This window comes from Dipodomys spectabilis, unplaced genomic scaffold (assembly GCF_019054845.1).
Source record: "Dipodomys spectabilis isolate Male_0828 unplaced genomic scaffold, ASM1905484v1 ptg000188l, whole genome shotgun sequence".
NCBI lineage: Eukaryota > Metazoa > Chordata > Mammalia > Rodentia > Heteromyidae > Dipodomys > Dipodomys spectabilis.
This window is the reverse complement of record NW_024870865.1, coordinates 3,026,742-3,166,561: the sequence shown is the minus strand read 5'-3', so window position 1 is coordinate 3,166,561 and position 139,820 is coordinate 3,026,742. Positions and strand designations below refer to the sequence as shown.

Below are 139,820 nucleotides of genomic sequence, written 5' to 3'. Positions count from 1 at the left end.
ATTGGGCAACACAGAGAGAACATTTCCAGCAGCATCGCAGGAAGTTCTGCGGAACAGCATCCGTCAGCGCTTGAGCTGATGGAGGAGCCCCCAGGGGACAGTGAAGGAAAGTTCCGGGATATTGGAGAGGGCCCCCTGCCCAGAGCCAAGGCCTCTGTGGTGGGAGTCTACCTCCTCTTTCTATTCTGGAGCAGGCTTCCTCTCTCCTGGGATGGGCAGGGCGATGTAGCTGTGCTCTTTAGGAGGATGGGCTTACAAACTCTTCTTGCTGAGCCTCTGAGCCTGTGGAAGTGGACAGTAGACCCAGCCCACCCTTAGGGTTCTTGTGACCACTAACTGAAGTCACGCGAGGAGCACTTTGTAGAGGACTTGAAAAAAAATGAGCACTTGAAAAAATGGGGGCCACCATTATTGCCATAATCATTACAGTTGTTGATATGATTTTCATAATGATTATTGAAGAGCTTTAGTGACTGCCAAGTTCTTAGGAACACTCCCCTACCAAATGCTGATGTATCCATAATCGACCTTTTCTAGAATTAGTTTAAATAAGATCCCTACCCCCCACCCCCCAGTCTCAAGCTGGGCGTGGTAGTACATGCCTGTAATCCTTGCACTCAGGAGACAGATGCAGGAGGATCTCAAATTCAAGGTCAGCATGGCTGCAGAGTAACTGCAGGCCAGCCTGGGATACATAGCAAGACCTCATAACTAACCAGCCAAACAACCCAACAGCACTCCCTGACCCAAACCCTGCCTTTGGGGAACCTATTTTAAATGTCCCCCCCCCCCCCATCCCTGCATTGCTCTTTTCTCCGAAAAGAAAGAAGACTTGTAGAAGGCTTTGAGTCAATCTGTTTCTTCTACTTATAAGCATGCTCCTAAGTGGACACAGCCACACAGACAGACGGACAGACAGACACACACATGCACACGCACATGTACACGCATATGTCTAATATGGTCAAGCCATATTAGAAAAGAAAACACCCAGCCAGATGCTGGTGGCTCACGCCTGTCACCCCAGCTATTCAGGAGGTAGAGATCTGAGGATCGCAGTTCAAAGCCAGTCCAGGCAGAAAAGAGTCTGTGAGACTCTTATCCCCAATTAACTACCAAAAAGCCAGAAGTGGAGCTATGGTTCAAGTGGTAGAATGCTAGCCTTGAGCAAAACAGCTCAGGGATAGTACCCAGGCCCTGAGTCCAAGCCTTTGTGCTTGTGTGTACATGCGTGTGCGCGCGCACGTGCGTGCGCGCGCACACACAGATTCCCCAAAGCATCAAGAGCGGGTGTCCAGATGTGGCTTGCAGGGCTGGCTGGGCTGATTCAGGAGTCGGTGGCCCCTGCGGGGATGTGTGTGTGTTGATTCCCGGACATTGCCCAGTGCCCTGTGTGCTAATTTGGGGTTGAAAAGTCCCCCTCATTGTGCAGGCTCCTTTCCCCGTGAAAAGGCAATTGAGTCAGCCAGCGCCGAATGGATTGGAGCTGACAGTGAATGAGAATTTGGCAGTGGGTAGAAAGCAAGCTCCCCGCAGCACGCACCCCACCCTGGCCACGCTCACACATTCCTCCCCAAACTCCCAGTGCTTTTTTATTTTTATTTTTTTTTGTTGTTAAAGGGAGATTTTGCCACGAATTATGATTTCTTTTGGTATGGATCAATCTTAGCAGCTGTGGTCTGCCCCCTTCCCCCCTCCCCGGGATGGCCTGGCCCCTACTTTCCCAAATTGGCACCTCCCTCCCAGTTGCTTGCCGCCTGGATGGTCCTGCCAGCGATCGCGAATGAGTTAAGGGCTGAATCCACTCTGGACCCGGCTGTGTGTTTGACGTTGGGTTCCTGAATGGAGCGATGTGCTGTGCTCAGCGCGATGGGAGACTGTCTGCCCCGGTGACCCAGCACCCCCGCTCCCCGCTGAGCTCCTGCTGGGTCCCCGGCCCTCCTCCCTGGCAGCTCAGGGTTGAGGGGGGGGAGCCGTGGTGTAGTGGGGAGTTACATCCCAGGGGCCTCCCTAGAAAGGCTGAGTGGACTCTGTGTGCTTTAAGAGCTGGGCTGGGAGAATGGCGGTCAAGTCCATTGGTCTCAATCCCTAGCCCCTGGTTTCAAACTTTTCTGAGGCTGCGTTATCTCCGCTATAAAAGAGGATGGCTATTCCGGGCACTGGTGGCTTGCACCTGTTATCTTGGCTACTCAGGAGGCGGACATCTGAGGATGGCAGTTCAAAGATAGCCGGGGCAGGAAAGTCCGTGAGACTCTGGTCTCCAATTAACTAGCAAATAGCCGGAAGTGGAGCTGTGGCTCAAGTAGTGGAGCACTAGCCTTGAGTAAATAAAGCTCAGGGACAGAGCCCAGGCCCTGAGGTCAAACCCCAGGACTGGTACTATAAATAAATAAATAATAAACAATATAAAGACGCCTAATAATAGTCCCTATCACATCAGGTTGGCAGGGTACTTGGCATAAGGCCTGGCAGAGGATGGCCAGGTAGCCGTCGCTGCTGCCTTTCCTACTTCTGTTCCATTTTCCTGTCTGCCATCAGAAAGGTGGGAAGGTCCCTGTGTTGGGGCTCCAGGACTCCTTAAGGCCAGACTGGAGCCCCAGCCCACAGGCTGTGGCTGTTGAGTCTGCTGAGGCATACTTGCCAAGCCAGCAAGGCAAACATACCCACCCCGATCCCTGGAGGGAGCTGAGGAAACCCTGGCCATACCCATACTGCCTGGCTGGACTGCCTCAGTGGCAGCCCCTGGACGAGCCAGGATTGTCTGGCCAGGGAGGAGTCTGTGCTCAGATGCTGCCGCCATCTTGGTTCTGGCAGACGGAAGTGTGGCCCTTGCCCTCCCCAGCAGCAGGTGGCCTTGGCAGCCTGGCACCTGTTCCTAGAGGGCGGCTGCCAGGAAGGCAAAAACTCAGGAATCACCAGCCCGGTGTGTCCTCCCTTCGCGTGGTTGCATGAGGAAGGCCTGGGCGCTACCTGGAGGCATAGGCCGGGCCTGTCCTGGTCCTGGTGGATGGGGGTCAGAGAAGGGGCTTGTCCTGGCGTCTCGGATCCCCCCTCCCCACCTTCCAGGTGAGTCCCAGGAGAGCCTAGACCTGCTTGGGGGAGAAGAGGAGGCTGGTAAAGTATATGGAAGAAGTCCGGAGACTTCAGGGAGGGGAAGGAACGTGCAGGAGGCGGCGAGCAAGCTGAGTTGCTTTTGCATTTCCATTTTCTTAAATGAAGAAGGAAATTGATCCTGAGCTCCGTGTGAGATCCTCAGAGACTCGGGGACAGGGAACAGGTCTTGGGGCCATTTACCTTGTGCCTTGGAGGAAATAAGACTCTAAGAGGTTAAGGAATTTAGCTGGATTTACCCAGCTTCTTGAAGGAGGGCTAGATTTTATGTGTCTGTGTTCTTAACAACCGAATCTTGCTATGTAGCCCAGACTGGCCTTCAGCTCTCCCAGCCTCTTGGCATTTCAAGTGCTTGGATTAAAGCAAGGCACCCCCATGCCCAGAGCCAGGTGTAAAACGTGGGTTGGTTTGACTCTGAAATGCACTGGAAAAGAGAGGACTGCATTTATTTCTAGCTTTTGGAAACAGATGAAAGGGAGGAGATTCACCCCGAACTGTCACGATCCAACCTTAGTTAGCACGTACTGTATTTCTTTCTACTGTCCTTCCCGCCCCCCCACCCCCCACCCTTTTGGGTGACCACTGATATTTAGGTAATGTGTATTTTCCATTATTATGACCATCCTAGTCTAGGGTTTGGGTTGAGACCCTGGATGAGGTTAGGAGGGTCTCCTGAGCCGAGGTCGTGGGGGAGAGATTGACTCTGGGAGAAATGGAAACCTGGGTCTGGCCCCCAGCCATCTTTGCCGTCACGAGGCTCCTGAAGTTGTATGGGAGACGCCGGCCAAGGAAGTGGGCAGGCGAGGCCCCTGCGTGCTCCCGGGCTTGGTTTTGCTCAGTTAAGTGGTAGAATTTTCCTTTTAACTCTCTTTCCTTCTTGCTTTTGACAAATGGGAATGTTTGGGCCAGTTTCCCGAATGACCTCCTCTCCTTGGGGTAATGAGAAAATGAAAGTCTTTGCTAAGTGCTCTGAGATATTCAGATATAAAAACAGAGAGCCGAGCCTTGTCACGATCTCTTAATGCCAGGGCGCTTTAGAAAAGAGGAAGTGCAGTTGGTGGGGGTGAAGGTCAGCTCGAGGATGAGGGTGGTTGCTGGAACCCGTGTCCCTCTGGGGGGTAGCGCAGCGCAGCTCCTGGCTGGGCTTAGGGTGGGTAGGGCATGGGTGGAGCCCCTGCCCATCCTCTGGGCACACCTGAAGGCCAGGCCTCCGCAGCCACGGTGTCCGCATTGCTCAGAGCTCGTGATAAATGATCAAATTCAAGGAGAAGTCGCCTTCCACCTTTATAACAGCAGTTCAAGAATAACAAAAATACCCCGTCACCTGTACAAATAACCATCCTGAAGATGATTTCGAAACATGGAAAAATATTTGTAGTCCAGGTGGAAAATGCACCCCCACACACACACATACACCACCAATACTGAATGTTTCAAAGGCCTCACAAGAAATGATATAAAAATTACCAACACTCCCGGACAAAGCTTGAAAGCTAGTCCTCCAAAATGAAAATTATAGCGTTAGGGTGATTTGTTTTTTATTTCACAACATTTTATTTAAATTCTCCCCTATGATTAAAAACCAACAGAGCCAACGAGTCGGCCCAGCGGGGAGCCCTGGCAAAGGTGGGGGGCGGGGCTGCCTGGCGAGAGGGCGCCCGCACCCACGGCCCCCCCAGGCCTCTGAGCTCACCGGCTCTGCCAGCCTCTCAGACCTATGAGATTTCAGGAAGCCGAGGCGTATGGGTGACTCAGAACTTCGTGTTATTCTGCTCAACAATAGCTTTTGTCATTTGCCCCAAACCCTAGGCCAGTGTGTGAAAAAAAAAATTATAAAATTATGAGATAGTTTGTACTTTCCTTACCAGCCAGTGCCAGCTTTGGGCGCTTTATTTATTCAAGGTGGGGAGGTAGGGAAGGGAGGGGGGGTGGGGAGACAGAAAGGAAAAGAAAAACAAGGTAGAACTCGGACAAAGCCCAAGGAAGGTTTGTGCTTCAACAACAAACTTTCTTTTGTTTCACGGGTGGGGAGAAGAAAAATTAAAAAAAAAGAAGAGGAAAAAAAAATGGAGAAGGCCAGTTGGAGCCAAGACCAGCTCCCAAGCTCTGTGGGAGCCATGGCCCTGTGCTCTTTCCACCGAAGGGTCTTCTGCATCTGTGTAACAGGCAAGCCGGGAATGGGCAGGAGGCGCCCAGGACAGAGGCAGCCAGTGGCCCAGAAAAGCAAGGAAAGCCACGGGTCTGTAGAGTTGTGGCTGATTGTGCCCAGTGGCCAACAGCCTGTGCCTGTACTTCCCAGTTGGGCTCAAAGCTTCCTCTTTTATTGAAGTCAAGTGCCAGTGGCTCACGCCTGTAATCCTAGCTACTTAGGAGACTGAGACTTGAGGATTGTGATTCAAAGTTAGTCTGGGCAAGAAAGTCCATCTGAGACTCCCATCTCAAATTGACTAGCAAAAAGCCAAAAGTGGAGCTGGGTGCCAATGGGTCACGCCTGTAATCCTAGCTACTCAAGAGGCAGAGATCTGAGAATCACGGTTCAAAGCCAGCCCAGGCAGGAACATCCGTGAGACTCTTATCTCCAATAAACCACCAGAAAACCAGAAGTGGCGCTGTGGCTCAAGTGGTAGAGCGCTAGCCTTGAGCTGAAGAGCTGAGGGACAGGGCTCAGGCCCAGAGTTCAAGCCCCATGACTGACAGAACGAAGAAGAAGAAAAAAAGCAACAACCAAAAGTGGAGTGCTCACTTTGAGTGAAAAAGCTAAGCCAATGCATGAGGCCCTGAGTTTAAGCCCCAACACTGGCACAAAAATAATAATAATAATAATAAATAAAATAAAATAAAGGTTCCTTTTGGCATTTACCTTGCATCTCCTGCTGGTGGGATTCAGAACCGTGTGTGGATCTGGACCAGGATGAATTTTCTGTGTCTTGTGTCTACCTGAAGACATGTTAGGGCTAAGGTTTAGGAAGAAAGATCTTGGGAAAACAGGAAATGTGTGTGTGTGTGTGTGTGTGTGAGATTGCATGCTATTGGGGTATATGTGCATGAGAGAGAGAGGCTGTAGGATCACGTGCAAATGGTGTGTGGGATTGTACGTGGACACAGGCGTGTGGTGGTATATGAATGATTCGATGGAAGAGACTGTTTAGAAGACTGTTCTTGTGTGACGAGTGACTGTGTATGAATGGTCGTGTGTGACTGTAGATGAGATCGTATGAGCCATTGATTTGTGTATGAGGTTGTGTGGGTCTTTTTAATCTCCATTTGGCTTGTTTCACTCGGTTGTAACCAAATTTTGGTGTGTGTATGGGGGTGGATTTACATCTATTCTTGATTATGTATCACCTTGCACCCCTGTTCCCCAAATCTGCTTTCCCAGGGCTGATAGGAAGCGGTCTGGGTCCTGGACGGGGCAGGGATCTGGCTTCTTAGCTCAGATCATTTGTGGAGGCTTTGGCCGTGGCTGGGCTGAAAGGATGGTGGGTTAAGGCAGTCCCGGGCGCGTGCGGTGTGCCCTCGCCTGGGTCTGGGCGGCCTGTGTGTGCCCTCCCCCCGGGCTCAGGAAGGATTCCCCTGCAAGGCTCAGGTGGGCTTCCGTGTGTCCATCTCACAAAGGAGGCAGCTCAGGGAACGTTGTCTCTCTTGTGCATATGAAGAGGCTGCTGAGAGTGGAGGCGGCCTGGTCAAGGTCAAGGCTAGGCTGTGCAACAGGACCAACCTTTGGGCTGTTTGAAAGCACCGTCACCCCAGCTTGATGGGTCAGGGCGGGGCTGGAGTGACCCCTCCCTCTATGGTGTGGCCAGGGTGGGGGCTGGTGACCCGACCCCCGGGTTTAGGGACTAGATCTATTGGGAAAGAGCTCGGATAGTGAGTGGCTTAATTTAAGCCCCACCTCTTCCGAGCCTCAAGCTCCAGGCTGTATCTCCATGGAGCCAGGGGGCTGGACCCAGGTTTCCTTCCCATCTCAGGACGGCTGGAGCTTCCTGCCACCCTCCGGAGTCCCCAGCTGTGCCATGCAGCAAACCGTCTCCCACAACCTGTCAAACCAGAGATGCCAGTTTCCCCGAGGCTCCCGGGAGCTCACGCCCCCTGTCTTGTACCAGGCAGAGCTCTGCAGGCTCGGCAGGCAATGCCCCTGGCCCGTGCCCGGGCACCTGCTTATTGATGACTGCATGTCTGCATGTGTCTGGGGTCAGAGGCCTCTGGTTTGAACTTGCCTTGTCTAAACCGAGAGGCTGAGATGTGAGAAGATTACGAGCAGGGTTGAGGAGTGGGGCTGTGTGACAAGAGGCAGCTGTGGAGGCTGGGGCAGGCTCGGTGCCCGGGGTGGACGCCATCTGGGCGGGAGACCTGGCTTCCAGCTGTGGGGGCTCCGGAAGGGCAGAGAGCCGGGGAGGAATGATTTTGAAGCCACTACTATGGAGATTAAGGGGATGAGAATGTAAATCTCAAGTAAAAAGGTAATTGAATGTAATAGCAAACACTGTTCGCTCTATGTTAATTTTAGCTCTTCCCCTGGATACAAGACGCTGTATTAGTGTTTTATTACCATTTTGTTTGCACTAATAAAATAGTAAAATTTATTTCAAGGAAGTTGAAGGATGGTTTTACAATGCAAATTTGAAGAAATTGGACTTTTCATTTATACCTCTGCTATTTTAAGACCTGACGGGTGTAAATTAGCTCGAGGGGCCAACCGAGCAGACCCCACTGCAGGGAGGCCTGGGGGAGGCTCGGACCGAAAGCACTCCAGAGAGACGGGCCACTGGAGTACCCACCTGACTGGTGGGGATGGGTAGTAGGGGCAGGGGTGTCAGGAGGGAGGGAGTCTGGGTGTAAGGTAAGCACATCGCACACGGAGCCGGTGGGGAGGGACACGCGTGTCTGAAGACCTCAGACCTTCGTCTTTGCTCTCAGCCCTTTGGCCTCCTTCCTATCTGACATTCTCCTATCCTTCTCCATTCTTCCTCTTCATAAGCCAGTGTCTCTCCAGGTGGCCCAATGGATCATGATGTCTTTGAACCCACAAGTGAAGAGTACTGAATTTGGGGACTGGGGGAGGAATCAAGTGGTCTGATTTGAGGAAAGCAGAGGTAGGTGGAGAGGGAAGGAGATGGGTGATAGGAGAGGCTGCTCTGAGTTTTGGGTGAAGAATTCAGGTTGGGTCTTGTTTGATCCAAACCGGTTTGTTTATCTCTGAAAAATTATCAACAGCCATGGCCCAAAGGGGCTGCAGGCAGCAGAGCGCGGGCAGGCTGGGCCGCGTGCGTTGCCCAGGGTTTTCTGGCTGCCAGCCTGCTGGGGGGGAAATGGCGAGACCGGCCTCCCGCCCCCACCCTAGATCTCAGGGCAGTTCTTCTTCTTTTTTCTTTCTTTCTTTTTTGCCAGTCCTGGGCTTGAACTCAGGGCCTGGGCTCTGTCCCTGAGCTTCTTTTGCTCAAGGCTAGCGCTCTACCCCTTGAGCCACAGCACCACTTCCGGCTTTTTCTGTATATGTGGAACTGAAGAATCGAACCCAGGGCTTCAGGCATGCTAGGCAGGCGCTCTACTGCTAAGCTACATTCCTCGCCTCTCTTCAGGGGTTTTCTAAGGGTGTTCTGTCTCCCTTCGTGTGTGTGTGTGTGTGTGTGTGTGTGTGTGTGTGTGTGTGTACTGGGGCTTGAATTCAGGCCCTTCCACTCTTGCTTGGCTTTTTTGCTCAAGGCGGGCGCTCTACCATTTAAGCCATACTTCCACTTCCAGCCTTTAATTGGAGATGAGAGTCTCAAGAACTTTCCTGCCCAGACTGGCTCCAAACTGGGATGCTCAGATGTCAGCCTCCTGAGTAGCTAAGAGTATAGGCGTGAGCCACGGGCTCCTGGTTCTCTTTGGGATGCTTTCAGAGGAAGAGGCTGTGGGCTGAATTTCTTGGGATCCCGGATTTTTAAGGAATGTGCAGGAAACAAGGCCCCATAACAGGCCGGGAGCCGTCTCCTTTTCACAGCTGAGCACCTGGCGCTCTGGGTACTGAAAGGAGACAGATAAGACCATTTAAACTCCTAGGGTTTGTCCATCAGCTGTGGAAATGACCCCTGACTGAGAGGATACGCCCACTGTGTACTGGAGCATCAGGTGGGGTAGGGTGTGTGTGTGTGTGTGTGTGTGTGTGTGTGTGTGTGTTACACTCCCAGGGAATTTCAACCCAAAACTGTAATTACCCCAGGAGCAGCGGAAATGGGAAAAGAGGATTAGCAGAGTGGCCCGCTGGGTCTGAAGGTACAAGTGGCACCCGGGGTGCCTCCCTGGGCACGGGCAACTTGACCTCAGAGCTGGAATGCTGGCCCCACAGAACACCTTTTCTGTCTGTCTACTCCTTACTGCCCCCACGCCATGGTGTCTCTCCTCTTCCCTGCGTCACTGCCAGTCTGGGACAGAAGGAAGCTCTGTTCCCGACGGATCTGACTTTCTTTTGGGGCGTGGGTATGTGTACATGAGTTGGGGAGACTTGGGTGACCCTATAAGGATACCGGTAGACCGTTGTCCTAGATGGCCATCGTGAACCCCAGAAGCAAGACCCCCACCCACTACCCAGTGCCGTGCAGTTGTGGGCATCTTGTCTGGCACCCCTAGGCCTCCCCTCTACTCCAGGGAAGGGAGACCAGACCCCTAAGTCTTTTGCCCACAGTCTCTGCCTCTTCCTCTCATCCTGCTCAGCACCCCCAGGGTGTGGCAGCGGGAGCCCCTAGTTACACCAATCCCCTGGCTCCCCTTTTCCTCTCCCCCGCCCCCCTTTCCTGCACCTGTCAGCTGTCTCCCTGACTGTCTGGCTTGGCTGCCTCCTGTCCCATCGTCCCACCCCTCCCCCACCCCCACGCTCCTCCTCTCTGTCTCTGCCCACGGCTGCCCCTACCTGCCCGTCGTCGGCACACCTGAGGAGCCCGGGCTGCCTAGCGGAGTGTGGGCAAGGCTCAGGGTGTTTACCAGACAGCCAGGATAAGGTATTAAACCCTGTTACTGTCTTCTAGGGCCCAGATCCTCAGATGCTTTTCCAAATCCCTAATCTCATCGCTCACATCCCTGCCTGGCGTGTGTTTGATGGGCGCTTTCCTTTCTGATTGAAGCTGAACCCCAGCAGGATCTGTCCTGGGCTTGGGTCTGGGTTCCCACTGGCGCACAATGATAGGGCGTCCAGCCCTTCCTCTCTTTGCTTCTTCCTTCCTCCTCTTCTTTCTTTGGGAATCTTAAGCCAGTTTGGGAGTGGGGAGGGGGGGGAGGATTCTGCCACCAGGTGTTCCAGAACCTTCTCTAGCCCCCCATCTCCTCATCAGCATGTGCACAAGACCATCTGCTGTCACTGAGCGACTGTTTCTATCCTGATGGGGCTCAAGTGTCAGAGGCCAGCGGAGTCCAGTTGCAGGAGGACGGGGCTGGGAGTGAGCGGGGAGATTGATATCGGGCTGATGTGACTTTTTCATACGCTTCACGTAAAGGCTTGATGCTGAATGTCCCGTCCTGCCACAGGAGCACAGCAGGAGGCGGAAGACATGGGCCTTCCTTCCCCTGTGTGGTGCCGCCCCTCAAGCTAACCAGCCCTCTGGGGGTGATGAGAGGGCTCACGTCTCCCCAGAGAGCAGGGACGCTGTGGTACCTAGCCATCTCCCCCCACCCTCTTGTTTTCATTCCTGTCCTGGGGCTTGAATTTAGGGCCCTACGTTCTCACTTGGCTTTTTCTTTCCAGACTAGCGCTCTACCACTTGAGCCACATCGCCAACATGCAGCTTTTTTTTGCTGATTAATTGGAGATACCGTGTCTTATGGACCTTTCTGGCCTGGGGGGCTGGCTTTGAAGTATGATCCTCCAAGTCTCAGTCTCCTGAGTAGCCAGGATTACAGGCGTGAGCACCAGTGTTACTTGGAGATAGTCTCCTGGACTCTTCTGGCTTGGGCTGGCTTTGAGCTGTGATCCTCAAATCTCAGTCTCTAAATAGTTGGGATTACAGGCTTGAGTACCAGCACTCTGCCCAGTCTTTCTTCTTGGTGGCCATTCCCAGGTCTTCCCTTCCGCAGGACACTGGGAACTTGTCTGCCCACCGCTGGGTGACAGAGGTCAGGAGGCCCTGCTGTGTCCTTATTGGCCCGCTGTCCCCGGCAGAGACCCCATCAGCTAACTCCCAGTAAGTCAGGACCCTTCTAGGAGGGGGAGAAACAGGACTTGAGACCAGGACTGGTGGGTTCCTAATTGGTAGAGGCTGCCTGGGATTGCTGAGCCTGTCTGCTCTCTGAGCTGAGCTGCCCTGTGACCTGGATAGAACTTTCTAGTTTCAGTGTCTCTCTGACCACAGACCCCTTCTCTCTCTCTCTCTTCCATGCCCTTTCTCCTCCTCCCTCCAGCATCCAGAGGATTCTTGGGCCCTACCTTCCATCTCTCCAGATTCTTGCTGGGTCACCCTCCCACTCTTGTCTCTGCAGTCATTGTTGTTCCAAGATTGCTTCTCTGTCTCTGAGTTAGGTGCCCTGACAGGCGCTCAGGGCTCCCAGGGACCCCGCAGAGAAGGACTTGGTATCAGCCAAGAGGTACAAGGATGGAGTGGTCAGCGTCTTGCTCTGTGACAGGGACAGCATTGCTCCTGTGAGGGCTGCTGGCCAGGACTCCCATGGGACCCTGGGTGCTAGTGTTCCCAATTCTATTTCAGAGCTGGTTTTCCAATACATATTGAGCAATGATTAAGAAATGAGATAGAAAGAAAGGAGTTAGAAGAAATCTGGAGAGCGAGACTTAGGGCTGGTGAGGAGGAAGAGGAGGAGGGGGAGGGGGAGGACAAAGAGGGAGGAGGGAGGTGAAATTAATTCATTAGAAAGACTTGTTTACTGGCTTTGCTTAGGTGCCTCCATTTTAAAAGTCTACATTTACAATAAGTCGCTAATTAAAATATGAAATTAAGCAACAGCTATGTTTTTTTTTCCTCTTACACTTTAATTGCGTGATATTTTTTTGTGATGTAATTTGTGGAAACACCCAGTGTACTTCACAGGGCTGATTGTTTGATAAACTAGAAGCACCTGAAAACTACCCCCCCCTAAAATAAACATATTAATCCAAGGTGAGTTTAAAGTAGAATGAAGATTACAGCAAACTGTTGAAAGCAGGCACCAAAAATCAATAGTAATAATAATCATAATCATTATTAAAGTAAGGATATTTATATTAGTATCCGCCTTCTCGTCCCCAACCCAGAATAAATGGTACATCTCAAGAGGGAGAAAAGAGCCAGGCATTGGTAACTCATATCTGTAATCCTAGCTACACAGGAGGCTGAGATGAGAGGATCAAGGTTCAAAGCCAACCCAAGCAGGAAAAGTCCATAAGACTTTTATCTCTAATTAACCAGCAAAAAACTGGAAGTAGTGGTGTGGATCAAAGTTGATGTAGAGCACCAACTTTGAGCAGTACAATTATGAGACAGAGCCCAGGCCCTGAGTTCAATCCCCAGTATCAGTGCACGCATGTGCTCATGCGCACACGCGCACACACACACGCACACACACACACACACACACAAATAGATATATTAGTAGTTGAAAGTATCAGTTAGAGAGAAAGAGTTCATTGTAAGTCCCAAACTGCCACCCAGCAGTGTAACTTTTAGTAACTTAACATCTCTGAGCCTCAGTTACCTTATCTATAAATTGGGGCTATGAGTAAGACAACCTGGTTAGCTGATGACTCAAAGTGATGATCCATATAAAGTACTTCACACAGCTGGGCACATGCCCACAGTGGCTCATGCCTGTAATCCTAGCTACTCAGGAGGTTGAGATCTGAGGATTGCGGTTCAAAGTCAGCCCTGGCAGGAAAGTCTGTGAGACTCTTATCTCCAATTAACCATCAGAAAACCAGAAGTGCCGCTGTGGCTTAAGTAGTAGAGTGCTAGCCTTAAACCAAAGAGCTCAGAGACAGTGCCCAGGCCCAGAGTTCAAGCCCCATGACCAACCAAAAAAAAAAAAAGTACTTCACACTTAGCCTGGCATACAACACACTTAAATATTAACTATTTCTGTTATTATTATAGTTAATAATGGTTATTCACACTGCCTTGAATAAAAGGCTTTTAAATTTTTTATTAAGAAGAATATTTTTTTGTAACAATGAGATATTTATCTAAACCTGTGCTGTCTAATACAGTTAGCCTCTGGCCACATGTGGCTATTTAAACTCAAATTAATTAAAATGAAATAAAATTAAAAATTCAGCTTCTCAGTCACATTCACCACATTCCATGCACTCAGTAGCCACTTGTGGCCAATGGCTGCCATCTAGGTCAGGACTAAAGATTCTGTTGGGCCACATTCTGAGCAACATAGTCATCTGAGGTTTGCCACTGACCACTTACTGCCTTTTTTTTTTTTTTTTTAAAGTGTCTCCTACTGGCTGCATAGTAGTCCATGATATGGCCCAATCACATTCTTCTTATTGGTCTGAATTCTTGTACATTGCCTGGACTCTGATTGGCTCTGATAGGCTCAACTTTTCCTGGCAATTACAATTAGAGGTTCCCTGGCTGGAGCTAGGCAGTGAGGGATGCTAGGAGGAGTAAGCTTGACCTATTGATTGGCTCCTGGTGGAAGTGCCAAGGTAAAGGGCAGGGCTCTGTTTTTCCCTCCCCTGTGTATTCTGGGGAGCAGAAGAGGCCGTTCCCCTTAGTACCTCATGCCTCCTTCATCTTGTGAGGCCGAAGACCAGAGGGAGAGGAGACTTCCTCGAGATAGTAAAAATGAACGAAACCCCCAAGGTACCGGGGACTGAGGTGGGAAGTGCCTGTGTGGACAGGCCTCTCTTTCTCAGGGGAGATCTTCAAGCTTCCAGAAGGTGCTGATTATAGATGTGAGATTCCAGGATAGGGTGCTAGGTCCCAGGCTCGGGGTCACTCCAGGAAGGCCTTGCGATAGCCCATGAGCATCCTGTTCCCGGGCTGGCTGAGCTGTTACGGAGCTGCTGGGGCTGTGGCCCTCCTTGAGTAGCAGGGGCAGAGCTCTGGGTGCAGAGCTGTGGGCAGGGAGGGCAGGAGAAGTAATCCCCCGGGCAGTGGGCAAGACGGATAGGGAGAGTTGAAACTGGACCTGCTGATGTGGCCCTTTCTGCTCACAGTGGATCATAAAATATGCCTCAGATTTTCATTACGGGCTCTATCGATTATCTTCTGGGACAGATGAATTATAGAGAACATTAAATTTTTTTTAAAGCAAGTGAGAGAGGAAATATCTGAATGAGTTTGGGTGGTCGATGGCAGAAAGGGCTGAGCCACCAAGCCAGGTCTCAGGCTGAGGCCAGAGCCCCAGGGTAGGCAACCTCTGAGCCTCTCAGGCCTGGCCTTCAACAAGGGCCTTGCCCTGGGCCTCAGTCCCTCCAGGGACCTCTGCCTAGGTTCTGGAAAACTTGTTTACAGGCCTCTGATCTGAAGCACAGCCTTCCCTAGGCTTTAAGTCTGTGTTGCTGGGGTGTGTGGTGGTGGTGGTGGTGTGTGGGGGTGTCTTGTACTTTTCCCTACAGGAACCTCCCTGATGCCACCTGGGCAAAGTACAGAGTATGGCGCTGGTCTCCTGGAATAGGAGCTTTTGCAGAATGTGGATACTTGAGTCTGCTGGCCAGCTCATCTTTTCTCTGCTCTATCTTCCTTCTCCCCTGGCTTTGTTGTTGTTGTTGTTATTGTTATTGTTGTTTGTCACCTTGGGAAAGCAAAACTGGGTTCTACTCCTGTGTATCCAGGTGCCAGCTGAAGAGAGCAAGCCTGCTCCTCCTTCCTCTTGTGAAGCAGCATGGTGACAATTCTGGGTTCAAATCACTTCCTGTGTGTGACCTTGGGCAGGTCCTACCCCTCTCTGGCATATAAATTTCTCAGCTCTCCACTTAAGATAATCATCTACCTCGTCAAGTTCTTGAGATGATGGTATATATTGATGGATTAGAACCCTCAGTATACAGTGCTTGATAAACATGCACCACTGTTATTTTTTTCCCCCTTACTGTGGCAGTCTAAAAACACGCCTCCCTTTCACGTAGGCTTTTTTTGATTTATTTGAGGTATCAAATGCTTTATAGCGCATATTATGTGCTGGGTACTTTGCTCAGCATGTTATACATAATAAATCACTTAATCCTCATGACTACACTCAGGATAAAACTTATTATTGGCTCCATTTTACTGATGGGGAAACCAAGGCTACAGAGTGGTTAAAATAAGTTGCCCAGGGTCACACAGGTCAGGAGTGACCAAGCTTGGTTTCATACCTGGATGGTCTGGCTTCAGGGTTTATAAACATGTTGCCCGATGCCCTGGTAGGATGGCATATCTGTGTGCCTGGTTGTGTGTGTGTGTGTGTGTGTGTGTGTGTGTGTGTGCTCCAAAATCTCTGCTCTCCATGTGGTCTCTGGATGACTCCCATTTCCTATCCCTCCAAAGTATCTTTGGAGATATATATGGCCAGGGACCCCAGCCTTCTGTGGAGCCCCATTCAGAGTCCAGTTTATCTCTTTGTCTTCACCCCATTCATCTCACCCAGGTTCCACCTTGGCCACTGGAAAGGTGGTGGTTTCCATGGATACCATCTCCCTCTGACGACACGCCTTTTTTTTTTTTTTTTTTTTAAAATAACTCCATTCCCTAGAGTTGATTGTTTTTGGCACACACCTCTGTAAACTCATCCAACAATTCAAAGGGTGGGACGAAAAGGAGACTGTCCCCGTGGGGTGGAAGACCTGTGTGTGTGTGTGTGTGTGTGTGTGTGTGTGTGTGTGTGTGTGTGTGTGTGTGTGTGTGTGTGATCCCTGCCTTGTCTCCTCTCTGCAACAGGACAGTACTGAGTACAGAGAGGCCCTGGAACCAGCCGGGCTGGGAGCTCTGCTTGTGGAATTCTGGTTCCTTCCATTAGAGCAGCTTTTCTTGCCTCCTTTATTTCCCTCCTTCTTCTTGTTGTATCCATCCTTCAGAAATCTAAAGGGGTCCGTTCTTAGAGCCAACCTGGTCTTGTCTAGGGGCCCCGAGACAATCGGCGTGGGCTGATTTGAGTATCTCCTGCCTGTGTTTTGGTTAATTGTGTGTGTTTGTTCTGTTTGTGTACCGTCAACCGCCTGTGCGTTGGGCGTACCCGTCGAGGCCGCGTGAGATCAGAGTTGAAAAATGCAGTGAAAAACACTTTCGTGCCACGACACATCATGTAGGATTTTTGTATTAAGATGTGGATTTTTTTTTATTGTTTTTCCAGCTTTTCCATACAGCCCTGGAGTTGGGCAATGTACACGTCTGTGTTTTTGTTTTCACATGGGTAGTTTATGAAATCTGCTCATTAGCGCCCTGTCCTTCCTCTCCCTACTCTGGCTCATCTTCCAGCGCCTTCTCCCCTTTGAAGAGATGATTGGGGAGAGAGGCCCCATACCCACCACATACTTATTCAATTAGGTGAAAATGGGGGGTGTCCTGTAGCCCCAAGTCTTTGAGGCAGATGTTCATTGTGGTAGGAGGACCCCACGTGGGGAATTTTCGCTTCCCCACAGAGGGTGAAGCCCCTCAGCTGCCCTCGTGGCTGGGGAGAGGAGGCAGAAGTTGTCCCATTCCCTCGGGACCTCCTGAGTTAAGAGTGGCCCCCTTCTAGGTGGCTCTGTCCTTCCTTCAGCTGGTGGATAGTGCTGGGAGCCGGGCACCAGTGGTTCACACCTGTCATCCCAGCTCCTCAAGAGGCTGAGATCTAAAGATCGTGGCTTGAAGCCAGCCCAGGCAGGAAAGTCCATGAAACTCATCTCCAGTGAACCAGTAGAAAGCCAGAAATGGAGCTGTGGCTCAAGTGGTAGCATGCCGGCCTTGAGTTAAAAAAGCGAGGGGAGAATGCTGCCCTGGCCCTGAGTTCAAGCCCCAGTACCAGCGCACATGCACACGTGCACACACAAGCTATAGAGCGCAGTGGGCAGGATCTCAGCCAAGATCTGTTCACAAGGTAGCCTTCCTGTTAACCATACCTCCATAAGCCTTGTCTTCCCCCACTTTGAGCCCAGCCAGAAGCTCCTGACATTGCCTTTGGCTGTGATCTCAGATCACATTCAGACAGTCCTGGAGAACTTGCTGGAGATTTGTTTTGAGACCAGAAGCAGTGAGATCCAGGACATAGTGTCAGGTGGGGATGGGCACAGGGATCCTGGGGAAGCAAGGAGGAGGAAATTTCAGGTGGACCTTGGAGTCCGCCAGCCTTTGCGACCTTTGGCAAGTCACTTGGTCTCTGTTTGAGTCATTTGCGCCTGGTCTCCCTAATCTACTTGAGAGGACCATATTGTTCCTGCTTTTATGTTGTAAAGAGTCCACAGCCCAGTGCTTCACGTGTGCAGATGGCATCTAGTAGGCTCCTATCATTTGTTCTCATGGGGGACGATTGGCAGAGGGTGAGGACCACGTATCTCCCCGCCCCCCATGCCCTTTTCCCCCTGGCACACACAGAGGATAATTCTTAGAATCGGTTGGAGGTGGATCAAGAAACCAGAGGGTCCCCTTGATCCTGCAAGTGTTAGAGTCACAGGAGAGGCAAGAGACCAAGGTACAGGCTGGTGCCTAGGAGAAATAAACAGAAGAGTGTGCGAGCGGCCAATGAAGGAGGAGAGAGAGAAGGGGCGCCAGACCCATCTGATTCGGACATGGAATCCGGTGTTGCAGTCAGCTCCCCAGCCCTGAGGCCGCCCACTGTGGGCCAGCTGTTCTGCTAAGTGCCGGTGATCCGCAGATAATTAAGACCTGGGCTCTGCCCTTGAGGAGCTCAAAATCCAGTGCTAGAGACAGACTCGTGAACAAATTACTTGACTCCAGCATGGATTCTTAACGAAGTGGTGGAGGACTCACAGGGAAAGAAGGCCATGCAGGCAGGGCTGCTTGGGGTGGATCCTAGAAGGTGACCTTCACTAGGCTCCGAGGAATGGTGACAATCGTCCTAGACATGTCTGGAACATTCCTCAAGGCCCCTTTACTTCCCTTGCTCGATCCCAGACTAGCAGGTAGGAGGGAAGCAGGCTCCTCTTCTTCCTCTTTCACCTTGGCTGGTGAGGAAACCGGGCTGTAGGGAAATGAGCTAGCCCTCAGCGGGGTAAGCGGCAGAACAGGGCCTTAGACCCCTATCTTCAGGTTCTATACTTGCACTTGGCTTCTCTCTCTACCCCAGGGCTGCTGGTCAGAGATCCCTGCTGTAGGCTCTGTACCTACTGACCGAGATTTGTGTGGGTGCCATGGCCCCCAGGGCCTGTGCCCTGGTTTGGTAAATGGGTCAGGCCACTTGGTTGGGGACAGTCCCGGGAGTAAGGTCCCGCCCTGGCAGGGCTGGGGGATGGCAGGAATGGGGAAGACTGAGGGGGAGGAGGAGGGGAGGCGGGGGAGGAGGCCTGGCCACACCTTTTATTCAGATTTCTTGCCAAAGCTGCTCCCTGGGGCAGAGGGAGTCTGTGGAGCAGGACACTGGGTTATACCACCAGCTTCCAGCTTCTTCTAGTGCTCATGGAGGTGGACATTTCTCCGGACATTGTTTCTCCGGAGAAAGAATGTGTCCCTTTGCAGAGCTGGGAGAGAGAAGTCCTGGCTCTTGTGTATCATGCTGGCTGTTGGGTTGGGGTCTTTCTGGTGGGATAATGGAGGGCATTCTGGGGTGACAGCTCTAGATGAGTTGAAGTACCCCCTTTCTGGAGCCCAAAGCCGGGTTCTTTTTCTCAGCAGGTGGCTGGCTGGGCTTTGGGGGATTCTGGACTAACAGACTTTTCAGAACCCAGAGGAGTGAGTCTCCCAGTGGCCCTGAAGTTCCCATTAAAGTGTTTTTTCCTCTTTTTTAAAGAAAAAAAATATTCCCAAACTGGAAAACAAAGGAAATCCACTTCCCCCAAATCACACGAAACTCACATTAGGGGCCTGGCTGGAGTCCACAGAAACCAGGAAGCCCCGCTGTTAACTCTGTGTGGTGCGAAGGGTGCCACAGAGCCTGGCAAATCCACCCGGACGGCTGGCTGCCATCGGCTCTGCCCCCCCTCCCCATGGCTGGCTGTCATCAGCCATCCCAATGTCCCCTGGGAAGCTGGTCACTATGGCATTGCCGCTGCTGAAGGGAAGCTGGCCTTCAAAGATCCCACTCCTCCTCCAGGCTCAGTTTGGGAAGGGGCTTGGGTACCCCGAGGGGGAGGGGGGAAGAGGGAGGCCCCCCCAGGGCCTCTGAGGGCTGGGCCAAGTAGTACCAGGCAGCTACCCAATCCATACCTCTCCATGCAGTCAGAGCCAGGCCCACTGACACCTCTGGGGTGTACACAGCCCCTGGGGGGTTCTACAAGTCCTGCCCTCACCCACACACATGATGGAGGGGAAGAGACCAGAATTTCAGTGCCAGCTCAGCATGCAGGGCGGGCATGACAGCATGAGGGGTCACACAGCACCTTTGGGGGTTCCACGCACCCCACTTTTGTCTTCCAGGCCTTCCATGCCAGTGGCCCCTGAGATGGAGTGGTATATTTGCATTTGCATGCACTTGGGTGTTTTGTTTTTTTTTTTCCCTAAAAAGGCTGAAAATATTTACAGGTTTGAAGTTGAAACGCAAACAGGAAAAGCCCTTTAAAAAGTGAGTGTAGTGGATATTCAAAACAGGAATCGCCATGGAAACGCCACAATATTTGCTTAAATTGACACAAAGGTTGCCGGTACTTGGGCTCCAACTTTCTTTGGCCTTTTTTTTTTTTTTTTAACTAGCACCTATCACAAATGAGTCTCATTCCTGAGTTGTGTCCACACCCTCTTTTCTTTTCTTTCTTTCCTTCCCCCTCTCTCTCTCTTTCTTTCTTTTTCTTATGAGATACAATACCACAGTACCAAAGTGAGGGCAGAAATGGTGAAGAAAGCAACTTCACCAATTCAGAGAGCGCAGACACCTGTTGATTGCTTTTTTTAGATTCCTAACAGGCGGCTCATTGCTGCTGCTGCTGCTGCTGCTGCTGCTGCTGCTCGCTGCTGGGGAGCTGCCAGCCCAGGGAGAATCTGCAGGAACAAGGCTGGGGAGCCCAGGGGTTTGGTGTGCTACACAGATCCGATCTGTTTCCAATGCTGGCTTGGTCCAATGTCAGGCTGACCTTTCACCCCAGGTGCCGAGCCTTGGGTGTGGTGATCCTCTGTTGTTACCCAGGCTGGCACCTGATTGGCCTAGTGTTGTTTTTCTGTTTGATTCTTTTATTAGGTGCGACGTTGCAAAGGCATTGGCTGATCATTGTGCAAAGGGCACATTGGTCGCTGGGTCAGGCATGGCCTATACCTTAGCAATGCCATCTGCTGATTGGCAGGCAGGGGCAAGAATCTCTTGCCTTGCTGGCTGGTTATTCCACAAGGTGTCGGAACATTGCCTCCCATTGTCCTTCGAGTAGAATGGCTTTGTGGGTGCCAATGGCTGCCTAATCTTCTGTTTCCCCTTCTCCTTTTGGTAGGCACGCAGAGCTTACTGACGCAGGCAGACCCTCGCCATCACACCTGCCCTTCCAGCAGCCCCGGCCACCCGTCCCTCCTTCATAAGGGGGGCCTGCAACTCCCCCAGTGGTGTGCGTTGGAATGGACTTCGGATCCTGGCCTCTTGGGATGCAAAGGTAGCTTCCGGTTCCCAGATAGCCCCAGAAGGGTGGGCTAGCCCATCTCCTCGGGGTGGGGTACACATAGACCCCCCAGAGTTGCCTTTCCCAATGGGTTCTGAAACGGATGGTGGTAGGTCATCAAAGTTAGAAAAGAAAAGAAAAATGTCGGATTGAGAAGCAAGCCCAGGGGTTGGAGGTGTGGCTCAGTAGAGCACTAACCAGTGAGCAAAAAGTGTCAAGTACTGAGTTCAAGTCCTGGGAAGCAAGCCCGGGCCTGGGAGCAGGGCCATGGGCTCACTGCTTGCTCCTTTCCGGGTCTTTCCTTTCCCTGCTGGCAACATACAGAAGTTGGACCCACTGATCCCGAGTCCTTCCAGGGTTCCCAAGGTCTGAGTGAGGATGGTGGTTCAAAGCCAGCCTGGGCAAGGCCTCTGCTCCATCAAATGCCACCTGGGTTCTAAACAGAGGATCATTCTGAACTCAGCCTTGGGCATAGCAGGTGCAGCCGTTCAGCATATATAGAGGTTATACCACCATGAGTTCAGTGTTGGGGGAGCCAGCCAAGGGATTACTTGTGGAGGCTCTTGGGTGACCCCCTCCTAGACATGACCCTGCTCAGAAAGTGCTTCTGAACCATGGAGATAGCCATGGCCAAGTTACTAATTTGGGGGTAGGGGCAGATTTGAGCTCTGGGCCATGACTTTGCTAGGCAGGTACTCTATTGCTTGACCCGTGTCCCAGCCCTTTAGCTTTAGTTATTATTATTATTATTATCATTAGTCTCTTGTTTTTGCCCAGGCCAACCTGAAAAACAATCCTCCTTTCTATTCCTCCCACATAGCTGGGATTATAGACACTCACCACTGTGCCTGGTCTACAGCAAACCAACTTCTGGCAAGCCCTAGGGAGAGGCGGGGGCTTTCTCATCAGATATTTACCTGCAAGTACCAAACATGGCAGTTCTGCGGATGAGGGTTGACATAGAGCAGGTGACTCATTGTAGAGTGGCCATTATTAAGTATTCTCTAGAGATCAGGAGGGAACCAGCCCAAAGGGGTGAGGGATTGATAAAAGCAACCAGCTAGATCTTGAGAAGGAGCCTGAGGCAGAGTCTAGGGGTTGTCTGGAGAGGATGAGGCCAGAGCCCCTTCCTGGTGTATGTGCCAGACTAGAGTCAGCATCCTGGTATACCTATCTGTGCCTCCCTGCTTTTGAGTACTTGGGCAAAGGCATTCTGCCCCTCCCTTCATGCCCTAGCTCTGCCCCTATGAACCTGGAACTCAGGAAGGGTGCATTTGTACACAGGGGTGCCTTGGTCCCCACTGGGGTTTGGAAGGTGTCCCAAAGCTGCCAGCTTGTTTCATTTCGGACCATGTTTCCTCTGGGCCAAGCTGAAGCTCTGAATGCAGTTCAGGGATTTGTAAATTAGATGCAAAAGTGCCTGTGGTTGCCCAGGTGGCACCATCATGTGGCAGAGACCCTTCCCCCCTGGTGTCCAGCGTGGGATGGTCCTCCAAGAATGGGCATGCTTGTTCCCTGAATGGTGACGGGGCTTTTAGACTGTAGCCTGAAAAATACTATGTGGAAGTCTCTCTCACTCGGATCCCATGCTAGCATCTGTATTCTGCTTTCCGGGGCATTTGATTTGCCTGACTCAGTCTTCCCCTGATGCTCACGAGTGTTGGGAAGGCAGGAGCCCAAGGATGGCCCCCAGCCCACCTGTGCCCTGCCACTGAGTGGGCTGCCACAGCGCCTTCTGCTCCCCTTTGAGGGGCTGATGTTTACCTGTTCTCATCTCTGTGCCAGGCTTTCTTGTTTTCTTCTTTCTCTGGGCAAAACATGCCTATTAGTTTTTCCCTTTCTGAAGTTTCCACTCACGGTTGATTCCCAAGGGCCAAGCCAGCTGGGATTCACACCCGACGCAGTGCATGGGCCCTGCGGGTCCGGGGGGACTCCTACATCCTGGCATCGGCTGTCTCCGGCTTGGTAATGAAGCTTGGGAACGCCGAGTGCTCCAGGAGGGAATGTCATGGCCGAGTCCCAGCCCTTTTTCAGTACTGATGCGGCTCCAGGTGGGACTGCTCTGTGGCAGGGGTGACCTGAGGTCTCCCAGGTGTCCTGCCTCCGCAGAGTGAGAGGAAGGGGCAGGTCTGTGCTTGGTCTGGTCCACGGGTCTGGCACCGTCTAGATCCATCCTCCCCATCTCTGTCTGCTGTGCAGAAGATCGGTTGTGTTTATTTGGCAGTTACGGAGGGTTTGGTGTCTACAGCTCACTCCTCAGCATGCAGAAGACATAAGAAGCCTTGCCGTCTTGTGACAGGGGAGAAGTCGGGGGTTCATTTGGCGTGGTGGGACATCCCTGAGGGCTTTGAGTAAGGTGGTAAAGTGATCCGATTGGTGTTTATTTTAAAAAGAGACCATTGGAGGGGCCCTGGGAATCGAACATCGAAGAAGGCTAAGGGGCAAGCCAGGGGGAAAAAAACCCCAGGAGGCCAGAGAGGCATGGTTAGATCCAGCCAGAGCAGAGAGAAGAAGGCAGTTGGAGCAGGGAGAAGGTGGGAAGGCTGAGAAGGGAAAGCATCTACTTGTGTGTAGAGAGAGTGTTAACAGGTCTCGCCGATGGGTTGAACGGGAGGAATAAGAGAAGGATGTCTGAAGCATTCTGAGCCCGCTGGGGTGTGGCCAGGGCCGCCTCCTCTCTCCCCTTAGTCCTTAACCTGACTGGGTCTTGTGGGTTAGGAAGGCAGTGCCCCCCTGGAATGCCACCGATTGCTAAGCAGGGCCTGTTTGAGCGGGTTGAGTGGCTGCCTCTTGGTCACTTGTTAGCGACTAGCCTTGGAATAGGCTCACTGTCCTTTTGGCTTAAAGCCAGTTTGGGACCCTTATTCTGTGGGTTCTATGCTGAGCCTGGGTCTCAAAGGCCGTAGAGTTTCTGTCCCTGTGGCTTGAAAGGGGCTCGGTGTCCCCTGGGGCTGAACGTCTGGGCCTTTCCCGGTTATAGGTACCCTCAGCCGCTTCTCCGCAAGGGCCAGGGAATGGGTTTGGCATCAGCCTCCGCTGAAGCCGGCTCAGCCTCGGCCCCAGCTCCTTGGTTGGAATCCCAGCCACCTTTCCACACAGAAAGGTGCAAACTACTGTGGGTGACTGCACTCAGCCCCCCGTCCCTTTATCTGGAGCCTCTGCCTGGAGGCGCTCTGCTTCTGGATCCAGACATGGTCTGTGCGAGCAGGTTGGCGGAGGCAATCCCAGCATCCCTGCTATAAGAACAAGGCCATCCCAAGCCCCTCCCATACCCCCCACAGGCTCTGCCCAGCCCTGGGCACTGTTGTATAGTTCAATAAACAAGCCTGAGACCTGGCTGGCACAAGCACGAAGCTGTCACCACCGGCTGCTGGGCCCCAAGAGCGCCGGCTGGTGCTGGCAGCATCTCCCCAGACATATGGGCCAGCTCCGTCCTCCAGGAAAGCTCTGGAGGCCTGACCTCCAGCGGGTGTGACAGGAAGGGCAGGCTGGCAACGTCTTACGTGTGTGTGTGTGGGGGGGGGTCACGTCCTGGTGCCCCCAAGTGAAAAGCACCGTGTGACACCGCAGCTCAGCCTTTCAGGAAAGCTCTAGGGGCTCATCCTCCAGCGGGTGTAACGGGAAGGAGCGGAAGGGCAGGCCGGCTGTGGCTGGAGCAGGGTGACAGGGATGTCCCAGGCCCACAGCTGGTGTCTCGGGCTGGCTTCGGTCTTCCTGGGAGGGCCTGCCGGCCATGGGGTGGGGGGTGGGGCGTCTGGGTGGGCAGGCGGATGCCTCTGTGCACGCGTGGGAGGTTTTCCTGCTCGCTGCGTCCCTGCTCTGCACTAGATCTATGACCTTCATCCTAACTGGACTGGACAGTTCTAATGCCGTCCTCCAGGGCTTTGATCTGATGTGCGGCTGGCAGCACCCAACTGCGCAGCTGCGGGTTGGAGGGGGTGGTGGATTGGAGAGGTCAGGGGAGAAGAAGGGGGCTGAGGGAGGGAAATGGAGGAGGGGGTCTGCATCTCTCTGCCATCCCTGTGTGACTCAGTGCTCTGGTGATCTATGGATGTAGCCCCCTGGGGTCTGGATGGGTGTGTGATCAGGAGATAGTTGGGGACAAATTGCTGATCTTTCTGGTTCTCATCGGAGGAAGAATTTTGGTGTAGGTGCTGGTCTGTAGCCCATTTTCTTCAATACTCTCTGTGCCTCCCATCTACCAAGCAAAGAAGGGAAACCCCCCTGAATCCCCACCCCCAGAAAAGCAGAGAAGAGGAATAGAAGTCTGTCTCTGCCCGTCCTGTCTAGAGCTACCTGGAATGTGTGTGTGTATATGGCGGTGCTGGGCAGGAGTGCTTCTCATCTGGTGCTGTAGTTGGTCCGAAGGGCGGAACAGCGCCTGGCCTGGGGAGGGTTGGTGTCTTAAGGAAAACGGGAGAGGAGTTGTGGCCCTTCCTCCATCCCTGTGGTCTCTGTGTCCACCGACCCATCGCGGCACGGGAGCGTCTGGTTTCGCAGAGCAGAGTCCTGGGGCTGTGAGTTCAACCTTCTCCTTTAGCTCTTGAAGCTCCTCCTGTTCTCCATTCCACTTCCCCTCTGCCTCTTTTATTCTGGAGTCTACACAAGCACAGACCTGGGCTTGTGCACGTGGCTCAGCCCAGAGGTGAGTCTGCTGAAGAAAGAGGCTGTGAGCCTCCGGTCAGCTGGCCGCCCAGCCTAGCCTGCTGCTGGTCTGCGCCAAGCTCTGAAGTGTTCCTCCCCTTCCACACCCCACCCAAGCAAGCTCCCAGCTTGGTTCCTTGGCATCTCTGGGGAGCAGGACCCTTTCCTGCCCCCAGCCCTGCTCTGATAGGCTGGGGAGGGGACCCCTGCGAGGGGGGAGGGACGCTGAGAGGAGGGAGGTGTAATTAAATACTAGTTTCTTCTCCACAAATGTTAATGGGGAAAAGCAATTAAAAGCAACTTTTTTTTCCCCTTAGTAATCTGTGTTAAGAGCTGGTAATGAAGTTTAGGGCCGTTGTGACTCAATATTTCAGCTTCACCGATTCAAGTCAAAAGAATCCTAGCCCAGGAGTTTGCCAACCACTGCGCTGGGTCCCGGTCAGCAGCTGTGGGCCCCAATGTTCCCTCTCATTCCCAGCACCCCCTGGGGCGTATCTCAGAAGACCAGGACCTGAAGCTAGCTAGGGCGTCTCAGGCCTGGTACCCTAGATGGTGAGAGACAGCGAATCATGTAGACAAACCCAGCAAAAAAGTAAGTGGGACTTCATATCAACAACAAAAAGCTATGTGAGGTAGTGCATGCCTATCATCCCAGCCACATAGAAAGCATAGTTAAGAGGATTGTGGTCCAGACTAGTCTGGGCCAAAACAAGGGACTATTTTGAAAATAACCAAAGCAAAAAAGGGCTGGGGCATGGATTAAATGGTAGAGCCTACCTAGGATGAATGGGGCCCTTAATTCAAATCCTAGTACCACCACAAAAATGAAGGAAGGAAGGAAGGAAGGAAGGAAGGAAGGAAGGAAGGAGGGAGGGAGGGAGGGAGGGAGGGAGGGAGGGAAGGAGGGAGGGAGGGAAGAAGGAAGGAAGGAAGGAAGGAAAGAAGGGAGGGAGGGAGGGAGGGAGGAAAGAAGGAAGGAAGGAAGGAAGGAAGGAAGGAAGGAAGGAAGGAAGGAAGGAAGGAAGGAAGGAAGGGAGGAAGACTAGAACCCAGAAACACACCTGAGTGAAAATGCTGAGGAATGGAGTCTGCTGGCCCTTAGCACAGTGACTGGATGGGCCATGGGGGGATGAGGGGGGATGTTGGGGGGGGCGGGCAGACAAGGCCAGGGAAGAGGAAATGGAGGGCATAAGCCCATGGGGTGGACCTGGGCTCAGTCATATAGGGTGAAAACCGAGGTGCTGGTTCAGTCCTGAGCTTACGCTGCTCAAGTACCTCCATTTCACTCACTCACTCACTCATTCATTCACTCATCGGCCATTACTGAGCAACAATGGGTGCCCCTTGTGTTAGGCACTGGGTATTACATCAGAGGTGAGAATTCCTTCCCTTCTACAATTTCCATCTGGTAGATGACAGCAAATGACACATGAGGGAAAGGGATAAAGTTATCACCAGCTGGCAGTGCGTGTGGGAACAATCGAGGCCCCTCTGGAGGCTGGCATTGAGAGGGTGGGGTAGCTGGGCCATTTTAGACGTGGGTGGCTTCTGGGGGAACGGAGTGTCATTGAGGTCGCGACAATTGGGTGAGGTCAGAAAGGAGGTGAAGACGCGATCCGCCTTCATTAGCATCTTGGAGGACGGTGGCAGTGAGCGAGACCAGAGTGGACACCTTTTGAAGAGTCCAGTGACATGATCTGATGTGGAATAAAGTGGGGTTTTAATTTTTTTTTTTTTTTTTTTTTGCCAGTTCTGGGGCTTGAACTTAGGGTCTGGGCACTGTCCCTGTGCTTTTGTTGCTTAAGGCTAGCTCTCTACCCCTAGAGCCACAGCCCCTCTTTTGCCTCCCCCCCCTTTTCTTTCTTTCTTTTCTTTTCTTTCTTTTTCTTTTTGGTAGTTAATTGGAGATACCAGCCTCAAAGAATTTGTTGTCTAGGCTGGCTTTGAACCAGTGAACGCGAGGTCTCAACCTCCTGAGTAGCTAGGATTACAGGTGTCAGCCTCCAGCTCAGGCCAGCAGACACAGCTCTTTATTAAGAAACAAGACCCTCTCCTCCCAACTCCTCCTCTCTAGGTCCGGGTGTGTCTCCTTGCCAGCCTTCACACACTCTTTTTGTGTTTTAAATGAGTCTGTGTGGTGGATTGGTGGGTGGGTAGGTGGGTGGGTGTGGAGCTTGCCCCGTGGCAGCCCCAGCCTCCCCCCCAGGGAAGTTTACAAACAGGGTCTTGTCACTTTAAGCAGCCCCCGCCCCACTTCCCTGGCCTGCTTTATCTGAAGTCCAAGCGCATGTTGTTCCAGGACCGATCCGCTTTAGCTAATTAATAATCTGACAGGAACCACCCAGGGGATTAGCCTCAGAGCTGAGCTCCACCAAGCCCCAGCAAATGAGCCCTGTGCTCCTCAGGGACGGGGAGGTGACTTTGAGGGGGGTGCGGGAGGAGGGTACCCCCCAAAGGTGAGCAATGGCAGGGAGCCGCGTGGGGGTGCACACCCCTGGGGACAGGCACTTAGTAAGACAGCCTCTTGGAGGCAGCCTGCCATCCCGAGGCCCACGGCCAGGGCTGGGGACTCCATCCCTCTTGAGGTCCCTGATGGTCCTGTCACCCGCTTGAAACGGTCCCCACCTGTCAGATCCTCCTGCAGAGTAGTAGGGACAAGGCTACTTGAGTTCCAGATGCAGATTCCCACCCAGAGCAGTGGGAATTTCCCACACACAGCCTGGAAGTGTTCAAATGTGTACCCTAGGATGCTTAGGTGATATTTATACTAAAAACCTATTCATAGCCAGGCACTGGTGGCTCACGCCTGTCATCCTAGCTCCTCAGGAGGCTGAGAGCTGAGGATCTCAGTTTGAAGCCAGCCCAGGCAGGAAAGGCCACGAGACTCTTATCTCCAGTAAATCACCAGGAAATCAGAAGTAGTCTATGGCTCAAAGTGGTAGAACACTAGACTTGAGAAAAAGAAGCTCAGAGACAGAGCCTGGGCCCTGAGTTCAAGCCTCACGAATGACAAAAAACAAAACAAACCCAAACCTATTCTTGGTATATTAGACATCCATGTGTCACTGGGCAGCCTACATTTCTTCTGGCAATCCCAAGTGTGGTGATATAGAAGTTTGGAGGTTCCGTCCCCCAGGAAAGCCTGTGAGGGTTCCCTCTGGGAGCAGCATATTTCCAAGGGACTTGGCAGGCAGGGGAGGAGGGGTCCCTGTGACCCCCACTGCCTCCAAACTGGCAGAGGAGGATGGAGGCAAAGGTCAGTCCGTGCTGGAATCTCCAAGCCTGTATTTGGGGCCAGGTGACCCCCAGATGTGTAGGCTCTAAGTCTCCCCTGGGACGCCTGTCACCCCCAGGGCCAGGAACAGTGTCCACGGCCACCTCTCCCAGGCATGACTATAGAAGTTGGCCATGGATGGAGAAAGCCTAAGTTTCTGGGTGATCTGGGTTGGATGGTCACCCAATAAGAGCATCTGTTCTGAGTCTGGGAGAAGATGGCAGGCAGGGGCCAGTGAAGGTGAGGCACAAGGTCATAGACGAGTGTGCTCCAGAGGACCATCTCCCTGTTCCAGAGTCTTGCATACTGAACAGAAATCCCTATCTGTGCCTGGTGCTGGTGGCTCACACCTGTAATCCCAGCTATGCAGGAGGCTGAGATCTGAGGTTCGCAGTTCAAAGCCAGCCTGGTAAGGAAAGCTCGTGAGACTTATCTTTAACCACCAGAAGCAAAGGCTGGAAGTGGAGCTGTGGCTCAAGTGGTAGCATGCTAGTAGCCTTGAGCAAAAATGCTCAGGGACAGTACTGAGGCCCTGGGTTCAAGTCCTGGGAACAGCACACACACACACACACACACACATACATACATACAAGACACAATACCCATCTACCAACTTCTGGACACCACTGAGACTCCAGAGGAGCCCTGTGATCACTTCACAGGGCTGAAGTGGGTGGGAAGCTGGCATGTCCTCTGGAGGGGCTGGGGAGCATGGGGGTTTATTTTTCTTCTTCTTTTTGGTCATGGGGTTTGAACTAAGGGGCTGGGTGCTGTCCATGAACTCTACCACTTCAAGCCAGCCCCACTTGTGGCTGGTGGTTAATTGAGGATAAAACTCTCACAGATTTTCTTGCCCGGGCTGGCTTTGAACCTTGATCCTCAGTTCTCAGCTTCCTGAGTAGCTGGGATTGTAGGTGTGAGCCACTACTGCCTGGGTCTTTATGGGAAAACTTTACAGGTCTTCCTCTTATGAATACCCTTGCCCCCCCCTTTCACCCCCCCTCACCCTGGCTCTGTTCCTTGTGGTCAGAAAGCTCAGGGCAGGGAGAGGGGCCCGATGCCAGCTGGTACAAGTCCAGCCTCCTGCAGCCAAGGGGCCTGGTGCCAGGTGGGCACTGCCCGAGATGGGAGCTATCTTGTCCGTGTCTGGGCTCTAGGAGCTAACAGCATCCTGGTCCTCAGAGGACTCCTCTCCCCGGCCCATGGGGCTGCCTCCTCCCAGCTTTTCCCGGCATAGCCAGCCAGCCAAGGAGTCTGTGGTGGGAGCAGAAGGGGCTGGGGGGGAGTGCCGAGCTGGTGGGGGAACCTCTTCCGCTTCCTGAGCTCTCAGCCTCTTCCCCAGCGTGCCCGGTGGTTTGGCCCCAGTTCTCGAGACGTCTGCTGCCCGTGCTGTCTCTGACCGACATCGTTAGCGTGGGTATTTATATTTCATTAACGACATTAAGCCCAAATGGCATTAAAAGCAAAGCTGGTGATAAATAGCTTATTAATAAACAGGGAGTGCTCCGTGCTGCCTGGCCTCTCCCGGCCCCAGTATTAACCCTTGCTGCCCTAGATAAACGCTTCCATCCGAAGATCATCCCACCTAAAGATGGGGCCGGAAGGGCCCATCATGCATCCTTCCTCTGCAGTCTCCTTGCAGGTCCGTGTGTCTCAGAGAGCATGTGAGTTCTGAATCACTCAGGCTCACACAATCTGGCCAGACCCTGCAGAGACTTCTAATCAAACCTACTTAGTAGGTGTGTGTGTGTGTGTACGCGCACGCGCGCGCACGCACACGGATGCATGTGTGCCAGTCCTGGGCTTGAACTCAGGGCCTGAATGCTGTCCCTGAACTTTTTTGCTGAAGGCTAGTGCTCTGTCACTTCAGCCACAACTCCACTAAGGACTTTTTGGTGGTTTGCTGGAGATAAGAGTCTCACAGAATATCCTGCCTGGGCAGGCTTTGGATCACGATCTCAGATCTCAGCCTCCTGAGTAGCTGGAATTATAGGTGTGAGCCATCTCCTTAAGAAAAGAATTTAGGAAGCGTGGCTTTCTAGACTACACGCTTAGATCTTCCATTTTCTTGTAGCCATGTCTGAGAAGAGGGTCAGAGACGGATGCCACATGAAACTAAATAGTAGCCACAACTATGATACCCTCCACGAGTGCTGTGTGCTAATTACAGTCTCAGCCCATCCCGGGAAGCACCCCCTCCTTTAAAAGGAGGAAAGCTGAGAACAAAGAAGCTATCTGGCCAGCTGACGCCCACAGCACACAGTTGCTGGGCCTCTGTCATCATGGAATCCCTCACCCCCAAGATAAGACTTGTCGTGGAAGAAGTGCTGACCCTAGACCGTGAACCAACAGGAAGACAGTGGAGGAAGGGGAGGGGCGGGCTTTGGGACAGTCCACTCTGAGTTGTCACACCTGGCAGGGCTTCTCTGGGCTGTGGCTCAAGTCTTTGCCTCTCTATTAACACGAGGGCCCTGCCTACATGCCAGCTGTCTGTCTGATGGCCACCGTCATGCACTTGACAGGCCCTGAGTCCTTCAGAGCTCAGAGGAGCCAGCAGCAGTGCCCACATGATGCCAACGAGCAGAAACCCAAAGAACCCAATATTTCTGCCTGGAGCGATTTCCATTCAGGGCGAGGAGGGACCAGCGAGGCCTTTGAGGTTTGAGGTTTATGTGAGCTTTTAGTGGCTCTAGAGTTGTCTCTTAACACTTCCAAGGAATAGGGAAGGCCAGTCGAAGTTCTGGATCATCTGAACCCCCACTTCCTGGTCAAATCGGTGGAAGGTAAGAAGAGAAGCTCTCACTGTGCTGAAACTTCGGTCAAGAGATCCCACACAGAACTTCTCGGCGCTTTGAACTTAGATAAGATTCTCCTGGCCACCCTACCCAGTCAGTGTGTGGCGGCCATGCCTGGCTGGAAGGGAACAGCGGAGCTTTGCTCTTCCTGAAATTCTGCCGTTTAGAAAGGAAGGGAGCGAGAGTAGAGTTGAAGTTCTAAGGAGGGAATGGGGGAGAGGTCATATCGCTGTCACCATCTGGGTGGGTCTCGTGAGCACTCCGGGAAGATGGAGAGTGAATGAATTTGGCAGGATTGCGGGTCCTGGATTGCAACCCCCCCACCCCCCAATCCATTCTCAAGCTAAGGAGGAAGCTGAGAATCAGCAGTCACAGGACCCCCTTGTCTGAGAGGAAATCCAATTCCCTGGCCCAGGGCTGAACCACACAACTCCAAGGATTACCCAGCACCCACACAGAGCCCCTGGTGGCCAGGGGAGGCCTGATGCGCTGTCTCCCTTGCTGAGAAACCCCTCTGGCTTGTCCCAGTGACTCCGGCTGTCTCCGCTGGGCGCACTGGGTAGCTGGGAATCGGAGGTAAGCAGTCCTGATGATCATCTACTTTTAAATGCACAGGACACATGCATTCAAGCAGAGATCTGAGAACCCAACATAGGAGTAACCAGACGAGATGGGTCCACCAGGCCTGCCTCTGCCTGGAGCAGGTGATGAGGAGAACCAACCGGAAGAGAGCAGGAGGAAGGGGAGGGACAGGCTTTGAGACAGTCCACTCTGAGTTGTGTCCCCAGGTTTGCCATCATTGTGGCTGGATGGCATGCTTGGCTTTATTGTCCTCCTTTGTGAAATGGGCACAGCTGTAGCTTCTCTGCAGGCATCTGGTCTCTGAAATGCTTGCGACAGGGCCTAGGGCCTGGGAGACACTAAATGAGGGTGACTACTGCTCTCATTGCTGGTCTACCTCCTCCTGTGGTGTCTCTGATGGTCTGTCTGAGAAATGCATAGGATAAAGATGGGTAAAGACACCTCCTTCACCATCCGCCACTCTGGGGCCCTGAGGACTGGGACCCCGGCCTCTGTTCCATGTCTCGACTAGCACTGGGAGGTGTTCAGTTCCAGGCTCCTTCCCTGGGTGTCTGGGTGGACTATCCACGGCACCCATTGCTTCTGCCACGGGTTGGCAGGTGCTGGGCTGGGCACTTAGAAAGAGCCCCATCCGTGGGATTTGATTGGTGCTCTGAGTTTGCATTAATTTAGATGAGAGTCATGCCTGCCCGAGGGTGGATTCTCCTTTGCTCCCACCCAAGTACTATGGCAGTGCACCTGAGAGCAGATGTTCAGATGTTCTGTCCATAGGTGGCTTTCCCTTCTCTCTCCAGCCCTGCCAGAAGCCTAGGTGTCCTGTGTTATCCAAGAGGACAGAGCAGGGGCCTGGGGTATACGTGCGCTTGCCTTGCTGCACTGCGTATGGGGTAGCCTCCCTCCCCTGTCTCTTGTCACCATAAGAATTGCTGAGTGTGTCTATTCCTGCTTAGGAGGGGCTGTGTAGGGAGAAATTGTGGGGTCATCCACTTTGCATAGATCATCTCACCCCCGCCCCCCCCGTTCCCAGCCTGGCCCATGAGAAGGAGCTGGGGTTCCAGCCTAGAGGACACAATGAGGTATGGCTACTTGGTAGCCAGAGAGCTGGGCCTGAGGCTTGATGGACAGGCCTTTGATGAGTCAAAGGCCACTCTGCATCAGTAGATTTCCTCTGCCTTGTTTACTGGCAACCCCCCCTCCCCACCCTCCGCCCCCTGCCAAGGGTGGAGGAAATAGCAAATAGCTTCTCACCTCCTCCTGGGTCCTGAGGCACCCCCATGAGGCCCCATGAGGGGGCCAGGCTATCTCACAAGGCTGGGGTATAAATGGGAAGGCCCCAGGTTTCTGGTCCGGCAGGGTAGGAGGTGCTGTCTTGGCTCTGTGCCTGCTCAGTGGGCTTTCCCAGTGCCAGCCACGGGCAGGGCAGCCGCCATAGGAAGCCATGGGACAGGGAACGCAGGAGGGGGCCGTGTGTATTCTCTCCTCTGGGAGTTGATCCTGCTTTCATTTTCTTTTTGCTACTACTTTTTTTTTTTTCTTCTCGGGGTCTAATTAAAGACTTGGAGCCGTTTACAGCCTGTGGTTGGCTTTTTATTTGGAGCCTTGGCAATTACCTCCTGCCCTAAAATAAGTTTCGATGGAGCAGGGGTAGGATTTTTCTTTTTGGCCAAGTTCTCAGCTTTAATTTTACCGTGTGTGCATGTGTGAATGTGTTAGCGTGTGTGCGTGTGTGTGCGTGTGTGTGTGTGTGTGTGAGTGTAATGAGGCCTTCCCCCACATCCTTTCCCATCCTGCCTTCTTTGTCACTATCCCCATCTCCGATGTCCCTTGGCCAGGGTAGAGGCCTGGACGTAGAGAACAGTATGTCCTCAGCCTCACCCTGCCTTTAGGCAGCTTGGTGACAACAGGCAGGTCATCTGCTCACTCTGCCCTAGTTTCTTCACCTGTGAATGGGGCCAGCAGGCTGGGCATGCCCTCGGCTCCCTGCCACGTTGCTTTGGAAGCTGACCTCTGGCTGCCGCAGAGAAAGGTGGGCAGAAACTACTGCCCCCCCCCCCAACAGCGCAGGTGCTATAGGCCTCATTTTCTCCTCTCAACTTAGCACACCTCATGTCTGCGTTCCAGGAGCAAGCAGCCACATTGCCAGAGCGTGTTCCCTGTTTTCTTCCTCTTAATTCTCTTGCCCCCCCTGTAGGAACTTGTGCTGTCACCCCACTTTGCAACCAGGTCCTGTAGCCAGAGATAATTAGTGGCTTTTCTGATGTCACTTGACTTAGAGGGGGACAGAGCCTAGGGATCCAAACCCTGTGATCTTCTAAAAAACAAAAAACAAAAAAAAACACCTAGGACCTGCTACATAATTTGTAGGCCCAGAGCAGAATGCAAATGTGGAGCCCTTTGTTGTGAAATTGAAAATTCCACAGCAAGCCAGGCGCCAGTGGCTCACACCTATAATCCTAGCTATGGAGGAGGTTCCCATCTGGAGGATCACAATGTGAAGCTAGCCTGGGCAGAAAAGGCTGTAAGACTCTAACTCCAAAATAGCCAACAAAAAGTTGAGCTTGAGGCATGGCTCAAGAGGTTGAGTGCCTGCCGAGTAAGTGTGAGATTCTGAATTCAAGCCCTTGTACTGCCCATACCCACCCACCTACCCCATCCCCCAAAAAATCAAGGACAGAAGCATCAGGCTATATGACCAAGTGAGCGGCCTGCATAGGGAGCTGGCCTTGATCTCTCCATTTGAATATCCTTCTCCTGACTGCTCTATTTCTTTCCTGTACTGAAGGACAGAAGAGTTACAGGGTTACCTAGCTCAGGGACCTGCTACCGTGTTCAGTCCTGCAGAAGAGAAGATTCTAGGTTCCCTCAAGTTGCTGGGTGTCTGCCTACTTCTCAACAGTGGGCCCCTTTTACAAACAGTGTGGTGCTGAGACTCCCTGAATATCCTAGGGTCTGTCTGTCACTTTAATGTCCTTCAGGATGATTCATGGCCACCTGAAACTTTTAAGTCAGTCAGAGATGAGCCGACTAGAAATGAACAAAGAGGATTCAGTTTTTTAAAAAAACAAACCCTTGGGGCTGGGAAGGTGGCTCAGTGGTAGAGCGCTTGCCTTGCATGCATGGAGGCATGGGTTTGATTCCTCAGCACCACATAAGCAAAAAGAAAAAAGCCAGAAGTGGCGCTGTGGCTCAAGTGGTAGAGTGCTAGCCTTGAGCTGAAGAACTGAGGGGCAGCGCCCAGGCCCAGAGTTCAGGCCTCACGACCACCCCCCCAAAAAAAAACAAACAAACCCATCTCCTGCCAGACTCACATCTGTAATCCCAGCTACTGAGGAGGCTGAGATCTGAGGATCACCGTTCAAAGCCAGCCCAGGCAGAAAAAGTCCATTAAAACTCTTAACTCCAATAACCAGCAAAAGCCAGAAGTAAAGCTGTGGCTCAAGAAGTAGAGTACTGGCATGCACACGTGCACACACACACACACACACACACACACACACACACACACACCTCAAGGAGGTGTGTGTTCTGCTCCCCCCGCCCCTTCCGTCCCCCCACCCCACCCCCGCAGGTCCCATAGAAGAACTCTGTGAGATTTCTTTCTGTTAAGCCAAAACAGGTGATGACCTGCCAAAAATATCCGGGTTATACTAGTCGCTGATTGCGCTGCTTTAGGTAGAAGGTCAGGCAGTACATTTTTCTGGGCAGATCTGGAGGCTGCTTAGCTGGTTATTGGGGACTTGTGTGTAATGGGAGAACCTTATGAAGGGATGGATAGATGGATGGATGATGGGTGATTGATGGATGGATGGATGGATGGATGGATGGATGGATGGATGGATGATGGGTGATGGATGGATGGATGGATGGATGGATGGATGGATGGATGGATGGAGCATGTGGCTACAGTGGGTCCATGCTGTACCATTGCTTGTGTGTGCAGGAGAGCGCATGGGTACCTCAGAGGACAGCTGTCTTACAAGCCAGGTAACTATTTAAATAAGAGCTGTCAGGTCAAATGGCTCTTACTGGCGTCCCTGGATAGATCAAGATCACGTTTCCTTCTCGGAATACCCCTGCCCATGGTGCCTCTTCTCTCCTCTACTAGTATACCTTCCCAAGAAGTCTGGGTACCAGAGTTCTGGCCTCTGGCTCCTACCTGAGCCCTCTCTGATATGCTGCCTGCTTCCTAGAAGCTCTCTAACATTTTCTGGATCTTGAACAAGCTTCAGGAGCAAAATGTGAAAGCCACTTCAAAGGGGCTTTTTTTTTTTTTTAACAAAGGGGGAACGACTTCTAAAATTGGGGAGCAGGGTGAGGATAGGAGTCCCTCAGGCATAAGGTCTGAGGCGGTTGGAGCACTGGAGGACGAGAGTGCCCGAATTTCCAAGGACTGATTAGATGGTATGCCAAGTGTATTAAATTTTGCAGACATTTTAACAGCAATATGCTAGATAGTTGGATGTCCCCTGAGGCGGCTGGATTTTTTATATCCTTCACAGAAGGTCAGAACCCTCTTCTGCCTGCCTCCCCCTCCACCCTAAGCACTCTGCTCCTCCCCCTCCCCCTCCCTTCCCTTAACAATTTCCATTGCTTCTCTGTTCTCTGCTCCTTGGGTAGCTAAAAGACATCTATGGTCCCAGCCAGAGAGAGTTCTACATCTACTCTGCCCTGTCCTGGGGGGAGGGGGGAGGGAAGGGAGAAGGGGGGAAGGGGAGGGAAGGTGAACAAGAGTCTTCAGAGCTGGGGTGGGGTACAAATAGGGAGCTTGGGTTCTCTTTTCTCTCCCTGTCCCCCCTCCCCCGTATTGGAAACTGTTGGAAGACCTGCTCCCTCCCTCCTTATTTTTATAGAAAAAAGGCAGGAAAAGAATCCATCTGGCATATGAATAATTGAAATGCTCAACTCTTCCTGTGGCTGCTGTTTGTTCTCAGCTCCCCCAGCCCCCAGCCCATCCCCCGGAGTGCGGGTCTCTAAGTGGAAGATGATGGGCATCCTTCGAATGGAGACCGGAGACGGAGACGGAGACCCATGGCTCTCCCTAACCTTGAACCCTTTCTCCCTGGAATCCATAGGTCTGATTGAGGGAAGAGGGGGTGGGGTCTGTTTGGAGATGTGGTTTAATTCCCACTATCCACAGAGACAGGCAGCCCCTGGCCAGAGTCTCCCTAAATATCACTCAAACGAGGCCACAGGGCCTCAAGGAACAGCTTTTCCCGACCCTGGCTTTGCCCAGTGTCCTCCTGTACCCTCCAGTTTGTGCCCAGATGCTTCCTGTTCTTTGCAGCTTCTGCCCTTCTTAGGACTTCAAAGACTCCTGTGTGGAGATCCCAGCCTCTGTGTGCTCACAGATTCCCTGTTCCAGCCAGGCACCGTGTTCAAATGCTCCTCACTGGCCACTCCTGCCTCAGTGTCCCCAGCCCAGGCTCCACTCAGCCTTTGGGTCAGGAGCTGTTATATTAAATATATAAGGAAGCAGTTAGGAGCAAGCACAGGGAGGCAGGTATAGAAGGAGGCTGGGACAGGGACTCCCCTGGGGAGATGACAGGCTCAGGCAGGACAATGGGCCACCAAGCCCCTGTAGTCCAGGCCGAGAATTCACTGTCACTTTAAAACCATTTAGAGGAAAAAGCAAAGAACTTTAGTGCATTAATTCTAGATGAAGATAGGCCTCTAGATAACGTCCTGATCCACATTATTGCCTGCAAGCTAACTCCACCCCCCCCCCCCCCAGCTCTGGCTCTTCATCCTCCTCCCTTGGTTCTTAACCTTGTGCAGAGCTCACAGGTGGTGAAGCGCCGGGTAATCGTGAGCTTTCTGTTGGAAACATCAATACTTGTGTTTGTCTGGTTGGAACATCACGTTCGTGTCATGTGTGAGGTATTGACTTGCGGCTGTGGGCCCTGTGGTTATTAAGTGCCAGGAGTCAGGGTAGGTTTGAGGACCACCAAATGGCTGGGGCAGGGAGGGGCCGGCCCAGCTGTCACGGAATTATAGTGAGGGGGTTCCTTCTATGTTTTTGAGGTTCAGCATTACTAGATCTCAGACCCCCCCCACACAACACATACACACACTAAAAAGAGAGGTATAAGCAACACCAGAACATTCTAGATCTTTTCTGGGTTTGTTTTTAAAAAAAACACACACACACAAAACAAATCCTGCCTAGTAAGCGAAAAATAATTCAGATGAAATTCAAATCGGGTTTGTTAATATATAAATATATATAAATATACAATATACAATATATATATATATATATATATATATATATATATATATATATATATATAAGTCGTTTGTAAAGACTCCTACACATGTTATAAAATGTCTGGCATTCCAGGGCCGGGTACGAATAATTAGATATTTATATCCAATAAAACTGGTTTGATGGGGAAATCGGTGCCCTCGGTGTGGATTCTCACTTGAGGATGAGTTTCGGTGGTTGGGTTTGGTTGTTTTTTTTCTCCCCCTGACAATAAAACCCCAGATTTGGCACCAACAAATGTATTTCCCATAAATATCTAAATCTCTCTCTGTCTTTTTCCAATGTGAGCTGTGCTTAGACAAGCCCCGACATGCCAGCCTGCTCTCCTCTCCCATCTTTTCCTCTGCTCTGGAGAAAAGTGTATGTGACCCTTTCTTCCTGCACCCCATGCCTGAATTCTGGCCCAGACAGAATTCTGGGACTCCCAGACAAATAGTGACTAGTTCCTATCTTTTTACAGTCAGCCCTGGGATATCATCAGTGGCTTTTTGCTTTGCTTTGCTCTTTTTTCTTTGAGCAGTTTCCTGGGATTTGCTCTCATTAGGCTTGAAAGCCCAATCTAAGTTGTTGGGGTTTTAGTTTTGTGTGTGTGTGTGTGTGTGTGTGTGTGTGTGTGTGTGTGTTTGTGTATTTTGCCAGTACTGGGGCTTGAACTCAGTGCTTTAGTACTATCCCTTTGGCTTTATCACTCAAGGTTGGTGCTCTAACTTGAGCTACAGCCTCACTTCTAGCTTTTTGGTGGTTAATTAGAGATGAGAGTCTCATGGACTTTCCTGTCTGGGCTGACTTCAAGCCATGATCTTCAAATCTCAGCCTCCTGAGTAGCTAGAATCACCAAGACTCAGCATTTAATTTTTTTTTTTTAACTGAACATCTCTTGCTCCTGATTTTCAGTTTCTCTTCCTCCTATTTCCTGCTTCTAGATCCTTTTCTTCCTCAATTTCCTGAGCTCTGCTTGATCTCCCAGCCCACAGCCTTTGGGGCTTCTGCCACATGCTTGGGGCCCTGGGGATCTGGTTTGCTCCACTGCCCTGGTTTGGGGAGACACCCCCACTCCCTGCAGGCCCCACCCTTGTTTCTTTCCCATCTGTTCCACTGTCAGGAACAGATGGAGCCAGAAGGTGTCCTGGGTGACTGTGATCTCCCTCCCATTATATGGATGTACAGCTGAGGCAGCTGCCTCGCTTGGCAGACTGCCAGGGTGGGCAACTGGCTAACCGGGATGGGCAAACTGGGCAGCAGGCACACCACCCCTGGTCTTCCAGCTGGCTCTGGGAGGGGCAGGGCACAGGAGACTCACTCTGCCACCTAATCCATGATGAGACCTGGGGTCCGTGGTTCATCTCTCTGAGCCTCGCTTTCCTGGCTGGTTGGTGTGGAATCCAGACTTTTCATACCCTAGGATGACCAAGAGGAATGGCAGAATTAATGCATGACAAGCCTCACAGCTGGTGTGGGGCTCGGGGGGGTGCTTCCCATAAGGTGGGGGTGTCAGTGTCTTCCCTACTACAAAGCAAGGACTCAGGCCTTACCAGGTGGTTGCAATACTGGGATCAGACCAGGTCGACTGGGCTCCTGCTATCTGGTGCAATTGCTTCTGCCTGTCTCCTCCTCAAGAGGGACCCACTGGGTCCAGAGCCACTTGCAGTTTCCAGGGATCCATGACCCCCTGACTGCAGCCGGGAAGGAAGGAAAGGCCAGGAACCATGGAAGGGTTGGGACAAGGTGTACGCAGGGATTGTAAGAGTTTAATCAGGAGCTCAGACCCCATGGGGTGAGCCCAGAGAAACAGGAGGAAGGTGCTGGAGCCCCTCAGACAAAGACCCAGCCCTACTTTGTCCGAGATGTTCAGGTCAGACTGCAGCCTGGGCCCTATAGGACTGGTGGTTTGTTGTTCTAACAAAGATCTTTCAGATCAGAGGCAGTTCTGTGGCCAGTGTGACTAGAAAAAGGGGAGAAGTCCTGGGTGAGGAGGGTTCTAGAAAGATCTATAAGCCCTAATGGGAGCCACTGAGCTTACAGAGCAGCACATAGTGAAAATAAGCTTGTCCTTCTGGGCCTTACATGTTTGTGCTGGACATGGCAGTGGCCCACACAGAGTGACATGTGCAAACTCTACCTGCCCCCCTACCTGGAAGAGAGCAGGAATGATCCATAGGTGTGTGTGCATGCGCGTGCGTGCGCGCGCACGCACACACACACACACACACAGACACAGACACACACACACACACACACACACACACACACACACACACACACACACACACACAACAACTGGCAGGTATGCTCCTCTTCACTTTGTAGAAATTGGACCCCAAACATACCTGAGTAACTTGTTCTCTGTTGTCTTTCTTTTTTCTTTTTCTTTTTCCTTCCCTTCTGTCATTGCCCCCAATCCCCACAAAATCTAAAAACAAAACAAAACATGAAAAGAAGTAGAAGTAGGAGGAGAACTCAACTAGAAGCCAGGCCTAAGCTTCCCGTGACTGGCTCACGAAGAAGCCAGTCAAATCTCTCCTTGTTGAGAACATTTTGACAGCATAAAATTGCTGCCGGAATGTGACTTTAACGAAAAGTAAAAAAAAAAAAAAAATCCTTCCTTCATGCATATGGAGTTTTTTGGAAAAAAAAATGGTATTTTAATGCTTTCTATTAAATTGGGACTAAAAGTGGTGTCTTAATTTGCATGCATTAGCATATTTGCATATAGATCACTGAAATGGTGGAAGAGAGAAGAGCCTTTAAATGAAAATTCTTTTAAAGGCACAGGCCTGCCTGACTCTCCTTCTCCCTCTGGGAATTGCGCTTGATCTGGTCCTGTCTTCTTCAACCCCACCTTTGTTTCTTGATCTGACTGTGAAGGGACAGGACTATCATAGTCCTATCTCTCGGGAGCTGAGGCAGGGTGGGACCAAGGGGCTGGTCCTTGGTAGTCTATAGCTCTAGCAGTCTCCTTAGGCAGTTAGAGTAGATCCTAGCTGGCCTGTCCCAGTAGTGGCCATAGAGAAGGCCCCTGTGTCCACTACCAACAGGCAGGTAGCCTGGGTCCCTGGGCCTCTGCCAGCCATAGTCCTGCCCCTTGGATTCCCCTTCACACACCCCAGGCCATGTTTGATTCTCTATAAGCCCATGATGAACACCTGTGCTGTCAGCTTCTGGGCCTTTGGCCTCGGCACTCCAAAGGAGGAATTGGGATCGGGTGCTCTTCTTCCTCTCATGGTCTCTGCTGTGCTGGCATTTTGGGGCTGAGACCTTCCCAGCCTCCCCTTCCCATGTCCTGAGCCAGACAGCCCATGCTGCCATGTGCCCTTTATCATTTGAGTCTCAGCTTCGAACATCACCTCCTTGTGGTCATTCAAGAGGTACCGTCTCACTCCTCCGTCCATCTCTATCACTTCCTTGTTCTATTGTCTTCACAGAGCTCCTGGGTTGTTTGTTTTCATCATTTGTCTCTTCCCACTGCCTCCACTCTTGCCCAGGACAAACCTGGCACAAGCAGGACTTGGCATCCGGTCTTGCTCACAGCTGGATTCCCCCCCTCCCCATGCATAGGCCCATCACCACTGTTGAGTAATTGTTTGTTGAATGACTAAAAGAGGCTGGCACCCCTGTGTGGTATGGGAAGGGGGAGGAGGGGTGGGGGAGCGGCACTGCCTCATTGCTATACCTCATTGCTGCTATAACCCAGCCCCTTTTAGATGTCCCCGCTTGGCCGGAGGAAGAGGATCTGGGAATCAGCCAGGGCCTTTCAGGTTTGATCTGAGGCCCTCAAAAAACATGTTGGCTGGCTCTCAATCCCTTGGATGGCAGCCTGGCGTGGGGCGGGTGGGGAGGGGGCTCACCTTGGTAAGCAGGGTTGGGGGGGCAGGTCGCCTGCATGAAACATAGGTTGGAAGAATAGTTGGAGCTGTTGATGCCAAGGGTTTCCTTGTGCCAAGTCAAGGAACCCCAACCCATACCTTATAGAGCCCCCCCCTGCCTGGGTACCTTTCTTCTATCCAGAAATTTCAGGTTATGTAGTCAATGGCCCTGGTTTTTATGTACCTCACTGGTGCTTCTGGCCAGCCCCTAGTGAGGGTGGTAGAATACTGGGAAATCCCACTAATCCTTGGTACATCCCAGAAAGATGGCCAGGGAAGCAAGTTCTACCCAGTGTGCCCAGCACTGTCCCTCGCTTCTCTATTCTGGTGGGCTGACACAGCCCCAGGCTCTGTGCCCAGGCTGATGGGGCCGGGAGGGCCTACAGGGTAAGGGGGACGCCCAGGGTTGGAGCAGGGCTGGGCCTCCACCACTAATGAAAATCGGAAACCAATTGAGCAGGACAAGGTGCCCAGCCAGCAGGTTGTGGGAACGAGGGGCCTAATGGATGTGGCTGGTAAAGGGTGGGGGAGCGGATGCCTCATTGATCGCCCAGGGGCTATATTTATCCACCTTGGGTCTGTGGCCCCAGCAGCTGGATGGTACAGGGATAAATAAATGGCCACTGAAATATTCATGAGCTGCACATGCACATCCGTGGTCAGGGAACTGCCAAAGGGCCTTCTCTTCCTTCCTTCACCTCATCTCTGCAGAACCCTTTCAGGAAATTCCTCCCCCAGCCCCCAACCTGGCCAGGTGAAGCATTAAACCAGCCCCAGTGGGCGCTCAGCCCAGCCCCTGGCCCCAGAAGCACCTGCAGGCCCGGGCGCCGCCTCTTCCGGGCCAGCTGACCTGGCCTGGGCCGGCCCTTGCCCTGCGTTGCCCCTTCCCTTTCCCCTCACGTGTCTCTGAGTAATGAATGGGACACAGGGGCCAGGGCTGTTTGCTTGCTTTTGTGTGCACTGCTAGATGGTAGTAAGTTCGTGGTGCATGTACCCATGCTTTTCCCACACAGCCTGGCATGGTGCCCACCGCACCCTTGAGAGAAGGAGACTTGGCATGTATGTGATCAGTGAAGCCCACTGGTGAGTTTGAGCCTCAGCTTTCTTAGCGAGCAATTTGACATCCCTGGACTCAGTTTCTCCACCCGCAGAATGGGATTCAGAACAGTGTGGAGATGTTTAGGTGTGGGCCTGGGTTCACCAGAATCAGAATTGCACATGCAGCAGGTGGAAGACACGGTTCTGGACCGCCCAGAGAGCTGAAGGAGACTCCTGGAATGGCCTGCCCACCATGCTACTTTACTGATCCACTGCCCATGGAGGTTTAGAAGCTCTGCTGGCTGATTGCGCGCCCCCACACCCCCCCCCACACCCCCCAGCCCCAAGACCTTAGTCCAAGTAGCCTATGGCCACCGGGAACACAGAGATCTGCTTTGATTTCTCCAGCCCTGAAAAGTGGGGCCAGGAGTACAAGGGAGGGAGAGAGAGAATGTTCTAGAACCTTTGGTGTCCAGGCTTCTCCCAGGTCCGGGGTTACCAGAGCTCAGCTGAAATTGGCCTGACCATGCTCCAGGGTGGAGCCTAGCAATGCCCATGCCACTGCCAGCAACAGGTGGATGGATAGTTGGGACATCGTTACTGGGGGCCAGGGAGCCCAGAGAGTATGTGCTCTTTGGGGGTGTCACCTGCCTCTACTTGCAGTTCTTCCTCACTGAGAGATCAGAGGTCCCATTGTCTATGTCTGGGCAGCGGGGTGGTGGTGGTGGTGGTGGTGGCCATGGTGTACTACTGGCTTGACCCAAGCTGGCTGGACACTTTTCCTGCGGCCACCCGTGACCGCAGTCTGTTCCCTTGGTACCACAGAGTGGTGCACCACTGGCTTGCCACGTGGCACGGGGTCTGTCTCTCCGCCCGGTTAACTGAAGGGACTGAGGGTGCAGCCAACCATCGGTGGTGAGGTCTCCATGGGCCTGGGCCACAGAAACGAGGCCAGAAGAGGCATGGGGGGGATGGTTGTAGTTCCAGTGCTCAGCGAAGAGGCGCCAGCCAGTCCTCCTTCTTGCTAGCCCGTCCCTTCCCCCAGCCAAAGTTTGATCCAAACAGGAGCAAACTTTGGGGACAGCCCGGGCGCTGCCTGGAGGCAGCTGAGCCCTGCGAGCGGCAGCCCTGGCGCCTGACTCCGCGGTCCCCTGTCCCCTCCCAGAGCTCCTGGTCCGCGCCCCGCGTTTACAGGCGCCTCTCTCGTCAGCTCAGAATGCAGCTTGGGGCCCGTGGCGGCTCAACCTTTCCCTCTCCCAGAGCCCCGGTCTAATCAACCCCTATAATTTATGCAGAAAATATGATTTATATTTAATTTCACCACACTTGCATTGTTAATTTGAGATGTAATTAACCCGTCGCCATGACAACTAATTTTGTGATGCCGTAAATTACCGCCGTCTTTTCATCAAAATTCAGTTACTTTGGCTCCTGTGTGCAATGTACTGATGCAATTAGGTTGCTAAGGGCAACTCAAAAGTGTTCAATTTCTTTTGTGCAACTGCAATGGGGTAGAAGCTTCCTTGCGTCCTCCCAGGGTCCCGTTGGCCGAGGGGCGGGGATCTGGGGATATGTGGCCTGCCCTGGAGGAATGCCGTTGGCCAGCCGGACTGGGTGGGCACCTGCGTACCCCTGCTCCTGTGCCTCTTACCCTCTTCTCGCCAGTGATCGTTTTTCCAAACAGTGGCTGCTGGGTACACCCTCCCCAGGCGCCCCCCAGGACCTCAGGGCAGAAGAGGAGCCCAGGCTCACTGGCCCTCGCTCGGCCTGGCACTTCCTTATCCCAGGGTTTCACTTAGAGAGAAAGAAAAACCACCTCGCCTTTCTTCTCATCTGGTGTCTAACTTGTTTATATAGATCTCTCTCTCTCTCTCTTCCTCTCTCTCTTTTTCTTTATTTAAAACAAAAACCCTCTGTGTTGCTTTTGTCACGTTAATTCCCATTTTGCCAACACCAGGGGCCCAGGCAGACGAGTTACCAAGGAACACAAAATTTTAATTAGTGTATTTTAATCATTCAGGCTTTCCCAGCTAATCCACATGCCCTAGAGAATTCCCGAGATGCAGCTCTGCCCTGCTTTACCATTTATTGTTGAGTCTATTATAATTACTGTTAGCAGGTGGGGACTGGGAAATGTTTATTATGAGTTTTTCATCTTTAGTATAATTACCGAAAAAAAACAAAATAAAAAGATGTCGTTGTATTTTGTTTCCTAGAATCTTTTTCCAGGGGAGGGCATGGCCGTGGGATATATTTTCCCCCTCTGTTTCTTGTCAGGCAGGTGACTTGAGTTAGGACGTTGGAAGGTATACTCTCCTTGTGATCGGGGCTGAGCCCTGCTCCACACTCCACAGGCCCAGAGGTGGGCAGCCGCCCCTTCTGCCTGTCACCTGCTCCACCAGGCCCTGGCTTGTCCCCTCTCACTCCATGAGTGGCTGCTCCATCTCAAGTGCAGGGACTGAAGCATCAAAGGCCAATGGGTACACTTGCCTTGGGCTCATGGCTTTGCCCAGTGTGGGTGAGTCTTGGGGATGAGGGCTGGCCACAGTGTATCTGTCAGAGATGAGAATAGCACTGTGCATGGTTATAAATGTAACAGTTAACAGTTACTGAGGGCTTAGCATGTGCCAAGTCTGGGGTGATCCTCTGGTTGTACAATTTCACTTAATTGCTTAGCCACCCTCTGAGGTGGATAACCAGTATCAACTCTGACTGCATAGAGAAGGGACCACGCCTGCAGTCACCCAGCTAAGAAGCAGCAGCAAAGCACGCAAGCCTGAGTTTGTCCCTAGAGCCTGAGCTCCACCAACCCCACTGCCTCCGCTCCCCTGAGCAAGTCCTCCAGCCCTACGAGAGATGCCTCCCCCTTCCAGAAGCCTTCCTGGATTAACCAAGGCTACTGTTAGGGCTCTCTCCTCTCCTCTCCTCTCCTCTCCTCTCCTCTCCTCTCCTCTCCTCTCCTCTCCTCTCCTCTCCTTCCTTCCCCTCCCCTCCCCTCCCCTCCCCTCCCCTCTCTTCCCTCCCCTCCCTCTCCTCTTCTCTTCCTCCTCCTTTTTGTCTTCCTTTTCTCTTCCTCTCTCCTCCTCCTCTCCTCTTCTTTTCTTTTCCTCCTCCTTTTCTCTTCCTTTTCTCTTCCTCTCTCCTTCTCCTCCTCCTCCTCCTCTCTCCTCCTCCTTCTTCTCCCCCCACCCCATGCCTCTCAGTCTCAGTGTCTGAGTTGTAATTTTCTAATTATCCAGTAACTTCTCTACTCGCCTGTGAGGGCAGGGACCGGTGAGGGTGGAGGCTTTTCTGCCATTGTTCCAGATGAACCCTAGGCAGCTCTTGGGGAGGTTTGTAGTTTAGATGTGTAGGTAGACATGGCAGGGTGCTGCACCCTGATCTCAACTCTGCAATGTTGGTGAAGCCCCTCAGAGATGCTGCTGTTGACAGAAGCCCTGGGGCCTGTGGGGCCTGGCGATCTGAGGCCACAGGTCAGGCAGGGGTCCTGTCCTGGGAACTGCGTGTGTGGCCTAAGAAGCCATAGCTTCACCTGTTGATCCTCAGCCACCATTGGTGTCGCTGTGGCCCTGGGAGACCTGGCTGGCCCTCTTGCTTTTTCTTTCTCCTGTTCAAGATCAGTTTTCAAATGCTTTCCCTGCTCAGTGATGATTTTGAAGGTTTCCTGGAAAATTCCACATCTCCGCACTATACAGCCCAGCACAGACCCCAGGACCATTGGTTTTTCCAGGCAGCGCAGAGCAAAATGCACTGGGCCTGCCTCTGCTCCTTTCCAGCCTGATTCCCAGGAGGCGGTGGGGGAAGATAATTATCACGTCTCTGGGAAGGGGCCCGAGGCATGCTGGGAATTGCACACTGGTGGCAGGATTCCCTGTTCGGCTCTAAATTCTTGGGTACCCCTCTCCCCGCTCCTCCTATGCTCTGATGGGACAGTGAGGCCCACCTGCACTCCCGGAGCTGCCCTTCTTCTGTGGGCCAGGCCCTGCTTTGTGCACCCAGGGATGCACGCGACCATCTCCCCTAGCTGATTCTCTTCACACTTTCCAGTGGCATCTAGCATCTGGCCTGTCTCAGCCTTGCCCTCCCAGGCTACCATCCTACCCCAGGTTGTTCAAGCCGAGCCCTCTAATCTGAAAATGCACCATTCAAGATGTTCCAAAATCTAAATGTTTTTGAGCAGAGCTTTCTGTTCCTCCTGCTCTAACACAGTGGTTCGCGGATTCGTAGGGCTTATAGGACCCAACTGTCGCTTTGGTTTCAGGCCAGTACTGGGGTTTGAACTTTAGGGTTTTACTCTTGCCAGACAAATGTTCTACCACTTGAGATATACTCTTTGTGCTTTATTTTTCAAATAAGGTCTTGCTTGCATTTATGCCCAAGCCAGCCTGGACAGCAGTCCTCCTATTTTCCTTTCTTGGGTAGCTGAGATGATAGGTACACATCACCACACCCAGATTTTTATTGGTTGAGGCTTCCAAACATTTTCCCCTCTAGATTGATCCTCCTGACCTCAGCCTTCTAAATAGCTAGGATTACTTGTGTGAACCCTGCCCAGTTCTCTTTGTATTCTTAAAAAGTAATGAGGAGCCAGATGCTGGTGACCCATTCCTGTAAGCCAAGTTACTAAGGAGGCTGAGATCTGAGGATCATGATTCAAAACCAGCTTAGGCAGAAAAGACCATGAGACTTTTTTTCTTTTTCTTTTTGGTCAGTTGTGGAGTTTGAACACTGTCCCTGAGTTTTTTTGCACAAGGCTAGCACTCTACTACTTTGAGCTACAGCACCACTTCCCATTTTCTGGTGATTAATTGGAGATAAGAGTCTCACGGGAGGTGGAGGGGGGGGACTTTTCTGCTTGGGCTACCTTTGAAATGTGATCCTCAGATCTCAGCCTCCTGAGTAACTAGGATTACAGGCACTCTAGTTAACCGGCAAAATGTTGGAAGTGGAACTGTGGCTCAAGTGGTAGAGCACCAACCTTGAATGATCAAGCTAAGGGATAGCTCCTAGGCCTTGAGTTCAAGCCCTAGGACCAGCATTAAAAAAAAAAAAAGTAATGAGGACCCCAAGTTTCTATTCTGGTGGATTTTATCTATTGATATTTGCCATATTAGAAATTAAAACAGATTTCTAAAACACTTGGTATTAATTCATTTGGAAGTAACAATAAAAGCCTGGGGGGTTAACTCAGTGCTAGAACACTTGCACAGCACATGCAGGATCATGAGTTTGATCCCTAGCACTGCACGGAAATCATAATCATTATCAAAATAAAATTAATTACATTAACATAAAGAATATAACCTGGCATAGTAGCTCATGTCTATAATCCCAGCTATTCTGGAGAACCAGGAAGGAGGAGGAAAGTCCAAGGCCAGTGGGGGAAAAAGTGAGCAAGACCCTGTCTCAAAATAAAAGGATCTGGAAGGCTAGCCTAAGTGACCGAGCACTGGCCAGCGAGCGTACAGCCCTGGGTATAATCTCTAGTATGTGCCGAGCTGGGGGCGGGGGAGCAGGGAGGGGAACGTTACCAAACACTGAACACATAGAGAACATACTTTTGTGCACATAACTGGTTTCTAAGATGAATGAGAAAGTCATTGTTTTACGTTTTTGCACATTTCTTTGACATCTGCCTTGGAGGCCGGCTGGGCTCTCATGTTCGCTTCTGCACCCAGGCCTTCCCCGGAGGTTATTTGGGTTGAAGAATATGAGGAAAGTGCAGATTTGCACACATGTGTAGTTGAAGAAAGGAGACGTGTTAGCACAGTCTTGGCAGATGACAGTGGGGAGTCTGCAATACTCCGCCAAAACTCAACAAGTAGAAGTTTCTCAGCGGTCTGGCCCGATGTGGCATCTTGAAACCAGTCAGTGAGCACCCAGCACTTGCTCAGTGGGTGTCAAGCACCTGTACGGTGACCTTTAGCATCTTCAGCGTAACCATGGGGCTTGAACTCTGGGCCTGGGCGCTGTCCCTCAGCTCTTCAGCTCAAGGCGAGCGCTCTACCACTTGAGCCACAGCGCCACTTCCGGTTTTCTGAGTGGTTTATTGGAGATAAGAGTCTCACGGACTTTCTTGCCCAGGCTGGCTTTGAACCACGATCCTCAGACCTCTGCCTCCTGAGTAGCTAGGATTACAGGCGTGAGCCACCGAAGCCTGGTTTTTAACCGATATTTTTAAGATCCCAGTCGTGAATGTTGCCACTGATCTCCTCAGAACAGCTTTGTATCAAGTGGCAGATACAATTTTTCCAAAAGCCTCACATGTCCCTGAAAAGCTCAGATCATATCATGGGCAACAGATTCTGGCAGTCTCTTCTCCCTCCTTGCTTGACAGGCCATAGCTTTCTCTGGTCACTCTTGTGAAAAGAGCTGCCGAATGCAGGAGCCCATACAACCATGGTATCTCCTTGGTGGTTCTGGTAAATACAGCATTCCATCTAAGAGGTGGCTTTTCTTCACTCTCAGCTCAGTCGCACAAGTTCATCTCCTCTGCCAAACATTGGACTTGGTATACACTATGCCAGTGTGCCTCCTAGCCATTAAACTCTCCTTCTTCCTCCTCTTCTTCCTTTTCCTCTTCCTCTTCCTTCAAATTTGTACCAGTGCTGGGACTTGGACTCAAGGCCCAAGTACTACTGACCCTTAGCCTTAACGCTCAAGCCTGGTACTCTACCACTTAAGCCACACATCCACTTCTGGCTTTTTGGTGGTTAATTGGAGATAAGAGTCTCCTGTCTTTCTGCCTGGGCTGGCTGGTCTGATCCTCAAATCTCAACTTCCTGATTAGTTAGCATGACAGACATGCACCACCAGCACCTGGCCGTTATCCATTCAACTCTTAAGGAGACATGTGCTCTCGAATTTCATAAAAATGAACAATATTGATAGCTTATGAAGGACATTTTAAGTGGCTATATCTTTTTTTTTTTTTGAGCTGAAATGGCAGAGGGCCGGAGAACTGCTCAGCACTGCTTGATTTATGACAGGCGTCAATATCCTGTCACAGCAATGTGGTCACCGAGTTGATAAGGCCTATCACAAGTTAGGATTATTTTGAGAGTAGTTTTAACTTGATGGAGGTCCCTGAAATACCCCTTGGGGAATCCCTGGAGGCTCCCAGAGCTGCGGCCCTCCCTCAGTCACCCCAGTCTCTGTCTTTGTAGTCAGGGCTCTGGTCCTCCGTATCTGCCCCCGGCAGTGGCCCTGTTCTCAGCCTCATTCGAGACTGCTGGTTCCATACTTGCTCTGCTCTGGCACTGCCCACCTTAAGCCGCAGTGAAGAGAGACAGCAGGGTGAGTGGAGAAGGAGGGGCTTCTCCACAGTCCGTGTCTGTGGGAGCTCACAGTGGACACAACCCACACTGTGAAAGGGGGTAAGTTCCACCTTCCATCTTGTTCCCATTAGGACACAGGTCTGTTCCGGGTATGGACTGCCACTGCCTTCTGCCCATAGTGGCCTGGTTTCCCATCAGCCACCTGCCCTGTCCCCTGACTCTGAGGGTGCTGGGGCCCATGGCAGGCCAGCTTGAGCTCCCTCCTCCTCTTCCTCCTCCTCCCTGCTCTCCTCCCCACTCCCCTGCCCCCAGCTGCCTCCCAGCCGCCTCCCCCAGCGTGGCAGCCTGTCTAAGACACTGGGTTTTGTCCCCTCCATCCCGGCACCCTGAGAGTGAGAGAAAATAGCCGTCGGGGTGAGTGGGGGGGGAAAGGCCTCTTGTTTTTTCCGCACAACGGCTGGTTTTCCCAACTTTCCCATCCCAGCCCCTGTGGAACAAAGGCCCTCTGGCCCCCGTGTGCCGGCCGGGCCCAGCAAGGGGACTCACCAGCAACTCTTTATTGAGTCTTCAAGCTCTGGCCAGGCACTCCATTAAAAAGCCATTCCCCTTTGTGCTGTCCGGCCCCCAGCTGTCCCCCCTCTCATGTGACGGTCGGTCACAGTTGTAAAACAACAACACACAGAGTTGGCAACTAACGAGGCTTTTTTTCAAGCCGGGGTGTCCATGGCAACCTCTGTCAATCACCCCTCAGGAGCCTTTAACCTGACCAAGAGGGGAAATAAAAAAATACAATAATAATAATAATAATAATAATATTTTTTTAAAAAAAAGAAGCGAAGAAAGAAAGAGTTGGAAAGAGAGCGAGAGGCCAGTAGCCCACTGAGGAGGAAAACAATTCAAGAAAATTCCTGGGGTCTGCTTCGCCCCTGGCTCACACAGGAAAATCCCCTCCGTTGGACAGGGCTGTCCCTGTCATCGGAAGGGAAGGATGCTCATTTGAATTTTCACATGGACTTTGTCTACCACAACCAGTTTTACGAAGACTCCGTGATCTGTAAAATGCTGGGACACGGGTGGGCTGTGGACACAGACTCCTGGGGGCTGGGGGGAGGTACTGTTATAAGAAACCAATGGTACCAGGGACCCAAACCCAGAGGTGTGTAGCGGATGGCCTCCAGCCAACCAGCGGAGACATCCCTTCTGCACTTGGCTCAGGTCCACCGGGGTGTCTGAGTCCTGCCATGTGCAGCCCAGTGCCAACGGGGATAGCCTGCAGTCTGCGGTGGGCCGGGTACCAGGGGGACGCTGGAAAGCCCCCCATCCTCCGTGCCATTCGGGGAAGGACATGTTGAGGGGAGTGGCGGTCGATGGACCCCTGGCTCCTCACATGCTGCTCTGCCAGCAAACGCCCAGTTCCTGGGCACGTGGCATCAAGCCCAGGGTGAGTTCAACCTTCCACGTGTTGGCACGGTGCCGGAGCATGGCAAGCCTGAGTTCCCCCCACCTCGCCCCCCGACACTCGTACATGCTGCCTGGCAACTGGCCAGGGGCTCCACAGGTTCCCAGGTCTGTGCAGCCCAGGCACGGGCCGTGGGCAGCCCTGGCAGCTGCCGTCCGGCCTTTGTGATGTCTCTGCTTGGGAAGGAGGTGAAGGCCAGCTTCTCGCGCCAGCCTTCATCGCTCAGCACGCGGGGTTCAGGCCTGCGGGCACTTCTGCTCCCCGAGAGTTGTGAGGGGTCTGTCACTGGGGGAATCTGGGCACTGGGCTTGAGGCCCGAGGGAAGTGAAGGAGGGAAGCTAGGGCACAGAACCTTAGAAGTTTCCTGAAGCTTTCAGAGAATGGGCTTCAAGTGGCTACCAGCTCCAGGGGCAAGGTGCACTATGGGGTGCTGCTGGACCCCAGAGGCTGGAGGTTCAGGAGTCTGTGAGTTTCTGGGAAGCTGGAGGCTTTTCCCCCTGCCCCGACCCCTACCCCCAGACTCCTTAAGACATGGCACAAAGTTGACACCAGGAACTGCACGTAGATCATTAGGAACGAAGGGGCGGACAGATGGCAATGCAGCCAGGGCAGGGGGCTTGAGGGCTGCTTCCTGAAGCTGGGGTGCTGGGGGCTGGGTTGCCATGCCAGGCACCTCAGGGATCTGTTGCCCCCCCTTGCCTGGCACCCGACTCACCCAGCTCTCTGCAGGCCCAGCCCAGCCCCCCAGCCCCTCCCCCTAGAGGTACCATCCTTCCTACCCCTGCCCAGCTTTTCCACATCCCTCTCCTTCTCCCTCTTTTCTAGGCCTGGCCATCGGCTTCTGTGCCAACCCTCTCTGCTCAGCTCTCAGTCCTCTCTCTGTCTGAGAAGAAAGCCCAAACCTCTGTAGTCACCGCTTCCCGCAGCCCTCCCCTCGGCCCCAGGTTTAGCCGTGGGGAGCTGGCAAGGAGTCTAACACAGTGCCATTGACATGACATCTCCGTGGGTTTCCAGAAGCTGACTCACTCCCCAGAGCTTCTCTCTCCCGTCCCCTCCCCAAGACAAAGCACAAGCCAAGGGGACCCCCGGGGCTCCTGAGCATCCCCAGAACATCCTGGGCTGCCTCTCTCAGGTCTCCCCGGGGAGACTGCTGGACCCTCCTGAGACCACAGATGCCTTGGCAGAATCCTAGCGTTGCCTTCCCTTTCCTGGGCACCCTGGAAAGCTCCTGCAGGAAAGGAATGCTAGCAATCTGCTGGTGTAGTGAGCTGGCATGGCACCCAGGCAGGGCCGTGAAGTGCCAGCGCCTAGTTAAAGACGCTGGCGAGGACCGCCTTCCCAATGCCCGGAGTTTCCTCTAGCCGGGTTGGCATGAGGCCTTCAGCTTGGCCTGAGGCAGCACAGGGGAGAGGTGGCCTCGTGTGCAGCAGGCTGGAGTTTGGCCTGCTGGGAGGCTGGCATTTCCTCTTCATCCATCTCTTCCTCCAGCTCCAACAAGGGGGACCATGAAAGGAGAAACAAAACAGAGTGAGAAAAATGGTGTTCAGAGCTCTGGCTGTCAATCAGTAGCCCCCATCCCATCCCCTAATCCGGAGACCCGACTTTACCCCTTCCTGTCTCATTTTCCCCTGTCAAATGTGCTGTTTAAGCAAAGTAGAATCCAAGCGGCACTTTGTAAGGCAGGCAGCCATGGCTCACTTCCATGCCTGTAACCCTGGGTACTCAGGAGGCTGAGATCGGAGGATCACAGTTTGAAGCCAGCCCTGTTAGAAAAGTGTGTGAGACTTTCATCTTCCAATAACTACCAGAAATGGTAGAGCTCCCGCCTTGAGTGTAAAAGCTAAGAGACAGCACCCAGGTACTGAGTTTAAGCCTCAGTATTGGGATGGACACACACACACACACACACACACTCATACACACACACACCCCAGAACGGCCATGGTCAGCCTTCCCTAAATTACAGAGCTGATTCTTGGTGTAGAACTCCCATCCCCAGAGATGGACTGAGGTGCCAGCTAATGTGTGCCAAGCACTTATTAGGGCCTGACCACAGGGAATGTCACAGCTATGATTACTGTCATTGCTATTATTTGGGGATGCAGTGGGGATGGAGCCTCACCCCATTTTTGGACCTAAGGGCCTCAGAGGGTGCTGAGCCTGGTCGCCTGGTGACATTTAGCAGTTACAACTGAATTACTCTCCTAAGGCCCTAAGACACTCAGCTGCCGTAAGTCCCCCTTCCTCACCCTCCTCACCCACCCACTCACCTGTCCAGGATTTCCCTTGGGTTTCCTAGAGAGAAAAAAAAGTGCTTCCCAGATCCACTATCTCCACCCCCCACCTCTCCCCGAACCCCCAACCTGTGCTTCCCAGATCCACTATCTCCACTCCCCCCACCTCTCCCGCACCCCCCAACCTGCCCTAGGCCTGGACCTCACTGTGTAGTGTAACATAGTAGCTGAATGAACTCCAGTTTCAGAGGTTAATATCAAAATCTGGAGTGGATTACCTAAAAATTACTTACAACACCATTAAAATTCTGAACTCTTTTTGTTGTGGCTGTAAATTAATTTAAAATGTCAGGTTTTTTGAGAAATCCAATAAGAAATTGAGCCAACAGAGCAATCTGCAAACTGTCTGGCAAAGAGGAAAGTGTGTCTCTTCAATCGACAAGGAAAAATATGGAGCTTAACTGGAGCCATATGGCTCAGTACTTGAGAGAAGTCTGCGGAAGAGGGCGGGCGGGAGGGGGAGCGGGAGGCAGGAGCTCAGCTGACAGCCACACGCACACAGCACACAGCAGCGGCCAGCCTTGGCATTGGCAAGGCCGAGGGGCCTGGCGGATGCCTGGCATACGGCCTACTTGGCTGCCCGGTGTCCACGGTCACCAGGCGGCCCCAGTCTGCAACTTGGTCAGTCTGTGGTCTTAACACTTTCTCACGGTGTCAGGCCAAGGCTCCTTGGCCAGCTGGGGAATCCTCCCTCCCACCCCTAGGGAAACCCCAGCCCCCTCCCTGGAGGGGGGTGTGGAGAGGACGCGTGGGCATCTAGCATCCCTACCCCCGCTGTGACAACCACCTGCAGGTCTGTGAGGTCTGGCTCCCCTTTCAGTCCTCTGTGGGCTCCTTCCCAGCCAACATGTGGTCCCCATTACCCCTGAATTCCCCCAGATTTACAACACATTAAGTAATTTGTAGGTTATTTCAACTTCAATCTGCTAAAGTTGAGAAAATCAGAATTAAATTCAAACCACAAGGGAAACTTCAAAGAAAATGAAGGAAGAGAAAGCTTGAATGTCTTCTCTCTCCAGGTCCCCTTCGGTCCCGCTTCTGCCCCCCTGCCAGGGGGACAGCCCGCCCCCCACGCCTGCTTTCCTCTGGGCCTCCTCGCCTGCCCCCTCCCATCCCTGGGTCATTCTCCTCCATATGCTCTGGTTGTCCTTTGGGGTGAGCATGTAGGAATCCAGGGGTGACTCTGGGGCTCATGCTGGGGCCCAGCTGGTTTGGCGGAGGGAGGAGAAAAAGGTCTCTACCTTCGGGCACATTCGCTGTCCCCTTCCCTGATCTCTCACCCTTGCTGGAGGACTGGTTGTTCCTGGGCTCCAAAACCTATCTGTGTGCCTCCCTGACCCTTTTTGGTGGGGTCTCCACGGGGCTGTTCTAGCTCCCGGGGTGCCTCTCGCAGCTGGCAGCCAGTAGGCACCACCTGGCCCCTTGGTTTAATAGCTCGGGTTACCTTATTTTGCTTTCTACCCTTTAAAACAGCCTTGTAAATAAGCAAACACTCGGTGCCAAGCACCTTCGGCACTTCGCCAGGCTGGTAAATATTTTAGTAGTGACTTGGTAACAGTTGTGTTCACTTTGATTTCCTCAGAAAGGTTCTTGGTGCTGGGGAGGGGCCGCAGCCCTGGGAAGGGATTTGCTGGTTATTTATACTCCTGCTTGGACCACGTGGCCTTTGACCTGAACCCATGGACTCTATGCTGGTTTTTAAAGCTGGGGGGAGGGAGAGAGGTGGACATCAGCCTTCTACCCCTTGGAGCCAAGAGATGGGAGCTTTGTGATGTCTGGGACTGTGGAAACCTAACGTGTCACCTCCAAGAACCCGAAGGGGTCAGCATGGTTGGGGAAGATGCTAGTGTTCGGCTGTGAGTTTGAGGCTGACCCCTGCTGATTTTGTTTAGACTTGAGAACTTTGAGGAGCAAGCGAAAGAGAGTTCTGGGGTTGGCAGGTGCATGAAGTCTGGATGGCTCCCAGAGTAGTCACCTGAGATGGACCAGAAGAAGCAGACTGTGAGCCAGGCACCAGTGGCTCACGCCTATAATCCTAGCTACTCAGGAGTCTGAGATCTGAGGATCGTGGTTCAAAGCCAGCCCAGGGAAAGAAAGACTGTGAGGCTCTTATCTCCAATTAACCACCAGGAAAAGCAGAAGTGGTACTGTGGTCCAAGTGGTAGTGCGTTAGCCTTGTGCACAAAAGCTCGGGGACAACGCCTAGGCCCTGAGTTCAAGCCCCAGGACTGGCAAAAGAAAACAACAAACAAATAAACAAACAAACAAAAAGGACTGTGCCCGTAGCCAGGCTGCCGAGTAGGGATAAGAGATGTAGACATGTGGAGGTACTGGTGATGGGTATTACCATTGGGGAAGGTGGACAGGGCGCCAGTGGCTCACACCTGTCATCCTAGCTACTCAGGAGACTGAGATCTGAAGATCACGGTTCAAAGCCAGCCCGGGCAGGAAAGTCCATGACACTCATCTCCAATGAACCACCAGAAAACCGCAAGTGGCGCTGTGGCTCAAAGTGGTAGAGTGCCAGCCTTGAGCAGAAGAGCTTAGGGACAGTGCCCAGGCCCTAAGTCCAAGTCCCATGGCTAAAAGAAAAGAAAAGAAAGATAGAGGGTTCTTCCAGGGTGCATCACGGTCCCGGCTCCTTCTAGACCATGACAGAGCCACCTGCAATGTATTCCGCCTCCATGCACAGTATCAGCAGCTGGTCAGCCAGACCTGACTTGGCTGTGTCCCGTAAGGCGTCCACTGCCCTCGGCCGGGCACTGGGGAGGGAAGGGTAAGGCAGGGGTGGGCGCAGGCGCCTGGCTTTAATAGACTGCTCTGAGCTGTGCTCACTCACTCTTTGTTTTATGGGTGGTTTTAATGTACAGATGGGTTTGTTTTAAAGGGGTTCTAAATCATGGCATGGTGAGGCGCAGCATTATGCCCTGTGTCCCAGCGCCCCACGGGCTATGTGGTGAGTTTCCAAAGAGAAGTTAAATCTGTCTTCTTTCGCTCAGCTACTACGGTGGGCAGGCTGGGGGAAAAGTGAGTGCTTCTCAGATGTGGAAGACAGGCTTGGCACTGTACGTACTCTTCTTCTCAGGCTTCTACTCAGCATCCACTGTGGCGGGCGGGGCCTTCCCATGCCAGTGTACAGCCAGGGCACTGTTCAGCTGACCAGCCAACCTGATGCCACTCCCAGCCGCCAGCCCTTCCTCGCTTGGCTCCTGGCGCCATGATGCCCGCCTCCCGTCTGCACCCACGCACTCCCCCCATTGGTGCTCCGCCGCCGTGGGCGCGAGTCAGGTGAGCGGCAGACGGAGTGGCAGACCCAGCTCACCTCCTTCCCGGCAGGACTGGTGCCAGGGTTACGCTCTTCCCGGAAGGCTTCCAAGCACCCCCGCATGGCATCTTGTTGAGCCTGTTCTTGGGGTGCGGGGGCAGGCCTTTTGTGGGGGGAAGAGCGTCTGCCCCATGCTACCCTGGCGCCAGCTCTTCCTGGAGGCCATTGGTGGAGTTGCCCGAGGGAGGCAGCTGGGCTGGGGCAGGCGCTGGCGATGGCTGAGATGGGAATTAAGTAGGATGCGGCCATCTTCGTCACCACCATGCCTGGGCCGAGGCGAGGAGGGGCAGCGCGGCCGCGGAGCCGGGGACCATCAATGTCGGGTGCACACTTGCTGCATCTTGGTGTGTCAGAGCCCTCAGTCAACACCTCCCAAAATTTAGAGACCCTCCTGGCTACTCACCATTGCCTACTCTGCCAACCCAACCATGAATTCGAGAGTCTCAAGGTCCTTGTGGAGGGGGAAGCTGGAAAACTCAACTTCTTTGAGTTCCCAGGATTTTTGAACTGGATGGATGAAATTAGCTTCCCAAGGGGCTGGACCCTAAGACCAAGGTGCCCTGTGCTCTCCCCTCACCCTGACCCCTGTGTGGGAAGAAGGGCCACGTTAGAGAATCTTCTGGCTCCCTTTGGTCTTGGGCTTGGAACTAGGTGGCATCCAGAATGCTCTTGTCCTTGGCTATGTACCTTGAGCAAGACATACCTTTTCCTTTCCTGTTCCCTTTGGTCTTTGGGAAGAGGGGTACCTGTGTGACTCATGCCCCTACTTACCACCCCTAAAGCAAAAAGGGGAAAAGGAAGCCTGGTAGTCCTTCTGGAACATCCTCGCTTCAGCCGTGGGGGGCGGGGGGGGCGGGGCAAGGCCTCCGCACAGGCGTCTGCCCAGCCTCAGCTGGTGCCTGGAAGTCGTCGGGAATTTCCATAGATCCTCGTGGTCTAACCAAGGAGAAGACACCACGGCGGGTCACGTCTCCATTCCCATAGGTGTGGCTTTCAACAGGTGCTGGGATGACCTTGAGGGAAAAGAGAAAGAGAGATGGAGAGAGGTGACTGAGGAGCCCCAGAGAGGCCGCTTGGGGACCCCTCTTCTTCCCCATCACAGAAGCCTGCCTCTGCTTCTCACAGGAGGATCAGGTGGCATAAAAGGAGCTGTCCTCACCAAGGCCGGGAGGTTAGATGGGCTGAGGCCACGGCTGGATGCTGTAGAGACTGGAGCTTCCCTTGGTTTAGTTTGCAAGACTCCACTCACGAGGTGAGCCGCAGCCTAGGAAGGGCGGTGGAGTGGCCATGGAAGGTCAGAGCTAGAAGCCTGGGGATCAGAGCCAGACGGACCTTCGGCCTCCTTGAGCCCAACTCGGGGTCTGACAGTGAGGGGGACAAGTTGGCAGGTACCCAGTTGTCCTGTTTCTCCTTGATGCCTGTTGTGGAGTGAGTTCTGGTTGCAAGCTCCCCGCGAGCCCAGAATGGAGGAGATCCTATGAAAATGATGATATGTGACAATCAGTCACAGCAATTAGTGTTTTGGTTAACAGGCCTTTTTTGTTTTCTCTCACCCAGACAGAATGTCACAAATAAATCCTCTCCTGCATTTGCATATTAATTGGATCGGAGACGTCAAGCATCTTTCATTAAAGAAAATGATCTGCATATTTGGAGACATAAAATAGTTATTTTGATGGGTTTTTTTTCCTCCTAAGATCAGGGGGTGGGGGAGGTAGGTGCTAGGAACTGTAGAATGGAGGTAGAGTGAAGGCAAAGCCCTGCAGTCCCTCTATCTGGTTAACCCTCTGCCGCCTGGAGTCCACCGGCCAAGGTTGAGCAGAAAGATAATTAGTATGTAAATAAATCAAAGAATTGAAGGGACCCTGGGCTCAGATTGGCCACTGTACAAAAGAGACCCTCAGCAGACTTATGAGCAAGGATACCCTTGCTCTGAAACTCTCTCTTAAGAGTTACAAGCTATGCCTTGAAGTATTTCCTGGGGCTTTGGGCAGTAGTAGGCAGAGGGTGCGGCTAGCTGCCCACCTGTGTCCCGCCCAGATCTCTGTGTCTCTCTTCACCTTGGCTCCCACCCCGCCCCTTGATTAGCCCCTGCTCCTTCTTTCCCTGTCGCTCACCCATCTGTGCCCACTTTCTCAATACTGTCTGACCTTGGGTTTCCTGTGTCCTTCTCGTTCTTTGCCAACTGTCCTCCCTCTCCTTTCCCCACATGGAAAGTTTTCTGGGGGCAGCAGAAGCAAAGCCTAGAGTCATTATCACATGTACTCGAAATAACCCAGAAAGCTGCAGGGCCCATATTAGGGCATGAATCCGGTGCAAAGCTGGGTGAATGTACAGTTTTTGATAGGCAAATGTGACAGCCCAAGCCCCCCCTGCCCCCCCCCACCCCATGCTTAAGATCCCTCTCGGTCATGTTTGCCAGTTCCTGAGCCCTCCTGTGCAACAACCAACTTCCTCTCCAATCTCAGCTGCCCCCAGCAGCCCCAAAGCCTCGCTCCCTGGTTCCATGCCCGGCTAGGAAAAGCATGCGGGTGAAGATGTGCATGGCCGTGACAGCCATTCTTACATTTTGCACAGGACAAATGTGTAGATCCTCTGCCCAGAGCTTCACACATTATTTTGAGTCTTTGCCACGATCCTCTGAGACAGACACTATCTTCATGCACACTTTCTAGATAAGGAAACTTGACCTCCGAGGTTCCAGATACCATGTCCATTGGTGCCTGCCAGAGTTCAGGCCTTGCAGCTTAGAAGCAAGTGCCTCAGAGCCCGTCTGAGTCTCTGGATGAGGCAGCTGGGGCTTCCTGGTCAGAGCCTCGCTTGCTTACTAGTACTTGGGTATGAAGATACTCTGCACTAAGAGGTGTTGTGTTTAGACTGTCTCTGAACTACTGACCTCAAGATTTGCCTTCTCCCTGGCAGTGACCTCTCCCTTCCCCCACCCCCACCCTGCTGGCAGTTACACACACACACACACACACACACACTGGCAGTGACCCACACACACACTGGCAGTGACCTCCCTACACACTGGCAGTGACCTTTCTCCCGCACTGGCAGTGACCTCCCCCCACACTGACCAGTGACCTTAGGTGACTTACAGTTCTGCTTAGAATTTTGAAGTGCGGTTCTTCTGCTCTCTCACTGGGCTCAATCTTCTCTCATTGTGCCAGCCAGGCTCCTGGATCCAGGTTCTAGGATTAGGCAGTCCAACTCCTTGATGGAGCCCCCACCTCCCCCAAACTCCCATGCCCCCACAGGTGGGTCAGCTGCTCCTGCGTGCTCTGATGGACCTGGGTCTCCTATGGAGAACTGTGATTTGGGGCTGCCTCCCCAGTACCCTAGATTCTAAGTCCTTAGGCTCCAAGGGCCTTTCTCTTTAGTTTCCTAAACATTGTGTGAGGGCAGCATGTGTGTCTCCCAGATCTAAAGGAAGGAAATGATGCTGGGTGCCAGTGGCTCACAGCTGTCATCCTAGCTGCTGGGGAGGCTGAGATACGAGGATCCCAGTCTGAAATCAGCCCTGACAGGAAGGTCTGTGAGACTCTTACCTCCAGTTAGCCAGCAAAAAGCCAGAAGTAGAAGTGTGGCTCAAGTGGTAGAACATCAGCCTATAGTAAAAAAGCCAAGTCAAAGTACAAGGCCCTGATTTAAAAAAGAAAAAACAAAAAAAACAGGAAGGCGGTATGACCAAAAGAGCAAGGGTTTGTCATATAAATTTGAGTCTGTGTGAATTCTGGTCGTGCTGTTTTTATGCGATGCTTGGGCAAATCATGCTCTTCTCTGTGCCATAGCTTCCTTCCTTCTTCATACACAAAGTCCAGCCATTCATCCTGGAGCCAGGGGTCTGCAGACTAACCTGGCTCATGTGTGTCCTGGCCTGGTCACTGGTGTAGGATAGAGGAGCTGTTGCTTTAGAGGCCTGCTGAGGGTGGCATGCGGGAGACAACCCCCTCCCCGCGCCCCCCGCCTGCCCCAGCCAGTGGGTTGGGGTTCCAGAAGAGCCAGGGGGCAGCCAGGGGATGGGACATGGCCATGTCCCAAGCACATGGCAGCTTGGCCCTGGCTGGTTGCTTTCCAATCCTTGGGTCCTTGGTGACTTCTAGCTACATGTGCTTTTGGCAAGGGAGGAACAGAAGTCTCGGGGGCGGGGGGCAGGGGAGTGTCTGGTATCCCTCAATTTGGGGGATCTTGAAGAGGTGGCCCGATGAGCCCTTTAGGGGAGCAGGTGGACAGGCGAGCTGTTTTATGGAGTCTGGAGGAGTCTTGCAACAGCTGTATCTGTTAAATGCTAAGAAGCCAAGTTGGCCTAATATGATTGTAGCTGTTGCTTTGATAAATCAAAATAATTAAAAATAATAAATTTGATTCTTCAACCAACAGGCTGTGTGTGGGCGCAGGGGCTGCCGAGCTGAGGCTGGGGAGGTGGGAGGGGACACTGGGACACACAGGAAGTCCTGTCTTTGTGGAATCCTAAAGGAGGAGGGTAGGCAGGACTCTGACCTAGAGGTCAGGGCGCCCCTGGATTCGGGGAGGAGCATCTGTCATGGGCGCAGCATAGGCAAGACTCTGCTGGAGTCCCTGGCTCTGTGGAGTGGGGCTGGGGCCTGGTTTCCTTAACTGTCAAAGGATCCTGCCGACGCTGGGGAGCTGCGTGAGGAGTCAGGCCTTTGCCGAGCACCTGGCCAATGGTCAGTCAGCATCGTACAGTCCTAGTTGACCCCGAGTCCAATGAGCTTCTGTGTCTCCTCTCCACCCATCCGTGCACCTGCTACCTGCCGTGGTGAGGCCAGGCCAGGCCAGGCCGCTCACAGTGCCTGGGCTTGCCTCACGGGCCCGAATCTCCCCAGGGTTCATCCTTCTGCTCGCTGTTGTCCTAACACAGGATTGTCCTGCTTCAGAGGACATCCCCTGATTCAGGGGATGTTTCTGTTGATAGTTCCCTTCTGGTCCAAGAAGTTGGGTCCGGAAGCAGAGTGCCACACCCTCAGCCAGTCTCTGATTCAGCTGCACTGGCAGCTCTGAGCTCGGAGGGTGGGAGCTAGAGACGGTTTGACCCCCTCTCCCCGGCCCCTCACCCACATCCTCAGGAGCCGTATTTGGTGTCTGAGCAGTTGGAAATCTGAACTGAGTGGCAGGGGAGGGGCAATGGGGAGGGAGGGACAGGGTGTCTGTCTCTTTAAATGCACTTTGTGTCAGTGCGATAAGGAATTTGATGGCTTTATCAGAAATACCAAAGCTTTATTTAGCAGGGTGAGGCTCACGCCACTCAGCTCCACACAATCTGCTGATAAACAGCATTAAAAAAAAAAAAAAGGAAAGAAAAGAAACAAATCCCTAGTAACTCACCCCTTCATTGCAAGGAAGAAAAGATGAGGTGGATGGAAAGGTAGAGGAGCAAAGGTGCAAGGTTTTTTTTCTGGGGGGGGGGGGATTGAAGAGGGGGACCAGAGTGGTAGGAGACCAAGGGCTTTCTAGAAAGTGCTGACAAGTGGGCAGTCATCCATTCTTCACTGAAGCCTTCATAGACTTTTCTTCTTTCTATTATTAGGTAAAAATATTCTGGTGATTTGAATTCAGAGAAAGGATTTGTTGGGGGGCCACGCCCTCCTTACTGCCATCTCCTCCCTCCTTCCCCAGCTCAGCCAGTCCAGGACTCTAAAGGTAAAGCCCTCAGCAGCCTGCTAGGAAGGGGGTCTCCACTCCCTGCATCCTGGCCAGAGAGGCTGGTGAGACTTGCAGAAGCCTGGTCACCGGGCACAACTGGAGACGCCCTAGAATGGCCCTGCCTACCTGTGGCATGCCAGGACTTTCTGTGCTGCCTGCCAGCTGGGCAGCTCTTCTGGGGCACCCCCACCGCCCCCACCCCCATCCTGGCTAGTTTAGATTTCCCATGCCTTCTGGAAGATCAGAAAGAAAGAAAAGGAAGGAAGGAAGGAAGGAAGGAAGGAAGGAAGGAAGGAAGGAAGGAAGGAAGGAAGGAAGGAAGGAAGGAAGGAAGGAAGGGAGAGAAAGAAAAACCCAGCAAGTTGGCATCTCCATTTGTTTCTTCCTTCTCATACCTTTGAATGTGTTTTCCTGCCCCTGCCTGGGAAGCACCTGCCCAGGGATCCAGCCTTGTGGGCAGCTCAGGTACCATAGTCCTGGGCATCCTCTTGACTGTCCATATGCCTTTTGTGGCCCTCTGCCCCCAAAATGGGAGCAAAGCCGTACCCCACCCCCGCCACGCCTTTCTGTATACCCACCACAGGGCCTTGCCTCTTCTAACCAGCAATGGGTACAACTCCAGCTGGAAAGAGATGCAGGTTCTAGTACTCTAGATGCACAGGAGAACTTGGGGCTCCCAAGTCAGTTGGGTGTGGCACAGAGTACAGAAGGAAGGCACCTCTTCCTCCTCCCTCTGTCTGGGGTACTCCTCCTCCTTCTGTCTGAGGTGCTTCTGGCCCTGTTAGTCAACCCTCAGGCCCCTCGTGCCCCTTCCTAAGGACTCCACAATCCTTTATTTTATTTGTATTTTTTAAGCAGATAAATAATGACATTTGTTTATGTGTTCATTTTTGTGTTGGTCCTGGGGCTTGAATTCAGGGCTTCATGCTCTCACTTGGCTTTTTCTTTTTCTTTTTTTTTAATTAAGTCTGGCATTCTTACCACTTAAGCCACCGCTCCCCTTCCAGGTTTTTTTTGCTAGTTAATTGGAGATCAGAGGCTCCAATTGGATTCATTGGCCCAAGCTGGTTTCAAGCCTTGATTCTCAGAGTTCAGCCTCCTGAGTAGCGTGGATTACAGGTGTGAGCCATCAGCAGCCTGATGTTCTTTAGAGCCAAGAGCGTGAGTCCTGGCCACAGGCCCAGCCTGTCCTCTGTTCAAGGTGCCTCTGGTTGCAGACAGTTGTTACTTCTTGCTAACTGGCGGAGTTGGTTGAGCCCCCTGGAACAGGACAGAGGCTGGCCAGTCCTGGCTTCAGCCAGGTACTCTAGAGGTACTCGAATGAGCCAGGGAGATGAGTGAGCGCAGAGCTCCCTCAAGTAAGCAGCTGACCGCCAGGAGCCTAGCGGCAGGGAGAAATGGAGTTGGGTGGGGGAAAGCTGGGAGGCGGGGAGAGCACGCTGGCCAGGGCAGGGCAGAGGCTGGAGGAAGCCTCAGAAAGGGCTGAGGCCTGGAGACAGACAGGAGGAATAAATGGAAGTGACAGGGTCAGGCCAGACCTTTGTCCTGCAGCCTGATTAGAGAGTCTGCCCTGGATTTCTGAAACTTTGGGATGTTGTCCGACAAACTGGAGCTTAATTCTGTCAGAGCGCTGGGGAGATTAGAATTGACATCCTGGGAGCACATTCCTGGCTGGGCAGAAATCCAGCCCCCGCTGGGAAAAACCTGTGAAAGCATGGCCAGCCCGTGGTGGCAGCGGGGGTGCCCATCAGCGCTGGTGGCCACGCCAGCCTTGGGGGTTTAGAGCCAAGAGCCTTTGGAAGGCTGGACTACAGACTGGAAAGCACATGGAAAGAACAGAGGCTCCGCAGAGCCACCGGGAGACTGGATTTTTCCCCCCCTCACCATGCTGCCTGGAGCAGAGAGCTGAAGTTTATTGAACCTCTGTGTTCACATCTGTAAAATGGGGCACGTATGCCTTCCAGCCCCTCCGTGTCCCTTTCTAATGAGGTTGGAGGCGCAGCTGTGGGAAGAAGGAGAGAGGAATGGATCAGCTTCTTGGTTCTTAGCCGCTGAGCGGCACCAGGTAGCAGGCAGTAAGTGCCCAGCAACCCCATGTGAACAGCCCCTGCTGCTGTGCCAGCCCATCAGCCTCAAGAAGACCGGAAGTGCCCCCAAGGTGGGCCTGGCCCAGTCTCTGAGTTCCCATCCAGTTTCTCTCAGAAACTCCCACCAGACTAAGCAAGCCACGGCCTGCAGAGAGGGTCTAATGCCCTCAGATTCAGAGATGGGACCACAGGACAAGACTGAGGGCCAGACCCTATCACCCCAAACCAGGCTGTTTCCGGAAGAGCTGAGTAACCCCCTCCCCATTTCCCTCCTGAGTCTAATGACTTCTAAATATTGGTAAATATTTTGGCTAATGCAGGCTCTCGTGGCAGAGAGCAAAGCCGTCTGCAGTTCAGGACCTACAAATTATTTATTAAAGATCTGAGATGCGGCGCAATTATGTGGAAAGAACCCAAAAAAATTAAATAAATAAGTAACAAAATAAATAAATAACAGCCCCACTGGCCTCTTGAAGGCTTGGGGAGCTGCACACATGATTGCCGGCTTGATGAAATCCCCCCGGATGTAATGAGCTGATTTTCTGCTGTTAATATTGCATCTGCTGATGAAGGATTCGTTAGGATAATGGAACGAAGCTAAAATATAAATGACTCCCTGTCAAGAAGCAGCTTTTGTTTGTTGATCTCCTGACAGTTCCCGGGCCAAGGCAGGGGTTGCTGTGTGCACAGGCATTCAGGAGTAGGCAGGAGAGGGGCGGGGAGAGGGGTGGGCAGGGAGCAGGAGATGAGAACCTAGGGGACCCCTGGAGCCCTTGGCCCTGGGTTACCTGAGGCTTTCCTTCTGGTTGGACTGCTCCACCTTGGAAAGCCCTAGAGCCCTGGGGGTGGGGAAGTCATGAAGGCAGAGCTGAGAGAGAAAAGCTTGTTGCTCTCCAGAGGCGGAGTAGCATCGGAAGTTATCTGGAGCTCCACGCTGGAGAAGAAAACGTTGTCTCTGTGCGCAGGGGAGCGGTGGTGTGTGGGACACAGAGTCACTGGGACTTGAATGGGGAGGGGGCGTTAAGGGGAGGCCCATCAAGGAGATCACGTGGCCTTCCTGAAGTGTGTGTTTACAGAGCTCTTCTTGCCCAGGGATGATAGCTCAGGTGGCAAATCTCATCCTTCAACTGGGTTGGAGGGACAGAAGGACCCTTTGGGAATGACCGTATTTTTCTGCCGCTGGTTAGACTTATCTCACGCCGCTGCTGAGCTGAGACGCCTTTCTTTTCCTGAGCCATGTCACAGAATCTGATTGTGGCACAATGTGCATACTATGAAATGTACCAGTGTGACCTTCATTCTGTGTTGGTATGTGTGCCAGTCCAAGGGCTTGAACTTAGGGCCTGAGAGCTGTCTCTGAGCTTTTTTGTTGTTTTGCTCAAGGCTAGCAGGACTCTACCACTTACGCCACACCTCTACTTCCAGGTTTGTTTTTTGTCAATTCATTGGAAATAAAAGTCTCACAGACATTTTTGCCCAGACTAGCTTCAAGCCACAATCCTCAGATCTCAGCCTCCTGAGTAGCTAAGTTTACAGGTGTGAAGCCACCAGTGCCCAGCTCCAATGTGTACAATTCAGGAGCATTAAGTATACTCATAGGAGTATACAACCATCACCAATCTCTAGTTTCAGATTTTTTTCCCCAGAAACTCCACACTCTAATATTAGCAATTATTCCCCATTCTCCTCTTTGTATAGTGTCTGACAACCACAGGTCTGCTTGTATGGACTGGCCTGTTCTAGATACAGTTGGTATTACCAGAATCATGCAATGTACGGTACATTTTCCATGTGGTAGCAGGTGTCAGGGCTTCCTGCCTTTTTATAGCTGAATAGTACTCCATGGTGTGGCTAGATTTCCTGAGGACCAATTCCTCATTCATGGACCCTTGAGCTGCGTCTCCCTTTTAACTATTGTGAATAGTGAACAATTTGTGTATACAAATTTTTGTTTGAATCTCTGTGTTTCGTCTTTGGGGCTTATGCCTGGGAATAGAGTTATTGGATCTCTCCCAGCTTTGTGTGCATGTGTGTATGTATGTGTGTGCACACACGTGTGCGTGCACTGATATGAGGGCTTGAACTCACCCTGCACTGTCTCTGAGGAGTTTTTTGGTTTTTGTTTTTGCTAAAGGCTAATGCTCTACCACTTGCGCCACAGCTCCACATCTGGCTTTTTAGTGGATAATTGGAGATGAGAGTCTCATGGACTTTCCTGCCCTGGCTGACTTCTCACTGTGATCCTCAGATCTCAGCCTCCTGAGAAGCTGGGCTTAAAGGCATGAGCCATCAGAGCCTGGCCCTCTCTGAGCTTTTTAGAAACAGGTGTGTAGAAGCTAATAGTAGTACTTACTATGCTAATAGTAGTACTTACTGGGCTAAGCATTATTTCTGCGGGTCCTTACATAGCTGGTGATAGGTGACAGAGGTGAGATTCAAAGTGGACTCTCCCCAACTCTGCACTTGTAACTGTGTTGTTTTATTTTCCTCATGCCTGACATGGGGATCACACGCATAGTATGTGGGGCTCAGTAAATGCATGGTGATTTCTTTGGAGCTTTCTGGGAGAAAGCATGACTAAACTGGAAGAGGCACTGTAGCTCAAGTGGTAGAGCGCTCGCCTTGAGCTGAAGAGCTCAGAGACAGCGCCCAGGCCCAGAGTTCAAACCCCATGACTAAAAAAAAAAATCAGTCTAGAGGCCTGCTCCTACCCCTAACCCTGGACAGCTGCCCTGCCTTCCTCAGGCCTGAGGCTCTTTTCCCTGTGTGGGGACAGGCAGCCGCTCTGGCTAGCCGCCTCTGTCCAGAGCTAGCACCTGCAGGTCTGTGGTGAGCAGAGGCCCCTCATTGTCTCCCTAACCACTGTGTGAAGATTTCAGGCTTCCTTTGACCTTTCTGTTTTGCCTGGTTATGCGGTGGTGTCCCACTGACACCAGTCCCCTGCAGTAGGACGGAGGGAGGGAGGGGGATGGGGGACCCAGGGGGAGCTGTCCCCTGCCTGTGGCCTTTTTCTCCCCAGCCCTCCTCCCCGGTGGCACTTTGTATTCTCTCTCTTTCTTTTCCCCTCTAGGTCTGTCTGTCTGCCTGTCTGCCTGTCTGTCTCTCATTCACACCCACTCTCTCTCTCTTTCACTCTTTTAACATGGTTTTCCTAAAAAGTTTTTTAATCAATCAAATTTGAGGCAGAAAATAGGTTTTGTCACGCCTGGTCCCGGGACAGTGTGGGCTCCTGACAGCTCTTCAATGAAGGAAGGAGGCCAAACAGAATATTTCTCCGTGAAAGTGCCCGTTTCCATGACGCTGCCCCCTTGTTGTCTGTGCCCCCTCCCCAACTCCCCAGCTGACATCGCCCCAACCCCTGTGAAAGGCCTGGCCAGGGAGAGGGGGGGTGTGAGGATGGGGAAGCGGTCTAGGACAGCATGGGCTAGGGGGTGGGGAGCCAGGCAACCGGACAGCTGTCCCTGAGCCTCCTTGGCCTGCAAGGGCTGGGAGAAGGTAGGGTTAGAGGCAGCAGGCTGGCCCGTTCTGCATCATCAGAGCCTTCCCATGTATGGATGCTCCTGAGTCAGGTCCTGGCTCCAGCCAGAGGGGTCTGTGAGTGCATTGGACACCTTCAGGTCCTGGAACACTGGCCCCTGAGCCTCTGCAGCCTTCATTCTACCCTCCCTGCCTTTCCTGGTCTGTCCCTTTACTCCTGGACACTGCCTTTGCCTTCCTTCTTAGCCTCCTCCTACTCCAAAATCTCTGGTCCCTCACAGCCTCCTGCTGCCCCCATCCAGAGCCCCCTGTCGGCGGCCTTCAGCCTCTTCCCTCTTCCTCCTTCCCATCCCTATCTTTCACCTTCTCTTTCCTACTCTTCTCACTTTCTTTTATAATTAATGATTAGTTTTAATTGGTTTGCTTAGGCATCCTGACAGCAAATTAACAGAAAGCAACCAAGGGCTGCCAGGCTTGGATGGCAGACCACTGTGCTTGCTCCGCTCTGGCCAGAGGGAGAGAGAGCCAGGCTGACCTAACAGACTCACTTCCTGGCCAGGGGGCTGGGCGGGCTCCGGGGAGGCCACACCTCCCCTGGACAGGTGCAGCAGTCAAGGGAGGGAAAGCAGCACAGGAGGCCTCCCTCCGTCAATTTTTGATGTGCTTTTGCTTTTATTCTCCTCAGTCTCCTTCATACCATTTTTCAGAAATTACGACCCGGCCAGACACCAGTGGTTTATGCCTGTAATCTTAGCTCAGGAGGCTGAGATTTGAGAAATCACAGTTCAAAGCCAGTCTCAATTATCTACCAAAAAAAAAAAAAAGGCCAGAAGTAGAGCTGTGTCTCTAGTGATAGGATGCTAGCCTTGGGCAAAAGAAGCTCTGGGACAGTACCCAGGCTCTCAATTCAAATCCTGGGACCAGCCACCCTCCCCCCACCACCCCCAAAAGGGTATAGGCTGGATAGAAGGTGGTGAGGGTTTCTGCTTGTAGTCTAGGGCAGCGCTTGATTTTCTTTTTGTTTATTTTTTAACTTTTCTTTTCTGGGGCTCAAACCCAGGACGTTGCACTTGCTAGGCAAGCACTTTGCCACTGAGCTACATCCCAGCCCAGGATTTGCTTTTGAAACCGCTGTCCTTAGTTGTGCTATGGCTCATGGGGTTGGCAGCTTGGCTTCTCTGGGGTCAAAGAATCTATTCTTCCACATGGACAGAGAAGAGGTCAGCGAGGCTATGGTCACTGGGAGCTCTGCTGCCTGCCAACAGTCATTCTATGATAGCCTCTAAGCCTCAGGACCTGGCTCTTCTCCTGAGCCCTCAGCTTTCCAGCCTCAGTTATCTGATCAGAGTAGTTATGATTAAGAATATTGGATGGATGGATGAATGGATGGATGATGGGTAGGTAGATGGTGGATGGATGGATAGATGGATGGATGGATAGATGGATGGATGGATGGATAAGTGGATGGATGTGTGTATGTGTATGTATGGATGCATGGATGGTGGATGATGATGATGGATGGATGGTAGAGAGATGGATGGTGGATGGATGGATGGTAGATGGATGGATATGGTAGATAGGTGGATGATGGATGGATAGATGGTGGATGGATGGACTAGATGAATGGATGGATAGATGGATGTATGGGTGTGTATGAGAGTAGATAGATGAATGATGGTAGATGGATGATGATAGATGGATGGAAGGGAGGGTAGAAGGAATGGATAGATGTGAATGGGGATAGATGGGTGAGTGGTGGATGGATGGTTGGATGCGTGTGGATGGGTGGATAGACAGATGGATGATGGATAGGGGAGGGTGGGGTGATGGATTGTTAGATGGCAGAATGGGTATGCTGAGATCTCTTGGACACTTTCTTCCATGACCTCTGAACATATTCTTTTTCTTTCTTAGCCTAGAAGGATTTTACTTAGCCTCTATCAGTAGGACCTTTATCCTGGAGTTTTCTAGTTGCTCTATACCTCCCTCAGTCTGAAAGAATCTTTCCATGATGGGGTCAACTTTCTCATTTTCAGCTCCTCCTGGGGCATGTGGTTCACTCACTCACAGTGTCAAAAACAGCCCACCAGGTACAGCGAGGAATGGAGACAGGAAAAGATGCCCAGGAAGGAAAAGAGGAATTGATGAAGTGGAAGCCTAGAATACACCCAGGGTTCTAGATACCCCCAAGAGACAATGTCCATGCTGCTGTCAGCCAGGCTACCTGTCCTGGACAGGGGAGGGGAGGGCCTGGGGGGCAGGCTTGTCCTCGAGACCCGGATGTACACATCCCCAGCCCCTCCCCCGCCCTCCCTCAACCCCGACCAACTCTTGGAAAGTTTCCTCCCGATTGTTCTGTGTGATCAGATCTGCAAGTTGCTCTCTAAGCTTCTTGTCACATTTTGACTTAATGAAGTGCAACTGCTGAGGGATTTGGGTTCAGCGCTCCGGTCTCCCGCGCTCCCTTGTTGTCAGAAAACAGGGGTGGATGGGGACAGCAACACCGCACTGCAAGTCGTTATCATTCCGGTCAGTCTGTTTAACACAAAATTAAACAAAGAACTAATTAGTGCCTCATGAATTAATAAATGCACAGTTGCCGGGGAGGAGGGGAGGGGAGAAAAAGGTGGTAGAAGAGAGATATTGGAGTTGCGGAGTTGGGGGGCTTTGGGGGTTCAAGGGAGGCTGGCCCGGCCGCCTTGACAGATCGCAGGCAGGAGAACTTGGGATGGACAGGATTTAGATGATACTTCCGGCCGGAACGCGGGCCTTGCCAGCCAAGCCCATCCAGCGCCTTCCAGAGGACACTTAGGGGGTCTCCATGCGGGGCCTCCAAGACCTAGACCACAGTCCTTTACTTCGCCCACCTTGCCTCTCCTCCCCAACTCCGTCTCACTAGGCCTCGGCCTGCCTTTTCCACCTCTGCACGGACTCTCCCTTTTTTTCCCTCTACTCCCCAATATCTCAGCCGCCCACCTCCAGCTCCCCCTGTCCAGGCCAGATGGAGGGCTGTCTGATGCCCCATGGGGCGGCCCTCCCCAAAACACTCTATGTCTGGGCATCAGCCCTTTCAAAACCTGTGTCTGGCAAGGTGAGCTCTGCCCTGGTGGGCACCCGTGCCCCAGCAACCCAGCAGAGGCGGCAAATGCTGGCAGAGAACAGAGCCTTCCTTAAGAGGGCATGTCAGGTACAATTAGCATTACGTGTCTAAGTATGTCCTGGGAACGGGAGAGCAGGCCGTGGGACTGGGTGGCATTCCGGGAGTCCTGTACAAGGTCACCTCATTTCTCGCAATCCCCCCAATCTGATTTGGGGATTACATGGCCTAAGGAAATTGGTGTTATTCCTCTTGCATCATTGATAAGCCATGAGTGAGTGAGTGAGAGAGAGAGAGAGAGAGAGAGAGAGAGAGAGAGGAGAACAGGGAGGGACAGGGACCAAACAGCAAACCTTCACAGCATCTGGTCTGGGTGGGCAGGCAGAAGGCTCCGTGCGTCTTCCCTCAACAGACTCGTCTGTTCCACTTGAATTTGACTCCCTGAATTCCTGCTCTGGTAGAAGGCGTAAGCCTGAAAGCTGGGGCAAGTTGTACGTTGGGTAAAGAGATTTATGTTATCAAGAGATTTTCCTCACCCCGGGTGGACCCCCCAGTGGGGGCTGGCATAACCCCAAGTGGGAAGTACTGTCCACAGCATGTGCCTATGGACCGGGCCTCCTGGCGCCTGGTGCTGATCTGCTCTTGCCCCTTCGACATGCGGGAGTCTACCATTTTTATTTCCAGGAGCCAGGAGATAAGAATGAGGAGTGATTGACACTGTATTCTGTCATTGTATCCCCGCTCTGTCACGATAGCTTCACAGGAGCCTGGGGGCCCGTGACCAGGGCCCCCTCTGTGTCCCCACTTCATCTTTCTCCAGGGAAGAGTTTGTGAAGCATGGTCTGACTACCTGGTTAGGGGTCTCACGAGGGCTGTACTTCCCTCTATTTAGTCCCTGCTACTTGCTGAATTTTCCAACTCTGGTACCTAAATGGGCCACAATCGGGGCTCACTGAGCACGCCTGAACTGCTGAGCCCCTCTGCCTGGCCCTGGAATCATCTGCCCTTCTACCTCTGGGTGACAGGGAATCCTGAGACACACAGAGATGGAGGGTAGGAGTGCCAGGGGCTTCCTCTGCAAATGCTAACAGGCTCCTTTCTCCCCCGCAGGATGGAGTGACCCCCCAGCTGTGTTCGAGGTACCTGCAGGACCTGCTATAAGGTAAGGCTTCAGCCCCTTCCCCGATCCTGTGTCCTCCCTGCTCCCACCCCCTGGCCTGACAGACATGTCGCCTTGGGCTGGGTTGTGAAGTCGGGGAATGGGAGCAACTGGAACCAATCCTGCATGGTTCTTTGTGTTTGTTTATTTGTGCTAGTCCCAGGGCTTGAACTCAGGGCCTAGGCGCTGTCCCCGAGCTTTTGTTGCTCAAGGCCAGCACTCTTATCATGTGAGCCACAGCTCCACTTCCAGCTTTTTGGGTGATGAGGAGTCTCATGGACTTTCCTGCCCGAGCTGGTTTCGAACCACAATCCTCAGATCTCTGAGTAGCTAGGATGACAGGCGTGAGCCACGGAAGGCCTGCTTCCTGCTTTCTTAGGCTGGAAGTGAGCTGGGGGTGTATGGATAACAGGCTTGGGTAGAGGCTCATGCTCCAGGCAGCGCAGGTAGCTGGGCACCTCGGTGCCTGGGCTCAAGCTACCTGGAGGATCCCACAGCTCCGTCTTCTCCTTTAGAGGCTGTGTCTCTGGGTCTCAAGAGCCCAGTGACTTTCTCCTTCCTTAATCGCTGATGAGAAGGGGCCACCCTGTCCTGGCTTGCCCAGGGCTTCCCAGGGGCTGGACAGTGGTCCTCACGGGCTGTCACAGTCCCCTGGTGGCTTGAGGAACCGCAGGGCCACCGGGCCTCGGCCCCAGGCAGTGCGGTGTCAGAGGTGACCGGTGGAACGCCAGTGTTATGTAAATAGAGGGGCCTGCCTGGCGGGCGAGCTGGCTGGCCGCAGCCATCCATCATCCTGGCTCTCGGCGGGGCAGGGCACAGACACGGCACCGTGCGCTTGGCTCCAAACCTGTTTGTTTTCCCTTTGTCTCTTGTGTTTCGGGAGGCCTCGGCTGCAACCGGGCTCCGGGTTTTGTCCCGTTGCCCTCCTCCCACTAGGGAGGATGGGGGGAAGGGAGGAGAGCCCCCCCCCCAGGCTCCCACCGCGGCATCCCTTTAGGACTTCAAAGGCTCCCCAGCATTGTCTGCGCTGGCAGGCAGTGGCCCTGAAAACGTGATCAGAGGCGGCCCGGTGTAGGGCAGGCCCGGCCTGCGCCCTGCACTCTTGCTGGGGCGCATGGATTCCTCCCTTTGCTGCCAGCACCACCCTGGTTACAGCACCAACTCCTGGGTCCTCCCTTGCCTGCCTTTCTCTTCCCAGGCCCCTTCCTCCCGTCTGGCTGCTCCTTCCAGGCATCTCCAGCCTCCACCCCTTCCTACCATTGGAAACAAACTCAAGCATCAAGGAAGGGCTTTCCAGGATCGGTTTCCTATACCAGGCAGGCCTTGCTCTCTTGCTTCTCTTTGTCCATCTGGGTACCACTGTTTTGTTTCATCTGTCCTGAAGCACAGGCCTAGATACCCTCCGTCCCCAGGCAACACCGCAGAGCAGACATCCTAGTCCTCAAAACCAGTTCCAGCGGCTTCCATTTTCTGGAGCAGCCCTGGGAAAACTATTACCCTTAGCTTACTTTTGGCCACAGACTGTTGTTTTTTTTTTAATTAAATAAAGTTTTATTAGAAACAATCTTACCAGCCAACACTAGCAGCTCATGCCTGTAATCCTAGCTACTCAGGAGGCTGAGATCTGAGGAATCGTGGTTCAAAGCCAACCCTGTCAGGAAAGTCTGTGAGAACTCTTCTCTACAATGAGCCAGCAAAAGGCCAGGAGTAGAGGTATGGCTCAAGTGGCAGAGCCTTGAGCGAAAAAGCCAAGTGAAAGTATGAGGCCTTGGGCTGGGAAGGTGGCTCAGTGGTAGAGCGCTTGCCTTGCATGCATGAGGCCCTGGGTTTGATTCCTCAGCACCACATAAGCAAAAAGAAAAAAAGCCAGAAGTGGCGCTGTGGCTCAAGTGGTAGAGTGCTAGTCGTGAGCTGAAGAGCTGAGGGACAGCGCCCAGGCCCAGAGTTCAGGCCCCACGACCGGACCCAAAAAAAAAAAAAAAAGGATGGGGCCTTGAGTTCAAGCCCCAGTATGGGCACAACATAAAGAAAAAGAAAGAAAAGGAAAGGAAAAGAAAAAATAAAGGAAACAAGCATGTTCATTCATTTTCAGATTGTCAGTGGCAGAGTAGAATGGCTACATCAGAAACTCATCTACCAAGCAGGAAATATTCATTAACTGGTTCTTCACAGAAATAAGTTTACTGGCCCCCACCTTGCAAGGTCCCTGTTCTCATTTTCCCTCTCTCATCCTCCCTCTTTGTCATGTTTGGGTGTGCAGTTTCCTGCTATGAAGTGCACCCACGGCCATCATCCAGAGCCTCATGATGGGGCACAGCAGGCCGCATGCAGCCCCGGTCTGTTAGGAAGGCCCTGTGCCTCTTTTCCTTAGGGCCTCATTCTCTGCTCGGTTCCTCCTTCCTGGAAGTCCTAGCTCTTCTCTTCTGCCAGCTCTAGAGTTCTTTCTCTCAGCCTCCCTGTGTTTTTCTCCTGTCACCTTTTTTTGTTGTTGTTGGTTGTGGGTCTTGAACCCTGGGTCTGGGCGCTGCCCCTGAGCTCTTCAGCTCAAGGCAAGAGCTCCACCACTTTGAGCCACAGTGCCACTTCCGGTTTTCTTGTGGTTAATTGGAGCTAGGAGTCTCACGGACTTTCCTTCCCAGGCTGGCTTTGAACCACGATCCTCAGATCTCAGCCTCCTGAGTAGCTAGGATTACAGGCTTGAGCCACTGGCACCCGGCTCTCCTATCACCTTTAACTAACTTCAAATTGGTTATTTCTTTTTGCCAAGAAATGGGGTCCTCCTTTGCTCCCTCTGAATCTGAGCCCTTGGGGAGGGTAAGGCTCCTGATTCTAGGGACCTGTAAAAGAAGATCAAGCCCCTGTGGGTAGGCTGGGTAGTGCTGGGTTTCTCACATCTGTTTCTAAGCCCCTAAGAAGGATCTCAACCTCTCTGAGCCATCTTCTCCATCTGCAAAATGAAGTCCTGACCGCCATATGCTGCAGGCTGTGGCAAGGAGGATCTGGGTGCTGGAGGAGGGGGAACAGCCGGGAATCTGGCAGCCAGGCTTCAGTTTTGGCTGAGAAGGCTCTGTAGGTCACTCAGTGGGCACTTGCTCTGTCTAGAGTCCCCTAGTGTGGCACCATGACTGGGGACTAATGTGGGAGCCAGGCTCCAAGCCCTAGAGAAAAGACAGACAGGGAGGGGGGAAGAAAAAGGAGCATTGCACGGCCAAAGTCTGTGCTGCTCAGCTCACTGGCTGCCCTCTTCTGCTGGCTCTGCCGTCGTGGAGACGTCTGGCCTCTGACCATCTTTCCTCCCCTTCAGACTTTCTCTCTGCACCCCTTAAGTTTCTCTCCCTCCTGGCCTTCCCACCACCCATGTCACCACCACCACCCCCAACTCAAAGCTCCCTCTCTCTCTCTCCCTCTCTCCCCCTCTCTCTCTCTCTCCTTTTCATCTACTCGGAAGGCTTTACTTTACTTCCTTGTCACCCTAATTGATTGCATTAACCTTTCAGCGTATTGGATTTCCCCGGCATCGTGCAGAGAGCCCTGTGCAATATGCTTATAATCTGAGCCATAATGGACAGTTTGCAGTCAACAAGCCCCTTCTCCCATAGGCCCCGTTGACATCTCTCTTTCCCAGGCCACCCTGGCCACTTCCCTGGCTGGCAGGGGTGGGGCAGTGCAATGGGGCTGGAAGGAAGTGGACACACACTTGGACCTGCTGATGTATTCCCCTGCCTCTCCTCTCCCTCTGGCCCTGCCTGGGGCCTTGCATCTCCTTTTCCAAGCTCCCTGGCCCAGTGCCTGCCCGGCCTTGGGTCTTTGTGAGTCCTCTTGGCTTGGCTTTCTACTCCTGGGGAACTTGAATAAGTAGCTGCTGGGGCTGGCTTGGAGTTTGTGAATGAGAGCTCCTTATCCCATTCAGATGACTCTCCGCGCAGACTGTCCCCGAGAGGGGGACATCTCTGGTCCAGACTGGCTTTTGAGGTGATGGAAAGGGCTCTGTGGACTTTCTAGAAGCTGCACCACTCCTGGAAAAGGTGTGGAGGAAGCACAAAGAAGACAGGGGGAAGTGAAAGAACACAGTCAGGGCTGGCTGGGGGTGAGCCAAGCAGCGGGACTTCCCCCTAGTGAGCAAGGACACTAGGTTTCAGCCCTGTCTGCTGTGCTCAGGCCAGCTTCGTGGGATTTCAGTTGTTGGTGGGAGATGTCGCTGGGTCTTCATTGACTAGACCCAGCTGAAAGGTGACTGAGGAAATAAAGCAGTAAACCGGGAGAAACCGCCATAGGGCAGGGGACCAGTGGAAGGGAGCGAGGGAAGATTTGGTAGGACCTGACTCCTGGATGTGCACCTGTGAGTCCAGCAAGAGACAGAAGAGCCAGCCCTAGACCAGCATCATGGTCCTGGGAGCTCAGCCCCAGGCTGACTTTCAGCCCATCAGTCCTGACCACAGCCTCGGCCCAGCAGCCTGATAGACTGAGGCGTCACTCACGATGAGACGGGATGTCAGGTTGAATACATTAGTGTCAGGCTGGAGGAGCAGGACCGAAGCTCCCATTAGCCCTGGTGGTACTTCCTCTCTCCCGCTCGGGTCTCTCTCCAGCCCTTTGCCCGTCGTCTTCTTCTGCTGACCACCCCCACCTCCGTCCATCACTCCATCAGCTCCATAGGGCATGCTTTGGCAAGAGAGGGCTAGACCTTGGTCCTTCCCCTCCTCTCCCAAGGATTTTGGGGGTGGGCAGAGGGCACGGCAGGGAGAAGGCAAGCAGCGAGTTAAAGTTTGTGATTGTCAGTGTCAGAAGATGCTAAATAACCCTGTAACTAGTATGAAGGTGAATTCACGGTCTGCTGCACACGGAGAATATGAATGTCTGCGAGACGGGCAAGTGTGCTGCCCGGGAGTCCGCCTGCCACGGTGGGCAGCCTCCTCTCCGGGGACCAGAGGGAGGCAGGCGGAGGCCATGCACTTTCCCACCCCTGCCAGGGAGCAGCTGCCCAAGAGCCCCCACCAAGCCCCTGGAGGCAGCTGAGCAGCCTGACAACCTGCCGGCCCTAGCCACGGACCCACGGAGGCATTCGTGAGCACCAGCAGTGTCTGCTCACCGATCCCAGCTCGGGCATGATGCTGATTGACAGCGGGCCCTTTATTGAGCACTTACTTTGTGCCAGGCCGTGTGCCCTAGCCACAATGCCAGGGTTGCAATTAGTCCTCCCTTTTCTCCTCACTCTCCATTTTTTCATCACCACTTTGTTGAAAATAGAATCCCCACACCATAAAATCCACCCTTTTAATAATACAAAATTCAGTGGCATTTAGTGTATTCACAAAGCTGTGTTAACCATCACCACTGTGTGTGTGTGTGTGTGTGTGTGTGTGTGTGTGTGTACAGGTACAGAGGATTGAACTCAGGGCCTGGGTGCTGTCCCTAAGCTTTTTGCTCAGGGCTGGTACACTACCACTTGAGCCATAGCTCCACTTCTGGCTTTTTTGGTATTTAATTGGCCATAAGCATCTCACAACCTTTTCTGCCAGGGCTGGCTTCGAACCACGGTTCTCAGATCTTAGCCTCCTAAAATCACCACCATCTTATTTTTATAACATTTTCATCCCCCCAGAAAAAAACTCAAGACCCTTTGTCGCTCCCCACAATCCCAGTCCCCACAAACCTAGGCCCCAACTCGTTTAGGTGGGAGGCTCCAAGAGGGCCGGTGACTTAAAATGGCCCAGCCTGTGGATGATAGAACTGGGATTTGAATCCAGATGGAGCGACTCCAGAGCCAGGGCTCTTGTGAGAGATGGTTCGATGTCCTGGCTGCTTGGGCCCGCCACCCCACCCCCACCCCCACCCAGCACATGTTTCTGACGGTTTGGGCTTGGGTCTGTACATGCCCCATCCAGACACATAGCCCAGGCAGCAACACGCATCTCTCCTCTCCCCAGGTACACCAGAGACTGTGCAGAAAAGCTTTCCACACACCTCTCCAGACTCAGCCAACCTCCCCTCCCCTTGACCCTCCCCCTGCTCACCTCCACAGCCATGTTCTTGGGAGGTTGGCTGGGCACAGGAACTGGAAGCAACCAGACAGCCCAAGTAGCCAATGAGGCTTAGGTGGTTTGGGAGTTTTAAAAATGAGAAATCCCCGTGTCTTGTGATAATTGTAAATGAAATCAAGTGCCAACACAACATTCCAGAACAGGTCCCTGCCCAAGTCAGGGCCACGGGCAGGGCTGTGCCCACAGAGCAGGCCCCCAGCCCCGTTCCCTGTGTCCCACCCACCCTGCGGCCTCCCTTCCCTTTCTCGCCTGCTCTTTGGCTTATCTTCTGCTGTGTCTCACCCATTTTTAGTCCCACCTGCCTTTCTCTTCTCTCACACCCCACTGTCCCACCCCAAAACTTAAAAAAATAGAAAAAGAAACAGCTTGGGCCGCCAGGCTCTTGCACTTGCAAACTTTAGGAATTAGTGTGAAACTGTCTCTGTGCCTGATAAGAGATAAATGCGAGGACCAGAGACAAAGGGAAAAGTAGCCAAGAGAATGACTCTGTTGGGTTGAGTGTGGGGTTGTTTTTTTTTTTTTCCTCCTTCTTCTCTCTCCTCTAAAGCGGAGGATCCGGCCCGGCCAGTTTGGATATTTATTAAGAAAAAGCCAAAGATAATTAACTTTTTTGTTTTTGTTTTGTTTGCGGGTACCTCCCCTGCTGGCACTCCTGGCTGCCTGGAGGATCAGACTTGCCTGCTGCTCTCTGGGTGTTGGGCTGCCGGCAGGTCTGTGCTAACGCCCTGAGTCTGCCGGAGCCATCAGCTGCCCCCCACAAAACACCTATCTTGGTTTTAGACCCCTATGCCACCACCGATGCCACCTCCCCCGGCTCTCCTGACTCACAGAACACCCTTTAGAAGTGGGTAAGTGGTGTGGGGGAGGGGTTACTGTTGGGATTTTGGTAGCATTTCCCTTAAAGGGGGGGGGCATTTAAGAGTAACTCCCCAAGAGGGGTCACTCCTTCCGGCCGGCTAGCTTCCCAGGAGCAGCAAAGGGCTGGACGCATTGGGTGAGCCTGATTTGAGCCTATCCCAGGAAGCTGGAACTCTGCCAGGACCTATGGTTCCTGGAGATGCCTTGAAGAAGACTTTGGGACACAGAACCCCTCCTGTGGTGTCTGGCTACCCTCAATGCCCGGCTTGTGCCATTCCCATCTCTGATCCAGCCTAGGCTATCGGGTCCCTGCTGATTGGTCAGAGAGTTGGGGCTTGGGCAAGTTGCTGACTATATCTGATCAGCTGCCCTGGAACTACACGGAGTCCTGACGCCAAGCAGTGGCCTGAGCCCAAGCCTAGCTCATAGGCCAAGAAGATGGCCCTAAGAATTAGTGACCTTCTGGGGGCGGGGGGGGGGGCGGTGGAGGGGAGCAGAGCTGAGGGCAAACTCAGAAGCTCCGTCAGCCAGGAGAATGAGAAAGGTTGGCAGCCAAAGCTGGCTGGGGGTAAGGGCACGGATCGCTCCTTGTTAGACTAGTGTGCCTTGGCCCCTCCCCTGCCAGGTCCCTCTTCTCTGTAGCCCTGGCTTCATCCCAGCTGGGCAAGGAGACAGCCATTGAAAGGATCGAAAGGTCCCTCCAGGTGAGAAAGCTGCTTTGGAACTGGACGTAGAAAGGAAGACATTTTTCAAGGATTTTGCTGGCCTTTTTTTTTTTTTCTCTGAAATATAAGGATGTGCAAATTTTTTTTTTTTGGTTTCAATTTAGCATTGGAGAATTTTATAATTTAGTAATTAAAATCTCTGATAGGCTTTAGAAATTGCGGCTAATTGAATTTAATGGGAAGATGATTTTCAATTTTATTTGATTACCGGGACCCCTGGCATCGGTATTTATGGGAAAAAAATGGGAAATGTGCTGTGTGGGCTAAGATGGCATAATTGAATTAGGGATAATCGGATTTCTCCGTCATGAATTTCACTATAATTTTCCTATAATTTTCCATTAGATATCTAGTTTACAAATATTCACAAAGAAATGAAGCTCTTTCGGAATGGAGATTGCTGGCTAACAGGATTATAGGCCGAGCGGCCGTGCCAGCCCCGGCCCTGCCATAATGCAATCCCTGTGTCTGCCTTACACTTAGCGTGGCCTCGGCTCCTCTCTTCGCCACCCACCCTGCTGCTCCTTCCTCCCCTTTGTTTTCTCCTCATCCTGGTTTCCCCCCTAGTTCTGACACCCGCCTGTCCGTGGCCCATGATCTTGGCTGTGTGGGAGCCGAGCCCAGGCCCAGGCCATGGCGCTTCGGTTCTGCCCTCTTGTACCCCCCCACCACTCCTTACACTCCCACACTTCCGGTCCATCCACACTGTGGTGCTCCCTGACACCCTCCTCCATCATCTGCCTGAGGAACACACTCACACACAAACACTCGGGCTCCCTCGCAGGTGCGAACATGCTTGTTCTCATGCACACGCAGTCTTCTGGCCAAGGCTTCTGTGCCCTGGCCCAGTCGCCTTGTCTCAGAAGGAACCAGTTTATTGGGATCCTGGGGTGGGGTGCAGGAACAAAAGGAGCTTTGTTCAAGTTTATGTGAAAGTTACCAATTCAAAATGAGAACAGATAAAGCATGAGATACCTGGTGTGTAAACAGGTTGGTGAGTGAGAAGGCCTGGGGCTCGGGAGGGAGAGAGAATGAGTGGGCACACTGGGGGTGCAGAAAGACGGGAGCCAGGGTGGCAGCTTGACTGGGGAGAGGGGGTGATCCTGTGGGATACCTGGGTGGGTGCGATTGCTTTGGGTGTCTCCTGCTCTACTCTTTTGCGCTTGAGGTGGGTGTCGTAGCAGGAGTGGAAAACTCTAAGCCAGGGCCTGGAGTCCAAGGGGAACTGTAGCATTGGGTGTTCCATTCCCTGAGTACAGGCAGGAATCGCCTCATCCGGGCCCAGCCTCTGAATCTCACAGGTGTCTCACATCCGGGTCAGCAAGGCAAAAGTGGGTCTTAGTCCTAAGAGACGCTTGAGCTCCAGCTCTCTGCCCTTGGTGTGGGCACATAAGCAGAGGGAGAGATCTAGGGACTTTCCATCACACAGCCTCGACGCCTCAGCCTTCTGCTTAGACCTCAACTCCTAACATGCTAAGTTGGCCTCCGTGTTTTGTTGTTTGTTTGTGTTTTTGCTTCTCTGATCTATTCACTTCCCCCGAAGGCTTCCTGCTCTGCAGCAGGGCCTGCTCTGCCTGTGGTGGCTGAATTGTGGCCACCGATCTCCAGGCTGCCCACACCTCTCTCCACCAAGGGTGGCAACATGGTGGCGCCTCTGGATGTGCTGTCTTCTCCCAGCTTTCTCCAGCCTGCCCTGTCAGCCACTCCTTGCCAGCCCTTACTAGAGGCCACAGGTTTTGGGTGGCCAATCCATTTGGCCCTACTTTGGGAAATGGAAGGAAAGATGCTCTCTTGTCTGCTCTTGTCTTGACCTTGCCTCTTGACCCCTCCTCAGGGGTCAGCCCTGCCACCATTGACAGGCGCAGAGGGATATTCGGAGCCAGCCAGAGTCTATATAGGTCTCTGAAGCAGGGGGTTCCTCATCTGTGCAGGTATCTTCAAATAGGCTCAGAAATTACCCATCCATACCTGGCATCAGGCTTCCTTCTACATACCTAGAGGCCCGCAAGGGAAGCAGAGGCGCAGAACTTGGGTATGGGGTTGCTTTACCAGGCAAAGCTGTAAAGAGCAAAGTCTTGCTTTGGGGAGTCCTGGGTGGCAGCCCTCACAGGCACGCATGTGCTCTAAAGTACCTCTGGACATAGATGCGCCCCTCCAAGGGCCCAGTGAGACCTTTGGGGGAAACTGTGGATTTGGTTTAAGGACCTCTGTTCCCTTATTCAGGGTTTTAGGCTCAGTAAAACTGGACCTCTCCAACTGTTGTTTGTACCTAGGGATGGGGGTGTCCTGGAGACCATGTGGAAGCCAGGAATGGGGGGCTGCTAAGAAGGCATTAGGGAGAGAAGTGGAAAGAGAGAGGAGCAGCGCTGCATTCTTTGTGAGGCCATTTAGAACTAAAGAACAGTCTGAAAGAGAGAAAAAGAGGGAGAAAGTAGGAGAAAGAGTAGATTGTTAACTCCCTTGATGTCTTTGCCCCAAGGCCTCTTTGGGCCCCTCCCTTTGCAAAATAGAAATATTGCAAAAATAGGCCAGCGCCATCTTGCTGAATGCTTCCCAGACCAGGGAGAGCCTGGCCCTGCTCTCCCTGGACGCAAAAGGCGGTGCGGCCTCTTCCGAAACTGGAGGGAAGGAACGGAAGGGAGAAAGACCAAGGCAGCCGTCTGGGTCTCCTAGGGAAAGGGAAAGCTGGGGGGGGGGGGGGGCGGGGTGGCAGTACAACCCTTCCCCGGCCCTGCTTCCCACAGGGAGCGCTCCTTGCGCCCTTCCAGGCCAGATGGATAACTGGGGCCATTAACGTTTATGGCTACAGCAAGGGCTTCTGGGGCTGGTGAGGTACAGCTGAGAGACATCTCTGGGCTAAAGGAAGAGTTAAGGAGAGGACACAGTGGTCCAGTCCCAGGCTGGCAGAGACAGGAAATGAGGACCGATGGCAGAGGGGGCCGGGCCCGCCCCAGGGACCCCGGGGACAGGACCCTGGCCCTCGGGCTGAGGGGCGCTGGGTCCCTGGCAGCGGCCCCCAGGGACCAGGTGGAGGGGGGCGGGTAATCGATGGCGCGGATCGCTGGGTGGAGAGGAGGACCGTGCGGGGAGAGGAGGGAGACGGAGGGCGAGGGGCCGTGAGGGAGGAAGGGGCGCGTCGGGCAGGGCTGGTGGCCCCACTTCAGGCTGGAGGAGGAGGGAGAAAACCCGGGGACAGAGTCGTGGTCTCCCGGAGAAGCGCCCGGCAGCAGGCGCGGAAGGGCGCCGAGGCCCATTCCAAAGGCAAAACCAGAGCAAGGCGATGGAAAGCCCGGAGTGAGTCCCCGGGCGCGCGCGCACGCACGCGCGGGCGCTCCCCGGAGCGCGTGGCCGGCGCGGGGCAGCGCGCCGCCGCCGCCGGGGAGCGGCCCCGGCTGACGTGCGACTTTCCCGGACACGCCCAGCCCCGCCGGCCCGGGACTCCTTTCTTCCTCCAACTCCCAGAGACAACAGCAAAATGACGGGCCCGGGTTGTGCGTGGAGGGAGGAGAGCGCCTTGCCGCGCGTGGGCTCGCACCTGCCCGCCCGCCCACTCGCCCGCGCGCACGGAAAAGTTTGCGCCGGCGGGTGCGCGCGCGGCGGCCGTCCGTCCGCGCTCGTGGAGCCGGAGCGGCGCGTGCCAGTGCGCTCGTGCTCGAGCCCCTCCCCCTAGAGTCCCCGCCTCCCTCCTCCTGGAGTCAAAGGTTTGGGGAGTCACGGAGCCAATAAGGCCGCCCGACAGTCCGCCTAAGCCGGGTTGCGGGGCCGCGCGCAGGGGGAAGCGGGGGAGCGAGCGTGCGAGGCGCGGGGCCGCGCGGCGCGCTCTGGACGCGGCGCGTGCACGCGCCCATTCACCTCCAGCACCGCGCCGGGCTGGACGTGCGTGCGGGCGGGCGCGCGGGCGGGCCGAGTCTGATCTTTCACCTGCCGGAGCCGCGCGGGCCCGGCGAGGGGCGGTGCCGAGGCCGCCCTGCCAATCACCTCGGCGCCTGGCAGCGCCCGGCCGCTCCCGCCCGCCCGCCCGCCCGCCCGCTCCCTCCTGCCAAACTGTTACCCTGAGTGTTACCGTCAGGAGCAATGACATCAGGGTTTTAAAACAACTTGTTATTCGGGGAGTAATCAGTTGCAATTAGGCATTAATTAAGTATTATGAAAGTTGATTATTTAAGTGAATTCGGCTTTCGACTCTCCGACTATGGTGAGTACCGAGAGCGGGCGGGGAGGGCCGGGCCGGGCGAACACGGCGGACCCCCCCCCCCCTCGCGGAGTGGCGGGCCGGGGTCGGGGCCGGGGGAGAGGCCGGGGTGGGGGGGCGCTCGGCCTCGCCCGCCGGGTCCCCGGGGCCGCCGCCGGGTGGATCGCGGCCACCCGCCGGGTGTAGGGAGCTCGGAGCTGCGGGGAGCGGGCGGGCGCAGGGCGCAGGGCGCGGAGCAAACTTTCCGGGTCCGATCGGGGCCCGGCCCGGCCCGCGCCCCCCAAGCCCGAGATGCGCCAGGGCCCGCCGGGGAGGGACAGCGGGCCGGCGGGACCCGGGGGCCGGCGAGACACTAAACACCTTCTCTTCTCTTCTCTTCTCTCCTCCTCCTCCTTCTTCCCGGGCTGTTCCTCGAAGAGTTTGGGACCAAGGAGCGCAGAATGGATCTTGGAGCAGGTACGGCCGGTGGGAGCCCACGCGAGGCTCTTTCGCTTTTCTTTCGGCTCTTTGACGGAAGTTCTTCTTTTTAGCCCAATGAGCTGGCGGCTGAGCGGGGTGGGGGTGCGGGCCGGCGCCGGGGGGTCGGGCCGCCGGCCGCCGCCGTCCCTGCCCTCCCTGCTTGCTTTCTGGATGGCAATATTGTTATTATTCGCTACTTGTTTAGTGACTGTGACTAATTTGATGCTTGTCATTATGAAAGAACCGAGAGGACTGGGAGCTGGGGGGGGGGGGCGCCCAGAGAGAGGATTTAGGGGGTTTTGGTGGGAGTTTCTGTTCTCCATGGTTTGTTTGTTTGTTTTAAATACATATATATGTCTTTCCCATTTCAAAGATCCCTGTGTGTCTAACCTATGGGGTGTGTGTTTTTATTTTATTTTTTTTTAGTAGGGGGGTGGTTTAGTTTTTGAAAGCAGCGTCCTGTTGGGAAAGGTGGTTAGTCTGGTTTCGGGGCGACTGTCTCAAGGTAAAGGAATTTAATTTATTTGGGACAAGGCTGTGTCGGATGATCAAGCTGCTTATTATGGCTAATGAGTGTTTTTCACCTGAGAATCTGTGGGCTGAGGCTGCTGTTATCAGTTCAAAGTGAGGGGCCCAGGACTCTCTCCCAGTCCCCTTTTTAGCCCCCACCCTGGGAGGTGGTGATGGATCGACCTAAATTTAGGCTTGTGAGTTTGGGGAATCTGGTAAGAAGCTGGGGTCAAGCTCCAGATAGCAGACCGCTGGCCTGGAGGGCAGAATTTATCCTGAGAATTTGGTGTCTTGCTGGTTTTGATCTAATTTTATTCAAGCGTTCCCTCTAAGTGAGTTGAATGTGTTTTACTTTAAGGCTCCTCTTTGGCTTCCCCCAGCCTTCTTTGATTAAAACCCAAGTTTTGACCAGGACCCTCATATCTCAGTCATCAAAACCATCTTCCTTCTTCCTACAAGAAACAAACTGGTTGCCAACTCATCAAAACTGATGAGGGGAATGAAGGCGGTGGTAGTGGTGGGTGTGAAGAGTTGGGCTTAGAATTGTTCATGCTAGGTCCCACTTCATGGTTTCATCTCTTGGGACTCAGGAGCTGACATCTGACCCTCTGAGGTCAAAGGAAAGACGGGAAGGTCAGGAGGGGCAGTATATGTGGGTAGTTGGGGAAAGAGCATGGTGGCTGGCTCTAAGAAAGGGTGTAAGATCTGGGGGACGGGACATCCAGAGTCCAGACTCTGTCCTGACAGGTGAGATCTTGGCTAATGAAATATGGAGGTCCATTGCCCAGGTAGACCTCCATTGCCCAGGTAGAGTGTGACACCCCCTGCTGGGCAGAGGGTTGAAGGTATCTGAGGCCACTGCTGCCACCCTGCCCCTCCCTGCCTTCCCTCCCCCCTCCCACCCACAAGAACAGACCCACCCCTCTCACTAATCAGGTGTCTCATCGCCTCCCTCTCAGACCCCACCCCCTCTCTTCGGAAATGAGGCCCCCACCCATCCCGGCCTAGAAGCAGAACTCAGAGATGCGCCAGGAGTTTGGCTCCTCCCCCTACCTGGCGTTGGCAAACCTGCTTGTGGGCGGGCACAAGGGACCCAGGTATTACTCAGCTGGAAAGCAGGCCCTCCTGTTTTCCTCCCTAGCAGGCAGCCAATTGGAGCTGGCACCCATCCTCCTGCCATGCCAGGCCCTCCTAGGCCCCTGTGGGTCACTCCTCCACAGCTCTTCTGGGAGGGGTCCTGAGGGCCTGGCAGGAAACAAGGGGCAGAGACTCCCATGGCACCTCTTGGGGCCTTAGGAAGGCTTACTACTCCCAGCACTCCAGGGACAATCTTTGGAAACTTTTCCTAGAAGCCAGAGGGCCATGGAGGTCAGTGGAGCGGACACTCCCATTCCCAGTGGGACCCGGGCCTGGAGTCTGGCCACGCAGAGAAGGGAGGTCCAGGATGTCAAAGTTCTGTTTCCTAGAGAAGGCATCTGGTAATCCTGTCTGCCTCTTCTCTGAACTTGGAAGTTTCACTTAATCTCAGCACTTCAGAAGAAAAACACTTTTTCCTCACTTCTAAAAAAAAGGGAAGCAGATGGGGACTCCGATCTGTCTCCTCGGAGCCCGACTCCGGGGCAACCCGGTGCTCATCTTCAGGAGCTAGGAGCGACTCCCTTGACCTCCCGAGGGCACAGGGGACACAGCCAGGCCTCAAGCCTGGCGCAGTGTGAGGCTCTCTTCCTTTGGGAACAGCCCAGGGATGACTTTGGCTGTTAGTACTGGTTGAGGCTGGAGACACAGGCCCCAAAAGGTATCTAGCCCCAAGGGCCTCCAACAAGTACTGGAACAGGATCATGCATTACCTGCCGTATCCTCCAGCTCCGGACGTATTTACCGTCCCAAAACACTCTGGTCACAAGTAAACCAGTGGCAGGAGACTCCTTCTCAGGAGGAGACAGCAGGACCTCAAGACCTTTGGGGCCATGTGGACCCCTTTTCCTTCACCATAGTTCAGCCAAGGGCTGGATCAATCTGGACGTCTTTAGCAATAAAAAATGCCGATGTCGTCCTAATTCACCAGGCCCCGAGATGACAGCAAATTTACATTTTTTAATTAAACTAGCAGCCAGTTTTTATGAGAGGGGGTTGGGTTATGCAAATCAAATGGTTGTGTACGGAAGATTAGGAGAGTTTGGGAATAAATTCCACAAATGCTAATAAAAAAAAAAGAAGGAGAGCAAGGGAGGGAGCAGAGAGAGGAAGAGAGGAGGACATAGTTCCATTAGGCCCTTTTAGAGTGATTTCCCTTGGGGAGGGAGTGAGAGGGGGGAGGGGAGCAGGAAGCTTTCAGACACAGGTAAATCCATCCTGCAGTTGGGAAGCTCCCCTAGATTACATTCCCCCCAACACACATACACACACACACACACCACACACCACACACAGCTGAACACACTGGGAGCTTGGATCAAAATGGCTATAAAGCAATCGTTGCCCTTGATTATCTGGGATCCATTTGTAATGCCCCTCTTTCCCAGGGGAAGCTGGGTAAGGAGGTAAGGAGGGGCTGTCCCAGTACAGGATCCAAGGCAGGCTCTGCTGGGGAAAAGGCCAGATAGACAAGAGGGCAAGTTCAAAGACGTGACTCTGTGTGTGTGCACGCGCGCGCGTGTGTGTGTGCACGCGCACGCGTGCACGTGTGCCACCCACACATGCTCCACATGGCTGCAGCCATATCATCTGGGAAAGTTGGATGTCATGCTTTGAATCAGGGATTCTCTTATGTTTTAAGCAGAAGCCCTTGCATGGCATATTGGCCCAGCCTTCAACTGTGAGGAGGTGAGAAAGGGTGGGGTTAGAGAAGCTGAACAAGGAGGCTCCTTAGCCTGGTTCTTGGAGTAGAGTTTCCTAGTAGCCTAGGCAAAAGGAGACAGGCTGCAGACTTTTCTCAGGTGGGGTTGGACCCCAGGAGGTAAAGAATCTGGCTTCCCTAGCTCAGCCGCTGTGGCCCACATGTTTGCCTGACTGCTTCACACCTGAAGAACCTCTGTGAGATCAGACACTGCCAGCAGAGGTTCCTGGGACCCTCGCTTGCTCAGGTTCCGCTCCACCCAGCCTGCTGCAGGAATCGGGAAAGGGCTTGTGTGTTTCTGCGCCTAAGGATTTTATGCTGGGCTTGGGGTAGAGCCCATTGCCCTTGTGCTGTTCCTTCCTTCAGACTCACTTGGCCAGAGGCACCCACTAAACCAGTCTAAGCTTGGCCCGGTCCCTGCAGCCAAGCTGGGCACCGGTTTTGCCAGTCTGCTCCAGGGGGTAAGTGCTCTGGTGCCATCTTGGCAGAAAGGAGCTTGTGGAGCCAAAGGCGCCAATGGGCTGTATTGGAAATAGTGAGTTTCCCGATGCCATCCAAACAGGCCGGCTGTGCACTGGGCAGTGACACTGGGAGGGACTTGGATGTAAGAGGATCTTTAAGATCTTTTTTTTTTGGTTGGTTGTGAGGCTTGAACTCAAGTCCTGGGAGCTGTCTCTGAGCTCCTTCACTCAAGGCTAGTGCTCTACCACTTTGAGCCACAGCGCCACTTCTGGTTTTCTGGTGGTTCATTGGAGATAAGAGTCTCACAGACTTTCCTGCCTGGGCTGGCTTTGAACCGCTGTCCTCGGATCTCAGCCTCCTGAGTAGCTAGGATGACAGGTGTGAGCCACCAGCAGCTGGCTCTTTAAGATCTTGCATTCTTCCCTTCTTAACTTGATTTTGTTCAGTGAGGCAGGTGTCCTGAGAGGGGTCACGGGGAAGAAAGGACATCACTGGGAGCATCTCCTTGACAGGAAGTATTTTGAGATGGATCTCTGGACAGGTGAGGCGGTCTTGAGCCAGCCCCGGTACCTATTAGAAGACAGCAAAAGGCAGGCTGACAGGCTGGGCAAGGCCCTTCCTCTCCTACAGGAGGCAGAGACAGCCATGGAGGGTCTGGAACTGACCTAGGGAGATCCCACCCTAGGCCTTTGTTCCCATAGGAGGAACCAGTGGGTATGGAGGGGACCCATGAACTCTCCAGGAGAGGCGCTCTGAGAGGCTGGCACCAGCCAGGCCCTGGCCTGGCCTCCTCAGCGGTGCTGCTGCTCCCCGCCCCCACGGGGAATCTGGCTGCTTTGCAGCTTGGGTTTTTATGATGGAAAAATAAAATAAATGGAGGCACCTTTGGAGGGCTGAGTCACGGCAGCAGTATCTCCTCATTAACGCTCTGCCCCTGGCTCAAGTCCCTGCCCACTGCCCAGGCCGTGGGTTGGGTGGGGCTTACGAAGGCTCTTGGCCTGACTGCTTGGCTCCCTGGATCCACCGGCTGGCCCACTGTTCTGATGGGGGTCAGCCGTTTCTCCAGGCCTCGGGCTTGGCATCGAATTCTGCCCTTCCTGAACTGGTGTTTGGACCTTGGCTACCCTGGCTACTGCCACCATTGATGCCTCCTCCTTCTCTTCCGCCTCCTCCCCTCTTCCTTTCTTTACTCTCTTCTTCTCCCTTCCTCTTTTGCTTCTCCTTCCTTTCCCCACTCTTCTTCTTCCTCTTGTTCCCTCTACTCCTCTTTTATTCTCCCTCCTTTCCCCCCTCTTCCCTTCTTCCTTTCCTCATCTTCCTTCTCTTCCTCCTTGCTTCTCCACCTCCCCTCTTCCTCCTTTTTTTTCTTTCTTTTCCTCTCTTTCTTTCTTTCTTCCTTCCTTCCTTTCTCTTTTTTGTTGGTCATGGGGCTTGAACTCAGGGCCTGGACACTGTCCCTTAGCTCTTTTGCTCAAGGCTAATGCTCTACCACAGGCCAACTTCTGATTTTTTTAGTGGTTAATTGGAGATTAGAGTCTCATAGACTTTACTGCCCAAACTGGCTTCAAACCATGATCCTCAGATCTCAGCCTCCTGGGTAGCTAGGATGATAGGTGTGAGCCACCAGTGCTCAGCAGTCTTCCCAGTTTTCCTTCTCCTGGTCCTTGTCTTTGGAGAGGGAAGGAAGTTGCTCAGTAACAATCATGGACTCTAGGTGTCACGTGGTGGTGCCTAGCCTGGGTCTAGCGTGAGTAGGAAGGCTGAGGAGGAGGAGGGACGGTGGGCAGGTGTGTGGAGGAGCCCATGGTCCTGTCAGGTGCTTGAGAAAGGCCGCAGCCCAGGGACCAGTGTGCATCTGTGGAGCTGACCTGTACCTCACACTTGGGGCTCTCAGGATGTGCACACCCCATCATGGAAGAATCCCCTCCCTGGGCAGATGGCGAGACTGCAATTCAGCAAGACTCTGGTGGGTTCAGAGGTGCAGAAACTCAGGCTGCTTGGACTCTCCCTCTCAAAGGTGCAGGCCTGCCTGATGGAGGGGTCCGCTGTGAGACACTGCTGTGAGACATAGCCACCAGGCTGGGAATGGTGTGGGAGGGGACCAGGAGCATGCGCCCCCTCCCCCACTTGCCTGGTCTTCCTCACTCCTGCAGAGAACAACATTGCATGACCACTTCAGGGGTTTTCTTTGCTTGGCCACCCAGCTTCTGCAGACTGACCTTTCTTATGCTTACCTTTTTGGCCGCCCCCTCACCCTACTTGCCATCTTGCCAGCCTCTTACCCAGTTGGACCTGGAAAGAGATCAGAAGCTGGCCAGAGCCTGCTGCTCTGTGGATCTGGGGGGCCAGGGCATCCCTGGCTCATGTGCTCCGTTCCCCCGGGACCTTGTTCAATTCTCCTGCTTCTCCTAATGGTGACCATTAGATATGACCATTAGCTGCCCTCCCAGTGTCTTCTCCCAGTGCCTGGTATGGGAGCACCTTCCTGCTGTAAGTGCCCGTGTGGCTGGTCCATGGAGGTGCCTCTTCCCCTCAGTGCCTGCCCGGCTTCTTGAGTAGAGTAGAAGGAGAAAAGCAGGAAATGTTTCGGCTTCTCAGGAGCTTTCTAGATGCTGATTTATAGGAAGGAGTAGGGCTAGGATCAAGGTTGATGAGAGGAGGCGTACGGACTAAGCTAGGTGTTGCATGGTTGGATGGGAATCCCAGCAGCTACTGGCTTTGACCATGGCTCAAAGTAGGGAAGGCCTGATGTATGAGAGGTCAGGCTGCTGCCCAGGGAGACCGGAGGGAAGTAGCCAGTGGGGTCTGGGCCTCTCTTCTGCTTCCTGCTGGCCCACCTCCACTCCTGCCCAGTAGATTTCCTCTAGGCCAGGACCAGTGCAGGGAGAGGTTGTCAGGAGCCTCACGATCCCATGCTGAATCCATGGGTTTCAGACCTCTGCCCAGCATGTAGTGTTTGGACTGCTCCTGCTAAGAACACATCCTACAGGCCTGCCCTCTAAGGTCTCTCCCGGCCCTATTGGCCTTGCTAGGGTCCCTTCTTCAAGCCTTCTTGTTGGCTTCTGGGCTCAGGCCAGGGTACTGCCTGAGAAGTACATCTTCTCCCTCACTGCCATCCTGACCTCAGATCCTACTGCTCAGTGCCTTTCTCCCTGCCACCTGTGCGGAGGAGAATTCAAGGCCAGCCTAGGCCAGAGGGCCTGGTCCACCAAAGGAGGATGGGCAGGGGATAGATCTCCTGTCCAGCAGGGGGCGCTCTCTGTATCTGCCCCAGTCCTCTCAGGGGCCTGGTCGTGTGGGCCAGTCCTGGTCCATGTCTTCCGGTCCTGGTAGAGGAGGGGGAGCGTACCCTCCCCACCCCACCCCCAGGTTCCTTGGCTGAGTTTGTTTTGCCAGGGTGACCTGTTTAATCATCTCATTTTCTGGTGGCCGTTTATTCCTCGTTTCCACGGTTACGGCCCCATTAAGGGGAGAAGCAATAAGGCAGCGAGTCAAACAGGTAATAAAAACATTAAAGCCCATGTGCACAGGGAGAGGACGGTGCGGGGGAGGGGGCTCAGCGAGGTGAGACGCCCAGGAGCAGCCGAGGTGCGGGGCCGCGCTGCCTTGTCCTCTGAGGCCTCCGGAAGACTGTGCCCCGAGACCCAGTACGCAGCCCTGGGTCCCCTGGGCAGCCCTGGGTCCCCTGGGCAGCAGGCTGCACGTGGTGATCAACCAGCAAGCAGCAAAGTGAAAGGGACCAGGGACTCCAGCTCCCCAGGACTGTCCCCAGCGGCTGGGGTGACCTGCGTCCAGGCCCCGCCCCCCCCTTGGGTGGGGATGGGGGTGGGGGATGATTTCTGACATTGTTTTCAGCTCTAGAATTTTTTTTTTCTGCCAACTTTATCAGAAAGCATATTTGTGGTGAGTGCTGCTCACAGGGCCAGTCTGGTGAGTAAACACTCCTGGCGTGAACGGCCCTGTGACCTTGAGAAAGAAGCGTACAGCAGTAGGGGCCAAGGACACTCGGGGAGAAGAGGGCCGAGCGGCCAAAGTCTCCATGAGGGGTGGAGGACCTGCTTAGGAAGGGATGCCGGGGGGGGGGGGGGTGTCTGGGGGGGAAGGACCGGAGGGACACGTAACTCAGGCTAGGTATGTGATTTGCCCCTGGGTGGACAGCCCAGTTACTGGCCAGTTTCCCCAAGGGCTTCCTTCCTCCCATAAGTGGACACTGAAAAGCCACAAGGAAAGTTCACGTACATCCCTCCTAGTGCTCTCCTCTCCCCCTCCCTTCCTGGGAGCTTCCTGGGTATGTGGTCCTCTGCTTGCCTTCAGGGCTGGCCACTGAGAGTCCACGTTACTTGGCGGGGGGACAGCAGAACACACAGCAGGCCCAGAATGGTGCCCAGCGCCTGTGGGCTGGTGAGGTGCTTGCTTTTTTTTTTTTTCCTTTTCTTCCCCCCCCCCCCCCCCCCACTGCTCTCTTGCAAGCACATGGAGGCCTATGTTTGATTATTAATTTCAAAGTTGATTCTGACTCAAGAGGGGAGAGAGAAGGTATGGGAAATGGGGAAACCCTTTTGGCTGGGAACCGTGCCTTGGGAATGGGCCTAGATGAGTTAATATTCCGATCAAACAATTAAAAATAGAAAATGCTCCCGGGGCACCAGCTGCCGAGGCTCTCGGCAACTGTCACCAGCGGGTTCAGGGGGCAGGTGGTGCTGGAAGGAGCCTCTCCACAAACAGCACAGCTCAGAGGTTGCAGTGTGTGCTGCTCTTCAGTCCGGGACAGGCCTCGGTGCTCCTGGCTCCTCCCAGCTCCCCTGCCCCCTCCCCGCCCAGGGCTAGCGCTCTGGTGAAGTCATCGCCAGATGCCTTGGTAATTGCTTTAAGAATCCAACTTAAAATAAGATGAAAACTTATATTCCTGGGTGAGGAGGAATAATTTCCCATCTAATAGTGGATTAATGGAAGGATTATAGCAAGGGGGGAGAGGGCTGGTTGGGCAGGGGAGGGGCTGCTCATCTGATAAATCTGAAGTCTAACCGAAGACCTGGGCCAGGCCCCCACTCCTGCGGTCCTCTTGGGCTGCACCGTGACCTGTTCAGGTGGAGGTCAGTGTCCCTTCTCGATGACAGGAACCAGTGTTTCAAAGCCGAAGCAGGAGAGGTTCAGGTCTGCCCTTACTCCCATGGGCGTATAAAAGGCCCCTGTCATCAGTGTCCCCAAGAAGGAGGGACCTCAGGGGCCAGTGCCATACAGACTCTGGGCAGTCTCCACCGGTCAGCACTGTGTGCTGAGAAATGCCTAGCGCTGGAAAGACACACATTCCTCCCCCACTTGGTCCTGCTTGGGGCTGGAAGGAGGGTGGGCTGTTTGACATGGTCTTTTCCTGAGGTCCCACCCTGCTGGACACCTCCAGAGGTCAATATATCCGGGCCAGGAGGGGGAACTGGAAACAGGCCCCACCTTGCCCCCTAGGTAGGTGGGGATGAAGGGTTGGCCTCCTCCCCAAGGCCTGCTCCTGGGACTGGCTCATTTCAGCTAGATGCACAGCACCTCCCAGGCCTGACAGGACTTTGCCTGAAAACCAGGGGGCTGGGGCATTAGAAGAGAGCTTGCAGCTGTGACTCCACCCCCTTAAACACAGAAGCCTTTCCACCAACTAATCACGGCCGGGATGGGGCTTCTGGAGAGGACAGGAACCACATAAACAGCCCCCCACCATACACCCCATTTACCCACACTGTGTGTGTGTGTGTGTGAAAGAGAGAGAGAGAGAGAGAGAGAGTGTGTACTAGGTCTTGAACTCTGGGCCTGGGTGCTGTCCCTTAGCTTCTTTGCTTAATGGTAGCACTCTACCACTTGAGCCACAACACCACTTCCAGCTTTTTGACGGTTCATTGGAGGTAAGACCCTCACAGGCCTTCCTGCCGGGGCTGGCTGTACACTGTGATCCTCACAGGCCAGCCTCCTAAGTGTGACCACTAGTGCTAGGCTAGCACTTTCCTAGAGATTCAGAGAATGCCAGACCTAACACCCCATCACTCTTCATCAGTTTCCCTGGAGAAGGACAAGGAGTTTCCCTGACTCTTGGGCGGGCGGGCGGGTGGGGGCTAGGGACGTGGCTTAGTGGCACAACACCTTCCTAGAATATGCAAGGCCCTAGATTGGGGGGGGGGGGGAAGAACCCACGTATGAGGAAACAAACTTGTGTTTCTTTCCAGATAGCAGGAGACAGAGTGTGCCCTGCCAGGGGACCCTTCACATGGCAATGTTGAGTGGAGGATGGCATTTACGGTGCCACCCAGCCCTCGTCCCAAACATCTCTGGGCCGTATGCCTATCGCATGCGTCCTTGCAGACGTTTCCCTAGATCTTCTGTTCACTCACTGTGCGCTGAGCTTTTGCAGGAAAGCTGCATGTTCCGCAAGCCCCCGCGGTAGCTGAGCTCCAGAGAGAGGAAAAGAGATATTGGGTGGGGTCTACTGACTCATCCCTGTGACTTGGAAGTGAGTGGACTGGACCAGGCACTTGTGGAAGCCGTGGAAATGAGTGGTGTTCCTTCTCCTAGGAGACAGGTGTGCAGATGCACGTTTGTAAGAAGTGGGGAGACATGGGGCTCCTTGCCTTGGCTCCCTGGGAGACCGGCTCAGGAGGGCGTCTCCCCCTGGCGGGCCTGGCTCCTGGAACTGACAGGGCTACAGGGTAAACTGACCACTTTGCGGACAGCTGTTCCCCCAGGGGAACCTCAGCCTGAGCTGGCCATCTTTTGTGGAAATGGATTCTGAGAGGACCCAACTTTCTTCGTCCCAGAGCTGACCTCCTGCTGATTTCAGAGTTGGGGAACAGCCTGGTGTTCTTGGGGGAGACTTGGTGGTACTTCCTGTGGCTCCTCCACCCGGTTCCCGCCCCCCACTGCCTCCAGACCCAAGGAAGGAGTTATGGAGCAGTAGAGCTGAGAATGTCTAGTCTAAACAACCCAGAAAAGCGTGGCCCAGGGAGGAAGACAAGCCAGCCCCACCGATGGGGAGATCGGGCTCCTGGTGGGGAGCAAGCAGCTTCCCATGGGAGCTGGTGTGTGGTCCTTGCTGTTCAAGCAGAAACATCCATAGGAGTGAATTGCAGGCCCTGCTTTATTGACTTTTTCTCCTCCCCACCCCCAAGCTGGGGCAGTGGGCAGGATAACTAGAGGACAGGGGATGGTTGCCAGCCTATAGAGTCTCTTTCTTAGCCATGCCAGACACCCCATCCCAAATCAGCGAGGCCCTGGCCTTCCGTAGCGCCTCACAGGTGCCTTTCCCTGGCCTGCTGATGGCAAGGGTTGCTTGGGGAGGAGGGGGCTCCTCCGGAGCCAGATCCTCCCTCAGTGGCTGGGAGCAGGGCCCTGAGCCGGGAGGACCGGGGATGTTTTCTGTTTCCGGGTCCCTCGGGGGCCCAGGGGCAGATTGAGACAGGCTCCTTGCAGGGAAGGTGTTAACAAACAGCAGGTGATTAAACATGACAAGCGGTGACATTTCTGTTCAGGGTTCTCAGTCCCGGCAAAGCCAAGAATGAAGCTATAAACCCTGACATTTTGTGTTATGCACTGAGAGTTTTTTAATAGACCTCGTTCCCTCTTCCCCAGTCAACTCCTCTCCCTCGTCACCTCCCCCTCTCATCCAGGCCCCGGCGGAGCCCCCTCTCACCCCAGCCCACCTGGCCTGCAAGGGCCTTACTGGGCCTTCTGGCCCCCTGACCTCATTCTCTGGCCCCTCTGGCCCTCCTGGCCCAGGAGACCCGGCCCTCTGTGCATTTCTTTCCTTTGCTCTTTCCTGTTGCCCCTCTGTAGTACCCCCCCCCCTTCTTCCCTCACTTGCTCACCTCCTTTTTTTGGGTCCTGATCTCATAGCCTGTCCCAGTTGTCCAGGACAGCAGGTGGCTGTCCCTGCGCCCTCTTTGTGCTCAGAACATTTCCAGACAGACTTGAGAAGTGGGTATAGGGAGATTGTGGGGATTGGTGTGGGATTTTCTCCCATCTTCTTCTTCTTCTTTTTTTTTTTTCTCTCTCCTCTCAATCCCCTTTTCTCCTTTTTTGGGACAAGGACAGGAGGGAGAGGGAGAGACTTGTTCTTCACTGCTATGAGTTGCTGGGTTTATTCAGAAAGGAACTAGCCAGCAACAGTTGTTCCTCCTGCATTGAGAAACTGGAACAACTGGGGCCTCTTTTGTTCTTTGGGCAGAGCCTGTGAAGGGCATTTGGAGGTGAGCCCCGGGCTCAAGAGGGCAGGAGACCACTAGGCGGGGTGTGTGTGTGTGTATGTGTGTGTGTGTGTGTGTGTGTGTGTGTGCGCGCGCCTGTGCGTGCATGCGCCAGGAGTCCCTGCCCTGGCACACAGAGACGGTTCCTAGAGCTCTGCAGGGTTTAGTGCCGAAAGTCAGGCCACATCCTGGGGCCCCCGCTCTGTCCTAGAGAACTCAAGAAGCACTTAGTTTTCTCTGTTCATTCAGTAAATATTTACTGGGCCTGACACTGCACTGAGCAGTGGTTCTCTTCCATAGATCTCGCGGTCTAGGAAGGTGGTGGGATTGTGAGTGCTACAGAAAAACTACGGGAAAAAGCTGGGCTCGGGGAGAGAGCAGAGGGAAGGGCTGTTCCAGAGAAATCCCCAGACGAAGCCACACCGCAGCTGGGACCCTAGGGGGATGTGTAGGAGCACAGGGAGCCACTTCTGCCCAGAGGTCCAGGAGAAGCAGGTGCCACCCCCTCGGTCTGCCTGGCATGGAATAGAGTTTGGCCAGTGTCCTCCCCTGCAGTGGGGGCCTTTTTTCTCTGCAACTCCACACTTGCTCACCCTGCCCCAAGACTCTGCAGAGCACCCCAGGAAGTCATGGCCCATGGATTGGGGCCACCACTGCCTTTCCCATTTTCTAGTTCCTTGCTGATGACTGACGGGTAAGGGGACAGGCCTGGTAGAGGGCAAGGTGCAGAAGGGACAGGAGCCAAGAGAGCATCTTGTCTGCAGTTTGCTCCGGCCTCTCCACCTGTTGATCTCAGAGCTCGGTGGGATGGCCGGACCCTTGGAGCCTGTGCTCTGTGCTCTGTGGTGTAGGAACTCTCGGTGCTGGGTGTCATCCCCGTTAGACCCCTGAGACCTCAAGGCATTCTTCCAGGTTCCCTGGGCCAGAGGGGAGAGTGCCAGTTGGGCTCAGGATATAGTTGAGGGATTCTGCCAAACCAGGAGAAGGGTTGAATCAACCTCTTAGAGAGCCAGGACAGCGAGGAGGCTGCAGAGCGACCCAGAGCGTTCCCGAAGGCAGCCAGGGTACAGCTCCTTGCCCACCTGGACACACACTCCAGTCAGTGTGTCTCTCTAGCCACAGCCACTGGGCAGCCATAGGACCTGATGTCTGGAAGGTTTCCCCCAAGTCCTCTCTCAGCCTCTGCCCAGGAGTGCAGGAGTGGGTACCCCCTCCCCCCGATCCCCCAACCCGCCCAGGCATCCTCCACCTTACCACTCTACTGAGAGGGACCAGGTTGCCTTCCTGTCTTAAAAGCAGTATCAAGGGCCTAGGGCAGACTCAGCCACCAGCTCCCTTCCTCATCCCGCTCTGCCATTCTGCCAGGCCTGGCCTGGGTCCCTTACTGCTGCCCTGACACCCACTTTCCATAGTCCAGCTGGACCCCCTGAAGAGCCAAGAGGCTCAGCTTTGCTCCCTTATTTGGCCACTGGGTGCAGAGATGGGGGGCAGGAGAGCATGCTCAAAGGGAAGGCAGGGGAGGGGAGTCCCAGAGCCTGGACTTGGCCTGCTGCCCCTCAAGGTCCGTAGCCAGGTTTTACTGTAATCCCTACATCCTGTTGCAGATCCTTAATCAGCTGGAGCCCAGGTTGGGCTGGACCCTGTGGTGACACTCGGGCCTGTAGCATGGAAAACCTGAAGTGGAGTTTTCGGAGCGGGGGTTGGGACTGTGAGGATGAGGCAGGTGGAGGGGAGGAGAAGGGCTCCAGGGTAGTACAGGATGTGGACAGAGCCCAGACCCACCATCCACCGAAGCGGGCTGGGGGTGGAGGAGCAGCTGCTGCAGGCTGGGAACCAAGTCAGTGGCCCAGGGGCGGGGCAGGGGGGAGGGGGAGGCCCATGTGGGCCCCTCAGAGAACACTAGTCCGTGGGGGCTGCCAGGTTGCTGGTCCATTACCCTGGAGACAGCTGGCCTAAGTGACAGAGACTCGAGCCTGGAATCAGCCAGACAACCCTGGGTGACCAACTAAACTTCTAGCCTAAGAGGGTTCCTGCCATTCCAGGAGCTCTGCTTGCTACAGACGGGCAGGCACAGAGGGCCCAGGATTTGGGCAGCCAGAGCGACACAGAGAGACAGAGACAGCAGGACAGGCGCCCTGGCTCAGAGCTCCGCGCTCACCCACAGCCCCTTAGTTCAGCCCAGCCTTGCGGTCTCTGCATGAATCTTGGTGACAAGTTAAGACACAGAGAGGAAGGCACCCCACCTGAACCCCAAGCCTTCTCAGCATAGGATACAGTAGTGGGGGAGAATAAGAGGAAATGCATAGGCCAGAGCTAGGCAGAGAGCGGAAGGCAGGAGAGAGCTGGCTGGCAGCGGGCGGGCAGACGGGCGTCTGTCCTGCCAGGGGCCTGGGCTGGCTCTGTAGACAGCCTCTTTTCTATATGGAAATGAAGAATTTAGGCTAATGGAGCTCAACCATCTCTAATTTTGCGATGGCAGGAGGATTTTGATTGAAAGTAATTAAGCAAGCTAGCTGTAAAATTAATTAAAGCAAAAGGGGGGGATTTTTTATTGGATTGGATAGCGATATAGCGTCTGTCAGGCGGGGGACGGATGGGGGTGACCTGAATCCTCTGCCCTCCCCCCTCCCACCCGGGACGTTTATGTCACTTTAATCTCCTTACAGCGGCTGCTGTGCATTTGTTTGAAATAATCAAGGAAATATGGTCAGAAATTGTCAGCTTTCAGATCTAATTTACCTGACAGTCCCTGCGCGAGCCCGCGCGGCCTGGGGAGTGAGCGCGTGTGAGCTGAGCTGGCGGGGGAGTGGAGTGGGCTGGAAGCACTGTGGGCGCTTCAGCCCGCCCCAGGCCCAGGCATCCTCTGAGGGGGGAGGGACAGGGCTGTCAGCCCCGTGGGCACCTCCCTGGGCTTTGCCCCTCCTTGGAACAGGCCCTCTACCCCCCCACCCCCACCCCCACCCACCTGCTGCCTCTTCCTCCATGCAAACCAGCTTTAAGGTTTAGGGAATATAGGATTAGAGAGGTGATTGTAATTCCTTATTCCAGATGGCTGACAACTGCTAAAGCCCATCCACCAGGGCCACAGTTTTAAAAATACTCCTAAATTAGTCCCCTCATGTCCTCGTGGTTGGCCTCCGCAAGAGGATTGGAAAGATTGGCTGTGGGGATAGAGGGAGGTGCAGTCTGGCCACCTGCCGCCCTTCCCACCTCTTCTGGGACTGAGCCTCCTGTCCAGGGCTTCTCTGTCCGAGGCCCTGTTCCAATCCCAGGATGGTGCTTGTCCTGCTTGAGTCTTCATGGCGCAACTCACGAGGTCCAGGGGGGCTTGGTCCCTGGCCCCCCCCAGCCCCCCACAGGAAGGGCACTTCTGCACTTCTGCCTCCTCCCCGCCATCATGGAAAAACAGGCCCACAGCTCCAGCCTCTGCTTCTATTTCCCTTGGAGCTCTTGGGTACCCTGCCTCCCAGAGGCTCTGAGATCTTGGGGTCCCTTCCCAGCTGGGCTAGGATGTGGCTTGAACCTTCCCTAGCTGGGAATCCTGTGGGGTCTCTCTTAAGCAGAAATGGGGGGCGCTTTGGTCTGCTGAGGGTGAGTGGGTTGAGTGGAGTGGGGTTCCAGCCCTGTACCTGTCTGGTCCTGGGCAGCGAATGACCTGTTCTGTCACCAAACCTCTCTATTGCTCAGGCTTCTGCCTCCGTGCCCAGTACTTGTTCCCAGGTGGCAGTAGAAAGAGGGTGAGCGGGTCCTGAGTGCAGGCTGCCCTCCGGAGCTCCCCGTCCTGCCCCAGCTCCTCCCTGTTCCTCTGAGAGAGAGAAGATGTTGGGAGTTGGAGAAGCAGCAGATCAGGACAAGCATCGGGCTCTGCACTTGCCCGCTGTAGGCCATGCTCACTAGAAGGCCTCTGTCCTATCTGCTCTTGGTGCCACCCGCTCTTTTGTCCTCCGCCCATCCTTCCTCTGGCCCTGAGGGTGCCTCCCTGCCCCCCCCAACCCACTCTGGGTCAGGGTGACTCAGTCTGCCTTCGCTCGCAATGAGGCAGGGTGAGCGGGAGGCTGGGGAAGCATGGCCTGCCCCCGTCTGAGCTCTCTCTGCGTCTACCTCCACTCTCCCCCCACCATGAGTCACTCACGGGGGGTGCTGGGGATGAAACCCCAAAGAGCTCTGCCCTGGAAAGGAGAAGAGCTGCTGGCTCTCCTGCAGTTCCTCAGAGCACAGGTTTTGGTGTCTGGAATCCAAGCAGCACAGGGGGCTTTGGGGCCCTGCGCTTTGTTGCAGGTAAGAGGCAGTGGTTTGGCTAGATACCATCAGAGCCCAACCAGAGACAGAGATCCTGCTCTGTATGCCCATCAACTGCCCAGGACCCAAACCCCACAAGATGGGAAGTTGGAGAAGGTCTTCGGCCTCAACCCAACTGCTCATCACCACACACAGCTCACAGCTGCTCCAGGCAGCCTCAAACATGGAGGCACCGGCCCTGCGGCCTGCACCAGGGCCCAGGAGGGCCGCTAGCCCCAGACCAGGGAGACTGTTCGTAGGCTGGAAGCTGGTCCCAGGTAGGATCCACAGTGGAGGGAACTCCTGTAGAAAGGATCCTGTGGCAAGTGACTGGGGCTCCGAGGCGAGAGGAAAGGCCCCTCACAGTGCCCTAGTTGGGGTGCTCTCCTGGAAATCCACTCTGGAACAAAAGCACTTAGGTCTCTGTGACTCTCCCTGGAGGGGAGGAAGGGGGGTGAGCAGGGCTGGCCATGGGTGCTAGGATTGGAAGGGCGGAGGCCACCCCTGGCTGAACACAAGCCTTCCACAACAGCCTACAACAGCGAGAGTCCAGGGCGTCTGAGCCAGAGCGACTCTTGGGCACCTGGAAATCAAGGTCAGCCCATTAGGGCCTTGATACCCACCATCTAGCCGAGCCCTCCACCCTTGAGCTAGTGCCTGCTGTCTCCTCTTCCCTGGTCCCTAGGCTTTGAGGTGTGGCCTCTCCCCACGACCTGTCTCTCTACCTTCCCCTTGTGTAGGTACATTCCTAGCTGAGTCTTTTGGATGGAACTTGGGAGACAAGGGGAGGCAAGATGGCGGATAATGGGCCCGGCCCTTCTAGCCCCAGGGTACTCTGGTTTTGTTGACCAGGCCTAGGTCTCTGCAAACCTTGGTGAAGAAGGACTTGTCTTGTACGGGGTTTTGCCTAGCCTACCTAGCTGGGCCTTCTCTCCCTTTCTGTGAGACCTGGCACTTGTTAGGCTGGCTGGTTCAACCCCCCCCCCCCCAACCACCCCCCACCCCCCCACACGCACCCAGGACAGGGAGAATTCTTCCTCATGCTTAATAAGGTCTGGTAGATTTGAGAGAGTTCTTTCCCCACAAGAGCTGGGAAAGAAAGTTGTGGGAGGAAGCTCAGGGGTGCAGCCTCAGGAACCAGTCCCTGAGGGTCTCCACGGTGCCAGGCACATGGCTGCACCCCGCTAGGACCCTGCTGGAGTTGGCCGGATCTGGCCCAGCGCTAGGCTCCTGGAAATGCCTGTAGCCAGGCTGGGCCGGGCCATCACCAGCTTCTGGCCGCACAGTGGCTCCCCATGCAGGACCCAGTGCTCCTGGTATATCCTGTCTTCTCCCCTGATCCCCCTGCCACCCCAGGCCCAGCATTTCTTTCCTCCCACCTGGCCTCAGTTTCTCAACCATCAGGCCTCCCGTCTCCCTGGCCCAACTCTGGCCGGGCCTCCGTCCCCCCTGGCTTCACAAGTCGCATTTTGCTGCCAGCGCAGGGCACTGAAAAACTGCTGGCACTGCCAAAAACCCTGTGTGCGCTATGACTCCCCAAACATCCCTTTATTTTTATTGTTCTGTTAATTACTGTTTAAACTTTAATAAGTTACTTCGTCAGGAGGGGGGACCTGCCGTGAGCTTTTCTGTGCAAACACGGGCCGGGAGTGACTCGGGTGTAATATAACCCTTTATGCGATGTGGGAATGTTTAGATTGTAACAGAAACTTGTTATTTTAATGACAGTTGGGGGGAATCTGAGCTCTGGAAGGAGGAGAGGTGGGTGCTCCCCTCCATCCTCACTGAGGGCTTCGGGGGTGGCCTGGCTTTGCCAGGGCTGCCCCTGGGCTGTGTAAGAGAGGGTCCAGCAAGCTATGGGGCTCCAGGGTCAGCGAGCCCGAGCTGGCCAGGTGGGATGGGAAAGTTGGGCTTGAGTGGTTGGGCGGTGGGGAGTGCAGGAGGGTTTTCCCATCCCAGGGCAGGGATAGACAAGCCTGCTCTGCAATGACCAAGCCACGGGCTCTGCCCCGGTCACTGTCAAGCATCGGGCCAGGTGCTCTGCGCTCCTCAGCGCCCAGCCGGACCTGTCATCCCCGCCACACACGCCGTACTGATGAGGACCCTGCAGTCCTGGGCAGAGGAAACTTGGCTCAGAGTGGCAAGCTTTCAAGTGGAGCCAGGCCTCTGGTGTGGGTTTATTTGATTTGGAAGCTTCCAGGGCACAGGTGCTAAGGGTGGTCTGGGAAAGCTGGACGCATCCCACCGAGCAAGGGGCAGGGGCCCCGCCCCCCACGCTGGGATCTGGGACTGGTCTTGTCAGCCCAGGGGAAGGGGGAGGTTTTGAAGTCTGAGGGCCGGGGGGTACCTGCCATCCTCCGATACTCCAGGCCCGCTTCTATCTCTGAGGAAGTTGGGGACTCAGGCCCAGGGTAGGGATGAGAGTGGCTCCTGCCTCAGTTTCCCCCGAGGCACTTCTGGCCCATACTCACTTCCAGAGTGGGGCTCTCTCGAGTAGGCATTGTACCCTCAGAGTCTGTAGGGCCCCCTGCCAGGACCTCAGGACACTTTGGGCCCTGTTTTCTTGCTTTGTCTTCATTTGGGAGAAAAAAAAATCGAAAGTGTCTGTCCATCTGGCCACACAGCCAAACTTCTGCTCTATTCCAGGCCCTGGAGTGGCAGCAAACAAAGGAGCCCCAAATTGCCCTCAAGGGCCCATGCCAGGTTGGTGAAAGTCTCACAGAAAGGACCAGACGGGGGGGGGGGGGGGGGGACCGCTGTCCAGTCATCCTGGCCTTGCATGCAGGCAAGCTCCACTCTCCGGGTTCCTCCTTGGAGGGCACCACGGGGAAGCCTGCCTTGGGGTGGGGGAGGGGGCTCCTGCTGAGCAGGTTCAGGGGTTCAGGGCCCCCGTGCCCTCAAGCTGGAGGAAGAAACCCCTCCCCCCCACATGGCGGTGGCGGAGTGGGCGACGAATCGCTGAGGTTTTCCTTTTCCGAGCAGCGCGTTTCCCTAAATTGTCTTTGACTGCGTGCATGGGTAATGAAAGTTTATGCCCTTGTTAGAAGGACAGGCGGCCAGTTCCAGTTAGAACTGGGGCTGTCTCCCCGCCAGCCCCCCTCCGCCCCCTCCCCAGCAGGAGGGAGGGGGAGAGAGAGAGAGAGAAAAAGAGAGAGAGAGAGAGAGTGTCCATGCACACACACTGGAGCCTTCCGAGCGCACACGTGTGCACCCGTGCCCCCCCCCCCATAGAAAGCTGTTAGGGGAAGGGAGAGGAGCTGGGGGGGGGGAAGAAAAAAAATTTCCATATTTGTGTAAGTTGCTTTAAAAGCATTTTATCATGTCATAAAAAAGGGAAAGTACTCTCAGAAATTGATCCTCTCCGCCAGCCCATTGGACAGAAGGACGTTGGGATGTTAATGGCCATCTTGCTCCAGGGTGGCTTATTAAAAAATTTATACATAAATGCTTAAAATTGCATAAATTATTTAAAAAAACCAACAAAGTAAGCAATTTGAATTCCCTCTTTTCCTCCCCTTCGCTCGGTGCCCCCTTTCCCAGCCCCTCCTCGGGGGGCCTCCCTGTTCCCCAGGCTCCTGTCCCCTCCTCGAGGGCCTTCCTCCTCCTCTTCCTCTTCCCCCTCCGCTTTCCTGCCATGCCCCCAGACGCCGCCACGGCTGTCTGCCCTGTCCTCCGTGGGGTTTTCCCTGCCTCACCCACAAATTAATGAAGTAGCCAGCCCACCACCAAACACTCACATGCACACGCGCTAATAAAAACACCACTAATAATGTCCCAAATCGTGAAATTAAATATTAAGGCCAAAGGAGGCGGACGAGAAGTGGAGCGGCCGCCGCCGCCGCCGAAGTTGGGGCTGATGAGTGTGTCTCTCGCAGGCGTGGAATGTCACCCACACATCCTGGAGACCGGAGTGGGGAGTTTTATGATGGTTTTTCATTGATTTGTTTCCCCAGCGCAGCTGCCGACCTCTATTGAGGGACAAACATAATCAGCACTGACGCAAATTAGATGGTTATTCGTTTTGAAAATTGACAGAAAAACAATAAAAAAGATGAAATGCTCCCAAATCAATAGATATAATGAAATTCAAATAATCCGAGAGATGAGGTCTCCATGGCAACTGATAATGTGGAAAAGAAAACAATTTAATAAAGGACAGACACACTTTGAAAACAGATTGGGCCCGGGGAGGGGGGCGGGCGGCGGGCGGAGGGCTGGAGTGCGGGCTGGCGAGTGAAGGATCACTGTCCGTCCCAAGGACACCCGCCATAATTAAGCGAGGCTTTCGGCCCCAGAAAGTGCAGATTCAGGTTTTAATACACAAAATTATTTCAGGAGCAGTGAATCGGAAAGTCGTTTGTAATGACCTTCCTGAGAGGCCCGGGCGCGGGGCATGTTGGAGGCTGGGCGGCCGGGCCCGGCTGAGTTATGGCATATTTGTGTTTTTATAGTGCGGAGGGGAGGGGGCGGGAGGGGGGAGGGGGGAGAAGGTTAAACAGTATTTACAGCTCAGTTGTTTTCAGAGAGGAAAGAGAAATAGAGTTCATAGGGAGATGCAGCGGGCGGGCGGGCGGGCGAGCAGGCGAGCAAGCCAGCCAGGAGGCCTCCGGGCAGCGGGGTGGGGAGGTGGACCCCGGAGGGTCTCCCCCACTTAGACTTGTCTGCACAGACCGAGGGATGTCAGGAGCTGCCCCCCTCCCCCCACGCCCCCCCCCCCCCGTCCCTGCATTGGCGGCTGGTGCGTGTGGCTCAGCCAGCCGGGCCTTCTGAGTGGGAGGCCTCTCTAGGGCAGCGTGGTGCGCGCGCGTCCACCTGCCCCTCCGCAGTCAGTGAAAAGATAAGACGTTTCCACGGCCTGCCGCTCACCCTCCCCAGGGCACAGTAAGGATGCCAAATGAGCAGGTGGGGGACCCATGTCCCCCCTAAGTGGCCTCCTACTTTATTCTTTCTGCCTCCCTGCAAGGGCCTACCTGGAGCAGGCGGGAGGGAAAGGCACGGCTCCGGCTGGCAGAAGTGGGGGCCACACGGCCTCCGGAACCACTCCCGTGGGGCAGGGCAGCGTGGGTCCTGAGAGCCCAGCCTTGGGGGGTCTGGGGCCCCCCCTCTCACCCCTGAGGCACCCCATCGGGCTCGGTCCTCTCCCTGGCTATGTTCTATTACCATGACCACATGCAACATTTTGGTTCTGGGCCGTTCTGCGTGCACACGTGTGAACGTGATTGTGCAGGTACGGTGATGTCCGTGTGTGTGTGCACAAGCAAGCGTGCAGTTTCTGTGCATTTGCTTGGGGTGTGTGTTTTAAATCTCCCCTGGGTGGTAGCTCTCTTTCTTCCCCCCTTCCTGTTTGGCTGTGACCTGGGGGAGATTGATCGCCATCCGGGGCCATGGATGGTAGCAGCTCCTCTGATTTATAGAGTTACTTACGCTAAGTGAGGCCACTTAGACGCGTCTGGATAGTAAACCTTTTAACTGAACTAAAAAATCATAATAAATAAATAAACAAGCTAGGGCCCAGCCACCAAGCCCCACCCATTCCCCAGCATGGAGCTGTTGAGAACCAGGGACCTTGCCCAGAACCCTGTGGGGACAGCAGCCAACCCTCACTCCCTTAAAGATCCAGGGGTCCATCCGTTTTGAGTTGAGGATGAGATCAAGCTCAAGGGAAGGACACCCTTCTTCTGCAGGGGGAGCAAGGGGAAGGAACCATTGAGATGTGGCTGTGATGGGAGGGGGAGGAGGGACATGGGGAGAGCTCACGGCACTCATGTCCCCCCCCAACACACACACACACACACACACACACACACACACACACACACACAGTGGTAGTAGGGATTAAACCCAGGGCCTTGCTAGGCAGCTGCTCACTTGAGCCATGCCTCTATTCCTTTCACTTCAGTTTGTTTTTTCAGATAGGGTCTCAAGCTCACTTTACCCAGTCTGACCTCCAACATCAGTCCTCCTTCTTCTGCCTCCCAAGTTGCTGGGGTTGTAGGGGTGACCCATGGTGCCTGTCTTTTGGGGGGAGGGGAGTACGGTTGTGGGGCTTGAACTCAAGGCCTAGGTGCTGTCCCTGAGCCTCTTTGTGCTCAAGACTAGTGCTCTAGCTCTTTGAGCCACAGCACTACTTCCAGTTTTTAGTGGGTAATTGGAAATAAGAATCTTATGGGACTTTTCCTTTTTGCCGGTCATGGAGCCTGAACTCTGGGCCTGGGCGCTGTCCCTGAGCTCTTCAGCTCAAGGCTAGCGCTCTACCTCTTGAGCCACAGTACCACTTCTGACTTTTTCTGCTTATGTGGTGCTGAGGAATTGATCCCAGAGCCTCATGCATGCAAGGCAAGTGCTCTACCACTGAGCCACCTTCCTAGCCCCTTATGGGACTTTTCTGCCCAGGCAGGTTTGAACCGAGATCCTCAGATCTCAGCCTCTTGAATAACTAGGATTACAGGAGTGAGCCACCGGTAACCAGATGGTGCTTATCTTTGTAATGCCGTGTATGTCTGTGTATCTATGTATGTCTCTGTGTGTGTGCGTCTGTGTGTCGTCTGTGTCTGTGTCTGTCTGTGTGCTGGTCCTTGAGTCTGAACTCAAGGCCTGGCACTGTCCCTGAGCTTTGTCCACTCAAGGTTACCATTATACCTCTTGAGCCACAGTGCTACTTCCAAATTTTGGGGTGGTTAGTTGGAGATAAAGAGTCTCACAGACTTTGCCTGGGCTGGCTTTGAGCCTCCGTTCTCAGATCTCAGCCTCCTAAGTAATGAGGATTACAAGTATGAGTCACCAGGACCCAACTTCTTCGTAATGACTTTTAATCATTCATTCCCCTCTGAACTCAACAGTCAGTAGAGTAAGAACCAAAATGATATAGGATGCAGCTTTTTGCGTGTGTGTGGTGATATTGGGGCTTGACCTCAAGGCCCAAGAGCTGTCCCTTAGCTTTTTTGCTCAAGGCTTGGCCACTACCACTTGAACTCTCAATTCCTTGTCTGGCTTTTTGCTAACTGGAGATAAGATTTTCACAGACTTCCTGCCAGGGCTGGCTTTGAACCATGATCCTCAGATCTCAGCAGCCTGAGTAGCAGGGATTACAGGTGTAAGTCTTTAGTGCTGCCCAACAGGGCTGCCCATCACAACAGAGTCTCAGGATTGGGCCCCGGGCCTGACCTATAGAAGGTGTTCAGCGATCTGTGAAGCTGAAGTTGAAGGTAGCAGTGGAAACTCTATCAGAATGCCTGCCCTGAGATACCAAGATAACTGGTGTGCAGTCTGTGGGAAGGGCGCATGCGGGTTAGGTCTGCCACCTTGGACATCTGAGCCAGGTGTCTTCCCACCACTGACTGGGTACCTGAGGTGTTTGTCACCTCTGCTGTCTCTTCTGGTAACAGAACAACCAATGTGTGGCTAGCTGATAGCCACCAAGGTGACTGCAAATGCCCAGCAGAGGCAAGATGTTCAGGACACCTCCGCTGCCAGTTGGCCCAAGAAGCCACAGGCTAGGGCAGCCACCAGAGTGGCCCAGCAGTGCCCATGGCCCCCTGGGTCCCCTGGGCCACAGCGAAGCAGGACCCCAGCACAGCGCCAACCCAGGGGACCAGCTCCTGGCCTCTGCCTCCCCATCTCCTGATATACAGCGGGCATTAGGCTGCCCAAAGGGATTCTGCATCCTTAGGAAGAAATATGTCCTCATTTTTCTTAAACACCGTTTCCACTGAGTGAAATGTTTAGAAGGGACGCGCGGGGAGAACTTTATTTCCTACCAGGGAGTTCAGAGCCACCAAGCAGAGCCCATAAAGCACCCGGAGCCTGGTAGCTGACAGGCAGCCCAGCCCCGAAACACATTACTCACGGATGGGGAGGGGGTGCCAGGCCTTCCCCGGGCCCCTGGGACTGCCCTCCCCTTGGCAGGACAAGCAACTCCCAGACCCAGGGCCATGGACTGTGACCTCCAAACCTCTCTCCTCCCCCTGGAGCCCAGGCTGCCTGTAGGAGAGGGCCTGGCTCTGACTGGGTGAGAAAGGAACAGTTCTAGCTCCTTTCAGCCCTTTGCCTCCCCGATCGGAAAGATTGGGGGACATGGCTGGGGGGGGGGCAGGTGCAGTTCCAGGAGCCCTCCCCCACCCCCTTCTCACCCAGCGCTGGCAGGAGCCCTGGCCTCAGCAGCCTTCGGAGGGAGTGATGAGATTCATGCCATACTGGGCCTTTCTCCCAAGGCCCTCCCTTCATTCGATTTCTGAAGCTGGCTGATTTGAATATTTATAAATATCAGTAAATTATTTATTGTAGCAATCTGCCGCACCATTTTACCCATCACAGTTAACACTTTAGGGGGCTCTGTGGTATGGGAACAGGAAGTCGGGATGGGGGAAGTAAAGAGCCCCGGGCAGGGAGGCCTGGACCTCCCTGGAGCTGGGTTGCGGACCGGGCTCGGCCCCAGCCTGTGAGGGCAGCGGCAGATCAGCTTCCTGGTCTAGCGCCCGCTCATCTGGGTTCTTAGGAAGCTTTGGTGAGCGTCTGCCGTAAAGGACCATTGGTGCCGCCCCCATCGGGGCCGCCTCTGGGGGCTCGTTGAGTTTGGAGCCCTGGCAGGGCAGCTTTGGAACCTGGGGAGCCAAGGAGGGGCCATTTGCTGGGATAGGGGAAGGGCTGTGAGGGCAGCCTTAGGCCTGGCCCTTGGCCCTGCCTCTCCCCGGCCAAGTGAGGTTACCTGGCCGGAGCATGTTGAGCCAGGTATGGCAGCACATCTGCCCATTTTGTCCCCCCCTCCCCCTCCCCCCCCCACCAGGGATCAGCTGATTTCTCTCAGATCCTTGCATGCCAGGCTCTGGGCCTGGCCCACACTTGCAGCCTGCAGCTTTTCTACAGGGGGCCAAAGCTGGCCAAACCTGGGGCCGGCAGTCAGGCCGTGAGCTCCTGCCTCCTTCCGCTCAGGGACCAGGCTGCGGCTTGCACTTTACCACCTCCCAGCGTTTACCCCAGAACCACTGGGAACCGGTGACACAGGCCACCAGGAGTGGCGTGGGCTGTTCAAGGTCTGTCTGGGCTGATCCTCCCTGGCCCTCACCCCCGAGTCTGCCTGTCCCTGGGTGAACGGGGCAGGAGTCCTCGGCCCTCCCGTCCTCCAGCCCAGGCCTGCCTCCTGGGCAGTATTGTTCCCAGAGGAAGTGTCCAGTGTAAATAGAGCAGCAGGCAGGCTGGTGGCGGGAAGGAGATGAAAGGGGCAGTGACAGGGCCGGGGACGGATGGCTTCCTCCCATTGAGGCCTGGCCACGGCGTTTATGTTTTAGGGAAGAAAGTCAGAGGCATGTTTACATGGACAGGAGTCTGGGGTCAGACCGTGGGGGTGGGTAGTCTGTGGGTCCCAGGGCCTTGCTGGAGTGGCAGTGGCAAAGTTCCAGGGGGTAGGCGGGAAAGCGGGCAGGCAGCAGCTGAGCCCTCAGCCCCAGACGTACCCCCCCTTCCCACCACCTCAGCCCCACACGTGTTGGCACTTACCACCATAACTCTTGCCTCTGCCTCTGCCCCTGCGTCCCCGGCCACCTCCTCCACCCTTGGGATCCGCAGGGGAGCCAGAGGGAGGGCAACATCTGGATGGCAGGTGGGCTGGGGCTGAGCAGCAGCTGGAGGGCAGGTGTAAGGGGAGTTGGCAGGAGCAAAGGGGCCTAGGGTTGGGGGCGGGCCCCGGGTGCACAGCTGCAGCACAGCTGGTGGGGGGGGGGGTGCCAGGCCGGGACTGAGCAGGCACACAGCCGAGACCAAGAGAGGGTGGGCTGGGCTGGGTGGGCCAGGGTTCGGGAGCCTCCAAGATGGGTGTGGGGGGGCCCGGGAAGGGGGTGTCACCAGCAGCAAGTGCAGCCTGGGGAGCTTCTGCTTCCCTCTTCCTTGGGATAAATATTTATAGATTCATTTGCCGTCTGCCATACACACTTGGCTGCATACCTCCTGGTAAAAATAGTGTAGGCTTCCCCTCCCCCATGCCTGCCCTTCCCTTCCCCATCCAGGACGGGGGACACAGCGGGCCAGATGAGGCCTGCTAGCTGGCTCGGAGGTGAGACGGGGTGGGGGCGATGGTTCGGGGCACACTGCTGGGCTTCCAGGAGCTCTGTGTCCCTGCAGAAAGAGGCAGGGAAACTCCGCAACGTCTTGGAGCTGTAGACGGTCATGAGTAGAATGGACATCCAGCAAAGGCAAGGGTTCGGGGTCCTGAAGCCATGGGGGCCCGGGACTGAGAGGACAGTGAGCAGACCGGGCAGACCCTTGTGCGGCAGTGAGCTGAGCCAGCAAGGCCATGCACCTCCATCAGCTAACGACAAGGCGAGGATCTGGGGCAGCGATACTACTGTGTCTGTCAAGGGACGGTTATCTGTGTGTGTCCCCGTGTGGGCTGGGGCCTCTGGGAACACACTTCTGGCCTCTCCGTGGGTATGTGTTTTCGTGGGGCTTGCTCCATCGTAGAGCAGTGCCTTTGGACCATAGGCCCGAGGAGCAGGTCTGAGTCTCTTCTCCCACCGGGAATCTGCAGGTTTCCCTGGGAAGGGGTGTGAGAGGCATGGTTGAATGGGGCTCCCACCTACACAAAGGAATGTGAGCTGAACCCCTTCACCTGGCCACCACCCTGTGCGCACTAAACGGATAAATGGACAGACAGATGGACAGTTGGGTGCTATATGTGCTGTGGGTACTCTTGTTGGCCTTCCTGGCCCTATGTCCCCAACACTGTGTGGGCCCTGATGAGGCAGAGTGCAGAATAAGCGGCCACATGCCGTGGTCCAGCCCTGTCCAGGTGCTCTGTAGCTGTCCCATCGTGTTCTGGGCTGGGTTGAAAAGTGGGCTTCTCAGGAGTGGCCAGGCTTTCCGGGCTCCAGGAGCCAGCCAAGGCACAGCAGGAGAAGGCAGGAAGTCCCGGGAGGGGAGGAGCAGCCTTCGCGAGGAGCTCTGTGTGTGGATGGCCAGAGAGGCTCCCGGGGTGGGGGTGGGGAGCTGGGAAGACCCCGATGAGGGAAGTTCCTCAAAGAAGATGGAGGTCTTTTGGAAATCCTGAGTGGCCACTGGCCGAGGAGAAGGGCTCCGTGGTCCACAAGCAGAAGTTGTGGTTTGTGGGGCCCAGGGACTTGACCTGGCCGAGGAATGCCAGAGGATGGCATGCTCGGGTGGAGGGATGCCAGCCAGGAGCGGCTGGGTCGGCAAGGCAAGAGTCTGGCCCAGGCGGGAAGCTGGCAGCGGCCGAGTCCTCCCCAGGGACCTGTGGTGAGGTGAATCCCAGGCAGGTGGAGCGGAGGAGCGGCCCTGCCAGCCTCCCCGAGCCGTCCTGTCCCCCTCAGCACCTGCGCTTCAGCACCCCACGACCCTTGTGTCTTTGGAGGTGCCACCCCTTATGTGGGGCTTTTGAGGGCCAAACAAGCCCAGGAAATGCTTCCTGGAACCAGATTTCAGGAAGAAGACTTGGATTTAATGAGCCATTCATTCGTTCATTCATTCATTTGGGGGGGGGGGGTCATGGGGCTTGAACTCTGGGCCTGGGCACTGTCGCTCAGCTCTTCAGCTCAAGGCGAGTGCTCTACCACTTGAGCCACAATGCTGCCTCTGGTTTTCTGGTGGTCAATTGGAGATAAGAGTCTCATGGACTTTCTTGCCCCGGCTGGCTTTGAACCGTGATCCTCAGATCTCAGCCTCCTGAGTAGCTAGGGTTACAGGCGTGAGCCACCGGCGCCTGGCTCATTCATTCATTTTGAACCACTACTACATGCCAGGCACTGTAGTAGGCTTTGAGGATAAAGCAGCTCGGGGGTCCTGCCAGCCCTCCCAGCCTGGCGGGGGAGACGAGGCTACGCCAGGTGGTCTCAGAGCACTTGGATGGAGCCATGATGGAAATGACATGATGGATGTGATATTGTGTGATATGGGGAGACCTGTGGCTTGGGGGTGTGGGCCTGCCCAAGGTGGGGGCGGGGCACCATCCAGGCCTCTCACCGCCATACCCCCTCTCTCCCCGCAGCTGAAGGCACCCGGTGCACAGACCCGCCCGCAGGCAAGCCGGCCATGGCGGCCAAGCGCAAAGGCGGCTTGAAACTCAACGCCATCTGCGCCAAGCTGAGCCGCCAGGTGGTGGTGGAGAAGGGAGCGGAGGCCGGCGGCCCCCCAGCCGAGGGCAGCCCCCTGCGGCCTCGGGACAAGGAGCGCAGCGGCCCTGAGTCTGGGGTGACCCGGGCCCCCCGCAGCGAAGAAGACAAGAGACGGGCGGTGATCGAGAAGTGGGTGAATGGGGAGTACAGCGAGGAGCCGGCACCCGCGCCCATGCTGGGGCGCATCGCCCGTGAGGGCCTGGAGCTGCCGCCCGAGGGTGTCTACATGGTCCAGCCCCAGGGCTGCAGCGACGAGGAAGACCACGCACAGGAGCCCTGCAAGGACAGCGGGGGCCTGGAGGACAAGGACGCGGATGGACCGGCCGCAAAGGATGATGGTAGCTCTGGTGGCAAGCAGGCTTCAGGTGAGTGGCTGGCCCCGGGGTAGGGGTGGGGGTCAAAGATTGGGAAAAGGCACAGCGCCACGGGGAAGCCGAGAAGGGTGCTGTGTCCAGGGAGCGTGCCCGCTTGCTCTTCCAAAGGCCAGCCCCTCATCCGACCCACACGGACTCCTGTCAGGCAGAGGATCAGAGACAAAGGCTAGAGGGACAGGTGGGTGGATGGCTGTGTGGATGGAGGATGGATGGATAGAAGGGTAGCTGGTGGTTGGCGTGATGGCACACACCTGTAGAGTGTCCAGGGGCCATGATACATGGAGTGGGGAGCCAGGGGTAGGCTTGGGGGCCCCATGCACTGCACCACGTGAGCCCCCGGAGGGCTTTGTCCCCCTCAGCCTTCCCCTGCCCGCGGTCCGGTCCCTGCCACCCCTCGCAGGCAGGAACTCGCAGGAGGACTGACCCGCCTAGCCAGCAGATTCCCTTACACCCCGCTGCCCAGACCTGGTCCTCTGGCTGACCTCTCCCACAAGATGGCCCCGGCCCAGCTTCTCCAGTGTCCCCCTGACCTCAAGACGCAGAACAGCCCGGTGTTCTTTCTGTCCCTGGGAGGGCAGGCCTGGGGTTCCCTGTGAGGAGCCCCAGAACTGGGCCTTGGCTGTTCTCCACAGACTCCTTCCAGGCTTCTCCCGGAGCCAGGCCCCTCCCCTGCCCGCTCCCCAGTCCCCTTCCCCCTGCAGTGAGGGGCGCATCTCCTCCCTGTGCGGGGAGCCCTGCGCAGCCACATAATTATGCATATAAGATATAAACAGAGCTGTTTAATTATCCTTCGCCACATCAGTGACAGAGTAATTAACAAACATTGCAAGATCAATGAGGAAAAGTGTGACCTTCAGTTTCCTCTGATAGGAAAAGCCCTTGCCGCTGCCAGACACAAGGTGATTGTGCGGGCCGGGGAGAGGAGAGGGACAGGGACAAGGGCCGCTGTCCCCTCAGCTTCCCCTGCACTCACCCCGGGCTCTGCTCAAGGCCTGGAGATAGGGGAGTAGCCTCACCTCCTGGCAGGAGGCGGGGCTTGGACAGCCCATGGCCTCCTGGCCAGCCGGCCCTCTCAGCCCAGCGACGGCCCCAGCTGCCCACCCTGAGCTTGGCTCCCTAGGCCACCTTCTGTATGCCTGGGGGCTCAGGAAGGCCTGCGGGGAGTGGGGGGCTCTGGGCTGCCTCTGGGACCCCCGCCTGGCCCCCTCCCTGCTCGAAGCTGCCTGCCCTTCAGAGCCTTCTGTTTCTCTGCCATATATAGTGAGGGCTCAGCTGCCTCCAGCTATTTTTAGCCCCTCTCCCTGGTCCCTGAGCCACTGCATCCAGCAGTCAGCGGAGCCCACTCCCCGCCAGGCCAGCCCCCAACCTGGGTAGGCTGGTGCGCAGGCCCGCACTGACCCAGGGCCTGCCAGGAGACCAGATGTCCGTGAGCTCCTGGAGTCACTCTGCCTAGCATGGGTGCCAGAACGCCGTCTGGGACTGTCCTGTCCTCAGTGAGATCCCAGTGCCCCCCCCCCCCAGAAATGTCCCCCTCCCCCCAGGAGCTCAGAGTCCCTTCCACGTTCACAGCTGGTGCTGTGCCGCCAGGCCCCACCATGTTCTTTCAGACACCCTGGTGTGTGCTCTGAGACTCCCGCACCTGACAAGCGCGGATGTGGTTCAGTAAAGAAGGGTCCTCTCCGGCTTCCCCTAGCTGCTAAGAGCCCCAGACTGGAGGGTCTTAGCCACTTTTCTGTGCCCAGATGGGTAGACTCACACCCCAGTAGAGAAAGCGTGGGTATCCTGGGCTGTGAGAGTCTCACCGCTTGTGTGCACAGAGCTTTCTTTCAGGGCATAAGAAGATGCTAGAGCCGGGCGCCGGTGGCTCACACCTGTAATCCTAGCTATTCAGGAGGCTGAGATCTGGGGATCGCGGTTCAAAGCCAGCCTGGGCAGGAAAGAACGTGAGACTCCTATCTCCAATAAACCACTAGAAAACCGGAAGTGGCGCTGTAGCTCAAGTGGTAGAGCGCTCGCTTTGAGCTGAAGAGCACAAGGACAGCGCCCAGGTCCAGAGTTCAAGCCCCATGACCGACAACAAATAAATAAATAAAATAAATAAAAATAATTAAGATGCTAGGGATAGGGCTGGGAAGGTGGCTCAGTGGTAGAGTGCTTGCCTTACATGCATGAGGCCCTGGGCTCAATTCCTCAGCACCACATAAGCAGAAAAAGCCAGAAGCAGTGCTGTGGCTCAAGTGGTAGAGCGCTAGCCTTGAGCTGAAGAGCTAAGGGACAGCGCCTAGGCCCAAAGTTCAGGCCCCACGACTAGCAAAAAAAAGATGGTAGGGATGCTGATAGCTCATGCCTATAATTTTCACTACTCAGGAGGCTGAGATCTAAGGATCATTGTTGAAACCAGCTTGGGCAAGAAAGTTCGTGAGTTTTTTGTTTTTTCTTTTGGTCAATCATGGGGCTTGAACTTGTGGCCTAGGCACTGCCCTGAGCTCATTTCACTCAAGGCTAGCACTCTACCACTTTGAGCCACAGCGCTACTTCCCGTTTTCTGAGGGTTAATTGGAAATAAGAGTCTCATGGACTTTTCTGTTCAGTCTGGCTTTGAACTGTGATCCTTGGATCTCAGCCTCCGGAGTAGCTAGGATGATAGGTGTGACCTACCGGCATCCGGCCACTATGCAACATTTACTCCAGTTAACAACAAAAAGCTGGAAGTAAGAGATGTGACTCCAGTGGTAGAGTGCTAGCCTTGAGCCCAAAAGCTCAGGGACAGCGCCCAGGCCTACAGTTCAAGCCCCATAACTGTCCCCCCTGAAAGGAAGGAAGGAAGGAAGGAAGGAAGGAAGGAAGGAAGGAAGGAAGGAAGGAAGGAAGGAAGGAAAGAAAGAAGGCGCCCAGTGAGAAAGTGGCACTGGATGGGCTCACTTCCTCCAGCCACCTGGCTGTGGTGAAGATCTGCACGTGGGGTTTAAGAGATTGTCTATGGGTATGTTTGTAGAGTTGGGGAAGGTAGCTAAGGGATGTGAACCTGTGAGTATGTGAACCAGCACGTGGATGTGAGCTTGTGTACGTGGGTGTGTGAAGGTGCGTAGGAGGGAACAGGTGTATGTGAGAGTACGCGTGTGACTACATGTGGGAGGTGTGTATGTATGTGCGTACGGGAGGCCCCTCCAGAGTCCGTACGCCCTGTGTGCAGACTGTGGGGAAGATGGATGGGTCAGTGCTGCTGGCCCTCGCCCTTACTCTCCAGTGAGCACCCTGTGTGTGCACACAGGGACAGCCGAGTGGCTGGAGGCTGGGTAGGCGCGTCAGCACGGGCCCTGCCCCTGCTCAGCACTCATGCTGAAGATCACCGCTTGAGGAGCCGTGGTCAAGAAGACCAGGTCCTGTCATGCCTCAGGACAAGCCCCATCTGCTCAGGAGATCCGTTTGTGGGGGTCAGGGAAGGCCCTCCAGGTGGGCCCCCCTCCCTTACCCAGAGCATCTCCCTCAGCCCTGGGCTGCCTCCAGGACTGGCCGGCCGGCCGGCCCACTACCACGGCCCCCACTGGAGAAGGTAGGCCGGGATCTGGCCTTACTTCCAGTAAAATGACTTCTCTTTCATATTAGGCCAAGGCAAGGGAGCGGAGACATTTATGAAACTTTGTTTAATGTACTGAAAAGCCATCGGCCAGAACATTTAGGAAATTGATTTTCCTGGCATTGATGAACTCGTTTTATTTTACCCCAGTATTAATTACTTTTTTTTAAAACAAATTAATTTAAGAGTCGTAAAACCTAACAAGTGAGCCAAATGTCCATAGATCATGTCCTGCTCCGCCCCCTCCCCATGCCGGCCTCCTCCCCCTCTGGGGGGGGAGTCCACCGTGGGGGGCCTCCTGCCCCTCTCCTGCTCCCCCCTTCCCCCAGAGGTGACCTGCCCCTCCCCCTGTAGGAGAGGCCTCCTCCCTGCGGGACTACGCGGCATCCACCATGACCGAGTTCCTTGGCATGTTTGGCTACGACGACCAGAACACAAGGGATGAGCTGGCCAGGAAGATCAGCTTCGAGAAGCTTCACGCTGGCTCCACCCCCGAGGCGGCAGCCTCATCCATGCTGCCCACCTCTGAGGACGGCCTCAGCAAACGCGCCCGGTTCTCTAAGTACGAGGAGTACATCCGCAAGCTCAAGGCCGGCGAGCAGCTCTCCTGGCCAGCCCATGGCACCAAGGCCGAGGACCGGGTGGGCAAGGAGGGGGTGGGTCCCCTGCCCAGCCTGCGGCTCCCCAGCAACACCGCCCACCTGGAGACCAAAGCCACCATCTTGCCCCTGCCCTCACCCAGCAGCCTCCAGATGCAGAACTTGGTGGCCCGCGCTTCCAAGTACGACTTCTTCATCCAGAAACTGAAGACGGGCGAGAACCTGCGGCCCCAGAACGGAAGCACCTACAAGAAGCCGTCCAAGTACGACCTAGAGAACGTCAAGTACCTGCACCTCTTCAAGCCGGGGGAGGGAAGCCCGGACATGGGCGGGGCCATCGCCTTCAAGACCGGCAAGGTGGGGCGGCCCTCCAAGTACGACGTCCGGGGCATCCAGAAGCCCGGCCCCGCCAAGGGTCCGCCTGCCCCCAGCCTGGCTCCCGCACCCCTCGCCAGCATGCCCAGCACCCCCAGTGCCCCAGGGCCGGGGCCCGAGCCACCTGCCTCCCTCTCCTTCAACACTCCCGAATACCTGAAGTCAACCTTCTCCAAAACAGACTCCATCACCACGGGGACCGTCTCCACTGTCAAGTAAGCCCCCCTCGATTCCCCTTCCCGCCACCTGAGCCTTGGGACAGGACTGGGCAGAGAGGCAGAGAGGCCCACCTCCTTACCCATGAAGCCCACAGTGGTGGGTACATCCACTTATGCCAGCTGAGCCCCCCACCATGCACACACACACACACACACACACACACACACACACACACACACACACCCTCCTGTACCTTCATCTGGTGAACCTGCATATTCTATATGTCCCGTGTACTTGCTGTCACGCACCCAGACACGTGCCCATGACCCTTTGCTAACCCCTTGTTTGCCACATTGTCTTCTGACTGCTGCCACCAGGACTGAGCACAGGCTGTGGCGGGCTGACACTGCTCCACTCTGGAGGCCATGCCAGTACTCTTGGCTTTGGGCTCAGAGCCTGGACCACGGAGGAGGCAGGAAGAAGCCGCTAGAAAGCTGACAGGGAGATGCATAGGTCCTTTCGGCTTTAACCCAGGGATGGAAAAACTAGCCTGGTCATACAGACGAACGATATCCTTCCGTCCGCTGCAGGCCCCAACTGGTCGGGAGTACCCTCATGCTCGGTGCATGCTGGGAGCCAGGCTTCAGTTTCTGAAACTTCCTGTCTGGGTGGGCTGTTGGCCTGGTTGGGCCTCTAGCCCTCTGGCCTCACCTTCTCTGGGCAGCCCAGTCCTCAGCAGAGTTGGCCTAACTGAGCCTCTGCCAGGTTTCTACCAAGAGACTCTCTCAGTCCCATCCCGAGCCTGTTGAGAACCCAGAAGGGAAGGGCCAGGACGCAGGGCAGAGAGCTACCCTCCAGATGCGCGGGGCTGAGCCGCCCCGTCCACTAATCAGCTGTGCCCTGTGTGTCTCGCCAGGAACGGATTGCCCACAGATAAACCAGCTGTCACCGAAGATGTAAACATTTACCAGAAATATATTGCCAGGTAGGCCCCTGGGGAGGAGACTGTGGAGAGCAGGTGGGGGACGCCAGGAGCAGGGAGGGGGTGGGACGGCTGTGCCAAGGCTGCCTCCTCCCGCCCCTCCCGCCTGGCCCTAAGCTGACCACGTCAGCCCTGCCTCTTGGGTGGCGCCCAGGCCACATAGTCCCTCAATAGCTTTGTCCCCAGGTAGGGCTGGGGGGCAAGAGGCTCAGCGGGAGGGCCTGGCCGCAGGTGAGTGCCGGCCCCGCCCGGGTTCCGTCCCCACACCCCCGGGGACCTGGGATGGAGAGATGGCCACTGTGGAGCTGTGAGAAGGGGAAAGACAGTGGTCCTTCTCCATGGCCCTGATGACGCACGGCTCCAGGTCCACTCGTTTCCATTCCAAAGGCAGCAGGACTGGCGAGTGAAGACCCTCAAAGAACCTCCAGACCAGCCCCGCCCCCTCCCCAAGGCTGGTGCCAGGCGGGGCCACAACCTGGCAGCAGCTTTTTCTATGATCTTCCGACTTCTTCCTGTCCCTCTGTCTTCCCCGCTCCACTCTTCTGTCTTCTCTTGATTATTATTACCATCGTTATTATCGGGGCTTTTGCTCGATGGTCCTTTTGGCAGCTTCCACTTAAACATTTATTTGTGAGTAGTTCTCCTCCCCCCCACCCCCCCAGCAGTGGGCTTCTTCCCATCTCCTGAAACCCCATCATCTGCAGTGGGGACCTGCGTGAAGCCCCCTCCCTCCCCCCGCCCCGTGGCCATGGCCACGCTCTCAGAACCGCCCCCGGGATGGCCCCACGGAGGCTGGACCATCCGCACGCCAGCCAGCGGCCGCAGAGCCGGGGTGGCTGGGCGGCGTGGAGCTCCGGGCTGTGCACTCGGCTGGAGAGCGAGCTCCTACCATGGGAAGCCAAACAGATGCTCTGCTTTAAAAATTCATAACTCTGGACTGTTTCAAGTGTCAGGAAAAGCCCAGAACAGAGAGAGCCCTTTAACACTTCTCAGCCGCAGAGCCCTGGCTGGTGCAGCCAGGCCTGGGCTGGGGGGTGGGGGGGGCACGCGAATGGGTCATCAGCCACCTGCAGAAGCTCCAGGTCTTTTGTCGGTCCCTCCTCCAACTTGCGCTTGTGGCCTGTTCCACTTTCCTTACCCACCTGGGTGCCAGGCCTGTGTCAGCGGGCACTCTCTCCCAGGCGGAGGCTGGCAGGCAGCTGGGATTTCCGACAGGCCCAATGCTTGGCCCTGCTGTCCCCAGACCTCTACCACTTCACCTGTCTCCCCCCCCCCCACACACACACACACTCCCACCCAGGCTGTGTGGACAGGGGCTGCTCAGACCTAGGACCCTAGCAGAGAGGCCTTCCAGGGCTGACCCCTTCACTTTTCTCTTCAGGTTCTCTGGCAGCCAGCACTGTGGCCACATCCACTGCGCCTACCAGTACCGCGAGCACTACCACTGCCTGGACCCCGAGTGCAACTACCAGGTATGGGCCGCACCCCGCCTGTCCGCCCAGGGCTTCCTGGAGGGGGAAGGGGCATGGGCGTGGTGGGCAGGTCACCTCAACTTCACTTGGGCAGCTACCAGCCCACCCACATCCCTGGATAGCAGCCGAGAAAGGCCCCAGTAGGGCCTCCAGCCATTGTTGCCCTGGTGACCGCCCCCCCCCCCCCCTTCCACTGGAATTGAGCATGGACTAATGACTCCGCCCATCAGCCTGTGCCCCTTGCTAACTGACTCTGTCCATGGTCTCCTGAGGTTGGGGATACTGGGCAGGGCTGGTGACCTGGTGGTGCTGGGCAGTCTGCACAGGGTTCTTCTGTTTTGCCAGCACAGCCTACATGGCCACCATGGGGTGTATTGTCCCCTGTCAGAGCCCTGGATGTTAGGGCGGGGGCTGTGCATCTTGTGTGTACTGCTGGGGAGCCAGGGGATGTTAGGTTAGGTTAGGAAGGGTCTCTGAGCCCTCCAGCTTATTCCTGCCAACGGCCAGCATCTGGGAACCCACCAGGGCCTGCCCTGGCCCCAGGAGGGGTTATTTATAGGGTGACCTGAGGGCTTTGGGGCCAGCCCTGGCCTGGGCAGCCAGCCTTGGCATGCGGGTTAGGGGCAGGGGCTCTTGCCAGCTCAGCGCTCTCCCCTGGCAGAGGTTCACGAGCAAGCAGGACGTCATCCGGCATTACAACATGCACAAGAAGCGTGACAACTCCCTGCAGCATGGGTTCATGCGCTTCAGCCCGCTGGATGACTGCAGCGTCTACTACCACGGCTGCCACCTCAATGGGAAGAGCACCCACTACCACTGCATGCAGGTGACCGCACCTCAGAACCCCTCCACCGGTCCTCTCCCCCCACCCCTGGGCACCACTGCCCCCCTCCCCACCCCCCCTCCCCCCGTGGGCCTCCCTTCCTTCTAGTCCAGCACTCTGGGTAGCTGGCACCCTGAGTGCTCCAGAAGCTCCGATGTGGGCAGCGTCTGTCTGATGGCCAGTGTGGGGGCCTTCCCTGTGGCCATAATTGGTGTGGGGGGAATTCAGCGAGCTGTTTATACAGACCAACATTTTTCAGGCTTTAAGAGCAGGAGCGGCATTGCGAACGATTCCTGGGGAGGTTTTTGTTTAATTCTTTGTTTTAATGCCACACTGAGTCTGGGCTTTTTCAAGGTGTCAGGCCCAGAGGGAGCGACTTGGGGTTGCACGGAGCAGCCCGTGCCTCCTCCGTGTCTGTCAGGGGTTGTTATGGGCTCTGTAAGACAACCTGGCCAAGAAGAGGGGGGCCACCCTGCGGGCTGAGATGCTGCAGACACTGGCACAGCCCAGCCCGCCAGGGTGCTCAGCGACACTGCTTTTTTACTCAATATGGCAACGTTGTCGGCCTGGCCCGGCTGAGGTGGGTGGGAGGGCCTGGTGCCCAGGAACCATCCACCAAGCAAACCCCTGAATTAAAGGTGAGCGCCAGGGTTCACGCGCCCCCCCCCTCAGTCCACCCAAGCAGTGGCCCCCACGGTCCCCAGCCACACCCAGCCGCACTGGCCTTGGTCCAGGAGGGCCAGGCTTGGCTCCCATCCCCTGACGGCCGTTCTGGCCTGCCTAGGTGGGCTGCAACAAGGTCTACACGAGCACCTCCGACGTCATGACCCACGAGAACTTCCACAAGAAGAACACGCAGCTCATCAACGACGGCTTCCAGCGCTTCCGAGCCACTGAGGACTGCGGCACTGCCGACTGCCAGTTCTATGGACAGAAAACCACGCACTTCCACTGCAGGTGAAAGGCCAGCCCACGCCGCTGCCCCAGCTGGGGAGGTGGCAGGGAGGCTCACCCACAGGACAGCCAGGGTCCAGCCCCTCCCAGGGAAAAAGGGCAAAGATCAGGAATGGCTAAGCGGTCTTGGTATGCAGCCTGGGTCTTCCATCTGTTCTTCCCAGGGTGTGTGTGTGTGTGTGTGTGTGTGTGTGTGTGTGTGTGTGTGTGTGTGTGTGTGTGTGTGTGTGTGCCGGTACTGGGGCTTGAACTCAGGGTCCGGATGCTGTCTCTTAGCATTTGCAATCAAGACTGGTGTTCTACCACTTGAGCTACAGTTCCACTTTCAACTTTGTGGTGGTTCATCGGTAATAAAAGAGCCTTACAGAGGGCTGGGAAGGTGGCTTAGTGGTACAGTGTTTGTCTCCACGCATGAGGCTCTGGGTTCGATTCCTCAGCACCACATAAGCAGAAAAAGCCAGAAGTGGCGCTGTGGCTCAAGTGGTAGAGCGCTAGCCTTAAGCTGAAGAGCTAAGGGACAGTGCCCAGGCCCAGAGTTCAGGCCCCATGACCAAGAAAGAGAGAGAGAGAGAGTGCCTCACAGAGTTTTCTTCCCATCTGAAATCCTCAGATCTCAGGTTCCCGAGTAGCTAGGATTATAGGCGTGAGCCACCAGCACTGGCTCCGCCCAGGAATTTAGTGGGCAGGGCTTCCTCCAAGTCCTGTGAGACCCTGGGTCAGGCCCCCAATGTTTCATCCAGGCGCCCCGGCTGCACGTTCACCTTCAAGAACAAGTGTGACATCGAGAAGCACAAGAGTTACCACATCAAGGACGACGCCTACGCCAAGGACGGCTTCAAGAAGTTCTACAAGTACGAGGAGTGCAAGTACGAGGGCTGCGTGTACAGCAAGGCCACCAACCACTTCCACTGCATCCGCGCCGGCTGCGGCTTCACCTTCACCTCCACCAGCCAGATGACCTCGCACAAGCGCAAGCACGAGCGCCGGCACATCCGCTCCTCGGGCACGCTGGGGCTGCCGGCCTCGCTGCTGGGCGCCAAGGACACGGAGCACGAGGAGTCCAGCAACGACGACCTCGTCGACTTCTCGGCCCTGAGCAGCAAGAACTCCAGCCTGAGCGCCTCCCCCACCAGCCAGCAGTCCTCCGCGTCGCTGGCCGCCGCCGCCGCCACCACCACCGCCACCCCAGAGGCCGTGCCCAGCACCACCAAGCCGCCTAACAGCAAGATCGCCGGGCTGCTGCCCCAGGGCCTGCCTGCCTCCATCCCCCTGGCACTGGCCCTCTCCAACTCAGGCCTGCCCACCACCGCGCCCTACTTCTCCCTCCTACCTGGCCGCGGGAGCACCACGCTGCCTGTGGGTGCCCCCGGTCTGCTGGGTGCCATGTCCTCCGGGGCACCAGCCTCAGCCACTCCTGATCCGCCAGCGCTGGTGGCCTCAGGAGCTGGAGACTCGGCCCCTGTGGCTGCCACCTCTGTCCCGGTGCCCCCCGCCTCCATCATGGAGAGGATTTCTGCAAGCAAAGGCCTCATCTCACCCATGATGGCCAGACTAGCTGCGGCTGCCCTCAAGCCCTCTGCCACCTTTGACCCAGGTGAGCAGGCGGGGCCTCGCCCAGGAAGGAAGTGCCTTCTGCATCCAGCGGGCTCCTGTGCTCAGGTCCAGCAGGACAGGGCGGGGCTGGGAAGAGTGGATGCCTGGTCCCTGCCCCCTAGTCTCTGCTCACCAGTACCCCCTCTTTGCCTGGTCTCTGTCTCCATTCTGTTTGTTTCCTCTTTGGGGCCCTTCGTTCTGGCCAAGTGCCCAGCAAGCTCATTCCTCTGCTTCTCCATCTGTGGAACAGGGCACTGGTCCTGCCCCCTGGGTACCTCTGTGTCCTGGTAGCGTCCTGTCTGCCCAACACTCATGTCACTGATGAGCCCCAGGAGAGCTGTTCTAGAACCTTCTTCCCTCGGGTCTTCTCCAGCTGACCTGGAGAGGGAGGAGTCTAGCCTAGTGGCAGAGTGAGTGCCCTGACATCTGGACACTGGGCAGCTCTTCCAGGCCGAGGGATGCTGCCCAGCTTCTCCCCAGTAGAATGTGTGTGTGTGTGTGTGTGTGTGTGTGTGTGTGTGTGTGTGTGTGTGTGTACACATGTGCACTCACATGCCTGCAAGTATTGGGACTTAAACTCATAGTGTGGATGCTGCTTCTGAGCTCCTTTGCTCGGGCTGGCGCTGTTCCAATTCCACTTCCCAATTTTTTGTTTTTGCTAGTTAATTGGAGATAGAGTCTCGCAGCTTTTTCCACTCAGACTGGCTTTGAACTGCAAGCCTCAAATCTCAGCCTCCTGAGCAGCTAGGATTACAGGCGTAAGCCACCAGCACTTGGCTGGTAGGACCTTTTCAGCGCTGTTCAGCATGGTAGTCATGTGCAGCTGTGGCTTGCTGAAGTGGCTGGCGTGGTGCAGAGGCCTGCTTGCAGCTGCTAATCAAGTATCCACACCTGCCCAGCGGCTGCCCCCTCTGACGGCGCGGCCAGAGCCACGGGCTCAGCGCTGGTGGCCTCGCTGGCCACTGTGAGGGCAGCTCTCCTAACCCTTCCTTCCTACATCCCTTCCTCCCTTTCTTTTTTCTTTTCCCGTTTCCCCACTCCTCTCCCTCTGTTTCCTACAAAGAGTCATTCATGTTATCCGAGTCCTCGAAAAGAGTTCAGCTCACGCCTGGGATGTGGCTCACGCCACTCCATCCATCCATTCATTCATTTAACAATCATGGGTGCTTACGGAGAGCAGCTTGCTGGGTGCTTGCTGGGGGCTGACACTGAACCGGGTGCTGAGGGCACAGGCCACAGGACAGAGCGAAGGCCCTGCGTGGTGGTGAGGCTGACTGTCCTCGGTAGCATGGCTATGGGGGACCGGGGCTCCGCGTGCACCCCCACCGGGGTGCTGGCCCCGCTTCCCTGGGGACCTTCGGAGACGTGCGTATCCAGTGGGATGCTCGGAGAGGTGCCCGATGCCACGTAGCACTTTCCACGCCTCACGTGATAGTGGCGAGGCCTGCCCTGGCCACGCCCCTCCAGTGGTGGCAGGGGCCTGTGGAACGGGGCCACCCTGAGCTCAGCTACCAGACTGTCAACTGCTCTCTTTTTCCTTAAAGGGGGGGAAAAATCTCCTTTCTCACCAAGAAAGGTCAAAGCGGGAGGGAAACCATTTTCCTTTATTTTTAATAAAACGCCACTTTCTGTCTGTGGAGCAGCCCGCTCAGCTGTAGCGCCTTGGGGCAAATTAATATTTCAGTCACTTGGGGATTGTGGAACAAGGCTTGGTGGACACCTTCCTGTCAGCAACTTCTTCCTCCCTGCTCTGCCCAGCCTCCTGCAGCCTCCGCCTGCCCAGCTTCCCGCCAGACCCAGCCAGGTCACCCGGGCAGCCCCGAGCCCCTTCCCCCGGACGGCTTGCCCCCGAGGTCACACAGTTTGAAGCACCCTGATTGGCCATCAGCCCCAAGAGTCCTGACACAGCAGATACCCTCCCCGGGCATGCTCAGTGCAGGCAGGGCCGTCGCCCGGGCAACAGCGGGCCAGGGACCACGGAGGGGCCGCTCCCAGTCCAGATCTGCCACTTTCCCTCAGCATTAACAGAGTCTTTAATAAAAGCTTACACGGCAGCCCCACAAATCGACTGTGACAGTTGGTGGAGAAAATGAAGGGTCCTCGCCCCCCGCCCCAGCCCCCTCCCCAGCCTCCCGCCCTCCTCCTCCGGGAGGCCCCAAGCCAGGACAACTTTGACATAATTTTGCAATAATTATCACTTAAAGAATTGCCACACAGGAGAAAGCGTCGCAAACGATCACGTCAGTGGGGAGAATCGCTGACCAGCGGCCTGGGCCTCCCCCGAGCCCCTGCCCACCCAGCCACCGCCCTCCCTTCCATGGGATGGAGGTGGGGGGGGGGAAGAGTTTATGCCCATGAGAACCCTGAGCTCCTCTGAACCCCATCTTCCCTCCCCTGCAGGAAGCGGGCAGCAGGTCACCCCGGCCAGGTTCCCCCAGGCCCAGGTGAAGCAGGAGCCCGGTGAGAGCGCTGGCACCCCAGGCCCCCACGAAGTCTCCCAAGATCGCAGTCTAGACCTGACTGTGAAGGAGCCCAGGTGAGGAGAGGCTGCTGCAGAGTCAGACGGGCCTCGGAGAGGAGGCCCCAGAGAGGAGGCCCCGCCATGGCACCATCCAGGCTGGACCCTGGCGAGGCCTGGTCCCTCCTTCCCACTCAGGGTGCACCCCTCCTGGTCAGGCAGCTGCAGCAGGCAGGGTCAGAGCCAGAGCTGGGACTGGCGGGGAGGGGTGCGTCTCGGGGCCCAGGCCCGCAGATGTCTGAGCTGAGTCCCTTGGTTTGTGTGTTCTAGTAATGAATCAAATGGCCACGCAGTCCCGGCAAATTCATCTCTTTTATCCTCGCTTATGAATAAGGTAAGAACCATCCATCACACGCCTCCCCGTCCCCCACCCAGAGAAATTAAAGCTGTGCTGGGGGGTGGGGGATGTGTTTGTTTTTTAATGTTTTCCCTCTAATAAGATGAGTTTGTACCATTTAAATTTTGAGGCCATTTTTCATCGAATATAATTTCAGAGCCACTGCTTACAAATTAATTTAATGAACTGGCTGAAGAAATATATTCCAGCCTCTGACACCTTTTTTTTTTTCTCCCTTCAGATGGAGGACTCCAAAAGCTTTTCTAGAACCCTCTAACTTTTCTCACCCTTAGTTATTCCTGTTACTTATTTATTTTATTTATATATGTACACATATATATATATATACTTTTTGTTTGTTTAGGAAGGATGGGGGGGTGGGAGGGAGGGGGAGAGTTCCCCAAAGTGGGTGAAAAGCATCAATTCCCACTTTTCAGATTGAGTAATGGTCCCGGATGCCTTCCAGAGAGGTTGCTCCAGAATATTTATTTTAAATAATGCAGGGTCTTTGTAAATTATACATCATCTCAAATATATTTTTCCCCTTCACATGATAAATTTGACTGCAGCAAGATTAATTTGGTTACTCGACACAAGTGACTGCGTTGAAGAGGAGCTGGGCCTGGGCTGGACTCGGGCTGGGTGGGGCCTAGCCGGGCTCAGCCTGGAAGCAGCTCCTGCGGCCCGGGCCCTGCGCCTGCCCTCTGCTGCTTGCTGTTTGCCATCCTTCCCCCCCCCCATTCTCTGCCCCTGGCATACTCTCATTCCTTCCTGAGGAGCCCGGGTGCCACCCCCCACTCCTCCCCCACAGCCACCGTCTTGCCCTCCTCCTCTTCCCTTCCCTTCCTGCTCCTCCTTTGTATGCCTTCTCTTGTTCTCAAGGAATTCATAGGGGTTCCCCCTTCCCTCCTCCTCCCCCTCCCCCCCCTCCTCCTACACGTCTTTTGAAAACCTTCTGGCAGGAAAATAACCAGGGAGCCGCAAAGTCTGGGGAGAGATGGGTCGCGGTGTGCCCAGAGTGGCGGCTGCTGCTTGACGGATGGATCTCGCATCTGGGCTGCTGCGGAGTCCCCGCACTCCGCCCCCGCCCCGGGAGGCCCTGCGTCTCCTGGGGAGATGGGGAGACCAGGAGTCTCCCGCAGGCAAAGCCAGGCGGCTCAGAGCAGGCAGTCACAGCCTCTGTCCCCACAGATGTCTCAGGCCAACCCCGGCCTCGGCAGCCTGTTGAACATCAAGGTGGAAGCGGAGGGGAGCCCCGCTGCCGAGCCCTCACCCTTCCTGGGCAAGGCGGTGAAGACGCTGGTTCAGGACAAGCTCTCTGAGCCCTGGAAGATGTACCTCCGAAGGTGAGGGGTCTGGGGCGGGCGGGGGGCAGGGGGACACGCCCATTGCCTTGGTGGCTGGCACCTGCTTGCCCAGCTGCCCTCCCCCCCAAGCTCTTCGGTAACTGATGGCTCCTCTGCTAGGTTTGGCACCAAGGACTTCTGCGATGCCCAGTGTGACTTCCTCCACAAGGCCCATTTCCACTGCGTGGTGGAGGAGTGTGGCGCGCTCTTCAGCACCCTGGATGGGGCCATCAAACATGCAAAGTGAGTGAGGGGTCCCAGGGACCCCGACACAAAGCCCCCTTCCTGCCTGGCCCCTGGCAGGTGCAAGCCTCTAGCGGCTCCTTAAGCAGAACCTGGCCTGTCAGAAGTGCTGCCCAGGGAGGTTAGGCCCCGCTTCCTCTGTGAACAGCTCCACCCCTGCGCATGCCCTGTCTGAAGGCCCTGAGCGCCAGACCAGGTTGGACTAGCAGCTCTGCCACAGATGCCCAGCTGGAGAAGCTCGGCGCAGACTCGGCTCGGACCCGGGGTGACGGCCTTTCCAACTGTGCTATGACATCTTTAGATTCCCTTTGACCTCAAAATAATGCAGCGAATTTGCAAGTCAAGTAGAGGTCGTGGCAAGCCCAGATGCTGCTTGTAATTGAACTCAGAACTTGTAAACATTGAAAACAGATCATTACTCTCTTAAGCTTTTCTCCCCAGCTGCCAGAACACATACAAAAAAAAGCCTGTTGAGGGGCTGGGAAAGTGGCTCAGTGGTAGAGCGCTTGCCTTGCATGCCTGGGGCCCTGGGTTCGATTCCTCACCACCACATAAGAAAAAAGCTGGAAGTGGCGCTGTGGCTCAAGTGGTAGAGCGCTAGCCTTGAGCTGAAGAGCTGAGGGACAGCGCCCAGGCCCAGAGTTCAGGCCCCACGACTGGACCCCCCCCCAAAAAAAAAGCCTGTTGAGTACCGAGTCCTAGCTAGAAACCTCAGAGAAGGTTCTAGAAAGAAGGAAACCTCATAAGACAGGGCCTGCTCACACACTCCCTAGAGACAGGGAGGGCTCAGGGCAGAAGCAGCTCACAGTAGGAAGATGGGGTCAGGACCCAGCCAAGACCCAAGTTTAGAACTGGTGTCCACAGCCATCTGTCCTCATGTCCATCTGTCCTGGTGGGGTCAGGGGAGAACTCCAGAGTCCGTGCAGGAATGAGGAAGGGACGCTCTAGCCCGAGCTTAGGACCGTACAAGGCACCTCCCCTCTATATGAGCCCGTGTGCAGCTGGGTAGGAGCTGATCCACTTCGCACCTGAGCCGCCCTCCTGTTCCGCTCCCAGCTTCCACTTCCGGACAGATGGAGGAGCAGCCAAAGGACCCACGGAGGCCTCCTTCCCAGCCTCTGCCGCCGAGACCAAACTGCCCTTGGCCCCCTCGTCCCCTCCGGCGCCCCCTGGCACCACAGGCCCGGGGTCCTCCCTGGAGGGGCCCTCTCCCAGCCCCGCCTCGGTGCCCTCCACCCCTACCCTGCTCGCCTGGAAGCAGCTGGCTTCCACCATACCCCAGATGCCTCAGATCCCCGCGTCAGTGCCTCACCTGCCCGCTTCACCCCTGGCGACGACGTCTCTAGAGAGCGCCAAGCCCCAGGTCAAACCCGGGTTCCTGCAGTTCCAGGACAAGTGAGTCCCTCCCTGAGCTGCCGCCTGTCCCTGCGTCGGGAGGGGTGTAGCGGGGCGGCGAGGAGGCCCCGCTCCTCACCCTGCACAGATAGGCTGGCTCTTCCCAGCCTCTGGGACCTGGCAGTCAAGGCCACGTCCTTCTAGCCAAAGAAGCTGCCGCCCGAGCCTCTCAGCCTGTTCCTGAGCGGTAGTGGGGGGAGGGCAGCGGGAGGCTTTGGGGATCCCTCAGGGACTGGCTGCGGTGGGCAGGGAGAGGGGGGTTCGGATAAGGGGAGGGGGCCACTTGGCTGGCCCCTGTGGGTATGCCCAGGCTGAGTAGGCATAGAAGCCATGGATGGGGCGGGGCCGGGCCCCCCAGGCCCACAGCCGCCTGCACGGGGGTCTGAGCCCCCGGCGGGAGGGGTCTTCCTCACTCGATGGTGGTGGCGCCTTGCGACGAGAACGGTGACTTTGTATCGTAATGTGTGCGGCTTCCTGTTCTCAATAAAAGTAATAAATTGAATTATTTATACCGCCTGAGTAGCAGCTGTCCTCCCTCTCTGAGCACCTGGGGCTGGGGTGCTCCTCTCCGGCCCTCCCCCTCCTCCCTCCTCCTTCCCCAAGCGGCAGCCACTGTAGTTTTCCAGATCTGGTCCATGTTCCCACTGCGGATCCAACTCTTTGGGACCACAGTGATGCCAACCAGAGCCAGAGGCTGGCGCCCCACCCCCTCCGGCAGCCCGGGCGGCAACTGGGCCAGGGCTGGGCTGCCTGCTGGCCCTCTGCCTTCATGGACAGGCCAGCGCAGGAGCTTGGCCCAGCCTGCCCCCAGCCCCCACCAGCTCCTTCCGCTCCTCTGCTTGTGGGTTCCCCGAATGGGTGGGCACTGCAGGCCCCAGCTGACCTTGGGGAGCCCCAACAGCTGTGAGCCTCAGGACCTGACAGCGGGCACATGTTCCCACTTGCTGAAGCTCCTTGGTAGCCAAGCTTCCCGGTAGCGCTGCCCACCCATCTGTCAGTCAGCCACATCCAAGGCAGTGCCAGGCCATGCCAGCTAGGCCCTCACTGGTATCCTGCCAGGACTGGCTGGCAGCACCATCCCTTATTTTCATATCCAAGAAGTGATTGCAGCCATCCTTATCTATAATCCCAAGATGTGGCATTGGAAACTACATGTCCCGGCATGCAATGCTCTAGGCGCCCCGCATATTGCCATCCCGAGTGTACCAGGCAGAACTCCTAAAAGGAGGGAGGGATGCATGCTGGGATCTGTAGTCTTTGGCTGAATCATCCTGTTGCGCAGGAGGGCATTCCTCTGGATTGCACCAGCATCTGTGGTGACTGAGGAATGAACCCCAACACAAGTAGTCAGGACAAGGGGGGAGGGCTTGGGATGCCAATGACCTTCTGGGCTGTGGTTTCCTTCTAGCGATCCTTGCCTCACCACCGACTGCAAGTACGCCAACAAGTTCCACTTCCACTGTCTCTTCGGGAACTGCAAGTACGTCTGCAAAACCTCCGGCAAGGCCGAGTCCCACTGCCTGGACCACATCAACCCCAACAACAGCCTGGTGAACGTTCGAGACCAGTTTGCTTACTACTCCCTGCAGTGTCTCTGTCCCAACCAGGTCAGTGCCGGCGGGCAGGCCAGCCCTGGGGCAGGGGAGGCCCAGGGCCCAGAATGAACTTCTGGCAAACACTCTGCCTTTCACACCCTTTTTAAGTTGGCCCTCACCAGACTCTGAAAGGACGCTGCCTGCCCCGAGGCCCCTGAAGGCCCAGGCCAAGGTCCAGATTGGTGCTAAATTAGTGAGGTCTGTCATTTCAGACCTAACTCCCAGGGGTAACTAAATGCTATGCAGACACTGCACTTGACTTCATTCTTGCCCATCCTTGAATTAGCTTTTTCCCTTTCTCTGGAGTCCTAGAATTTTAAAATAGACTCATTCAGTAGATAAAGAGTACCATCCAGGCCAAGAAAGGGCAGATCAGATTCAATTTAGAACCTACCCTCGCTGGGTGCTGGTGGCTCACACCTGTAATCCTAGCTAGTCAGGAGGCTGAGATCTGAGGATCACAGTTCAAAGCCAGCCCAGGCAGGAAAGTCTGTAAGACTCTTATCTCCAGTTAACCACCTGAAGACCGGAAGTGGCTCTTGTGGCTTAAGTGGTAGAGTGCTCACTCACCTTGAGCTGAGGAGCTAAGGGACAGCGCCCAGGCCCAGAGTTCAAGCTTCATGACAGACCAAAAAAAAAAAAAAAAAAAATAGCCTACCCTCAAGAGTGTCAGGGACTGCCTGAGGCATTGGGTCTGTGGTCTGGGTCTGCAGGAAAAACTGCTAGAGATCAATTACTGATGTCTCCCGACAGCTGAGCATCCAGGAAAGCCAGCTAGACAAGATTAGTGATGTCTGCCTGAGTCTCGGCATATGGAGGAGTGCTGGGATAGATTCATAATGTCTACCTAGATCATAAAGGAGAGAGTAGTAAGGTAAATGAATGATGTCTGCTCTGGGTGTGGCATTCTCTGATTAGGGATTGCAGGATTGCCAGGTGGACTACTTTAGTGGAATGACCCAAGGGACACACAGCGTTTTACCCTGTGAGAGATCTCCATGTGACTGTGTTTTCTGGACATGAGCATGAAGAACCCACATGCAAAGGCCCCAGCAGTCCCTGCCTGTCCTGACCCTGGTCTTCTCACGCAGCACTGTGAGTTCCGGATGCGCGGGCACTACCACTGTCTCCGAACTGGCTGCTACTTTGTGACCAACATCACTACCAAACTGCCGTGGCACATAAAGAAGCATGAGAAGGCAGAGCGGCGGGCGGCCAATGGATTCAAATACTTCACCAAGCGTGAGGAGTGCGGCAGACTAGGTACCTGAAGCTAGGGCTGAGACGGGGGCTTCTAGCAGGTGTCAGGACTGTGGCTCTGGCCTCTGGGGACTGGGTGGCTTGGGCCAATTCACTTTCAAGCCCTATCCCCAAAAGTGCTGAGGAGTTAGATCTGAAATCCAGGTACCCCCCCCCACATGCCTCTCATGCAGCAGATGCCACAAAGATGCCACAGATGGCAAAGTGGCTGTTTGGGTAAACAGCCTGGGAAAAAGGTGGTCTCCCCCCTCCGCTACCCCCAGACAATGCCCCGGGACCCCACTGCTGGATGCAGAGCTGCACTTTTGTCAGTTTCCTTTCCTTCTCAAAGGCCATGCAGCTCAGCTCTTCAGAGTCCCAGAGTTTCCCTGTCCTGGGATGTCTTTCCACAGCGTTAACTTGAGGTTCTGTCTGAACGGAGCCACAGTGTACTCATTCATTTGTTCATCTGACCATTAGAGCAAGTGTCACTGCTGGGGTGGTGGTGGGCTGTGCTGGGAGCTGGCTTGGCGCTGGCAGTCAGGCTCATCATGGACATTTTGGGCTCAGCAGGAGCCCTGGCGATGGGAGACACAGGGAGGAGATGACCAGGGGTGTGGGAAGAAGCAGCCACCAAGACCTCTGAGCATGGCAGCTGCTGAGAGCCAAGGTCCCCTGGGGAACAGAGCCTCCTGCCAACCCCGTGGCCTGAACTGCTGGGGGTGCCCAGAGGGCCAGCAGGCAGAGGCAGAGCTGTCCCTGGGCCTCAGAACGGAGCCACGTGTTTGTGGGCCTGCCTAGATGGGACAGGAATCTCCCGAGAACTCAACTGGAAGCTGTCAGGCAGGGCAGTGGCAGGCATCCACTGCGTCCAGACCAGGCCTCTGGCCCTGTGCTGGCCGTGGTGGTGGTGGTGGCGGCAGTGCCTGAGGCACGCTGGCGCTTCCATAGGCAGAGGGTGGCTTTTCTCCAAGACGACTGCAGGACAAGAAAGGAAACAAAGCTTTCCTTCGAGTAATAGTTCCAAAAGGACCCGCGGCCGGGAGAGGACTGGCAGCCACAGCAACCAGTGTCAACACCCCCGGCCTCTGCTGCTCCAGGGCTCAGTTTACAGCTGGCAGGGGATTCTGGAGTTCCCATTATTTACTCAACTTTTGGTATTTTTGGTGGTAGCTGGGGCCAAACAAAGCTGGGGGATGACATGAGACACCTGGCCAGCTTGGTGCCCTGGCAACGGGCAGGCCCTCACCTGCCCTTAGCTGCTCTGTTTGTTCTCAGCCCAAAGCAAAGCAGAGGTGGGTGGGGGTGGGGTCAGGGCAGAAGCCAGCCAACCATCTAAGCAAGGTCCAGGGCACAGACAGCATCCCGAGTGCCCCGGAGGAGGTGAAGGCAGATGGAGGTGGCTTGCTGGTGGACAGGGTCTATGATGGTCCCTTGGCCTAGAGTTGTGTATAGGATGCAGGATGAGGGCCAGCCTGCTGCATGCCTCTGGGCTAGGCCAGAAGGAAGGCCCAGGTTTGGACAGCCAGGTAGCTGTGGACTTCCTGAGGGACTGGTCCAGGTACAAGATTTTCTCCTAAGAATGCACCTATCTTAGCTACTCAGGAAATGAGATCTGAAGGTTGTGGTTCAAAGCCAGCCCAGACAGGAAAGCCTGTGAGACTATCCCAAGGAGCCAGCAAAAAGCCAGAAGTGGAACTGGGGCTCAGGTGGTAGAGTACCAGCTTTGGGCAAAAAAGCTAAGTGAGAGCACCCAGCCACTGGGTGCTGACTTCAAGCCCCAGTATACACACACACACAAATGCATCTTCGGAGAACATTCCCTTTTTCCAAATTGCAGTCCAGGTGTCTGTGGGCCACACTTCCCCTGTGCCTAGGACAGTGCCCAGTGCCCAGGGGGTGGTATGAGCACTGGCTGGCTGAGGACTCATGCCAGGGGGGCTGTGTCTACAGGCTGCAAGTACAACCAGGTGAACAGCCACTTCCACTGCATCCGGGAAGGCTGCCAGTTCTCCTTCCTCCTCAAGCACCAGATGACCTCCCATGCCCGGAAGCACATGCGGAGGATGCTGGGGAAGAACTTCGATCGCGTGCCTCCCTCCCAGGTGAGAACTCAGAGCAGGCCGGAAGTCCTGCCCACCTAGGGTGCACAGCACCGCCCAAGCTCTGCTCACATGTGCAGGGCTTGCTGCCCAAAGTGACAGCTGACACCTCAGGGACTCCCACTTCCTTTCAGGGTCCCCCAAGCCTGATGGATGTGGAGACAGACGAGGGCATGGATTACACGGGCTGCAGCCCGGGCGCCGCGTCCTCAGAGTCCTCCACCATGGACCGCAGCTGCTCCAGCACCCCAGTCGGCAACGAGAGCACGGCGGCAGGTGAGCGGCAGGCCCAGCTCTGCGGAATGCACCTGGGACGAGAGTTCACGGTCCATCAGTGACCTCCAAGATAGGCTGCTGGTCCGTGGGACGTGGGTCATTGAGGCCACTTCCTGCTATAGCCACTTCCCCAGGGCTCCGCCCCTCGCTTCGGTTTCCTGGTGAGGATCCTGGGCCTGGCTTCTCAGAGCTACAGAGAAAACACAGTGCAGCCCCTGCTGCTGGGCCAGGTGCAGAGGCTCAGCCCTCCTGTATCGGTCCTGCTTCCAGCCTCCATCTGGCCTCCAGCCCAGCCTGGGCCCGGAGGCTTCTGCCCGCTAGGCCAGCACACCTGGCCGGCCACCAGGACCTCTGCCCACATCGCCCCTGCTGGCCTCTGTCCTCCGGCCAGGCCCCTCCTCCCTCTTCTTCGTGGCACCTCTCTCTACTCATCTGTCCACATATTTTCATATCATACTAGTTTCTGCCATCAGGTTTCTCATTTTGGTTCTTTGTGTTTGTTTCTTCTTTGTTTTTGGTTTCCTTTTTTTTTTTTTCTGCTTTTCTCCACCCTCTCCAGGCTGCCCGGCGCCTCCTCCTCCTCCTCTTCCTCCTCCTGCTGCTGCTGGTGACGAGGCTGCCCAGGCTGCCTGCGGGGCTCTGCAGCCCCCCCTGACTCCATCCTTCCCACCGGCTGTGATCCGGCCGCCCCTCCCCCCCCTCCCATGCCTCCTCTCTCCGTCCTGTCTCTCATACTCTCTGCTCAGTGCCACTCTCGGAGCCAGCCGGGGCCTGGCCCACCCCATCAGCAGCCCGCCCAGCTTCCCGCCCGCCACTGCCACTCCAACTCCAGTCAAAAGTGACGTCCCCCTAGTTCAGGATGCCGCAGGTAACGCATACAGAGTGTGCTCACGCAGGGTCTCCCCTGGGTCTGCTGCCCCAGGGGATCCTTGGGGCCGTGGCATAGGACCTCTCTAACCGCCCCCTTTTCTGTGGCTAGCAGAGCCAAGGACAGAGCCACCCCTCACCTGTAACAACAGCCATGCACTGGGCACCAGAGCCCGCTCCCTGTCCCAAGGGCTGCTGCTCAGGTGCCAGCATGGCATCTGCGGTTTGCCTTCTTGCCAGGTTCCTGCTGGCTGCCCCGTGGGGGATCCCACCCTCCTTGGCTAGGGCAGAGCCTGTGCCCGCTGCTCACAGAGCCCATCTGAGCCCTGCCCACCTTCGGAGGGTCCTGCCATTTACTGGCCTGAGGAGGGAAGGCAGATCTCCGTGGCGTACGCAGTGGTTGCCCCTGCCCCACCCCCGATGTCCAGAGCCCCACCAGGACTGACTGCCCTGTCCCTGGGGTGTAGCTGTCACCCCTCTTCCCTCACCATTCATTCTCACTGGGCACAAGCACTGCACGGAGAGGGTTAGGGTGTTGAGCAGAGGCCCCCCACTCCTGTGGAATTTCCCCCATCCACAGGCCCTGCCCCACCCCACTTCATCTGCAGGGACGGCTGTCTGAGTTTGCCGCAGTCATGGGGCAGTTAGTCACTGAGAGGTCAGAGTGGGGGCCATGTGTTCCAGTCCGGCTCAGGGAGGCCGAGCTGGCCAGCCACATGGAGAAACCTAGAGATGGCCCCCACCACGATGGCCAGGGCTGGGCTGGCTCCTGAGGAGCAGAGCAGGCTAGGGAATGCTGGGACCCACTGCCTCACCCCTAGTGCCCAGGCAGCGTGGGCTTGGCCACGCCCCTGCCCCTCCCCCGCCGCTGCAGCCACTGCAGGTGCCTCCCAGGAAGGAGTAGAGAAGCCGCTGCGGTCTTGGTTGGCGGGCCGGGGCCAGGGTTGCCTTCGTGGCCAACAGGGACCCTGTCCCCAGTTGCAGTCCTGGTCCAAGAAGCCAGGGAGGGAGCGCATCATTGTGGTGTGTAGCTTCCTGAGGCTCCTTGGGCCCACTAGAGGCAGGAACTCCCCCGAGACCATAAGGAAGCTTCTGGTAGCCAGGCTGTAGTGCTCCTCTGGCCAGGGAGGTACAGCTCCACGTGGCCCTGGGGCGCTGGGCACCCCCACGGGGAGGAGACAGGTCCCCTGCACAGACGGGCGGGCGACCAGGGACAGGCCGACCAGTGGGAAAGGAGCCGCCTGGCCCTCATTAGAGGCAGGCTTGCGAGGGTGCCCTGGCCGCCGTCCAACTTGGGTAATTGCACTCTGCCGACCTAGATTCCCCCTTCAGCTTCAATTAGCACCGGGACGCGTCCTCGCTTCCCACCCAAACTGGCCCGGAAGCGGCCACCCGTCCCGGTGGGGCCACTCGGCCTGCCACGCGGGGACACCCAGGATCTCCCCCACCCCCCGCGGGCTGGGGGAGGAAGGGGAGCCCGGGGCCCCGCTGTTCCGTGGGGAGGTGGTGTGTGTGTGTGAGGCCTGCAGGTCAGGGGGAGCCGCGGGATGGTCCCGCAGCGGCGACCCTGCCCCCCTCCCCGGCTTCCCTTCCACGCTGACCCGCGCCCCCCCTCCCCCAGGGAACACCATCTCCATGCCCGCGGCCTCGGGGGCCAAGAAGCGGTTCTGGATCATCGAGGACATGTCCCCCTTCGGCAAGCGGCGGAAGACGGCGTCGTCGCGCAAGATGCTGGACGAGGGCATGATGCTGGAGGGCTTCCGGCGCTTCGACCTCTACGAGGACTGCAAGGACGCGGCGTGCCAGTTCTCGCTCAAGGTCACGCACTACCACTGCACGCGCGAGAACTGCGGCTACAAGTTCTGCGGGCGCACGCACATGTACAAGCACGCGCAGCACCACGACCGCGTGGACAACCTGGTGCTGGACGACTTCAAGCGCTTCAAGGCGTCGCTCAGCTGCCACTTCGCCGACTGCCCGTTCTCGGGCCGCAGCACGCACTTCCACTGCCTGCGCTGCCGCTTCCGCTGCACCGACAGCACCAAGGTGACGGCGCACCGCAAGCACCACGGCAAGCAGGACGTGATCAGCGCCGCCGGCTTCCGCCAGTTCAGCTCGAGCGCCGACTGCGCGGTGCCCGACTGCAAGTACAAGCTCAAGTGCTCGCACTTCCACTGCACGCACCCGGGCTGCCGCCACACCGTGGTGGGCATGTCGCAGATGGACTCGCACAAGCGCAAGCACGAGAAGCAGGAGCGCGGGGAGCCGCCCGCCGCCGCCGCCGCCGCCAGCGCCGAGCACGCGCCCGCGCCCGCCGGCCCGGACGGCGCGCTCCCGCGGCCCGAGCCCGGGGCCTCGCTGCTCTTCCTGCAGACGGCGGCCGCCGGCCTGGGCCTGGCGCTGGGCGACGCCGCCGCCGCGGCCGCCGCGGGGGACCCCGGCCCGTCCGGCCCCGTTCCCGGCCCGCCCCGCGACGGCCCCGCCGCCGCCCCCGCCACGGCCCCGGCCACGGGCGGCGAGTCCTCGCAGGATGACGACGATCTGGACGAGCTGGAGCTGCCCGAGGAGGAGGCCGAGGATGACGACGACGACGAAGACGACGACGAGGACGACGACGAGGAGGAGGAGGACGACGACGACGACGAGGACCTGCGCACCGACTCGGAGGAGTCGCTGCCCGAGGCGGCGGCCGTGGCCGTGGCCGTGGCGGGCGAGGCGGGCGCGCGGACCCCGGCGCTGGCGGCCCTGGGCGGCCCCGGCCCCGCGCCCGCCGCCGCGTCGTCGCCGTAGCCGCCCGCGCCCGCCGCCGCCGCCACCTCGGCCCCAAGGACCGCCCCGCCGGTGCTTCCGGACCCCGAGTCCGTCTCAGGACCGAGGCGGGGACCCCCCCTGGTGCTCCGGGCCGCCCGCGCCCTCTCGCCCCCCGCCGGAACGCAGCGCAGCGCCCCAGGACGCGGCTGCCCACCGTCCGCTGAAGCCGGGGGTCTTCAGGGAATCAGCAGGTGCTCTCGGCGGCCGGAAGCGGGGCTCGGAGCCGGCCCGGGCCTCCGCCGCGGGGTCCCCGCCGCTGGGGTTCCCCTCAGTGCAGCTAAGACACCACCGCCCCCCCCCCCCCCGCTCGGGGCGGGCGGGACAGAGGGCGGGCAGCACGGGTGACACGGACAGGGACGTCGAGGAAATCTCATGGAATTAACCCCCTCCCCGCCGGCTGCGGCCCGCCCGCGGTAAAATGAAATGAGGCGCAGCCCGTGGGGTGCGGGGAGC

The 139,820-nt window shown here is 55.3% G+C and overlaps 1 protein-coding gene across 1 annotated transcript; it reads left to right on the top strand.

Moving 5' to 3' along the window:
- Positions 1–84,719: 84,719 nt before the first annotated feature.
- Casz1 (castor zinc finger 1) lies at positions 84,720–139,346 on the top strand. Its single transcript, XM_042695696.1, has 19 exons — positions 84,720–84,850; positions 85,265–85,303; positions 113,604–114,095; positions 118,036–118,870; positions 119,731–119,799; positions 121,178–121,268; positions 121,930–122,094; positions 122,876–123,048; positions 123,786–124,639; positions 127,039–127,174; positions 127,427–127,490; positions 128,685–128,839; positions 128,960–129,082; positions 130,139–130,477; positions 131,886–132,084; positions 133,164–133,335; positions 135,265–135,416; positions 135,548–135,689; positions 138,178–139,346. The coding sequence occupies exons 1-19, from the start codon at positions 84,802–84,804 to the stop codon at positions 139,344–139,346; spliced, it is 5,418 nt and encodes a 1,805-aa protein (XP_042551630.1). The 5' UTR covers positions 84,720–84,801.
- The last annotated feature ends 474 nt before the right edge of the window (positions 139,347–139,820 follow it).

What these genes read in the sequence shown, in the direction of transcription:
- Casz1 (XM_042695696.1), top strand. Translation starts at nt 84,802, where the DNA reads ATGAAAGTTGATTATTTAAGTGAATTCGGCTTTCGACTCTCCGACTAT. An exon ending in GGGGCCATCAAACATGCAAA is followed by an intron (nt 129,083 to 130,138) that starts GTGAGTGAGGGG and finishes TTCCGCTCCCAG; the next exon opens with CTTCCACTTCCGGACAGATG. An exon ending in TTCCTGCAGTTCCAGGACAA is followed by an intron (nt 130,478 to 131,885) that starts GTGAGTCCCTCC and finishes GTTTCCTTCTAG; the next exon opens with CGATCCTTGCCTCACCACCG.